General features: G+C 37.6%; 2 protein-coding genes across 2 annotated transcripts; one reads left to right on the top strand and one right to left on the bottom strand.

Annotated features, from left to right (window-relative positions):
* Positions 1-25832: 25832 nt before the first annotated feature.
* SYDE2 (synapse defective Rho GTPase homolog 2) lies at positions 25833-59846 on the top strand. The gene is made up of 7 exons (XM_069478147.1): positions 25833-26683; positions 35270-35965; positions 39452-40554; positions 44882-45008; positions 52359-52540; positions 53944-54175; positions 59255-59846. The coding sequence occupies exons 1-7, from the start codon at positions 25936-25938 to the stop codon at positions 59752-59754; spliced, it is 3588 nt and encodes a 1195-aa protein (XP_069334248.1). The 5' UTR covers positions 25833-25935; the 3' UTR covers positions 59755-59846.
* A 20751-nt stretch (positions 59847-80597) lies between these two features.
* DNAI3 (dynein axonemal intermediate chain 3) lies at positions 80598-142128 on the bottom strand. The gene is made up of 22 exons (XM_069479188.1): positions 142056-142128; positions 141602-141640; positions 137130-137311; positions 136139-136243; positions 134257-134406; positions 132904-133103; positions 129754-129870; positions 126016-126206; positions 124746-124870; positions 122730-122819; positions 121052-121138; positions 119713-119841; positions 116661-116734; positions 108266-108410; positions 106879-106966; positions 98305-98435; positions 94419-94482; positions 88763-88893; positions 86001-86205; positions 84407-84498; positions 83103-83225; positions 80598-80735 (listed from the first exon to the last, which is right to left on the bottom strand). Exons 1-22 carry the CDS (start codon positions 142126-142128, stop codon positions 80598-80600), a joined length of 2679 nt encoding a protein of 892 aa, XP_069335289.1.
* Positions 142129-144179: the final 2051 nt, after the last annotated feature.

Raw genomic sequence — 144179 nt, 5'->3', positions numbered from 1 at the left:
ATGTTAGGTAGACAACGAGGGAGCTATGGCCCCTCCTGGGGACAAAGGCAGGCACTCCAGCAATTGCTACATCTGGGGGAGGAGGGAATGCCCTGCGAATCTGCCAATCAGAACTTAGCCTGCCAACTGCAAAAAAATGCAGAGGATTCTTTAGCCTGAGGGCCAAGCAGCACAGGTACAATGGGGTCTGGAAGGTGACCTAGGACAACCTAAGGGTAATTATCATGTCATTAGCGTAAATCTACACTGCAGTTCACCCCTCCACAATGGGCTTTCAGAGAGGCTCATGGGAGATCCATATGTGCAGTAAGACTCAGGTTATATAACTCCTAACTGTCCATCAAAGTGGTTTGAAGGTGACGTCTGAACCTTGAGGAGGGCCCGATCCAGACACTATAAAACAAGACCCCAGACCACATACCCAAGGCCTTTTTGTTACGACAAGGGGTCCATTCGTCTGAATGTATCTTGCTCTTGCTCTATAATCCTATCTTTCTCTCCTCAATAAACCTCGCTTCGTGCTTACCTTACTTTCTACGTGACTGGTCATTCTTCAGCCAAGAGCATACCAAGAACCAACATTTCAGACTGCTGACCCAACATTTAGATGTAAATACTTTATAATGGTAATATTCATTTTAACAACTTTCTGATTATGAGGATGATACATTCTCACTATAATAGTTCTGGGAAGAAACAAAAAAGAAATTAAAACTAGAAATTATTTGTAAAAAAGACTACTTTTAACACTTTAATATACAGAGAGTGTTTTTCTATGCATATATGTATATATTCTAAATCATATAGTCTATATTTTACTTAACATTTGGCATTATGTGCCATTAAGATTTCCTCAGAAACCTAATTTTGGGCCAGACACAGTGGCTCACTCCTGTAATCCCAGCATTTTGGGAAGCCAAGGTGGGAGGATCACTTGAGGCCCGGAATTTGAGACCAGCATGGACAACATAGTGAGACCCCCCCATCTCTACCAAACAAAACAAAACAAAACAAAAAAACCAACCTAATTATTATGCCTGTTTTACTTTATTGTATCATACTTATTTAATCATCCATTTATCCTTTGGACATTAAAATGATTTCCAAATTTTTCACCACCATAAATTATGCTACGATAATTTGGTGAATATCTTTGTAATTAAGCATGTGGTTGTAGATTATAGAACTACTTTTGTAAGATTTCAAGATGGACTAATAATGTACCCTTAAAGTTCATCTAGTTGGCTTGACTTCCTGCTCCGAACTTCTTGAGACCACATTTGAAACAAGTACTTTCAAAACATTTTAAAATTTAAACATTTGAAGTCCCAAATGTTAAGTCCCTTGCCAGAAGCCAGCTCTTTACAACAGCAATTTGCCATTTCTAATATGTCCTCCTTTTAGCTCCTCTCAAATACTATGTTTCTTTTTAGACTGCTCCAAAAAGCTATTCACCAGTTCCCAAGTTCAGAACTTGGTTATTTTGTCTTCTGCAAAAGCAACGTGTGGCCCCTATGAACTGAAGACAATTTTGGAGTTGAAAAAAGAACTAGGGGGAAAAAAAATAAAGTTAGACTAGGCCTTTTCTCCCCCACTTCTTCATAATTGACAGCATTATTGCAATTAGCAGGGACAAACCTTAGGTGGAGCCAAAGGCTACTGAAGAAATCCCCACAGCCATTGGGCCGGCCGGACCTCTAGGATAGCCCAGAGTAGCTGGTCTGCCTCACCGCAGGAGCCATCCGGAGCTCCAACCATGAAGGGAGAGTGCCGGGGAACACGTGCTCCCCAAAAAAGGAAAGAAAGGAAATGCCTCCTTCTCGTGGCTTGTGGAATTGGGGAAATTATGGGAACTACAGTTCCCAATAAAGCATTACCAGAGACTTAGAAAGCAGACTCCCAAGAGAGGAGCTCCCAGGGAGAAGTAACATTATCCTGACTCTCATCTTGTCACTTAATCACACTCATTGTTCCCTCACTGCTGTGCATATCTTATCTTCCTTACTAGATCAGAGGCTGCTGGGAGAGCCTTACACGCTTGCCCAGCAGGAAGCAATAAAGTTAAAAATTGTTCAATAAATAATAGAAGAAATGAACAAACGGCATCTTAGAGCAAATGAGTTCTTTGTCTTTTCAGTTCTTTTCCTGCCAGCCTGTTTGCCGGGGGAACTGAGCAAACCAGCCGCAGGGGAAAGAGGACTAATGAGGAACGTTTGCCAACGTCCTTTCCCTCCGCTGGCCCTGAGGGAGGCTAACCAGGTCTGGATTCTGACTCCTGTCCCTCAGGTAATCCAACTAATAATAACCTTCAGTTAACTGAGACCCTCCCCCTTTCCTCTGTTATTAGGGGAAAAAAATCACGAGAAAAATCGGGATTTTTATTTTTTAAAAATTAAAACAATTGATTTCTCAGCATTGGTCTTTAACTAGATATAAATCCATCCCACCCTCCTAAGCCTTCCCAACCAGCGTTTCCCCAAGTGTATTCCATAGAAACTACTTGCGGAAGCTCTGAGAAAAGAGGTCCATTAAAATCCATAATTCTCCCTTCCTATGGATTCATACTGGAAATGAAAAGTTTTAAAGGCTTTGAGGGGTCACTAAAGAAGCCTCCTTATCTTCTTAGCACCAGTGTCTCAAACTTGGTGTGAACTAAAACAAAATCTTAAGGCTCATCTCCCCACCGGCTGACTGAATGGACCCCCTCGTGGCCAAAGGAATATCCTAAAACTAAATTGCCTGCCACGAGGAGGGAGGTCAGACATGCCTCATCATGCCCCCCTCCCTTCTTTGGGACATCCTTTGTAACCTATTAACAGGCCTAAGGGTATGCAAGACAAACCTACAGGTCCTCAATTTGCACAACAAATCTATGTCTGGTGGCTTGTCTCTGATAAACAATTCCTTATGTTAAAATATTGCAAGCCTTTAGACAAAGCTTCATTTCTTCAACCAATTACAAGCCAAAGAATCTTTAAACCCACCTATAACCTGTAAGCCGCCCCCTCTCCCTTCGAGATGGCCCACCTTTTTGGGCCAGACCAATGTATGCCTCCCAGTATTGATTTATGACTTTACCTGTAACCCCTGTCTCCCTGAAATGTATAAAACCAAACTGTAACCCAGTCACAGCGAGCCCACTTGCTCGTGGCTCCAGGTCATGGTCCTCAAATTTGGCTCAGAGTAAATCTCTTTAAAATTATTTTACAGAGTTTGGCTTTGTTTTCTGTTGACATTGATAAAATTTGTAAAATGAACTCTGAGACATGCTACTCTTCACCAGTGATGATACTCGCCTGGAGTAACCGTATTCACATATTCACTCAGATTTACACTGGTGGTGTGGGGACGGATCACTGATTACTCAAAGGATTAGTATCCAGTAGTGTCTATTTTCTAAATTATTTTTCACAATGGTTGTCGAATCAAGGTATTTTTAAGAGAAATGCAAATTAAAACTATTTGGAAATAGTATTTCTCACCAACTGCATTAGAAAAATTCCACTTGACAGCACATTCTATTGGTAAGGCCATGGGGACCCAGTAGGCTCTTACAGTGCAGGGAGGAAGGCAAAATGGTCCAACCCCTATGGAGAGCACTATCTACAGAAAATACAAATATATTTACCCTTTGACCCAGCAATGGCACTTCAGGGAATTTATCCTCTAGATATGTCCATCCATGTGCAATATGATATATGTACAAGGTTATTAATTGAAACATTGTTTATAATAGCAAAATATTGGAAGTACTTCAAGTGTCATAGGGCACTGGTTAAACAACTATGGTACATCCACACAAGGGAATATTATGCAGTGGGAAAAAATAAGGAAAATAAAGAAGATATCTATATGGCTATAGAAAGACATATGAACTAGGCCGGGCACAGTGGCTCACGCTTGTAATCCTAGCACTCTGGGAGGCCGAGGCAGGAGGATCGCTCGAGGTCAGGAGTTTGAGACCAGCCTGAGCAAGAGCGAGACCCCGTCTCTACTAAAAATAGAAAGAAATTATTTGGAAAGCTAAAAATATATATTAAAAAAATTAGCCAGGCATGCTGGTCATGCCTGTAGCCCCAGCTACTCCAGAGGCTGAGGCAGGAGGATCGCTTGAGCCCAGGAGTTTGAGGTTGCTGTGAGCTAGGCTGATGCCATGGCACTCTAGCCCAGGTGAGTCATTTAAATACCACAAACAAATCCAACAGATAATTTATAGATTAGGAAAAATATTTCCAGTGCATGTGAAAAATAAAGGGTTAAGAGTTTTACTACACAAAAAGCTAAGAAAAAAGATAACCTAATAGAAAATGGACAAAGGCTATAAATGGGCAATTCATGTAATAGCAAATCCAAGATGGCCACTAAACATAGAAAAAGATGCCAAAATGACTAATCTCATGAGGAATCAGAGGATTGCAAATGAAACTAACAAAGATCTCCCTATGCAGACATCAGATTGGCAAAAATGAAAAGGAGGGATAACAATAGCTATTGCTTTCAGGAATATGTGGAAAAGGCCATTCTCACACATTGCTAGTGGAAATGTGAATTGTTACAGTATTTTGGAAAGCTAAATTAAAATTAAAAATATATATACTCTTCTTAGCAATCCTAGTCATAGGAAGAGTTTTCCCATTTTCATAAAAGCATCAGTATTAAAGGATATACATAGAAAGATGTTTATTGCATCCTTGTTTGCCTTCAGAAAAAACCTTAAAAATTAGGTATTAGGTACAAAAATAATTAAATAAATTATGGTTCATGCATATAATAGAAAAATTATGCAGCCATTAAAAATAATGAGTTAGAACTACCCTGTTTTCTTGGAGGAATTTCCATGACATAGTAACGTAGTTTAGATCATACAGATGAAATGCATGAAAGTGCCTATTATGCACATGCACACATATGCACACAGAGCACGTATGTATCTGATTGCATGAGCATGGGAGAAGAAAAGGACATATTCATACCATATTTTGATATTGATTCACTGGGATGAAGAAAACAACCAATCAAGCAATATCAAAAAATAAGAACTGTCATAATAAAAATAACATATATGTTATCAATTTACATAAATTTGTATATAGAGACATAAGATGCATGAAAGGATGGTCACTAAAATGTTAACAGTGGTTATCACAGGGTGATGGGGTTTCAGGACATTTTTACTTTCTTTCTTACATGTCTATAAATTGGGTTTGAATTTTTTAAAATGTATTACTTAAATATTTGGGAGGCTGAGGTGGGAGGATTGCTTGAGGCCAGGAGTTCAAAACCAGCCTGAGCAACATAGTGAGACCCCCTTTCCACGAAAAACAAAACAAAACACCAATTAGCCAGATGTGCTGGCATGTACCTGTCGTCCCAGCTACTTAGGAGGCTGAGGTGGGAGGATCACTTGAGCCCAGGAGTTTGAGGTTTCAGTGAGCTATGATGATGCCACTATACTCTAGCCAGGGCAACAAAGCAAGACCCAGTCTCCATTTAACAAAAAAAAGTATATTTAAATAATCAGATAAACATAAAGCTATTTTCATTATGAGGGCAATAAGTGAATGAAAATCCCCTATTAACTTCTAGTTAAATTAGATATTAATTTAAGAAGATACTTGAAATGTCATATAAATATTTAGGTAACTGGCTGGATACAGTGGTTCACGTCTATAATCCTAGCACTCTGGGAGGCCAAGGCAGGATTGCTTGAGGTCAGGAGTTCAAGACCAGCCTGAGCAAGATCGAGACCCCATGTCTACTAAAAATAGAAAACAAATTAGCCAGGCGACCAAAAATTAGAAAAAATTTGCTGGGGGTGGTGGCTCAAGGCTGTAGTCCCAGTTACTCGGAAGGCTGAGGCAGAAGGATCATTTGAGCCCAGGAGTTTGAGGTTGCTGTGAGCTAGGCTGTAGCAAACCTCAGTTTATTTGACTAAGTTTCTGTTATTGAGAGAGAAACCTTTCACTGTGATTCAAAAGAACAAAATTTGTTTAAAGATTTATTTTCTTTTTATGCTTTTAATGAAATCCTTTAAGATTCTTTCTTCAATGGCTCACACTCCAATCTTTTGAGAGCTGCTATTTTATGGTTTTCTTCCCCTACTCTGCTTCCTTAACTCTGATTGAACTTTGTGGTTATCAGCTTAGAATAATAAACTTATTATTAGAGCACTTTGTCTCTCTATGGCCTCAACACAGAATTTACAGTGTTTTCAGTTATTTCCTTGTGAGTCCTTTCATGTGTTTATGCAACTCCTTTTAAACAAGTGAAAAGCTGTTCATAAAAGAAAAGCTGAGTCGTAACCCTGAAAGGAACTCTACCCCTTACACTAAAAAGGGGTATTGCGGAGGAAAGGACAGTTAGCAGTGCACGCACTGTCGGAATAAACGGTGAATGATTACACACACAGAGATAGGGCACCATTTCAAACAGCTTAACTGGACACATACACCACATTTTTCTCTTTTCTGACTCCCCTGGGCTTCTACATTCCAGCCCTCAGACCATTGTCTACCCACGCAGTCTTTCTCTTCTTTCTCTGACTGAAACATCTTCATGGTCTTTTTGAGTATTATGTTCCAGTAACCTTTCTTTCCTTTCACAATGACAGGCTTATTGGTATCTAGTTTTAATAAATATACCTCTCTTCACTGACCAGGGTTTTTGAAAAGCAAAAAGTATAGACCCAGCAGAACTTCAGGAACATTCTCTGGTCTCGGAGTGAGATGTGTCAGCATGGAGCTCCGGGTCAGGTCAGCTGTACTGTCCAAGCACTCCAGAGAGCTAGACAGCTCCCGTCCTCCTCGGGCTGGAAGACTTGCTTTGTTATGGGTTGTGGGTAGGACACTCATTTGCCCCCTGACCTCAACCGACCAATTTTGCCTTTCTAGAGGCAATAAAATTCATGTTGATGTCAAAAATGGGATCTGCAATACCTATCCGATAGGGAAATTGTGAAACAGCCATGTTTTTATAGGACTTTCCAACCCCCATTGCTGAAAGAGCTGTGGAAATCCGATGTTAGTCTTGTTTCTATGGCTAGTGTGACTTACTTTGCTTTAATGTTGCAACCCGTAAGCAAACAATGGTTGCTTATGATCAAGATAAGATTCAAGCTTTGCATATGACTTATTTTTAAAGAAGCAAAGAATTGTCATCTATCTTTCCTTAACAAAAGTCTTACTTGTTGGGCTCTCTGTAATGACTGGGTATCAGTGTTTTCAAATCAGAGAATTTGTTTTGATGTTTTGGAAAATTCCATTCACTCTCTGCAGCTTCATTATTGACAAGGGCTATCAGGCTTTCCAAGAGGGTCTTATCTGCAAGCTGCAGCAGTTACTGCTTGAGCTGCCAAACAGGTTCAGTGGGATTACACAGCTGCCTGGGAGCTGGAGGCCAGGCTGGGTGAACTCCCTGCTTTCTCCTTTAAAGGCCTGCAGGCTTTGACCTGTAAAAAGGTGCCTGCACAGAGACTAATCTGTCACACAAATATGCTTTAGCAAAACTGGTAATGTCCCTCATTACCTGGCATCTATTTTGAGAGGTACTTGTATAAATTGCTATACTTGAAGCTATGTCTGGTATTTCTATAAAACCCTTTTAAGAAATGGTATAATGGTTCAAATTTTATTTATAGCTGCCAATGGGAACAAGGCCTAAAATAACAAACCAACGCGTGCACTTCACAATGCCCTTTAAGCTGAGCTCAAGTGTTCTGTTCTTAGGGAATTGTGTTTTACCCATTTGAGATGACTTTTCCCCTCTCAGCCTATCATGATTTATGATCTTAACACTTCCATTAAAAAGCAGATTTCAATTTTTAGTTTTTCTTGATAGTTTAGAGAACTGTTTTCAATTTGTAAAATTTTAAAAACTCACTAAAATTGGAGTGATCTTTGACATTCATGGTTGAAAAGCAAATTTCTAGCCAAGATTAGCTCTGTTCTATTTCTGAAATAGAGATAGATTGGGTAAAAATTTAAAGAGCTATTTAAATGTAAGTTGTTATTATGAAGGCCATTTGGCAGATTGCTTGGGGGAAATAAGTAATTAGAAGAGAGATTAGGACTTCCAATTACCAAATAATGTAAATATTTTTAATATCTTCAGCAGTTAGCAACAAAAGTCCTTATCAGAGTAGCATTCTTCTTTTGAAGTGGGGAAGAGTAACAACTGGTCATTTGGTTCCACAGTAGCAAGTTGGAGCTTATTATCATGAATGATGTAAACTGTTAAAACATTATCTTCCTTAACATGCATTTTATTAATTAATCTATTAATTTTAGTATTCTATAAAGCAAAACAGGAGTTATATATACCAATTATTTAAAACATATTTAGCATTTAATATATATGGCAAGGTACCTTCTTTTTAAGAGAGCTTTAATAGAACTGGCTCTGTTGTGGTAGACAATGATTAAATATCCAATATTAAACAATGATTTATGTACTCCTTTTCTTTAAAGACAGTCTTTTTGAAGATATCATTTAGTAGCATTTATTCAAATTAGAAGAACTTTACAACTTTATTTGCTCTCATCATTAGCTCAGATTAAAAATACTGCTACAATTTTAATAGTAAATGAGCAACTTTGAAGCAATTTATTTTGTAACAACCTGAACAATTGGCACCCTATTTATTTATCCTACAACAAATAACTAGGAGGTTTATAAATGATACTATCTTATTGACACCATGGATTGTATGGAGTATCTCAGTTTCAGAAATACTTTTTTTCTCACAAACTCTGATTTATGTGTCTGTGTTAAGACCACGGCCTTTTGCTTCACTTCTTTTTCATTCATTCATTCATTCTTTCACCAGCTACTGACTATGTACCAGGCCCTGAGATCCCAAAGAACAATATTTGAGCTGACACATGGAGGATAAGTTGGGTTCTGCCTGTACTTGGTCTCTGCCCCCATGGAGCTTACATTCTAATAGGGAAGATAGTAAATAAGTACAATATATCAAAAAAGAAGATAATTACAGTTTGTGATATGAATTATGACCAGAAACTCTTAGCTACAGTGACATGTGAGCTAAGACCTGAAGGACAAACAAGATCCAGCCGTGCATTCTCTGCAAACAGGGATTCCTGTACAAAGTACCTGAGCAGGAAATGTTTTGGCAGGTTTGAGAAAAAGAAAGGTGGTTAGCATGGTTGGAGAGAGAATGACATGGGGCAAATGCTATGGTCTGAATGTTTGTTCCCCCTCTTGCCCCCAATTTATATGTTGAAATCCTAACTTCCACAGTGACAGTATCAGGAGATGGGACTTTTGGATAGGATTAATGCCCTTATAAACAAGGCCCAAGAAAGGTCCCTTGCCCCATGTATGGACATCGTGAGACGGCACCATCTATGAACCAGAAAGCAGGCCCTCACCAGACATCAAATCTGCTGGCACCTTGATCTTGGACTTCCCAGCCTCCAGAACTGTGAGAAATAAATTTGTGTTGTTTATAATCCACCCAGTCTATGGTATTTTTAAATAGCAACCAGGAGAGACTAAGACACTGAAGCTGGAAAGGCAAGCAGAAGCCACATCATGCAGGTCTTTGTGAGATGAGGAAGGGAGATTGGAATGTATTCTACAGGCAGTAAGACCCTGAAGGGCTTAAGCAGGGGAGGGTCAGGTGAACATGAAGGGGAGAGGCATTCAGGATCAAGTGTGTCACATGCAAAGATGTGGAGAGAAAAAGTGTGGTAAAATTGTTAAAATTCAGGAAAGGGCCCCTCATTTAGAATCTTGTGTGGAAGTGGATATGATAACTAACTCAAGCAGCTTTCTGCATGAAAATTCTGTTCCTAGTCAAAAATTAAATGGCAATCCCTTAAGTCCAAAGCTTTGGAATGTTGCACCATGCCAATGAAAGCAAGGCCATATTTTCAAAATGGATTTATCATACTCTGAGGACATACTAAATGAATTAAGTGAGCAACTTTGATCCATTGCTTGTCTTTCAAAGGATACGGTACAGTATCATTCCCTCTTTCCTTTTCTCTGGTCACAAGTAATCAGAAATCACTTGTGATCCTTGTTTTTATTGGTTGAGAAATGACTGCCTCTCTAAAGGGTATAAGGAGATCATTTATGGTGAAAGTGTCCATTTCCATGTGTCAAAATTACACTAACAGGATGGAATTTTATATTTCTAGGATGTTTAAATATTTGGAGAGAAATCCATTATGTGGTTCTAAAACCTTTCATTAAATTATGAGTTCAATTTCAGCCTTGGCACTCGCTGTTAATTGTCTTGCTGACGTTGATGTATAATATAGATGCTCCACATCTTCCCAAAGGGAAATTTTTGGTGGGCTCTTCCGTCATAGCCTTTCCAGTTATAACTCATCTTCTTAATTCCTTTTTGCCTTTCTGTCTTGGCCTGTAATTGACCTCATTCATGCATTTTCTTTAGCATACCAAGCTCTCTGTGTTTCTCCAACAGCAGTTTTGGAATGTTTACACAGAAAATTCGTTTATAGTTTGGCTCATTCTTTTGTTAACATAATGCTATGGAATGAAATCCTTGCTTCCCTTCAGCCTTGACAGGTCTTGGCAGTAACTGCTACTTACTTGGTTGTGGTTTCCATTTGGGGAAAAGGATTCACTCCTCTTTCATATACAACCTCACCTCAGACATTCCCCTCAATGGGATGTTAAGCCTCTTCTCCCTCTTCCTCTTACCCAGGAATTGACCCCAAATTCTTGTTGAAGCAGACCCCTTACTATTCCTGAGCACATCCTGTACTTTCCCACCTCTACACCTCTGTTCTTGCTGTTCCACTAGCATGGATACCTTCTCACTCATCTCTACCCAGCCAACATTTGGGTCCTGCCTCCTTCACCAAGTCTTTCTGGAACCCTTTAATCAGAAGTCTTTGTTTGACTTCTCATTGAGCATTTTTCCTAAGACTATGAAATGACCTATTCAGATTTTCCAAAGACAATAGCCAGAACCCAAGATTCAATAAATAAAAAGTTAGGCCTGTGGCTAGAGTGGGGAGAAAAAGAGCCAAGTATTTGTGGAAGGGGTAGGATATAGAGGGAAAGCTTAAGCTTTGAAATGAAAATTTTTTTATGTGAATTCTAAAAGTCATACCAGTTCGGTGACCCTGGATGAGTTAGTTTTCCTCCCTGAGCCTCAGGTTTCTCATAAGTGAAGTGGGGATAGCAAGTTTTATTTCTCAGAGTTATGAGGATAAATGAGATGATATATGATTTAGTGGTTGGCACAGAGTAGGACCTCCAGAAATGTTAGTCCTCTTCCATTAAATTCCATATGGGAAGTAATCAAGGAGAGAAACCAGCCAGCAGCTGTCCAAGGGAAGGGAATAGTAGATAGTATTGAGAAAAACTAAAATCAGGACAGCGCATAGGAACTAGTTAGAAATTCAAAGCACAGAGGTTAGAAAAGTTGAATATGTGTACCCTTGGCATTGGTCTTGTGGGTTCCTTTAGCAATGGAATGTAAGTAGAAATGACATGCCAGTTCCAAACCTAGCAGAATGAGGCCTGTGTAGATAAGCAGACCTGTAGTCTGATAGCAGAGCTGTCCCAACTGACCTGCAGACCTATGAATGAAAAGTAAATATTCATTGTAACACGCGCCTGAGATTTTGTGCTTATTTGTTACGCAGTTTTATTGCATCAATAGCTGTCTGATACACCTTCCTCCTTATCTATTAGTTTAGTGGCATGAGGAGCCCCAAATTGTCAGGTGGTAGTTTCAAATTACAATTCAATGGAGACATTTTTATGTCCCTTGATGGACACATTCTTTTCATGGGGACTAAGACCTCTAAACCAACAGAGCTCAAACTTTCAAGGACAGGAAGCAAAAATTCTGTGAGAGGGTTGTTAGAACAGTGAGAAGAAATCCTCCTTCCCCAATTCTACCCTTTGATTCTAGGACTCTTATATTCTTGCAATTGTATAAACAATATCCCATATCGGTTGCCGATATAAAGCATATAGTACATCTTGTAAGATGGAACATCATCCTTTCACAGGGTGTTGTCTACCAGTTGACACCATAACTAAGCCTTCAGTGTCCACAATTCTAGCAGGTTTCCTGCTTTTGGGTGATGGGATAAGTGTTAAGACCATGAAATCTGAGCTCATATCCTATGCAATCTATCCTATACAATCTATCCTATACATGTCCTTAACTGTAAAATGAATTCTTTGTACAGAATCAAAGTTAAGACAAAGAATAAGGCATTTTGTAAGTCCATGGATGATGGTACTGGCAGATGTGTTACAGGAAGGAAAGGCAAATTTATATTATTAATATGTTTCTATTCCAAGGAGGGCAAATTCCCTCCATGATGGAAGGCATCCAACACAATCAACCCGCTATCAAGGTACTGGACTATTCTTTTACAGGAGTGTTGCTGTACTGTAGACTCAGTGTTGACTACGTCAGTGGTCCCCAAACTTTTTGGCACCAGGGACTGTTTTCACAGAAGACAATTTTTCCATGGATGGGGTGGGTTGGGGGTGGTTTCAGGATGATTCAAGCACTTTACATTTATTGTGTACTTTATTTCTATTATTATTACATTGTAATATATAATGAAATAATTATACAACTCACCATAAGTTGGGGACCCCTGGACTATGTTGATGGAAGATTAGACTCTTAGTAATTGGTAATCAGATCAGCCTTGTTATGAGGGAAAACATGCATTTCATTCTACCAAATAATTTCACTGAAGGAATGAAGGAGGAGTAACAGAAATGGTAAATATCTAGGTAAATATAATAGACTATTCTTTTCCTTTTAACTTCTTCAAAATATAGTTGAAATAAAAAATTATAACATTGTCTGATGGTGTTTCAGTGTATGTAAATGTAAGATATAAGACAATTATAATATAAAGGGGAGGAAGCTAAGAGGACCTATATGTTGGGAGGTTTATATATTCTACTTGAAGTGGTAAAATACTGATTTTAAGTAGGCTGTGAAAAGTTAAGTGTATATATTATTCCCCTAGACTACCCAATTTTTAAAAACTATACAAAGAGATAGAGTCAAAATCACCATAAATAAATAAAAATGGAACATGAAAAAATGTTCAAAAACCCCAAATAAGAAAGAAAATAGGAAATAGTAACAGAAGGAACACTCAGAAAACAAATAATAAAATGGTAGACCTAAATCCAAACATATTAATAGTTTTCATTAAATTTGAGTAGACTGAACACTCCAGTGAAATTTCTTTCTAGTATCATTTCTCTATTGTTTGAAGAACATTATTTAGCAATTCTTTAGAGTAAGTCTACCAGCAATGAATTATCTTAGTTTTCCTTCAACTGAGAATATTTTTATTTCACCTTATTCCTGAAGAATAGCTATGTGGGTGTATAATTCTGAGTTGACAGCTCTTTTTTTTCAACACTTGAAAAATATTGTGCCACTTCCTTCTGATCCCCATGGCTCTGGTGAGAAATCTGCTGTCATTCAAATCATTGTCCCTCTTATAAGTAATGCATTATTTTTATCTGGCTGCTTTTAAGATTTTTTTCTTTGTCTCTACTTTTCAGTAGGTTGATTATAATTTCTGAGCATAGATTCCTCTGGCTTTATCCTGTTCAGAGTTCACCAAATTTTAAAAATGTCTATGTTTATGTCTTTTGCTAAACTTGGGAAGTTTTCATCATTATGTCTTCAAATATTTTTTCAACACCACACTCTTTTTCCTGCTGGGACTCTAAGGACATAAAAGTTAGACTTTTTGTTATTAACTCATAGGTCTCTGAGGCTCTTTTTTTCTGTTGTTCAGATTGGAAAATTTCTATTGACATATCTTCAAGTTTATTGACTTTTCCCTCTGTAATCTCCATTTTTCTTTTGAGCCTATTAAGTGAAGTTTTTTTTGTCATTGTATTTTTCAATTTTAAAAGTTCCATTTAGTTCTTCATTATATCATCTATTTTTTTTTTGCTGATACTTTTTTAAACTTGTTTTAAGAATGTTCCCAAGTGTTTAGTGAAGCATGTATATAATAGCTGTTTTTAAAGTCTTTTTCAGATAATTCCAACGTCTATGTTATGTTGGCATTAGTGTCTGTTGATTATCATTTCCCATGCAAGTTAAGATTTTCCTGGCTCTTTGTACCCCAAGTAGTTTTGGATTATCTCCTGGACGTATTGAATATTATGTTCTGAAACTCTGGTTCTTATTTAAATCCTATAGAAAATGTTGATTTTTGTTTTGTTTTGTTTTAGCAGACAATTGACCTGGTTAGCTTAAGGCTGTAAGTTTCAACCTACCTTCTGTGGGCTGTGGTTCTAATGTTAGCTCAGCTTTTTAAACCTTTGTTTTGCTATTCAGGTCTGTCCTACAAATGGGTCATCTGGTGGTCAGTCTGGGATCTGGGTAGTGATATATATGTTAGTTTAGTTTTCAAAGTCTTTGGTATGCTGATTAGGATCAGACTCATGTATGCCTAGCTCAGCACTGAGCCCAGGAGTTCATAAACCATCTCCCCATTTTCTACAATCCTTTCCCGTTCCTCGTGCTCCCTGGTCCTCTGTCTACTAAGCTTTGGTTTCCTGGCTCTGCTGCATACATCTATAACTGTGCATGCATCCAGGGCCAAACAGCAGAAGGATGGAGAGAGAGAAAAAGACAATGGCGGTTTGCCTACCATCTTCGGGCCACAGCTCCACCATCCAGAGGGAAAGGTTCCCTTCTCTTAGACTGTTGGCTCCTGTAGGCTTCCATTGTGATCCCTGTCATCACCTCTACAAAAGTATTTGGGAGCTGAAACACAAGAGAACAGAGAAAAGGATAAACCCCAGGAATTTCTGCACTTTCTCTGAGCATTAGAAGTTCCTGTTCAGCTCTGTAAGAGAAAACTAGAGGGCTTCTCCTGGAGCTCTTCCTTGTCGGGCCCCAGTGCTCACTTCCGGGCTTGGGGGTACATTACATTCAGGTCAATGGATACTGGAAGGAAAAAAAAAGGTAAACACATCACCAGTTTGGTGGTCCTTTGAACTCTTGTCTTCCTCAATTCACCTGCTACTGTGCACTTTTCAGAGTCCTCAAATAGGTGCCACATGCATTCTGTCCCTGTTTTACAATTAAGAACCAGAGCACTCCAAACCTGGAATCAGACATCCAAGACCCTAGTTTGCTGTTTTGCTTTGTAGATATTTTATTTTGTATTTGTCATGACTGCATTCTGGGGGAAAGTATTCAGACCTGTAGGTGTATATTCAGTTTTCCTTAATAAATTTTATTTGAGAAATAATTCTCTTGTTTCTCCCTGCCTGTAGTATGTGAACCAAATATAACTGTGATTCATATATTAAATACGCATTTACTTAATTTACTCCTGCGGTAAACAGAGACATAAAACTTCTCATACCTCCAGGCAGTTTTGACTTATGCGTTGAACTTTGTTATGTGCTTTGTTCCCTTTTTATTTGAACAATCTTTGGACATGTAATTATGAGGTTGCCGACTGGCATGCATGGTAAAAAAAAAAAAAAAAGGTTTTCAGATTAGTGGAACCTGTTGTGCATTTAAAGAAAAACATTTTTCCACCAATGTAATTTCACAGAGATCCTGGTAGAAATGACGTTCCTGTTAAGTCATTTGAAATTCTTATTGTAAAATAAGTTTTTAACTTTTTCCTTCCTCAGACATGTTAGATCAAATATACCAGCAAGTACCATGCTGTGTTTACAATAAAACATCACACTCTAAGATAATTGTTCTGCATTACCAGAATATTATTTCAGTATTACTAATGATGTTGAAATATTGAAACACGTGGTTTCCAAGCAGCAACTATGCTTCGTGTGAAGTTGAAAACTGAATTCCACTTTAGTAATTGTGGTTGTAGAGAGAGTTACATGAAATTTTTCTTTTTGTTTTTCTATATTTCTAAGTTATCTATGAGTTTAAAGAAAGCATCATTTTCATCAGATAAAAAAATACTTTAAAAAAAGGATTTGAACTAGAAGCTTGGGAAACTGGGGTTGGGTCCTCCTCAGACCTAAACAGCCATGATTCAATTGCTTTCCCTTCCAGGTCTCAGCTGTCTCATCTGAATGTAGTTATGATTATCTGTGCTCTACTTATTTACTCTCAAAGGTTTTTGGTGAGAATCATACTAGGAGGTAAAGTAGAAACACTTTATAATTCATAAAATTCTGTGCAAACATGAGGCTCAAGCTGATACTGAGATTATAATGATAAAAAAAATAAGGTAAAGAAGTTTAGTCATCATCAGAGACATTAGCCCTTTGGGTTATGAGGCTAATAGTAGATTATTTAAAATTATGGTATTGATAATTTCATTCTTCTGGAAACAACTTTTCTGTATTATTCCCTGAGGATCAGAGATCAAAAACTGGCAAGCAGCACATATATTTTGTTGACCTACCCAGAGTTAGCCTATGTAGAGTTTTTTAAAATATGAAGTTCACTTCCTTAGTCAAGGGTGAAAAAAAGGAACATGAGACAGGGATGAGGGGATAGTTATTTGTACTTCTCCATTTTCTGAGCTGAGAAAGTAGTTATTCCCTTTTACTGAGTCCTCTGTCTGTTATATCTGGACTGGAACACTCATTGTAAGGTCCTGCTGGGCCCAGCAGGCACTGAGTTTGGAGTCCTGTTGTAGATGTGTAAGATCAAGTTGTCTTTGCACAAACTCTACATTAGTTTCTTCCAGAGCAATTTCTGAGTTTTCACAGGGTACTGACCTTCCATTACCCATTATAGTGTTGCTGATGACTCTGTAGGCACCTGTTGTCTCCTAATTAGGAAGACACTTGTATTTATTTGCTGAATATGTAGAATTGAGGGCTCTATTGAAAAACTAGGATATGGTATGTGAGAGATTTCTGACAGCAATTGCCCAATGAAACATAGCTTTCAAGCTGTTCTTACCTGCATCTCCAGGTGCATGTTAGAAAACTGTCATACTGGCTGGGCGCCTGTAATCCTAGCACTCTGGGAGGCCAAGGCGGGAGGATCGCTCGAGGTCAGGAGTTTGAGAACAGCCTGAGCAAGAGCGAGACCCCCGTCTCTACTAAAAATAGAAAGAAATGATCTAGACAGCTAAAAATATATATAGAAAAAAAAATAGCCAGGCATGGTGGCACATGCCTGTAATCCCAGCTACTCAGGAGGCTGCGGCAGAAGGATTGCTTAAGCCCAGGAGTTTGAGGTTGCTGTGAGCTTGATGCCATGGCACTCTAGCCTGGGCAACAGAGCGAGACTCTGTCTCAAAAAAAAAAAAAAAGAAAAAAGAAAACTGTCATACTTCATCTTAAATGGGTCAATGAAGATGCTGATTTCGTTTACTCTGATGACAGAATAGATGGTTCTATTTTTCATCTTGGTTTCACCACTAATATGTGAAACAACTTCATTAACTCTTGGATGTTTAGTAAAATTAGTAAGAAGGTGTATTTTGTGAACAGGGATGTGACTTGAGACTGATGTCCAGACTTCAAGAGATAGGTAGAGATGTGCAATGTTGGGCCCTGTGGATTCAGAGAATAATACATGACCAGCATTCATGGAAAGTATAATAATGCAGGAAAAAAATTCTTTGCTTATTATTGCCTTGTCTTGTGATTTACCAGAAGCAGAACTTTTCAGAGCAAAGACATTGTCCTAACCTCGTGGTGTGATTTATCAGTATTTATTCCAAATACACATAAAGGCTAAATCTTTCATTTCTTCGGTAATCCTTTGAAAACATGTTACTTTAAAAACTCTCCTGTTTTGAAATAATCCACTTGAAATGTGTTTCTTGGGACCTAGCATTTCTACACTGAATGGACATTTCTAGCCTTGTATATACCTTATTCCACTTTTTTGGGTGTGCCATAATTGCATCCATGCTCCACAATTTAAAACAGCAACTGAGATAAAATTGAGATTTTTTTTTATAGTAAAACTATAGAGTTATTAATAGTTATATGTGCTCTAATGAAAATGAGCTTGGGAGCAAAATAACTGATTTTGTATATTAAAAAAGAATCTAGCTTCTTTTTGGACTATCAGCAACAGTTAATAAATAACTACTTACCCACAATCCCTTCTTTACGTCTAATGGAATAGTCAAGAGATTATTTTAATCAAGAAAGAAGTTACTAGGTAGGGTTTTGTTTTGTTTTTTTTTTTTTTTTTGAGACAGGGTCTCACTCTGTCCCCCTGGGTAGAGTGCAGTGGTGTTGTCATTATAGCTCACTGCAGCCTCCAACTCCCATAGTCAAGTAATCCTCCTGCCTCAGCCTCCTGAGTAGCTGAGACTACAGGTGTGCACCACTACACCCAGCTAATTTCTTCTCCCATCCAAGTACCAACCAGACCCTTCCCTGCTTAGCTTCTGGGATCAGACGAGATCGGGCACATTCAGGGTGGTATGGCATAGACTAATTTTTCCTATTTTTAGTAGAGACAGGGGGTCTCACTTTTGCTCAGACTGGTCTCAAACTCCCAAGCCCAGGCAATCCTCCTGCTTCAGCCTACCAGAGTGCTAGGATTACAGATGTGAGCCACCACACTCACCCATCAGGTAGTTTTTGGTTTGTGTTTTTCCCCTTAATTGGTTCTCTGTTATTCTAAAATGTTAGGTAATATGTAGTTCCTTACCCTCTACCTTAGAGAAAATCCTCCAGAAAAAGAATACAAAGGCTAAAGATGTGTTTACTTACTTATCTTTTTCAGTGTAATTATGGTTTTTCTAGGTAGTTTCTGGCTTAAAAGGGTAACGCTCTTTGGTTTTGTTTATATGAAAGAACCACGAGTTACCAGCAAGAAATGAAAGTAGATTGTTATTTCCAAATGCTGAAAAATGCTTTTGTTTTCTTCGTGGGAAGTGAGAGATTGAGGGGTCAGAAAAGTCTTATTTGATTTTGTAAGTCTAGATTTGAATTATTTGGTAGCTGATAGAGAAAAGTGAACTTTAAGAAACCACTTGTATTTATTTGGTTAATATACAGTCAACCCTCCGTATCTGTGGGCTCTACATCCACAATTTCAACCAGCTTTGGATTAAAAATATTCAGAAAAAATTCCGCAAAGTTCCAAAAAGCAAAACTTGAATTTGCCACACATTGAGCCCTATGTTGAATCCATGGGAATGAACGAATGTGTAGGCATTGTATTAGGTATTGTCAGTAATCTAGAGATTATTTAAAGTATACAGGAAGATGTGCATAGGTTATATGCAAATCCTACACCATTTTATATAAGGGATTTGAGCATCTGTGGATTTTGTTGTCCAAGGTGGGGTGGGGAGTGGTAGAACCCATCTCCTGTGCACACCAAGGTTATGACTATATAGAACTGAAGGCCATATTGAAAAACTAGGATTTGGGATGTGAAAACATTTCTGAAAATGACTGTCCAATGAAATACCTTTCAAGCTGTTATTTGCATCTCCAACCCTCTCTTAAGTGTTCCCTAAAACATTTTCTTTTTTGTTAAGATTTTCCATGAGTATTAGTTGGGATTAGAGCTAAAAATAAAAAGGCAAGAAAATAGTCCTCTTTTTAGAAAATGAGATAAAATTTACATACTATAAAATTCACCATTTTAAAGTCTAGTATATTTACAAGGTTGTGCAACCATCACCAAAATCTAATTCCAGAACATTTTCCTCACTCTAGAAAGAAACCCTATGTCCTTTAGAAATTACTCATTTCCTCCTTCCCCCAGCCCCTGGTAACCACTAATCTACTTTCTGTCTCTATGGATTTGCTTATTTGGGCCTCTTTAATTTAGCATAATGTTTTCAAGGTTCATCTAGGTTGACTGTTACCTCTTTTAATCCTCTCAACAACAGACACACTGTGAAACAATGGCAAACCAATTTGGCCACGGAGGAAATGGAAAAATATATTAACTTGCTCTTGGGCACAAAAATCACTCTTTCATTCAACAAATCTGTATGGAGCACCTACACCTGCTGGAACTATTCTACAAGTTGAGGTTATGGCATTTTGGGGGTGGTGATGTCACATAAACAAATGAAGAAACATCTAATATAATATTAAATAGTAATAAGCACAATAAAGAAAAATAAAGCAAAATGAATGGATAGGAAGTGTCAGGGATATTACTTTAGATAGGGTGGTTTGGGCAGGTATTTCTTCCGGGAGGTAACATTTGAGATGAGATCTGAATAGAAGAAGAGAGTAGGTCATGAAGAAATCATTTCAGGCAAGCAAACAGCAAATGCAAAAGCCATGAGGCGGGAGTGTTTGGTGAGGAACAAGGAAAATAGTGTGACTGGATGTCAGTGAGGGGAGAGAGGTAAGGAGAGAGGCGAAGAAGTCAGGGATTTGGCCTCACTTAGGGGTGGGGGACATGGTAGGGTATCAGAGTACAGGTAATGCTGGTTGGTAGATCTGGAGATAGAAGGATAAGGAAGTTCTCTCCTGAGTGCTTTGAGCTTATTTTTAAAAAAATCACACCTAAAATTACAACAATTCTTCAGTATCATCAAATATCTAGTCAGTATTCAAATCTTCCTGATTGGCTCATAATTTTTTTTTTTTTGACAGATGTTTGTTCAGATAAAATCCATTCATTGCAATCGGTTAATATGTTGAAGAAACTGGGTCCTCTATCATGTAGTTTCTCAAAGTCTGGGTTTTGCTGATTGCATCCCCATGGTGTTATTTAACATGCTCCTTTGTTCTCCATAATTCCTGAAAATCGGTAATCAGATTTTGCGGTTGATCAGACATTGGTTTCATTTTTGGCAAGAACATTAAAATTGATAAAAAGCTAGGTGGTGGTGTTGTGTACTTGTGCTAGGTCATAGGTCAGGTTGTCTCTCTCTCTCTGGGAGGTTAATAGCCACTGGTGATTTTTACCTAGATCCATTATTAGAACCATTACTTCATTAGGGTGCAAAATGGTGACATTCTATCAATTCGTCTTCATTTACTAGATTGACAACTTTGAAACAGAGCAACTTCCCTTCATCAGCTGCTTGGTTAGCCTGAGGTCCACATCATTTGGAAAAGGCAGGCTAAAATTTTCCTTCACTTACCACCTATTCAGTTTTGAAAAGGGGCTTATCTGAGAGCTCCTGTGGTTGTTAAGAGGATGCATATATTTTGCCTTTAAAGTATTTAGTTGTAGTGCCTTTAAAGTATTTAGTTGTAGCTTGTCCTATTAAAATCAGACAATGTTTTCGGGATGCAGTTTTGCATTGAGGTTTAATATGAATAGATTTATAGTTAAACAGGAATATAGGATTTAGTTCTAACAGCCTCGAAGGGGACTGCACTGAGCATTCAAATGTTCAACAAGCAGCTTCCCAATGTTCAACTGCATTTCACAAAAGCTCAGAAAATATTAAACTCTTCTCTGAAAGGTGACCAACTAAATAATTTATAAAAATGAAGGTTCAAGTCAGTGCAAGGACTATTATATCAAGTGTCTAGTCTCTTTTTCTAGTCAAGGAAATGCTACAAGTGTGTAGTGCCTTTGGAATTGGACAGGGATTTGAATTCCCCTTCACTTATTATGGTGAGCTTAAGCAAGTTACTCTATACATGCCAAATATATATTAAGAGAATCTGAAATATCAGTGAATATTCTAAGACATTGTACATTTCTAAGACATTAGAAAATACATGTGCTTTTATTTTTAGCAAGTCTTTCTCTTATTACTGTGGTTGGGAGGGGATGAGATAAGGAATGTTGCAAATTGCCCCATGTTGTTAATTACGAAACAGTAAAAAAAATGCTATATTGAGAACATGCCATCTTTGCTTCCTAGGGCAGTGGTAGTGTGGTCAGCTTTAGCCTGAAGTACTTTTTACTCAATACTGATGGAGCTGCATGGCAGACCAGGTCAGTCTCCACCAGAGGATCCCTGTGAGGCAGTTTAGGGAGAGAGAATCGGGCAAATGTCAGAGCTAAATTTGCCTTTGGTTCCACCAGACTATGCATAATGGACAACTGAGCACCAGTGAGACAGAAATGCACTCCAAATTGACTAGAGAATAACCATAACACACCCAAACACTTCCCTTCTGTTACTGTTAAACCTAGCCCTCTGCCTTAAACTGCCTGCTTTTTTCCTCCTCCCAGACTGAGTCAGTACTACCCCAGCCCTGGTTTGGCTCCCTGCCTTACTGGAGCTCTATCATCCCACAGTTGTTATATCTTTTGTGACAGTGCCAACACACAAAGTTGTTAATTCATGGGGCATCAGAATGATTTCCAAGTCACTGAGAAACAAGTACAAACACTGAAAGATGTATTCCCACCCCCTAATTTTCATGGGAATCTGTCAATTAGAAAGATATGGAAATTGAGATAAGTGAAGGAATGCTGTCTAAATTATTTAAAAAGATTTTACAAATTATAGCTTATGTTCATGTCTTGTCATTGTCTTAGTTATATCATGTATAATGTAAGTTCCACGGGCACTGTCTCCTTAGAATTTCAGTACACATCAGTTTTCTTTTTCTTTTTTCTTTTTTTTATTTTTTGTTGAGACAGAGTCTCACTTTGTTGCCCAGGCTAGAGTGAGTGCCGTGGCGTCAGCTTAGCTCACAGCAACCTCAGACTCCTCGGCTCAAGCGATCCTACTGCCTCAGCCTCCCGAGTAGCTGGGACTACAGGCATGCGCCACTATGCCCGGCTAATTTTTTCTATATAGATTTTTAGGTGTCCATATAATGTCTTTCTATTTTTAGTAGAGACGGGGTCTCGCTCTTGCTCAGGCTGGTCTCAAACTCCTGACCTCGAGCGATCCACCTGCCTCGGCCTCCCAGAGTGCTAGGATTACAGGCGTGAGCCACCGCGCCCAGCCCCCAGTTTTCTTGATGTGTACCACACATACGGAGAAGTGGGATTTAGATTTTTAAGGCCTTTAAGTAGTGTCACATGGCCATGACTGCCTTATTAATTTCTGTTGTGACCCAAAACATGTTTAAAATTGTGATAGAACATTCTCAACTTTAGAGTAGCATTAGGTTCAGTTGTGGTGTGCTGCATTAGACTTAGTTCTGAATAATGCCTGGAACAATGCACAGTATTGTATATTGGTCAATGTGTTTTCTAAATCCTGAACAAGTTGACAAGTTGAATTAAAGATGAAATTCAACCTACACCTTCAGGGTCATATTTTTCTATTCACATATAAATGTACATATATATATATATATATACACACACACACAAAACTTATAGTGTTCTTAACAACTATGTTAACTACAAAGAGTAAAATGATTTTGCAAGAGAGTTGGAATGGAAACAATTTCTGAGATAGAGATCAAATTGTGTTTATAGAACCATTATTGGCAGCATTGCTATCAGTCATTTCCTGTGGGAATATTTCACTGGGAATAATTTTATGCTTTGACTATTCATTAAATAGCCTTGGGTTCATGTAATGAAATATTTTAGAACTATAAATATTAATATATGTAAATTAGCATAACATTTCATAGTATTTTCCTAGATAAGAATTAAGATTATTTAACAAACTACGTTTCTTATTCATCACTGAAAGAATTTTAAAACAACACTAACATACTGTGGTCTAGTGGAAAGTTAGATAATAGACTGGAAATTAAAGCCATTTTTTCCTCTAAATTACAATTGATATTAATTCAAAAATATTTATCATGTACAGTATATAAGATGCTATACTTATACTATGTGGAGAATACATAGGTCAATTATATTAATAGACAGTCTCTGCCCTTAGGGAGTTTATGAATTTTCTTCTAAGTGGGATAGGGTGTGTATACAAATTTATTGTATAAAACAACAAATACTCTGTGAGTGGGTAGGAATAAAGTATTTATTTTAAAGAGTTTAAAAGAACTTGAGATCATGTCCATCTGGGAGATCAGAAGTGATTTCATAGAGAAGACAGCTGAGAAGAGTTTTAAAGAACGGGTAAGATTTCTGCAAATACAGGTGCAGGTACAATTATTCCAGGAGAGACTAGGTACTAATAAAAGGCAGTATGAATCAAAGCATATTTAGAGAGTGGAGCCTTTGGCACACACAACAACAACAACAAAACAACTGACACAGGAACATATACCATAGTTGGAAATAAGGGAAGTTAAATTATTTTTTTTTATTCAGTAATGCAAGCACTTATTTATCCAACAAATATTTCCTGAGTACTTGAATACCAACTATATGCAGGTACTTAGCTGTTAGCACATTTATACATAACTCAAAGGCCCTTTCTAATATGTAACCACTAAAATATGTAACTTTGAAATCAGGGATAATGGCAAAACTGATTCTTATCAATCACTGATTGGTCAATTAATTTGTGGCAACAAGAGGTACTTTAGTTTACGCTACCTAGAACACAGGATTAAATGTTTTGGGGAGTTGGTATTTCCAGATTACATTGTTTCTCAGCTTCAATCCAGTTGCTTTTCAACCCACTGCTTAAATTAATATGAAGTTTGTTAACCTTTTTATATTCAAAACCTGCAAGCGTGTATTTTTTTATATGGTAGTCTTGTAAGCCAGATGATGAGGGCACTATGATATTCATGGCTCCATTTTACAAATTTTGATTGATGTAAGAATTAATTTTGTTAATACACATTAATTGAAAAGAAAAAAGAAGGAAAAATAGACTTGAAAGAGAGACACCAGCGTTGATTTTTTGGATAAAAGGATTCTTCCTTATTGAAGAGGAATTGCTGCAAAACTCCTTTACACAGCTAGCTCTCTGTGCAGTTAAAATGATCGAAACATTTCTGTAACACATGCACCGAGATACACCTGTACTAATACTTCGTCCGTCAAAACAATCTTTGTTTTCTCTCAAGCTAGGACTTGCTATATCTAAGACATGCCTCGAGCAGGGGTGGCAACGGGGAGGAGAGTAGTGAAGGTGCTGGGGTGACAGCCTGGAGGGCACTTTCCCTTTCTCTGGCTCCTTAACCAAAATTTCGCAGCCGCTAGCCCAGACTTAACTCTCTCGCTCGTTCTTTTTTCTTCCCCCGCCTCAACTCTCACTGCATCCCTCGCGCTCAGTCCCGCTTTAGTCTGTCCACTTCGGCTAACCTGCTGTCCACCTCCCTCCCCGCGCCCGCGCCTCTACCTGCGCCGCCTGCCCACCTGGGAACGCAGCTCTGCAGGCGGCTGCCCTGGAGCCCAGTCGTGGCGCGGGGCTCCGGGGCATGCGCGCTGCGGCGCCACCGCCCTCCCCCACGCCTTCCCGCGGCAGAGTTATGCCAAGTATGTGAGGAGCCGGCGAGGGCCAGCGCCGGTCATGGGGAGCCGCCGCCGCCGCCGCCGCCTCCGCCTGCGCGGCTTTCTCCGCAACCCGGCTCCGACCTCTCCCCACGGCGGGGGCGAGCCTAGTTGCTGAGGCAGAGGGGATGGCTGACCCTCTGAGGAGGACGCTGTCCAAACTTCGGGGAAGGCGGGGTTCCCGCGGCGCCGGGGGGCTAGCGCTCCGGACGGCCGCTGCAGCTACGGTGGCGACTTCTTCGGTGGCTGAGGGAGACGCCAGGGGTGGTCCGGACTCCCCCCGACGAGAGCACCGCAGGGAAGCCCAGCCGAGCCTAACGCAGCTCCCGCCGTCACCTGAGGTGTGGAGCCCCGAGGCGCGGGTCCCCGGAGGGAGCCCGGGGCAGTCGGGGGCGCTCGGACCTCGGCCGCGCAGCGGGCAGAAGGCCGTCCCCCGGGGCCACGGACTCGTTTGCGCCTCTTTGCACGCCCCGCCGGGCTCCCGGGGCAGCGGAGAAGAGGAGGAGGAGGACGCCGACTACTATGAGAACCTGCCCGGCGGCTCTCCGCCCGCGCCCGAGCCTGAGGGGGCGGAGGCGGAGCGGCGGCCCCCGCCTCTCCCGGCGGCGGGCTCCTCCCCGGGGGCGGAGGGCGGCCGCCTGGAGACAGGCAGGCTGCAGACCCAGTTGCGAGAGGCCTATTATCTGCTGATCCAGGCCATGCACGACCTACCCCCTGACTCTGGCGCGCGGCGGGGTGGCGGGGGCTTGGCGGATCACGGCTGCCCTGCGGGAGCCCGGGCTCCGGGCCAGCCGCCTTCCCCCAGCGGGCCTGAGGACCGACGAGCCTGCCCCCGAGACTGGGAGCGGGGAGGCGGCGACCGCCCTGGACAGCAGGTGTCCCCGCCCCGGTCGCCTCCTAGGGAGTCGGGGGGAGGCCGGCTGCAGGCTCCTCGGATGCGGCTGCCCTGCAGCAGAAGCCTCGAGAGCCTCCGGGTGCATGCCAAGCCGCCTCCCTTCCAGCGGTGGCCGAGCGACAGCTGGATCAGGTGCGGCGCGCGCTGGGACGGGGACGAGCCCCCGCCACGTGGAGGCAGGATGGACGGCTGGCGCGGGGGCAGTGCCCGGACTGTGGCGCCCGCCGGCCGCCTGCCTCTGGGCTCCAAGGACCCCGGCCGCTCCTCGGGAACCCCTTTCAGGGATCCATCAGGGTCTTCTGTGTTACGCAGCGGCAAAGGAGACCGCCAGGAGGGGCCCCCCTTCCTCAAGCCGCCTGCGGTGACAGTCAAGAAGTTGCAGAAGTGGATGTACAAAGGGCGCCTGCTGTCCCTGGGAATGAAGGGTCGCGCCCATGGGACGCCCTCCAAACTCACGGGAACGCAGGCTTCCTCCCCAAATCTGGGTGGTTTGAACGTGCATGAAAACCGAGTCCTCTCAGTGCCTCCAGACCAAAGAATTACGCTCACAGGTATGATACTATGCAATCTAAACGCTAACACCGCGAGCCTTAATGTTTACCAACTGGGTTTCTGACTTAAGAGCCAAGAATAAAAGATATGCTTTTACAGACAGGTACGTTACGTGTGCCAAAGTAAGTGTCATGTAGAGTGGCAGCTTAAAGCGATTTCAAGGTTACTTAGTATAATGCGTTTACTTGTTTTGCCTTTTTTTTTTTTTAAGACAATAGCATGAAGAATTGGGGTTTTTGTGTTTTCTTTTCTAAGAACCAGTATGCCTACTCCTTAAGTACAACAGTGAGCAAAGGTTAAGTTCACCACACATTTTAGAAGGTATAGGGATGCGCGGTGCTGCCTTGATTTTTATCCTCTGTAGCTCTAGGCAAATCCATAGACTTTTGTGGAGTTTGTGAATTTGAATTTGAACCAAGATAGATTTTATAGGCGTCATAAACTGTCATTTTACTTATTACAACTTTTTTCTCTTTCTCTTAGGCGCGCACACACACAGATACACACACAACCAAAAGCCAAAATAGACCAAACCAAAAAACCTACCATAAGTAAAACTTCTTTTTAGTCAGGTATAATTTCACATACTCCTTCTCTCCACCTTCTCCCCCTTCCCCAAGTACTAAGCTTTTTATTGTGGAAAATCAAGAACACTAGTATTTTACTCAAAAGAAAAATGTCCTTCGTGGGCTTTTGAAAAAAAAAGTGCAGACACTCAAAGTCATTTGTAAACTTGAAGAAACTCTATTTATATTAGAAGTAAATTAGTTTTTTAAAAAATATATTCGTCTTTAGTCCTTATAATAGGATTATGCTTCCTTTTTGGTATGTGTATGATTTTTAATTGTCAGGAAGGTTTAGGTTATCAATTCTAGAAATCTCTTAATTATGTTGTAAATATAAAAAATTCTTTTCTGAAAGGAGTATAATACCTTCAAAGTGAGCCAAAACAACATGGCCTTTTGAACTACACTCTTAAATATAAAGACTTTTTAGTGATCATAAAGACTTAAATGTCAGTAATACTTTTAAAAACATAAATGCTGAAATGTAAAAGGTATTTACAGCACTTGGCACTTTCTCTGGTAAGAAGTACAAATCCTGCAGGACTGGGTTTGTACACATTAACTTTGTTTAACCAATAAGCACACAACGTTGGGGAGAAATAAAGTTCACAAAACTTCTAATCAAACAATGAGGACAACTCAAATGATTCATTTAAGTGTGTGTCAACTTGAAAAGTTTTTTTGGATTTATCAATCTCTAATACATACCTGTCAAATTTTATCCTCAAATTTAAATATTCCATTTCACTTGAACTAAAGGATAGAATATAATTTTTTTGTGGAGAGAGATGTACTTTATACTAAATTCATATTAACCATGTGCATTTCCAGGAGTAAAGTATTTGTAATCATTTGTTATATTTAATTGCCACAATATCTTTACCTCCCGTGATTTGGGTTCAGTTAACTACTTGTATAATAGTTGAATTTCAGCCATAACAAAAATCTGTATAATAGTCAAATTTTTTTTACCCTTTTGTTGCAGAAGTAAAACATTTACCAGTTGATGGCTTTTAATGCCCTCAGAAGTAAACAGTCAAGAATTTAAAAAGTGTAGTTCCTCTAAGAATGAATTTATTTTTCCATTAAGAAACTAATTGAATGAAGCTGCTAACTTTAAAAGAAATTAAAATGAAACAGAATTACTAATGTTTTATATATTTTATAAGAAATCTAAACCAATACTACTGTAATCTCTGGTTTAAACAACTTTCTCAGATGTTACTTCCTTTCAAATCACTAATTTGTCTTTTAGGAAAGATGAAAATAATTTGTGCAATATTTACGTATCTGGCATAGATTTGGAGAGTTTTTTTTTTAAACTATTTTTCATGAGTTAGTTTGTCTTATTAAGACCATTCTGGATACTTTATGTGGTTCTCATATAATCTTTATTACCCCACCCCCACACATACACCGCTATTGTGATATGAGAGCTGTCATTTAACAACAACAGAAGAAACAGAGGGATTAAGTAGTTTGCCCAGGGTTACTCAGCTGGTACCTGTATATGGATTCAAACTCAGATCTTCATGATTCCCAAGCCTCTGTTTATATAAGGTAAGAGAGACTCTAAAATTCTTAAGGTTTGATCCAGTTAATTCTATTAGTTGCTTTGACTGAGGAGATGGATGGAATTTCAACAAGGTTTAGAGGGGTAAGTAACTTACTTCTTCTAAATTGCAAAGAAGAGGGGGCAATCTTAGAATAGGTTTTAAGACATTTTTAAGTAATCACTGTATCTATTTTAAATTTTTACCTTTAAGTATTTACTTACTTCGAATTGTTACTTGGCTTCTATTAACACTTTTAAATCATATTTTCTAAAAAGTTATTTGAAGCAGTCTAAATAAAGCAGTACATTCCTGGTTGATAAAGACATTCAATATCCTGAAAGGTTTATATCACATTTTTCTGTACAATATTATTCATGAGGATATTTTCTTTCAAAATAAAATTATATTTAGACCAGCCTGAGCAAGAGCGAGACCCCGTCTCCACTAAAAATAGAAAGAAATTATCTGGACAACTAAAAATATATATAGAAAAAATTAGCCAAGCATGGTGGTGCATGCCTGTAGTCCCAGCTACTTGGGAGGCTGAGGCAGAAGGATTGCTTAAGCCCAGGAGTTTGAGGTTGCTGTGAGCTAGGCTGATGCCATGGCACTCTAGCCAGGGCAACACAGCGAGACTCTGTCTCAAAAAAAAAAAAAAAAAAAATTATATTTAGAATTTATAGTACAGGATAACGATATAATGGAATAGAGATACATAATCTACATAGGTTTTTTGAAAAGTTTTGAGACTATGACAGATAGAAACCAAAATGATTTTCTATTTTGATTTCTGGCTCCTGCTAAGAACTTTTGATGGTATTGTAATGCCAATGATTTGATGCAGTTATAGTATTCACAGATTGGCCAATTTGTTCTTAATTGAGGTGATTATTTAAGAAATTTAAAGTCATTACACATAGTAAATATTGTCAAGTTTCTGCAAGCCTTAAGATTAGGAAGGAATCTTAATCTATTTGCTAACTATACTTCATTATAAGTCTTTAAAAATAAGTTTTAATTAGCATATAATTCTCAGAAATAAATTCAAAAGCATCAGGTTGAGCTATTTCAGCCTTTTATTGTTTTAAAAAATAATTAGCCTACTTTGACTCCACTTTTTCTAATGCATCTCTGAAAGAAAAATTTAGGCTGTATAACTTGTTAATATTTTGTCTAAAAATTTTAGACATTCCTTTTAAGATAGTATTAGCCGATATGATCTTTCACCATCTTAAAGTGAAGTTGACACTGATTATGATTCCCATATACTTTTCTTTTCTCAAGTATTTGTAGCTCTGATTTCTCATCTTTATGAACTATATAATCTTTATGAATTTTCCCAGCAAGTTCTTTCTGCACTGGCCTCTTCAAGATTAGTAACAATAGGTATATAGTTTTTGATAGTCTTCTACCTTTAAATCCTTCTCTGAGAGATTCTGCCATTGTGGCACTAGAAGCAAGTGCAGTTGCTTTTTTATATTTTGGAAGAGTGCCATGGAACATTGGAGTTGCTGGTGGCTGGAAAACTTTGAGAATTACAAATTCAGCAGAAAACAGTGTTGTTGATTTAAAAGTCCTACATTTCTAGATCAATGATTTCCAAAGGATGTCTGGTTTTTATTTTTTGAGAATCATGAAGGCTGTTTTCTAGACCTTTGCCATTCAAAGTGTGGTTCCCTGTTTTGGAGCAGTGCTTTTCAAATGTAATGTGTATATGGATTCCCTGGAAATCATGTTAAAATGTGGATTTAAGAGGTGTGAGGTAGGACCCGAGATTCTGCATTTTAACAACCTCCCAGAGTAGATGCTGCCCTTTGGTGGACCACACTTTTGAGTAGTAAGGTTCTAGAGTTCTCAGGTCCCCAAAGTTTTAAAAAAGCATTTTACCTTGTTCTGATACTTGATACTTAACGCCTATTAGAGCAAAGCACTTGAGCTCTTTTTGCTTCAGTTTTATAAGTATGAATTAATACTCATTGCACATATATGTTGACTTTGAGTAATTCCCTCCACATTGGACTCATTTTGCACCAATAAATATCAGTGAGATTTTGTAATCTGTGAGAGAGGAGGCCATATAATATAATGGTTAACAGAATAGAGATTTTGGGTTTCTGGTCAGATTCCACCACTTACCAGGCTTGTGACCTTGTATAAGTTACTTAACCTTGTGTAGCCTCAGTCCTCAGGTTGCTGTGAGGATGAAAAAAGATAATTCATTTGGTACTGTGCCGGGTGCTTAGTTAGCTGTTATTATTGAGAGGGAGGCAAGCAGGCTTTGTGAGAGTGCTGTTTGCCCCAGATCATTAGGATTCTGGATAGAGAGTGAAAAAGTCAAAGTTGAGGAGTGCTGCCTTGAGGAGCACTGGGAATTGAGCTAGAGTACACCTTTTTAGGGGTACTTATTTATTCTGCTCATTTTTTCTTTTGTGCTTATTTCTCTTGCTCCTCCCCGTTACTTTTGTGGAACTGAAAACAGTCTCAAAGTTTTCTTCTCTACTTTCCTGTCTCAAAAGCTAGGACACAGCTTTCTTTCTTACGGGTTCTTATTATTGCTAGTCACAAGGGAAGAAAAATAAAAGAGAAAGTGATTCTTTCCTTTTCATTCTACCTCTTTCCCCCTTTTAGATTTATCTAGGAAAGATAAAGACGCACACATAAACACACACACACACAGAAATCTAAGGCTTAAGTTTATTCTAGTCATTTTATCTGGGCTGCCAGACTTGACTCTGTAAGCAGGGGATGCTTATATGTATTTAGATGTAATATTTTAATAAATAGTAAAATGTTTAATGCTGTTAAAACATAGATTTAAATATCTAGTACAGTGTTCGTAAGAATTCTTTTATTTAGTATTTTTAAAGAGAGGTAGGAAAAGCAACAGTTTGTTTCTGCAGTAGAATTTTTTTTTTCAACATGAATTTTAGGGGGAAAACTCCAAGAAACAACAAAAAAAGAAATTTTCAAAAGATATATGTTGATACTATACATATTCAATGAGGGTTGAAATACATGCTTTCTTAGAAAATTTACTGATGCTTTTGAAGTGGGGGCGCTAGTTAAATGTTCAGCAGTAGTAAGTCATCTAGATTTATTATGAAATAATAGTTGAGAAAACAAAATTGACTTGAGTAGTTCACCACTGTGTGGAATGTTTTTCTGAGTGAAAAACTTCTAATTACTACTTCTGTATTCTCTTACAAATTTTCAAAGTAAAATGACTTTAATTAGAATCTGAAAATTATACCATACATGTATAGTTGCAAGAGAATAAGGATTTTTTTGTCCTGGAACTTCGGATACTTATTTTCATATTTTTACTTGTACCTTCTTTCAGCATATATCTGAAGCTAAAAGTAACTCTTAAATTTATGCTAATAGAGTTAAACATTAATTTTAGCATAAAATGGGAGGGAAGATTGCAAATAGCTTTCCATTTCTGTAAATTTACATTCATATGCATCCATTTAATTGAGATAAAAATGAAATGTTTTAAATTATTAAATAATTGCTCAAGTAATGTTTATTGCCTTGAATAATGTGTTACTTAATTGAATTTTAATAACTGAATAAATTTGGCCTTTATCAAAAATTATAATCATATAGCATTTATCTATAAATTTAAACTTCAGCATCATGTGTTTTGAAATATTTGGCAATAGCAATCATACTATATAGTCTCAAGCTTTTATAGTTTGTAGTTTCATTGAAAATAGTTGTAGTGTGCCTCACAGTGTAATTATTCCTTTTAGTATTACACTTTCATTAAATGCTTATATCAATGGAAGTATCAATTTGCTTAAATCTGGGATGCTAGCAGCTTTATTTTTCTCATTACTTCCTTGGAATGTAATAGAAGCGTGTTTAAGGAATCATTTACAGTATATGTCAAAAAACTCCAATAGGACTCAATATAATAACTGGGCATGGTGGCTCAATCCTGTAATCCTAACAACTTGGGAGGCTGAGGTGAAAGGACTGCTTGAGGCCAGAAGTTTAAGACGAGCCTAGGCAACATGATAAGACACCCATTTCTAAAAAAACAAAAATTAGCTGAGTGTGGTGGTACATGCCTGTAATCCCAGCTACTCAGGAGGCTGAGGGGGGAGGATCACTTGAGCCCAGGAGTTCAAGGCTGAAGTGGACTGTGATCCCACCACTGTACTCTAGCCTGGACGATAGAGCAAGACCCTGTATCTTAAAAAAAGAAAAAGAAAAAATAAAAAAAGGACTCAAGATAACGTGTCTGGCTGTATAAAATTTTGGATGTTGTAAAAGATGTGTGGCTAATAGCCACCTTGAGTTATATAATTTTATACTTTTTGCTTCAAATTTAAATTATGTCAAACTATATGTAATATCCTGTGAAGGGCTGAAATGCTATTAAATAATATAAGATTTGGATTTAAATATGAAATAGATCTAAATTTCTATGTACCTGGCAAAAGCATGTGATCACCGAAAACCCAAAAGCCCCCAGTGATTCCTCAGTGTGTGTTGATTATCAGTTCTTGATTTTAAGGGTAATGGAGATAGAACCAAAGAAAGACTCCTGAATCTTCAGGTTTTCATTAGTTAAATTAAACTAAATCAATTCAAGCTATATATTGAATGTTTGTTCTATGGTTGCATGTTAAATCCTGGAGGGTGGAGGTAGGTATCCCTTGGTGTCGTAGTAACCTAGGTGACTACTACTGATACAAACTTTGGAGTCAGAATAGTTGGAGTGCTGCCTCGTCTATTTACCAACTAGGTGGTCTTGAGCAAGTTACTTGACTTTTTCAAGTAGTACTTAATAGTTTTCAAAGTATTTTGAACATTATCTCACTTAATCCTTACCAGCAGCCACTTTATAAGATAAACTGGGATGATATTATCTCCATATTCAGAGAGGGTCACCTATTTTTGTTCTGTTTATGGGTAGCATGGTATGGAGAAGGAGGGGTAAGAACATGGGTTTTAGGGTTAGACAAGCTTAAATTTGAATCCCAGGGCTAGCAACTTGACCATTTTTCTCTTATTCTTTGAGGCTCATGATGGTAACAAAAGATTGTTGTAGAGGTTGAATGAGGTAGGGGGGCCTCCTTACTGCTTTATCTCTTGTGCCTGGCACATAATAGTCACTCATTTGTGGAGTAAATAAATGTCTGGCACAGTAGGTCTTCATGGGGGCATCCTTCCCTTCTGATTCCTGGTCTAATTCCTGCATCTGGAATTGAACTTGAACCCTAATTTGTGTTTAAGAAGATTTTTGTTTCTCTTTGGCTGGTTTTTGTTTTGTATTAATCTGCTTGGTTGGGTGCCTGTTTAAGATTTTTTTAAAAAGACAAATTTACATTTTAAAAGGGTATTTTTCAGTAGAAAGGAGATTACTGAAAGCCTTGATTATGTCTGAATCTAATTTTTCTGATTGTTATTAAGCTTTTCATGGCATAGTGTGTTTTATCAGTCTATTATTAGACCACTGTTTTTTACTTGCTGTAACATTAAGATTAATCAATCATAATTCCATAATTTACAAACTTGACACGATCTTAGATTTTTACAAAGGTGGTTTTAATTATCTGTGTGCAGTGAATTATTATGATAGTTATATATTTAGCTTGTTGATTGTCATTGAAGTCTGCTTTATGCACCTTTTTAGAAGCACAAAAAATTTTCTTCTTTAGACCAAATTAATGTTATATATGTATTTTTAGAATCTAATCACATTATATTAAGATATGCATGTATCTAAGTATTTGAGGTCTCCCACTGGACGTCCTTAAGAGAAAGGGCTATTTTGTTCATTCTTATTTCCCTTCTGCTTACGTTTATGGCAATAATAATTACTGTGTTGTACGCTCTGTAAGATAGCATATCTGGTTCTAATCTGAGGCCTTCTTAAGAGATTTTTATTTGTATTTTTGCCCTAGATATTTAGAACTTAAACCCTACTTAAGGTGCTACTATTCTATATGGTTAAGAAACCAATGTTATGTTGAAATTTTAATAATCAGTAAGGCACATTTTTTTTGTTAGGTTATTGAAACAATTTTTGTTTGAAAGGGTAGGAGTATTACTTGTATTTTCTAAAGACTTCTGGTCTTTGTAATAGTTTAAATTTATTCAAATATTAATTAAAGCCATACTATATACAAAAAATTCTATATAAGCTTTTTCTAAAGTATGTTTTACTTAGAATAAGGCTTTGTTAGCAGTATAGTTTTTATAAAGACAGTCTCAGAGGTTTTCTTTTAGAATTCTTGGACACTTATACTATCAATCTGATTTCTAAATCATAGAAACCATATTTAGATAGAAAATTCAAATTTTTTCTAGTTCAATTTTAGTCACTGAATGTAATTAATAATACCTCTCTTCTTTTTCTTCTTTTTAAAGATTTTAATAACTTTAAAGTGATGTGTCTTTCCTGATATGCCAGGCTTTATATTCTACCTTCTGTTCTTCTTTGAAACAGATTTATTTGAAAATGTCTATGGGTCTTCAATGAAGAGAGGAGAACTTGAAGATCTGAAGGATAATATTGAATTCAGAGGTCACAAGTCACTTAACAGCATCACTGTTTCAAAGAAACGCAATTGGCTATATCAGAGTACTCTGAGATCTCTTAATATGGAAGCAGAAAATAAGAAATGCCAAGATAGAAGCCAGTTATCCATCTCACCTGTGTCTCTACCTAAACATCAGCTCTCGCAACCTTTCCTCAAATCGTCTGAAGAATACTGTACATATATGGTGTGTAATGCTACAAACTCTTCATTATCAAGAAATTGTTCTTTAGACTTTAATGAGGAAAATGATGCAGATGATGAAGGAGAAATATGGTACAACCCCATTCCTGAGGATGATGACCTTGGTTTATCAAGTGCCTTGAGTTTTGGTGAGGTAAACTCTGCTGTTCTGAAGCTTCCTGCTGTCAGTTTGAGCATGTTGTCTGGTAGTGACCTGATGAAGGCAGAGCAGCATACTGAAGACTTGCTGTGCTCTTCTGAACACACAAATGATATTCAAGCCATGCCGTCAAGTGTAATGAATCCTATAGATTCCATCCCTTCCACAGAATTTATGCAGCAATACAAGCAAAGGATAGGACACAAGACACAAGAAGCTATAATGGTGGAGGATAGTCCCATGTTAAAATCTCCTTTTGCAGGTAAAAATGATTATATATTTGCCTTTTCTTTCTTATATCATTTTTCAATTCTTTGATAGCTAAAACTATAGAAGTCTGTTATGTTTATGTATGTATGTATGTAAAATGAATGTATTTAATTTCATGAAAATAAAACTCAAAAAGGTTTTTAAACATTTTTATGTACATGCTGGTTTAATTATTCCTATCACAGATTTGATTTTATAATCTGGTATGCTTTAGTATGTTGATCCTTTGAGACAATAATTGCTTTTCTCTTAGCTGAAAGAATGGAATCATGGGGAGTAGAAGAGAAAGATATTGTCTTTATGTAAATCTTATTTTGCTTCGTTCATTCATTCATTCGTTCACAACTGGCCTAGCCTCAGCTGGAAAGTTGTATTTTCAGTGTACCAGTGATCATTAGTTTGTGTTTTTATACCTAAGTTTCCTTATGAGCTAAGGAAAGGGAGAAGAGGAAAAGAAATGAAACATAGAAGTAAAGACTTTGCAGATAGGGCTATTATCGTTATGGAACTGAAAAAAAATAATTGAAGTTGAACTATATGAAATTGCTGATATTCAACAGTTTTTGATCTGCAAAAGAAAGCATTTCATATAGTTAATGGTTTTATTCTTCCTTGATTGCCTTCAATTTTCTGATGTGTTTCTTTTAGTCTCAGATACACTACCAAGGAAATAGAGCGTAGGGCACATTTGATTGCAAATACCAAATTCTGACTTATATCATTTTAATTTATACAAGTTCAAGTGATGCAGAATATTTGAAGATGTGGGTCATAGCAGATGCTGTCAGTACCTTGCCCCATATCCCTTGGGTTTTATTACTTTACTTACTATTTAAATGGGAGAACCCTATTTCCAGTCGCCAGTATCTGCATCTCTGATTGAGGACTCTGAAGTCTTAGGGAATTTCTGTGCAGGGCAGCCTGGGAGTACCTTGCAACCAGTGGCTGATAAGAGCTGGTATTAACCGACTACCTCAGCTCCCTCACTCATTGGGAGGGATAATTCTGAATCCATATTTTACATTGTTTCCCAGAGTTTTCTCATGAGGTTAAGCTCCAGTTGCCCATAATGGTAGCAGGCTTGATAATTCACCTTGAATTTCCCCCTGGATTTTCTCGCTTCCTCACTGGTGTTTCTGTACTTTGCAAATAAACTACTTACATTTGAAACCTATTCTCAGGGACATGAGGAGGTGGAGTAAACGTTATAGTAAGAGAACAAGTTCCAAAACAATGTGTACTATATGATGGCAGTTTAGAAAGAAACACTGAAAGCTATACTGGAACTTTAAGTGTTTTTTTGTTTATATGTTTTTGTTTTTTTCCCCAGGTGTTGGAGTTGAAAATAATTAAAATTTTTTTCTTTGTGCATTTCTAATTGTAGACTAATTCTCCAGAGTGAATGTGTGTTTCTTTTGTAATCTGAATGGAGAGAAAAAGAAACACTATATGAAATAATACTTTGGAATGCAGGTTGTGGTCTGGGTAGAGTGATAGGGAAGGCTGTAGTATCACACAGTGATGGGTATGGAATGGTGCAGAGAAGGCAAGAGGGTATGTAAGGAGAAAAGCAAGGTTACGGTGTCTGTTAAGTGACACATATTTTAAGTTACTGTCCTGAAACTTATTTTTTTATGTTTGTAGCAAATTATAAACTTGGAAAGACAGACATTTAAAAAAATAAAACTTAAAAGTGTGGTATGGATGTCATTTGTGTTTCCTTTCTTACTGTCATTTTTCTCTAAAACATGTAATTAAAATATAATAAGCACAATCCTAAATTTACCAAGGGAAATATTTAGACAGTTTATTTATATGCTATCTTTTTTTGTTTTATATTGATAGAAGGTTTACCTAAAGTGATATGTTTTTCTCGGCAATATTGGCAGAAAGTTGTTGAGAAGTTGGCAAAAAGAACGATAGAATTTCAAAATAATTTTTTGATTAGAGAACCAAAAAACTAATTTATAAGTATTTTGAATATGAACAAAAATTTTAAAAATCATCCTAACACAATTATGCCTTGTGCTTTGCTTATTAACTTCTCAACGTATATGTACCTTTTATCCAGTTGCAGTCATTAGTGGATTTTTTTGCTGTTTTCATTTGGTATCTTCATCTTTCATTGCTACATGTGGATTAACATGATTGTTTTTCAAGCTTTATAGTATAATATTTAATTGGGCTGATGTGCCCTAATCTATTTGACCTGTTTCCCTAATGTTGGGTGTTAATAGATTGTTTCCAGTGCTATTGTAGTGATCTTCATCATGTTATTTTTTTGTTTCATTTTTGTTTCATTATTTTTTGGCTCAATTACTAGTATCATTACTTGGTCTTTATGGCTGGTTACTATTGTTGGGAGTTTGTGTATTGTGGTTCCTAAAAGGTTTACCAATTTACACTTGGTTGGTTGATTAATTCATTTATTTACTAAATATTGAATTCCTGCTATCTGTCAGTTACTGTTCTAGGTGGTGAAGGAGCGTGCCAGTGTCACTTGACTCTAGCCTAGTTCATAAATTGTTATTTAAAGATTTTCATTTTGTGCTTTCTTCTTAAAGCTAGTATATGATTTGATTAGTATAGTTGTAGTTTAATTTTAAGTGATTGTAGAATTTGGTAATATTTCAGCTCTTGGATTTTGTAAAAACAAAGCATTTTTGTTTTAATAAATTCATTCTTGTCTGCAGAAGTTGCTATTATGTACGGTATTTCATTTTAGTAATTAGTTAACGACTTCAGTAGGAATTATTTACTGACAATGTATAAATAGAGTCAGAATGTTAAACTCAATAATTTCATAAAATCTAGAACCATTCAATATATAGGATGGCTTTTCTAGGATAAAGAAAAATAGATTAATGTTTGTAGACTAAACAGTAGCCTGATTACTATACGATGTTTAGTAAGCCAGTAGAATTGTACTGTGATTAGCAATACAAGGGGATGCTTTGTCTATTTTATTAAACACTCTATTTTTTATTAGCTGCTTACAGAAAAGCCCAGTGAGCCTACTTAAAATAGTCCTCTCTCTATAAAGAAACTGCTTCTTTGTCATTAGGACACATCGAGAGGGATGGAGGGAGAATATTAATACTTTAAAGAAAGGTTATTTCATCTATCGATTTTTTAAAATGAATAAATACTTTTTCTCATTTTACTTGTGAAATGCCATGTTACATAGATTAGCTTCTGCTATGATGGTTATTAGGTCTTCCTCTATAAGGAATAGTTAGATGAAGTGTGAAAAATGAATTTAAATTTTACGTAATTGGGATAATATAGTATTCTCCTTGAACGCAGTCATGGAGTTTGACCTGAACATCTAACTAAATCTCCCCATTGAGATGAAACAAGGGAATAATTTCTGTTCATGTGAGAGCTTATTTAGTTGATGGTTTATAAAATAGGAATAAAAGTAGAAATCAAAACATATCACTTTAAAATATCTTTTTTTTTTCCTTGTTTTTTAAAGGTCCTGGGATCCTAGCTGCTACAAGTAGGACTGAATTGGGAGTTATAGAACCATCTTCTCCAAATCCTAGCCCTGTGAAAAAAGGCAGTTCAATTAATTGGTCTTTGCCAGATAAAATAAAATCTCCACGAACTGTGAGGAAACTTTCCATGAAAATGAAAAGATTGCCAGAATTTAGCCGAAAACTGAGTGTTAAGGGAACCCTGAATTACATAAACAGTCCAGATAATACTCCTTCTTTGTCTAAATGTAACTATCAAGAAATTCATCATACTGTTATTCTACCTTCTGGGAACACAACCACAGCTGCTAGGAGGAATGTTATAAGCCGGTACCATCTTGATACCAGTGTATCTTCTCAGCACAGCTACCAGAAGAAAACCTCTGTGAGTTCTAAGTATTCCTGCAAAGGAGGTTACCTCAGTGATGGAGACTCACCCGAACTTGTAACTAAATCTGGCAAACATGGATCTGAAAACAAATTTGGAAAAGGAAAAGAAATAATTTCTAATAGTTGTATCAAGAATGAAATAGATATTGACGCTTTTAGACATTACAGCTTTTCTGATCAACCTAAGTGTTCACAGTATATATCTGGACTCATGAGTGTGCATTTCTATGGTGCTGAGGATTTAAAACCACCCCGCATAGATTCAAAAGATGTCTTTTGTGCAATTCAGGTAGATTCAGTAAACAAAGCAAGAACAGCTTTGCTCACATGTCGGACAACATTTTTAGACATGGATCACACTTTCAACATAGAAATTGAAAATGCACAACATTTGAAACTAGTAGTATTTAGTTGGGAACCCACGCCAAGAAAAAATAGAGTTTGTTGTCATGGAACTGTTGTTCTCCCCACATTATTCAGAGTGACAAAGACACATCAATTGGCTGTCAAACTTGAACCTAGAGGTCTTATTTATGTGAAAGTGACTCTTATGGAACAGTGGGAGAATTCTCTTCATGGGCTAGATATAAATCGAGAACCAGTAATATTTGGAGTTGATATTCGAAGAGTTGTAGAGAAAGAAAATATAGGATTGATGGTGCCACTCCTGATACAGAAATGTATTATGGAAATTGAAAAGAGAGGCTGTCAGGTATTATTATTTCACTATGTTTCTCTACTACCTCCTTTATTCACTGATTAATTGATTGATTGTACGTCTTGGGGGAAGGAATTCAAAGTAAGGTAAAAAAAATCTAATTTGGACATTTTCCCATTCCTATTCTTTATTTTTATTCTATTACTGTTTAGAGTATAATTCATACCTTTGTTGTCAGTTATCGAGAGCATGCTAGATGGTCCCATAATGTAAGTTGTGACAAAGCACTGCATGGGTCTTATAATTAGAGGTCAGGATTGCTTTCTAATTGCACTTCTAGAAAATGCCAGAGCTGATAACATAGGTAAAGGCTAATTTAGTTATGAAATGTTTCTTCATGTTTTGACATTCCTATGAGAGAAAGTTCTAACAATGAATCCTGTGGCCCTGCTTCACTCCCAAAATTAACTCCCTGCCCTTATTCCCTACACTCTCTCAGTCCCACTCTTTAGAAGGCACAAAATTATCTGTCTCTTTACTTTGGGATAGCATGGAGGGTGAGGAGATGTCCTACTAACAGGAACACATCTCATTCTCTTTTTTTTTTTTTGAGACAGAATCTCACTTTGTTGTCTGGGCTAGAGTGCCATGGCATCAGCCTAGCTCACAGCAACCTCAAACTCCTGGGCTCAAGTGATCCTCCTGCCTCAGCCTCCCAAGTAGCTGGGACTACAGGCATGCGCCATCATGCCCGGCTAATTTTTTTTTTTCTATATATATTTTTAGCTGTCCAAGTCATTTCTTTCTATTTTTGTAGAGACGGGGTCTCACTCTTGCTGAGGCTGGTCTTGAACTCCTGACCTTGAATGATCCTCCCGCCTCAGCTTCCCAGAGTGCTAGGATTACAGGCGTGAGCTACTGCGCCTGGCCTCATTCTCTTTTAAATAAGAAGGCAAAAAGGCAATCCAGTAAAACAAACAAAAAATCTGATGTTATTTGTAACAAGATATGTAAATGTTTGTTAATTAATAAACCTTATCTTTCTTTATTTTTGTTATAATAAGAAACAGCATATCACTGAGGATATTATTCTGAGGTATAAGTATTAATAATAGTTTATACTGGTTTTTGTGATACGTGTTAAAACTAAAAGTCATTATGTTCTAAGTTATTTCTGCTTTAGTGTTATCAGAATGTACAACATTGGTTAAAAAGATAAAAGACAATGAGGGTAAATATCACAAAATCTGAAATATGATTTCTTCATTTAATAAACTCACCTTGAACTTAACATGGAAACTATAGAAACAGCACAAGTTAGTGAAGTTTTGCATTAAGATGCAGAAGACCTGGATTCTGGTTTCTCCTCCATTGTTATTCAGCTGTGTGACCTTGGGCAAGTCACTTAATCTCTGTGGGTTTTATTTGCTTGTATCTATAAAAATAGATACAGTAGTTTCCTGAGGCTAAGAGGAAACATCTGAACTTTTGAAACTTCTAACTCAGATACGATTCTATCTCTAGATAGAATCTTTTAAAATCATCTGAACTTTTGAAACTTCTAACTGAGATACATGATTCTATCTCTAGTTTATGTTGGCTATGTGGGGAGTGAGGCCTTTACTTTCCAATCCAACTTTTGGTCACTTACTTTTCTTTCTTAAGGTTCTCTGTTTTTTTCCATCATTTTTTTCTTTTTTCAGGCAGTGTGTAGAGAGTTCAGAGATTAGGTAGACTTTAAAGTTAATTATTTAGCAGAAACTTTTGTAGTTGAATATTAAAATAAGTAACTCAAATGGCACTGTACTTTTACAGTCTATTTTCTGAAATATTTATAAAGAGCAAGTGTATAACGACTGTTAACTCTTATTTTAAGTGCCAAAAGAACATTTTTAGCAATGGTTTTTATTTCTATACTTGAAGTTTAGAAAGATTTATTTTAATAAAGATTTTCTGTGAACTAAAAAGTAAGTTTTACTGTTGTGCATTTGTACTTTTTAAAGCCCTTTTTTGTTTTGTCTCTTTTGCTTCTTCCTTTCCCCACCTACACACACACACATGCACACATACTCACACATAGAAAGAGGCTTATTGTGCCTGCATTTTACAGGCTGGCATACTACTTAAATTTTGAGTACCAGCCAGGCATAGTGGCTCATGCCTGTAATCCTAGCACTCTGGGAGCCTGAGACAGGAGGATTACTTGAGGCCAGGAGTTTGAGACCAGCCTGGGCAACAGAGCAATACTGCATCTCTACAAAAAAATAGAAAAATTAACCAGGCATGGTGGTATGTGTCTGTAGTCCCAGCTACTCTGGAGACTGAGGCAGGAGGATTGCTTGAGCCCAGGAGTTTGAGGTTGCTGTGAGCTATGATTATACCACTGCACTCCAGCCTGTGTGACAGAGTGAGACCCTGTCTTGATTAGAAACAAAAAAAGAAATTTTCAATGTTTTTTTATTCAGTTAATTATTATTTGTTCACCATGTAAATAGGTTTTGATAGTCATACAAAAATAGTTGGTAGCATGGGTCTTTGCATCTTCCAAATGCTTTGAATGCCACTACTACCCATGTCTTGCTTCCTATGGAAAAATTACTATAGTAATCACACTTATGGTCCACTCAGTACAGATTCTGTCTCTGATAGAGGCATCGAGTGTGTACTTCAAGGGTTTGATTCAAGATGTCAGCATCTGAAGTTAGGGATATATCCTTACATATTTTTTCCTTGAAATATCTATGTTAGATCTTCCTTTATTCATCTTTTTAAAAAATTATGTTTGTAGTTTTAGCTTTTTAGGATAAAATGTTCCATTAATTTACTGCCTACTATTTAAGTAGTACTTCCTTTAATTTGTTCTTGGTGCATTTCCTTCTTAAGTTCAAGGGGATACATCCTTATTAGGGGATTTTATGACACTTAAATGTGCCCACACCAAAAGGGCTATAATCAACTTAGTTTCTTTTATTGTGGTAGCATTTCCTTTGATCCCATTTAATATTTTAGTTTCATTCTCTGGGCCATCTACATTTTTACCATGTCTTTCTTGAGATGATAACATACAGTTCTCAATGTGAATGTATCATGAATGTGGGTAAGAGTAGGAAATTTGAATTTTCTTCTTAGTGTAATCCTTGGTTTTCCATATTATGTTGATACTTTTGAATGTAGCAGCATAATATACATTACTGTCTTTTAGAAATAGTTTTAGGTTCTTTACAATTTTTCAATTAATACTTAATCTTATCATCTCAGATATTTTGGATAACATTTCCCTGTGTCCATTATTGACAGTTTCCCATAGGGAGACCTACCTTCTATAGTATATTCTATCAGTTCTTTAATAAATCAGAAGAAATTAGTGTCATAAGTAAATCTGGAAATTTCATGTGTGTTCTCCTTCCTCTAGATCATTTATAACAGTTTACAGTGATTCCTAGTTCAAATCCTTAAGGATTGTTTTTACTTTATTTCTGTCTTGAAATCATGTCTTTTTCCATAAGTTTTCCTTTAATTCAAGATGGTTGAGCTTCCTAAATAGTCTTTGATGTGGAAGTGTATGTGACAACCACTCATTCTTCTTAATTTTTTTTAAAGGTTTATTCTTTCAAAGAACTGTGATAGCTTGATCAGGCATGTTTTCTCTTTACAGAGACCATGTTGATTTCCTCACAGTGAATTTATAGTGAATATCTTGAGACTTGATATTTTAGAATGTATATGGATTAACAGTGTTTTAAAAGCAAATCTTTTCAATGCAGGTTGGTGGGATGGTAGTGTCTGCATCTTATATAAATTTTGAACTGGAGGTTTTATTTTATCTTTAATATATTATTTTAAATTTCCTTCATCCTTTTACAATCAGTTACTTCGAAAAGTTTAAAAAAAAACAACTTAGGTTTACTTTTATTTCTAAGAATCTTTCTTTCTTTCTTTCTTTTTCTTAAAAAGCTTTACACAAGTAGTATACTGGAACCTTATTTCAATCATGTACTAATTTTAAAGATACAGAAACTGAGTGTTAAAGAGATTAAATAACTTGCCCAAATTCACCAAGGAAAGTGTGAAAGAGTGGGGCAAAATCCTTGTTCAGCCTCTGTGCTGTATTACTTCAGTGTCGAACAGAGATGTGAAAGGGCACATTCTTGGAGCATGGAGATATTGGCTGAGCATGTAAAAACTAAAGAGAAGGGATTGTATCTTTGCTTTGTAGTGATAGCCAACACTACAGAAATCACAGTATATTATTTGAATATAAATGAAAGAATAGGATATTTTTATTAAATGAATCATTGCCAAGTTGATGTGATTTTATACTGTACTATTATATTTTCCCTTTATCAAATTTACCATAATATGGCCATAATTTTATTTCTAGGTAGTAGGCCTGTATCGATTATGTGGTTCGGCAGCAGTCAAGAAAGAACTTCGAGAGGCTTTTGAGAGGGATAGCAAAGCTGTTGGTCTGTGTGAAAACCAGTACCCAGATATAAATGTAATAACAGGTAATAAACAGATTTTATTTTATGTATTCATTCTGAAAAGACTACATCTGCAAGAAAGAGAATTGAAATACTGTTTGTAGCCTAAATTTTATTTGGTTTTATTCTGAAGTCTTTTCTTTCATCACAAACGCTACTTACTGTGTTATTTTCTGTGGGGAGATATTAAGCTATTGTCCCTTACCCTCAAACAGTCAACAAGTGGTGGGGGAATTAAGACCTACTTTAAATTAGCTGTAGTAGCTAGCAGGAAGGAGAGGGTATTTTCATAGAGGAATAGATAAAATACCATGGCAGTTCAGTTTGACTGGAGCTTAGGCCATTGACTATCTGGTTAGAGAATTTTGGATTTATTTACTAGCCAGAAGGGATCCATTAAATATTTTTGAATAGGGGAATATAATTATTAGAGATTGTTTTCAGGAATATTAATTTGGCAACTCTGTGATGGATTGATAGAAGAGGCCAGAGGCAAGAAAATCAGTTAGAAAGCCTTGGTAGTAGTCCCAGCAAAGAAGTGATAAGAGCTAAGGGAGGCTTGTAGCAGGAGAAATAGGAAGCAGTAGAATCAAAAGGATATGAAGAAAGAGAGGGCTCAAACAAACATGACTTTGAGACCTAGTTGATTGGGTACCATTAGCAGAAATAAGACTTGAAGGAAAGCTACTGCTCTTGGTGGGGAAATGTTAACAAAGATTATGAATTGGGTTTGAATATATTGAATTTGGAATATCCAAGTTTGAGATCCAAATGGATATATCAAAGTTGAAAGTGTTCATTTGCAGCTAAGGAGAGAATGCAATAAAATTTGAAGGGTCTTTTGTTTGTCCAGGTGGTGATTATAATCCAGTATATAACATTGGAAATATACTTCAAATACCACTGAGAGATGGGGCGGGGGAGTGGGGAATGGCAATTTGAGGGTTCCTGGCATATAGGTGTAATTAGAGCCTTGCGATTGTCCATAAAGTTTGAAAAGACAAAAACTTTGAGAATCTCCAAATTTTGGAGACAGGCAAAGAAAGAAGAAATACCTAAAGAGATTGAGAAGAAAGGAGTCAAGTTTGGAACATAAGAAACAACAGAGTTTAAGGAAAGGTATAATGCAGTGTCATTCTGTGGAGAGATTACATAAAATGAGAATAGAAAAAAGGCCTTTTAATTTGGCCGTTAGGAGATTGTTCATAACCTTATTGATAATCTTCAAGGCTACTGGCTTATAATTCAGTGTTTGCTTTTTGTTGTTATTTTATTTTTTTATTATCAAAGTTTTCAAGCATATGGGAAAGTAGAATAAATGATTAATGCCCATTGTCACCTGGTTTCCATAATATCAACATATAACTAAACTTGCCTTATTCATACCCCTGCCCATCCTCCCCAGCCCTAGATTATTTTTGAAGCAAATCCCAGACATCATATCCTTTATTTTTTTTTTTAATTTATTTCAGGATATTATGAGGGTACAAACGTTTTGGTTACATTTTATGTCTTTGCCTCACCCAAGTGAGGTTTAGAGGCATGCCCTTCCCCTCTACAATGCTCACCGTGTCCATTAGTTGTGAGTTTATCCCCCCAACCCCCTAATCCCTGGAGAATATTATTACCGTGTGAGCACCATAGTGTTGATCAGTTAGTGCCAATTTGACGGCTAGTACATGTGGAGGCTATTCCTCCGATCTTGTGATACCTCACCGTGGATAATGGGCTCAAGCTCAATCCAGGAAAATATAAGAGGTGCAAGATCACTGTCGTTTCTTGTAATTGAGTAATATTCCATTGTATATATATATACCAAATTTTAATAATCCACTCATGAATCAACGGGCACTTGGGTTGTTTCCACATCCTTGCAATAGTGAATTGTGCTGCCATAAACATTTGGGTGCAGATGTCTTTATTATAGAATGTCTTTTGCTCTTTTGGGTAGATGCCTAATAGTGCTATTGCTGGATCGAATGGTATCTCCAAATTCTTTTCCACAGAGGTTGCACCAATTTGCAGTCCCACCAGCAGTGTAAGAGTGTTCCCGTCTCTCCACATCCTCGCCAGCATTTGTTGTTTTGGGACTTTTTGATAGAGGCCAATCTGACTGGGGTTAGGTGATATCTCATTGTGGTTTTGATTTGCATTTCTCTAATGATTAGAGATGTTGAACATTGTTTTATATGTTTGCTGGCTATTATTCTGTCTTCTTTTGAAAAGTTTCTGTTCATTTCCTTTGCCCATTTATTGATGGGGTTGTTTGATTTTTTTCTTGTTGATTTTTTTAAGTTCTAAATAGATTCTTGTTATCAGCCCTTTATCGGATGTGTAGAGAGCAAATATTTTCTCCCATTCTGTAGGCTGTCTGTTCGCTCTAATGATAGTTTCCTTGGCTGTGCAGAAGCTTTTTAATTTGATCATATCCCTTTTGTTTATTTTTGTTGCTACGGTGATTGCCTTGGGGGTCTTCTTCAAAAATTCTTTGCCTAGGCCAATGTCTGAAAGGGTCTTCCCAACATCTTCTTCTAGAATTCTTAAGGTTTCATGTCTTAGGTTTAAGTCTGTTATCCATCTTGAATTGATTTTTGTGAGAGGAGAGAGGTGGGGATCCAGTTTCAATCTTCTGCATGTAGCTATCCAGTTTTCCCGGCACCATTTATTGAAAAGAGATTCTTTTCCCCAGTGTATATTTTTGTCTGCTTTGTCAAGGATTAGATTACCATATGCGAGTGGTTTCATTTCCGGATTCTCAGTGCTGTTCTAAAGGTTTATGTCTCTATTTTTGTGCCAGTACCATGCTGTTTTAGTTACTATAGCCTTGTAGTACAACTTGAAGTCTGGTAGACTGATACCTCCCAGTTTGTTCTTTTTACTTAAGATTGCTTTGGCTATACGAGGTCTTCTCTGGTTCCATACAAAGCATAGAATTATTTTTTCTAGATCTATAAAGAATGATGATGGTACTTTGATAGGGATTGCATTAATTCTGTAGATCACTTTAGGTAGTATGGAATGGACATTTTAACGATATTGATTCTACCAATCCATGAGTAGGGTAGATTTCTCCATCTGTTTACATCTTCTACAATTTCTTTTCTTAGTGTCTTACAGTTCTCCCTATATATGTCTTTCACATCTTTCATTAAATATATTCCTAGATATTTAATTTTCTTTAAGACTATTGTAAAAGGTATTATACTTTTGATTTGAAACTCGGCTTGCCTGTTACTGGCGTATATGAATGCCTCTGATTTGTGTGTATTGATTTTGTATCCTGAGACTTTACTGAATTCATTTATCATTTCTAGGAGTCTCTTGGTTGAGTATTTGGGGTTTTCTAGATATAATATCATATCATCAGCAAAGAACTAGAGGTTGATCTCATCTGCCCCCATTTGGATGCCCTTAATACCCCTCTCTTGTCTAATTGCTCTAGCAAGGACTTCCAGCACTATGTTGAATAGAAGTGGAGATAGTGGGCAACCTTGTCTGGTTCCGGTTCTAAGTGGGAATGCTTTCAATTTTTCCCCATTCAATATGATATTGGCCGTGGGTTCATATCCTTTCATCTATAGATGCTTCAGTATGTATCTCGAGATCTTCTGTGTATTTTGATAGTTCTCTTCTCCCTATTGTCAACTGCTGTTTTTTCTTGCTATAATGGTGTTTATCTCTTCTAATTTGCTTTCTTATTTTACACACAATTAATTGTCTGGATGAGAATTTAAAGGAGGTTCACCTTGCACATGTTAAAGAGATTTTTTTTGGTTGAAATCCTTAAAGCTTACTTTTAGGATTGAGGCTTTCGGGATAGTTGAGATTCTCACTCTGAACGCTGAATGACTGTATTTTCATAGAATATTAAATATATACTGTTGGATAACCAAAGCATTTAATATTAAACACTAAGAGAAAAACAACCAAGGTACTTTTTCTTTCTTATATGTTTTAGCAAATCTGAAATAACAGGTTTTTTTAATAGAAGAAGAGGCTTATTTCTACCAAAATATGGGCTGTCTTAAAAAATAGAATGTTCTTCCCTTGTTAATATGTCATTAAAAAAAATCAGCAAAGGACCTATTTTATGAATTCATGAAAGAGAAATTTTATAAATACCAATTTCCAGAAAAGTACACACTATAATTAAAAGTAGATTATGTCTTAGGAAAGTCTTCTCTTAGAAATAAAAATTATGTTAAACATAATATAGTTTAAAAAGATGAAGAGAGGGTCCTTAGCTTTGGAAATTTGCAGCATATGCAGAACATGAACAATAGGTCAATGAATGTTAGATTTATAGCATTCTTTTCTAAAATTGTGAGTTTCTGTAATTTGTAAATTGAGCATTTCTTGGCTCCATTCTTTGTACTATTCCTTTTCAGTAAAGCTGTTTTTCAGAAGAATTTAGAGCTATTTTCCTTCTTGTTAAAAAGCCAATGAAGTGATTTAAGATTTGTCTGAGAAATATCACTGGAATTGCATGATACAAAATCCTTGTGGCTCAAAATAAAAGATATTGTTGATTTGGGGAATTGGCTGGTAGTGGTGTTGCCCCATGTGTTTGTTCCACACAAACTCACATTTCTCAGCAAACTTTGAAATATAATTAATAGTTCAGTAGGTCTAAATGAAGTGAGTGATAGAGTTTGTTCACAGTTTAATGTGTTTTTGTTAGTTTGGTTTGTCTGGAACACAGAATGAAATACTCCAGACAAACAAGGTTTTTTTCATCAAGTACTAAATTTAAGGTATGAAGCCTACTCATAATTGTTTGTGGGGCTTATTTACCAAAGATAACAGGAGGAGAATTTAGAAAAGTCAAAATACTTATTATTTAGTGATTACTAAAAAAGAACTAAGTCTTCTGAGGAGGAAATTTATTTATTTTTATTTGTTTAATTTAAATTTTTAGTTATTTTTATTCTTCTTTCCTTTTATTTTTTAAATTTATATTTTATCTTTCTTTTTTTTCTGCCAGTGACTGCCGGTGGGATGAGGAGGAAATTCAGTTTAAATGTGTTCACTAAAATAGATTTCTTGTCAGTGCAACACAATTAGTATCTAGATTTAGTACTTAAAAATTCATTTGGCCATGCCTTTTTCTGATTTAATCCTACTTTAATCGTTTTTATCCTATCTGCCTTCAAGAAAAAACATGATCAGAAATAAGCCAGAAATTATCTTTTAAACATTAATATTTTTCTTCCTTTTTACATATTAAATACACATTTCCTATCATACATATATTTTCTCTGAGCTCTGGCATATTAGCTTCCAAATTACTTCTCTTTTCCTTTACCTGGATTGAACATAGACATTGAAACTGTATAAAACACCAAGGAATGTGAAAAGCTAAGGAATGGTCATATATTTAGCAACCCAAATCTACTGAGGTTGTTTATGAGAGCCATTTGGTCTGAGTAACATGTATAGAGTATGACTAAGGTAAATGATAAGGTCAGAAAGAGTAAGTGAGGTAAAGTAGGGTAGGTCAGGTTAATAGAGTGTAAAACTTAATTTGTAGTTTTACAATGATTTAACATTCAAATCTACCTACTATAAATGTATCTTTTTACTGCGTAATATAAGTTTTACCTGCAAAAGAATGATTTTCATGGTTGTGACTGTGCATTTTCAGTGTTCTGGATCCAGTGTGTTAATTTTTTGTCATGCTAGATGCCTGTAGAGGATAAGGGCACTTTCCTAGGAGACAGAGTCTCACTTGAAGAATGAGGTTATTTAACATATTAATCTTCATAGTCCTGCAGTTGCTGGTAGGAAAATGATATCCATCTATCCAGTAAGTATATATTGAGTGTTTACTATATGCTAGGTATTTTGCTAAGGCATTTGGACCACAATGATGCATAAGAGGTCATCTCCACCTTTAAGAGTATTAGTCTCAAGGGAAAGACAGTCAGAAACAGCTAATTATAAAATGTGAGAAGGAGCACTTAACTTATCCTGGGAAAATTAGGGTAAACTTCCTGGAAGAGGTGACTTCTCAGCTAACTTCTGAAGTGTGAGCTGGACTTAGCCAGGCAAAGGTGGAAGGAGGGCAATCTATTGACAAACACTTTGAGATGAGAAACTGCATGAAATAGCACTTGCTAAAAAGTAAAGCACCAGGCAGGTGAGAATGGTGAGCTATAGCTGGAATGCTCTCTCAGGAACCCAGGACTGACAGTGAGGCTCATTTGGAAAAATCAGGGCTAGAATATGGTCATTTTTGTATTTTTCTTTTCTTTTTTCATGAAGTTAATTGGGTAAGTTTCCATGTAGTAGGTGATAGACTAGCACTAGCATTGAGACATACAGGTACCTAGGAGAACTGAAAGAATGATAAGGAGATGGTGATGTGCCTACTCTTTGAGGTGAATGTTTGTAATTCTGTGATTTTTTTTTTTGTATTCCTGTGTATTTAGTTAAAAAAAAACTTTAAAAAATTATCCACTTATGTTGTTGTGCTAAAAAATACTTGTTTTGGTTTTTTTCTCCAAATCAGAACTGGTATTTTTAACCCTAGCACCATATATTCCTGGGGTCCTAGCATGATGGTGGTAGTAGGAATCAGTAAGAATCCCACAGGAAAAGGGGAGTCTGATTATATTTCTAACCCAAGTCCTGCCATAATCCTAGGTGACTTTATCTTACAAATGAGGAGTTCAGAACCCTAGATTATCAGTTTCAGATCAGTTATAAAGCTATCCAGTGACCTTTATGTCAACTCTACTGTAGTGACCGACCTACTCGTAAGATCATAACTCGGTTCTTATCACCTAGAATTGTTTTGGCTCTCAAACTATGAATTCTTTTCATTCTAGAGCTATAGTTTCCTATCTCTCAAGTTTTTTCCTACTCCTGCTTTTCACTTCATTAGTTATCCTTTGATATATTTGTGCTTCCTCAGTTCCCCTCTCATCATTTCCTGCTCTAGTTGTATTAGATTTCATGGTTCTTCATTCCAGCCACTCTCATGCAAATGTCCTCAATTTCCTTGCCCTATTGTCCTTATTTCCCACCTTCCTGGCAAAACGTTTGTAGTTAGGGAACACACTTCATAGGTCTTAAAAGCTTTTGTATTGATTTGGGCTTACTTTAACACCCAGAATATGGTTTTCTTGTGGTAAATGTTCCATCTGAGCTATTGAAAAGGATGTGTATTCTGGTGGCTTTGGATGGACTGTGCTATAACTGTCAATAAAGTCAAGTGGGTTAATAATGTTGTCCCAGTCTTCTATATCTTTCTTTTCTTTCTACTTGCTAATAGGAGTGTTAAAATCTCCAACCATAAGTGTGGTTTTGTCTGGTTCTTTATTTCATTCTGAAGTTCAACCACCAACTGTCTGATTTGTTTGTTTTCTAAAGGTGTTCTTAAGGATTATTTAAGAGAACTTCCTTCTCCTCTAATAACAAAACAGCTTTATGAGGCTGTATTAGATGCAATGGCAAAAAGTCCTTTGAAAATGTCATCAAATGGTTGTGAGAATGACCCAAGTGATTCCCAGTTTGCTGTTGACCTGCTAGATTGTCTGCCAGAGATTGAGAAGGTAAGCATAATCGGTATACATTTTTTCTGAAAGCCAGCTAATGATTTATAAACTTAGCTCCAGAGCTACAAATAATCTTTTAGGTATTTGACATTGTGGCATTTATGGATTTAGGTTCTGCCTTTACTGTTTTTAAACAGTATAAATCTAGACATACTTCTTAAACAGAATAAATCTAGAAAAGTTTCATCTTTTCTGTTTATGATTTTAGCCTAGGCATGAATAAATGCTCCCTATAAGTTTTTAAAGTGTATTGTTATTGTATTATTACAATAATATATGTTCATTATAGAAAAACTGGGACTATATAGAAAAGAAGAATGTAAAATTGCAATTATCAAAATCTAAAGGCAACTATAATTAACATTTTGGTGTGTTTCCTTTTAGTATGTTTTACATGTGTTAACTGTTTTTGTGTACATGGTTTAGCCTGAAGACTTAAGCAATACCATCATTTCTTGTTTTTTTCCTCCTTACCTTCTTCCCATTTGCTCCCTCCCCCAAATCTAAATCTTGGGACCAGCATCCTCAGTTGTTGCTATAGGAGAGAAATAGGAGGGTGGCTGTGTCTGCAGAACCAGTCTTAGCTAACTTTAGCTGTTGTTCCTTAGAACAGAAGGGGAAATAAGAGAAAGACATGGGCTTGTCCAGATGAGGCCAGTTTTGCCTACATTTCTTATCATGTGGGGGCAGAAAGTGCAAGAATGGGTAGAAACTTTAAGCCAAGTAACTTTATTCACTAGTTTACTGTGGTTTACTGAATGTGTCCTAGTTTCTTTAAGGATAAAAAAATAGATATTTTTTCAATAAAATTTTCTTTCATTTGTAACTATATTATTCTTCCCATTGCTAAGGTTTGTCTACTTAAAATATTTATTAGTTAAGAAGCACGTTGGCCTTTCAAAAATATCTTTTATAATCTGGGTCATTATAGAACCTGACCCTGTTCTGAAATGGTTAACTTCCTAAATTTAAGTGTGATAGCCCCCACTTACAAATATAGGACTTATCTGTCCTATATTTGGGACAGATGAACCCTCCTACCCTAATCCCCTTTCCTATCACAGCCTTTGCTGTTGCCATTTTAGAAGAGAGAAGAGAGGAAAGAGTTGATGATGCATTTTAACTCTAGCTGAAATTTGGAACGCATTCATAAGCATTTTATAAAAAGTGTATATTTTAACTATCTAATGGATTAAATTATGTTGTTGGAACATAATTTAGACCCTGTGCAATGTTTCTATAAGAAAATATGTTTCAGGTTCCAAATATCCAACTTATAAGCAAACCTTTGTAAAACCCTTTTAAAAGTGACAGGATACCTATCTATATTTTCTGCTATAAATTGTGTTCTTGAATTTGTCCTTGTATGACCATATTAAGTGAAATTTAATTTAATTTAGGAAACCCTGAAGATGTTGTTGGATCATTTGAAATTGGTGGCTTCTTATCACGAAGTAAATAAGATGACCTGCCAGAATTTGGCTGTGTGCTTTGGACCAGTATTATTAAGTCAGAGGCAAGAGACTTCCACCCATAACAACAGAGTCTTTACTGATTCAGAAGAACTTGCAAGTGCTTTGGATTTTAAAAAACATATAGAAGTTCTTCATTATTTACTCCAACTCTGGCCAGGTAAATGATTCTATCAAAATAGTTTTGTCTTTCAATGATAAGGTGTTTATTTAGCTAATCATTAAATATGTCCATATGTGATTGAATAAAATCTTCTCTAGATTTCACTTTTCCATATAGTTATGAATTAATACCTGCCCTTTAGATTTTTTTCATTTAAATGTTCTGCATTTGCTAATAACATTGTAGACATATAGATCAATGTATACACATTTAGGTTTGGTCAGATCTGGTTTTAAATCGTGGTTGTACCACTTATTAGCGATATGATTTGGACAAGTTCTTTAACGTGTGAGAGCCTCAGTATCATTTTTTGTCATATGGATTTAATAACGTTTATAGACTTTATATGAGGATTAAATAAAAATTATGTATGTAAGGTGCTCAGCACAGCTCTTGACATGTAACAGATACTCAGTAAATACTAATTTCTTTACTCTTCTCATTTTTAGTTCAACAAGTATGAAGCAGAATCCATTTTTCTCCTTGAATCATTTCTTTCTGACACATCTTTACTGTATTCATGGTCAGTTTTTGAATTATCCCAGCTTGAACTGGCAGTTATCCTTGACCTTTCCATCTTTTTTATCTGTTTCTTATTTCAGTCAATAACCTAACTGAATAGTTACTTTCCTAATATATCTCTTACATAGTTTCAGAGCTAAAAGAAATATGTATTTAATTACATGTTCTATAAAGAATCCTGTATTTAAGTTCCAAAATTTTGTTATCCTATAGTAACTCTCACTGCCCTTGCTCCACACTGCATAAGACCAGGTGTGAAAGTACTTTGGTGCTTACTATAGAGCACAGTGGTAAAAGTGCTTGGCCCTGGAGTCGGGCTTGGCTTCACTGGGGCACTTGTCAGTAGGGTGGGCTCAGGCAAAGACTGACTTCTTCAAGCCTCAGTTTGCTTCTCTGTAAATAGTGCCTACCTCAGGGTTGTCGTGAAGATTGAGATGCGTCCAAGGCAGTGAGTGACGTATTTAGCCCAAAGCAAGCCCTCAGTGAACGTTCTCTGTTACTCACTTATTGATACATATGAGAAGGAAAGTCCAAAGTACAAAGAAATGCTTGATTTAGTCTTTTAAAATAAATCTGATTAATTTTAAAAAGTGAATTAAAAAATAAGTTAATAAAGTGTTCAATTTTTAAATTTGGAAAGTTAAAATTTTTACTTTGTTTTAAATGCAGGCTTAAAAATTATTCTAATTTATATTTTAACTGAATTAGAATGTATTTTAATTATTTAAAAATCCAGAATCAAGATTCTCAGGGTAATTGGGATGATTTCAGTAGTTGATGCCTAACATAAGGGATCACTCAGAGTTTTTTTTTTTTTTTTTTGAGACAGAGTCTCACTCTTGCCCAGGCAAGAGTGAGTGCCGTGGCGTCAGCCTAGCTCACAGCAACCTCAAACTCCTGAGCTCAAGGGATCCTCCTGTCTCAGCCTCCCGAGTAGCTGGGACTACAGGCATGCACCACCATGCCTGGCTAATTTTTTCTATATATATTTTTAGCTGTCCATATAATTTCTTTCTATTTTTAGTAGAGATGGGGTCTCGCTCTTGCTCAGGCTGGTCTCGAACTCCTGAGCTCAAACGATCCGCCCATCTCGGCCTCCCAGAGTGCTAGGATTACAGGCGTGAGCCACCGCGCCCAGCCTCTCTCAGAGTTTTAAATGTGTGTTTCCGTTCTCTAGAACAGCTTAATTCTAATAAACATCAGGAATTTGGGAGAAAGCCATCTTATCGTTGTAATCACAAATGAAAAACTTGCTTTCCTGGAGACACCATTAAGTTTACCATCAGTAAACTTAGTTCTTTGTCATTAATTCTGTATCAGAGGTTAATGTCATTTTATCATTTTGTAACAGCTACCTTAGTTTTGGGTTTGGGAGCAGAAACTTAATTTATATCCTGTGTTATAGAAAAAGCAGGTTCAGATTTCATATTCACTATATTTTATTGACAACCTTAAACAACTGTCTCCTAGTGTATAGCACCTTATTCCAAAGGTTTGTGTTGTTGGTCTTAAAAATAACTGCTCCTTTTTCTATAACCTGTTATTTTTGTTTAATTGTAGTACCTTAGACAAAGGACAGACCAGGGCAGAAGGATGAGAGGAAGCACCAGTTAGTTTTGCCCTCTAAATCACCTGCTTTTAGATTCAGGAAAAGGCAGAAATCAAGTTGATGTGTGGCCTGAGAAAATTGATGGTAACATAGAGAATGTGGCAAGGACTGGGCCATAGCATATTAATTCAGTGAATGTCCATCTCCATGCATTCAGTAGAACGTTTTGACTTTCCTTTGCTGTGCATATCTTACTTTTCCATTTGGAAGTTCTTCAACTCTAGAGTTAAAAGGAGTTGCCCCTACTCCCTGCTTCTTTTTTACTTTCTAAATTTTTTGTTTTGTTTTTTAATTTTGGGCAAGAAGATAATTTGCTTTGAGATTTCTATTTGAAAAATCATGTCTTCAGATTAATCAGTTAGAACCCTAACATATCAGCACTAGAAGGTAAAAATTATCCTGCCAATAGTTTTTCAGATTATCTTCTACCAAGCTCTGAGGTTCTTTGGAGGTGGCTTTGGGGCCATGTTGGCAGGTGGGGGAGAATAAAATGGAAACACACTTCAGTTCAGATAAAAAGAAGGCTGTTCTTTTTATCAGTCTTATGTATTAAGTTTTCATAAAAATTTTTCTTTTAAAAATGAGTTTGCTGTTTTAAGATTACTGAAAATTACTTATAGGCCACCCTGTCACTTTACAGATGGGGAAATACATTTAGAAAGAGTATAACTCCTAGCTCTTTGCTATACTGCGTTTTCTATGATGAGTAAATTTGGGGCAAGTTTTTTGGAAATGGTATCAATTTTACTCTAATTCTTTTTATTTCATTTTTCTTACTAAACTGTAAGTTTTGTGAGGTCAGGGATTATATTTTTGTTTAACCTTATATTCCCAGGTCTTAGCAGAGTACTTGGCACGAACTACACATGCAATATATTTCTGTTAAATAAGGTATAATTATACTGTAGATAAAAGGCTAACAAAGTGGCAATTAAAAACAAATCTATTGATAAGATAAGGAAAAATTAAGTTTCTCAGTAGTTATCATTACATTTTGAAATTTTTTTCAGCAACATTATAGACCACATTTTTTTATTTTATTCTGTTGAAGGTGGGTAGTTGACGGTGATGGGAAAACCAGGACTTTTCTTTTGAAGTTAAAATTAGCCGTTTTTTCTGCATATTTAGTGGGAAACCATTCCAGGATCAGTAGTCTTAAAAGCCAGTGATGTTGATTTTTCAAAAATTGAATGGTTAGTCTAAAAGATATAAAATATCAATTTAGTTGTTTTCTTAAATATTTTCTAAGGTAATATGTAAAAATAATATTTAAATAGGGTCTTAGACAACTTTAAGCAACTGGCAACAAAATGAATCTGGATTTTACAGGCAAATGTCACAAAATGCAGACACAATAAGACAAATTTAAGACACAGCATCAAAAGATACAGGGGTTAGATTAGACTAGATGATCTCAGGGTTAGCAGAGTACTGTAATTGGTTGGTGAAAACAACAGGCATGACAGTTAAGCACTACTAGAAGGGTAGGAATAACACAGAGAATGAGAAGAGAAAAGCAAGATGGTGGCAATAAGCAGCTAGAGGAGAAAAAAGAATTAGATAATTAAACAGTGGAATAATTCAGATGTCCATTCTGCAATTATATCAGTTTATGGCATGGAACATTCTGTATCATATATTAACTTACAGTAAAGATCAATTTAAAGTAAATATCTGACTTTTATTTTCTAGGAAATTTTAAATCAAGAACTTTTAGCTATCTACAATGATATATAATAACCATCATAAAAATGTGATGGCAGAAATGTTAAAAACATACCTATATAATAGTTATCAAGTATTCCAGTAAAATCTAAGTGAAAAAATTCATGTGGTCTCTGAAAAATTTTATGAATATCACTGTAAGTCTGAAAAACTAGAACCATATATATGTTTATATAGTTTTTCAGTTGTATTTTGTACAACAGGAAACAAGCATTCATTATATGTTGGAGAGTGTAAAATTGATGTATCATTGATTTATGTTCCCTTTATCTTAGTGAAGGGAAATATAAATGGAAAGACACTTATTAACAGAATAAACAAGCAGAAAGAGAAAGGTATTATGGGTAATCTTTAACAGCTATGTCTCAGCATTTTAAATTTAAGTCCGTTTTATATACAGAAGAGCCTTAGGTAGATATTTTGTCCAATATACACAAAAAGAGTAAGCGGTAAAGCCTTGGTTTGTAATGAAATAATGTGTGTCTCTGTGATAATCTTCTATATGGCAAGCTCTCAGAAGGAATTAATCTTAATATGGGGAATGTTACTTGGGATTGTTAAATACCTAACCAGAATGGGAAAATAAAATATCTGTGCTATTTCCAGGCAATAAATGAAGACTATTAGTAGATAATGCTGTATAATCAAACTCAGGTAACAGTGGCCAAATCTGGTATTCATGCATATTATCAAAGTGAAATTTGGGCTGCTTAGTAAAGTAAATTATGACACTGCTGCTAATAGAATTGCAAAAAACCCCACAAAGGTCAGAACTTTTAGAGTGATCACTTTAAATGCCTTTGCCTCATTTAGATGTTTGCAGACGAAGAAATTTTTTATGTTTTGTTTGTACACCAACATGCCTTGCCTGCTTTTTGCTGTAGCTTTTAATTTAGGAGAAGCTTCCAGCTTAGCTACTGTTTGAATTGTAGCTGGATAATAATTAACTTGCACAGAACATTGGAAATTTGATTTGTTTTGGGATGTTATGATATAGCATGAATTAGCACCACTGAACATTCTACTAGCTTTTCTATCCCTAATCTTGAGTATGTCTGGTGATAGAAAAAATAATTATGGAATGCTTTCTTATGATAGTATGCATGTTTTTATTTTAATGCATGTTTGTAGTTGATTATTAAATGGCTTATCTTTAGCTCTGTTTTTTTTAAGGTCAGTTGGCTTACTATCACTAAAACAAAGTTATTGTTCATTTTTAGTGCATCGTTTAACTGTCAAAGAATCAACAGACAATTTGTTCACAGAGCAGAAGTCTTCGCTGAATTGTTTGAGGCGGAAGAAAGAACGACCTTACATGTTAGATTTGAGTGGTATTGATTCATCAGGAGTGCTTAGGCCAAGACAAACCAGATTAGACAGTCCACTTAGCAATCGTTATGCAGGAGACTGGAGCAGCTGTGGAGAAAACTACTTTTTAAATACAAAAGAAAATTTAAATGATGTGGATTATGATGATGTCCCTTCAGAAGATAGAGAAAATGGAGAAAATTACAGCAAAACGGATGGACCAGAAATAATGATTGAACAGCCAATTCCCATATCCAAAGAGTGCACATTTCAGACATATTTGACAATGCAGACAATTGAATCTACAGTGGATAGAAAAGTCAATCTCAAAGATCTACAAGAAAGCATTGATACTTTGATTGGAAATCTGGAACGTGAGCTCAACAAAAATAAGCTTAATATGAGTATTTGAGATTGAGGGTTTTTGTTTGGTTTTTCATAATGCCTTAAAGTTTCAAATCTGTCTTTCTCACTTTCTTTTCTTACTTTATACCTCCCACAGTGATGTTTTTATTTTTTCACTCTTGAAATTTTCAGTTAATTTCTAATAAGTTTGTGATTCAATTAAAAACACTATTCACTAATGTAATTTTTACTTATTAGAAAACTTGTCTGGGGATAAAGATAACTTGGACTTGTTGGAATATTTTAAAAAATCTTGCCAACTTTATGGAAATAACTTTCACATGCATTTAGAAGGTTCAGATAAGTTATTAGCCCCTCAAGATTTTGGTACTTCATAGGAACTGCTTTTCTGTAGCTGAGACAGATGTTTCTTTAGAGGAACGTCACCGCTTCTCAGTCTGATTTGCAGTATGAGTCCTGGTACACTGCAACGTTATTTGGTCACATTTCATTTGTAATATAAATGCTGCTATAAGAAAACCATTTTATAAATAAAAGTAAAATTATATAAGTATTAATGTATTCTGTATTAACATTCAGTAATTATTTAAGCTTAAAGAAATTAAATATTTTTATAATCCTGAAATTGTGTATATATTTATAAATGCATATATATGTAAGTATTAGAATGGAGGGAGGGGTTGCCTGTAGAATCACATGTATTTTTAAAGCATATATGTCATGAGGCCAAAATTATTAGCTTACAAATGTCTTTTTCAGGGAAAGGACATGTAAGTTAAAAGAGTTACACAAAAACACTTGAACAAAAACACTCTAGAAGCATCTGAATAGAAATAATTGACTTTCTTTTTTGATTCACAGAAAGTCACAATATCCCCTGTGAAAAGTCATCTTTGAAATCCTCTAACTCTTTGAGTGATTAAGTGCCCAGATTTCTGCATTGGTGACTTAGATTAAAAAAATCTTTACCTATTTTATGAATTTTTGTATTCTGCTTTAAGTATTTATTTGTAGCAGTACATTTATAACACTGACTTTATAATTACCCCCATTTGTTTCTAAAGAAATCAGCTTGCCAGCATACATAACATGTTATTTTTAAAAATTAACTTATTTTAGCTAAGTATATCTAAAAGGTAGTCATTATAGCAATCACAGCAGTGTTTGAAAATGTAAATTGAGAAGCTTTTTTATTAAATCAAGATGTATTTTTTAAACTTTTATACCTAAAGAATGTGTAATTTTAAAATTATAAATAAAATTTAAATTACCAACTTTTAAGATATAGCAGCCATTAAAAAACCAAATTCCTGATGTTTTCCTAAATATTATTTAACTATTTCTATGCAATATACATTGGTAAACAGAATACCTTTGTTATTCAATTTGAAAATCCATTGTTAAAAAAATAGATAACTATTTTTATATGAAACTTTCTTTTTTGAAAGCTTTGTGTAACAATTCAGAAGAATACCAAAAGAACATATGTATTGAGTAAACAGCCAAAAGAAAGTACTTTTAAATGTTTTGTAGGAAGACTGCCGTAATTTTCTTCCTTTTGTTTGCTATTTATGTATATTGTATGAATTGAATAAGTTGTTCCAGAAATGTAAAAATTTTATTAAAATACTATAACCGTGGTGTCATGCTATTAATTATTATGATGATTTTAGGGATCACTTATTTTAATATTCTTTTTAAACAAAGGTGTTAAAGTATTGGACCGTCATGTATTATCCATAAATATATGTAATAACATTTATTTGTCTAAAATTTAATTTTCCAGGGTCTGAAATACTTAAGGGCCATGCTTATATTACTTTATTATTATATTATTTTGGATGGGAATAGTTTTAAAGTTAGTATCTGTCATCTTACATAGAGAATTCTAAACATTTTTTTTCTAATCCTTGAGTCATAACTATAAACCTCTCTTATTGACTGTTGTACTAGAAGTATTGAATAAGTTTAAATGCCTTTATTTTAAATGGCCTTTTATTTCAAATATTTTTTGAGTTTTTATACCTGCTTTTTATAATTTCCTGGGATCTTTCTACACTGTCAGCTGTCATTCCTTTATGAGCCTGCCAGCTTTCATGTCTTTTAGAATTAAAAACAATTTTAATTTTCTAGCATGTACCTGAATAAAAATTTTATTTAAACAATTCATACTGATAGAATATAAAAAGTATTTCTCCCTGCCATCCACACCAGTTTCACTTGTCAGAGATAACAGCATGTTTATTGCTGCTGTTTCTTAATTTATCATTTAAGAAGAATCTGTTGATTGTCTGTTATAAATGATAAGCAATTTATCTCACTCCATTCCTTCTTACCATTTTTGTTATATTTTTAGTTCTTCATTTGTTTTCCTTCATAACTTAATTAATACTCTTTATTTTTCTGATCCATTGATTTTTAAATAGTTTCCCTTGAGGAAACGACCAACCCTGTACTTCTCCTCCAACTCATTATTGCCCTTACCTCCTAACTTCTGTAAGTTATACCACTAGTTTACATAATCAATGTTCATAGATGTATATTACTTTGGGGAACTATATTTATGTTTTTCTTTTATATAGTATTTTGATTCCAAAATTACAAATCAATAACTAGCTGTCACACTAGATTATACGAAAGTATTCCCAGATAAACCAGGTGATTTATTTCTTTCTACATATCTAATCTTATATCCTTAAACCTGTGCTAATTTAAGTAGACTGTTCCAAGCAGAAGTCAAATGGATTCTTTTTTTCTCATAGCCATCAACTTCTCCAAATCATATCATGTGTCATTTGCTTCATAATTGGGTTATGGCTTTAGCAGATTATTATTTTTCCCGGAGTATGTAATTGCTTTTTTTTTTCTTGACAGAAGAAAAATGATTCCTTTACTGTAACGCTTCCTTTAATCATACTGTTGAATTGCCAAATTGTTCAGAGTGCTTTTAGCCCTCATCCTGGGATTCCTGAAGTATATTCTTGTTTTTATTTATTTTTCTTCTTATATCTTCTTCACTATAACCCTGAGATCATTTTATGCTTCCTAATCAACTTTATCAAATTTGGACAATGTGATTTTTAGCTATCATCCTGAGATGTACTTTCTTTGTACTCTTATGCTAGTTCTTTTTCTGGATCCCACTCTTTCTTGAATTTGTTTGTTCTGTTTGTCTGCTGAAGTGTATAAATAAAGTGCCTTTTTATCCCCAGGAATGGTACCTGGGAGATAAACTCTAAGTCCTTGAATATATTTGACAAGGACTTTATTTTTTCCTCACACTTTATTTTTATTGGCTCTGCATTTTGATGTTTAAATCCATTTTCCTTTAGAACTTTGAAGGCATTTCACTATTATTTTCAAGCATCCAGTTTTGCAGTAATCTAGGCTAGAAAAAGGGTCATTCAGATGAGGATAGAAAAAATAGAGATGGTGAGAAATGGGTGGATTCTGGATGTACTTTGAAGTAGGAGCTAAAACAATCTGCCAGTGGACTGGGAAAAGAGTAGGGCCTGAGCAGCTAGCTGAAGGAGGGAGTTGCCATCAAGTGAGACTGAAATGATTCCATATTTTAAATGAGTTCCTTGTATTGGATGTGGGTGGTATTAATATAGTAGTTATTAAAATACCTTATAACATCCTGTTAACTATTAGTGTTAATGCTTCTGTACCTGGTGCTGATGCTCATAGAGTCACTGCTAGAATAAGAAAACAAGAAGAATTCATATATATCTAAGAAAAATCCCACATAATAGCTGTCTTTGGAAAATTTCAGGTTGTGTAGCTTTATATCTCAGGGACCCTAAAGAAAAAGGGTTGGATACTGGTATGGTTCCTGAAAGGAATTTAGTTTCTAGACCACAGATTGATTTTGACAGTTAGGATTTTATAAATTAAAAACCAATTTTTAGGTACCAGTTATGATAAAGTTATATTATGTTTAATAATAACAAGTCCTAATTCGAGTCTTACTGACCTGAGGACTTTGGTACAAAGAGAAATGCTCGGCAGCAAAAAAAAAAAAAAAAAAAAAAAAAAAGAGAAATGCTCTTTTCCTTGACCAGTTTTCATTTCGAATTCATAAGGCTCATATTTGATAAACATTGAAGTTCCACAGGTCAGAGTTTTTGGTTGTGTTCTGCCGCAGCCAAAAACTAGCTAACCCCAGCAGATGTTGAATTTATTGAAAAAATAAATTGTATCAGAGGGAAGGCTGTTTTTGGGTGCTGAAAATCTTATGCTTTGATCTAAGTGGTGGTTCACAGGTATTTACATACCAAGTTTCATACTTAAGATTTGTGCTCTTTATATAAATCATGCCTAAATTTTTTTTTTTTTTTTTTTTTTTTTTTTTTTTTTTTTGAGACAGAGTCTCACTCTGTTGCCCAGGCTAGAGTGAGTGCCGTGGCATCAGCCTAGTTCACAGCAACCTCAGACTCCTGAGCTCAAGCGATCCTCCTATCTCAGCCTCCCAAGTAGCTGGGACTACAGACATGCGCCACCATGCCCGGCTAATTTTTTCTATATAGATTTTTAGTTGTCCATATAATGTCTTTCTATTTTTAGTAGAGACGGGGGTCTCACTCTTGCTCAGGCTGGTCTCGAACTCCTGACCTCGAGCGATCCACCGGCCTCGGCCTCCCAGAGTGCTAGGATTACAGGCGTGAGCCACCGCGCCCGGCCCATGCCTAAATTTTTTAAAGTAAATTTTTTTCCTTAAACGGGTAACCTGGAGAAATAGACTTGGAAAATTAGCAGAAACTAAGAGAGGCTGGGTTGTCAGAATGACAGCAGTCAAGGCCATGCCTGGCTATGGTGCTGCTGTTGCTGCCCCCGCCACTAGACAGCCCGTGTGCACCACTGGAATTAGTTATAAGACATCCCTCGTCTCTGCATCATTGCTGACTCACACAGTTCCTGACAGAAGCATCAGATTGTACCATAGCTTCCAGGAGTTAGAGAGAAATTGGCTTTCATCCTTTCCCCAAAACTTATACATTCTTTGACTACAAGGAAGGGAATTTGGAAGCTAAGCAGGCCAAACAGGGACAAATGTACAAATACCTAATCTTCATCAGAACCCTGTTGCCCCCAAATTGGAGTCTTTCTTACCCTCCCCAACACGTCCTAGCCATCAGCAGGTCTGAGTGCTATATTTCCTGAAACTGATAAACTTAAGTTTATCACTGCCGACACCCTAGTCCAAGCCACCATCATCCCTTAATCTCTTCCTATTTCACCTCTGCTATCACTCTTTCTCTCCACACCCACAATCCAGTCTATTCACAGAAGCTAGTCATAAAAATATAAACCACATCATTTCCTAGGCCTTCTCCCTTGTTCCTTGTGCTCTTGCAACTGGGACCTCATTCCCGTCTGAGGATCTTTGCACTTGCCATTCTCTCTGTCTGGAAAGCTCTTTACCCAAGATCTTACTTAGGTAGTTCCTTTTTGTCTTTCATTTCTCTTCAAATGTCACTTCAAAGAGGCTGCCTCTAGAAAGCCTGCTTCAAGAATTGGGGGAATATAGAGATGGAGATTTCTGTTTCCTGTAACAAATATTAAATAGTTATGGTACTATGTGATTAAACTGTAGACGTTTATAACCTTGGTAAATGTTTACATTTAAACCAAATTTAAGAAGAAAAACTTAAAAATCTATATCCACACTATCACTGTCATATCACCCTGGCTTATTTTCATCAGGCATTAATCACTATCTGAAATTATTTATTTGCTTATTTATTTGTTTATTATCTGTGTCCACCTCTCTAGAACGTAATGTCTATGGCAGTAGGGACCTTGTATATCTAGTTCATTGCCATGTGCCTAGGGACTATAACATAGAAGATGTTCAGTTAATTGTTGATAAATTAATGACTTTAAAGGGATACTTGGAAAATGGTTGTCTTTTTGTCAGATAAAGATTAAGGACTATAAAATGCATTGTCTATGTAATTTTAAAAGTGTATACTCCTGAGCAATAAATTATTACTGGTTAAGAAAGTAATGTTATCTTTTTTAAAAAAAATTATCTGTCTTTCTTTTGGAATTAGAGTGGTCTTGGGAAAGGAAGTGACTACAAGTTACTGGGTTGGTAAATTTAGGGTAATTTTTTGTAGTAATTTTTTGCTACAGAGTACAGTATAAATGTTATTTAAATAACGTGTGTATAAAAAGGTGCATCTCACCTTAAGAAAGGAAGGTTAAAAGAATTTGTTAAAATCTTACTTCTTGGCCAGGCGTGATGGCTCACACCTGTAATCCTAGCACTCTGGGAGGCTGAGGCGGGAGGATCGTTTGAGCTCAGGAGTTTGAAAGAGACCAGCCTAAGCAAGAGCGAGACCCCGTCTCTACTAAAAAATAGAAAGAAATGATTTGGACAGCTAAAAATATATATAGAAAAAAAAAATTAGCAGGGCATGGTGGCACATGCCTGTAGTCCTAGCTACTCGGAAGGCTGAGGCAGGAGAATTGCTTGCGCCCAGGAGTTTGAGGTTGCTGTGAGCTAGGCTGATGCCACGGCACTCTAGCCTGGGCAACAGAGTGAGACTCTGTCTCAAAAAAAAAAAAAAAAAAATCTTTACAGAAATTATAAGCAAAATATGTCCTCTTAATTTTGGCTTGATTCATTTTAGTATGTACTTTTTCTAGAACTGGAGAAACCTATTTTTCATTTAATTAGAATATTTTAATAAACTTGAATGAAACCTATACATATAATTCTTCTTTATTAGAAAGAATAGCAGAGAAACCACTTTGGGGGACAGACACTACATTTGGTGTTTTTATTTTTCTCAATGTCAAGCATTTATTTTAAGCAAATGAGAAAAATGGCTAACTATTGCCCTTGGGTTGGGTTAACTTCATCCTTATTTGTTTGATAAGGCCACTTGACATGTTTTTAAGTCATTTGGGTTAATCTTGCTTTTTTGCTTAATGGAGGTATAGATGTGGTGAAAACGTGTTGCCCTGTATATTCCATATGCTGCTTTGACTGGAAATTCTACTCTTCAAAATACTCTTACAAGGAGAGTTTAAAATTCCGACTTTGGAAAAGTGTAATGGATATTAAATCAAGAAAAGGGAAAGCCCCTGGCATTCAAGACGCTTCTTGTGAAAGTGATGCGACAGCCTGCCTGGAGCTCACATTTTTTTTTTTTTTCACAGCTGCAGATATTGAACAGTGACCCCTTGTTCTTGACCTTTGTTTGAGAAATGAAATGCAGGTCGCCGGCATGTTTGCGCCTGTTCTTGCCTAACGTTGTTCCCCCTGTAGCCATTGTAAAACCCACTCTTTAACCTAAGAGCAAGTTTGATTCATTACGTAAGTGAAAACTGCTTGTCTAAACTGGTAGATAAGAAATGTCAAAGCAGTGCCATCATCTAAGGTTATGAATCTGGGTTTGATCTGTACTGTACATCAAAACTCACCTGTAAAGCCAAGCAAATATACATGAAAGAAGCCACATTTAGTGTCTTTTCCCACAGCATTTTTAAATAAATGCTTTCAAATATAAAGTTTAAAATTGTAAAGTGAACACCTGTAGAACTATCACCTAGATTCTATAATTGTAAGCTTTTTGTTATATTTGCTTGATCACATATCTATTCCATTATCTATCTTAATTTCCTGGTGCATTTCAAAGTAAGTTGCAGGCATCAGTACACTTCTCACAGTAAGTGTCATTTTGAAAGCTAAAAAAATAGACTTGGGGATGAACTTTGTGTGATTATAATTAACCTCTAAAAGATTTGTGGTATTAATTCCCCACAAATCTTAGGATTCATCACTGTTAGAAAGATCCAACATTCCTATTAATATCCTCTATAAAATAATGAGTATTTTGAGTATCTTCTGATCAAAGGAATTACTTTTAGCTATCCTCGTCTTCTATCATTCACAGACAACCCTCACAATTTCTACCATACTCAAGTACCACATATAATATTTTTTTCTCTAAAACATCTTGTCAATTAAATATGGGTAAAACCTCATATTGGTGCCATAAATGGAAAACCAGTATCATTTGTCATAAACAAATTAAGAGTAGTTGTTTTTCTATAGACTAAATGAATTCATAGCTATTAAGATAATCAAGATGTGTGTTCTACATACAGTTAGGCATACCACACATTGGAAAATACTGAGTTATAGTCTCTGCTATGGTTTGAATATGGTTTGTTTCTCCCCACCATATCTCATGTGAAATTAAATCCCCACTGTGGCAGTGTTGTGAGGTGGGGCCTAGTGGGAGATATTAGGGTCATGGGGGCAGATCCCTCATGAATAGATTAATCATCTCCCTGCTGGGAAGTGGGGTAAGTTCTCACTCTATTAGTTCTGGTAGATCTGGTTGTTAAAATGAGCCTGGCACCTCCCACTTCTTGCTTCCTCTCTTGCCATGTGATCTCTGCACAAACCGGCTTCCCTTCGCCTCCTGCCATGAGTGGAGGCAGTCTGCGGCCCTCACCATATGCCCAATCTTGAACTTTCCAGCTGTCAGAGTTGTGAGCCAAATAAAGCTTTTTTTCTTTATAAATTACTCAGCATCAGGTATTCCTTTAAAGCAACACAAAATGGATTAAGACAGTCTCCATCCCTCCCATCACAAATATTGGGGCATAAGAAAAGTCAAAGCTGCATTGAAAGTTGGACACATAGATAACACCAGGCTGTTTGTTATCTTTTTAAGGGACAAAAGCATCTTGTCCAGGTAGAACACTTGGCTAAGTCCCCTCTGGAGCTGACAATGGAGAGGGGTGAAGGGTTTCCTACAGCAAGGTTAGGGAGGGTCTGTCTGCAGCCTGTCTGGGGTCATGTTCCAAGAGGGACCCATTCTTCACAAGCCCTGGAGGCCTCACACGGCAGGGACAGAGCTGAGGCTCATCCTTGCAGCCTAAATTTCTGCCTTGGGGACTTCTCAGTGCTATTGCCCTGACCACATTTTTTTTTCCATTTTGTTTCCTTTCACATCTTTAAACCTCTCTCAGCAGCATATTTTCCCTGGACTCCATCCCCTATGTTAATGCAGGGGTGGTAGGAGACCAACAATTATCTCCTCCTCCTAGGATTGGAGCCAGAACATAGGAGCCAGACATATGGAGATCAAAGTACCAAATTTACTACAATAAAGGTAATATGGAGAATAGGGCTTGGGTCTATGGCCAAGTATGCTTCTTCATACACCTCCTGTGATCTGATCATTCCCACCCAGTCACTGGCAGAGTCAGAGAAAACAGGCCTTTCTGGGGCAGTGCCCATCAGCACTATAAAAACATATTACCCACAGGCTAGTGTGTGGTGAGAGAACGCAGAAGGCACCCAGCCAAGCATGCTCAAGTCTTTTTCAATTCACCGCTCACATGAGTCATTCCTTGTGATGTGGGGAACAGTAAATGAGGGGCAGAGAGAAGCTGGAAATGATCCTCCCATACTCTTCCCTCTTGAGAAGTGGAGAAGAAATTCCCTCCCTTTTATGGAAACAGAAGTACAGGATGTTATGCCCTAACAATTACCTCCTATTGTTTCCTCCTATAGTTATCAAATGTCACAATATGAACTTTGGGACCCTTCTACAAATGGAGCAGGAAATAGAAATGCTACACTGCATATTGGCAGCCAAAACCAACATAGAAAGATTTTCCAGTTAATCGCTAGGCAAATTGCTGCCATGGGGGACCCCAGTTAATTTGCAAAGTGGCCAAAACGGCATATTCTCACCTCTCTCAATAAACCTTTCACCCTAAGGCCCCGTGGCCATGTGCCCACTATGGCTGCCCTGAGCCTTAGAAGTCCCAGTCAGTCTTGCCTTTCCTTTCTGTGCCCAACAGAACCTGCCTCCTCCTTCTCCACCTCCAGGGAAAACTTGCCTTCCCTTTGGTTCTACAGTCTTACCTAGAAGAATACGGTCTCATCACCTGATTAAAATACTAGAGTATGAATGATGGATAGGGTTTATTTGCATTTTATTTTAAAATGGGAGCTTATTGAATCTCCTTTAAAGACTATTCCTAAGAAAGTATCAGAGGAACTCCTTAGTGTCTCTTGATTCTTTCTGTTAACTGTGGGATCCCTCCATGCTGCTGCTGCAGTTCCTTGTTGTGTTCACTTCTGAAGGAATATTGGCTTTTGTATTAGCCATCTGAACTTCCCACATTCACTTACATCCTCAGCCATCAAGGAACAGTGCTTAAGCCATTATCTTCTATATCCTTAATGTATTTACACAGGGCCCAGGTCACAAAGGAGTTTTTGGGCTTCTAACAAATCACCTAGTGGAAATTTTATGAAAGTCAGAATTGCACATGTAAATTAAAATAAATATACATATGAAGTACTAACCAAAACAACTTTGAAAAAGAACAAAATTAGAGGACCAACACTATCTGATTTTAAGATGATTTATAAAGTGACAGTAATCAAGACAATATGGTATTGGCATCAAGATGATAGAGAAATAAATCAATAGAACAAAATAGTTCAGAAATAGACTCATGTATGTGGACAATTTTTGACAAAGGCAATTCAGTGGAGAAAGAATAGTCTTTTCAACAAACGGTGCTTCAATAACTGGATATTCATATGCAAAAAACCCTTTGATCCATATCTCATATGATATGTAAAAATTAGCTCCAAATGGATCATAGACCTAAATGTAAAGCCTAAAAATATAAAACTTCTAGGAGAAAACCTTGGATTATGCAAAGATTTCTCAGATAGGTCACCAAAAACATGATTCATTAAAAAATTGATAAACTAAACTTTATCAAAATTAAAAACTCTGCCCTTTGGAAAACACTGTTAAGAGAATGAGAATATAAACCACAGATTGGGAGTAAATGTTTGCATATATCTGATAAGAACTTGTATCCAGGATATATAAAGAATTCTCAAATCTCTATAACAAAAAACAACCCCCCAAAATGAGCAAAATATGTGAACAAACACTTCATGAAAGAGGATATATAAATGGCAAATAAACACATGAAAATAAACTCAACATCATTAGCCATTAGGAAAAAAGCAAATTAAAACCACAAAGAGATACCACCACCCATCAATTAGAATGGCTAAATTTTAAAAGACCAATAACGTTAACACTGGCAGGAATGTGGAGGCACTGGAACTCTCATGCACTGCAGGTGGGAATTTAAAATGGCACAATCACTTGGGAGAACATTTGGCAATATCTTTATTTTTTTATTTTTATTTTTATTTTTTTTTGAGACAGAGTCTCACTCTGTTGCCCAGGCTAGAGTGAGTGCCGTGGCGTCAGCCTAGCTCACAGCAAACTCAGACTCCTGGGCTCAAGCGATCTTTCTGCCTCAGCCTCCCGAGTAGCTGGGACTATAGGCATGCGCCACCATGCCCAGCTAATTTTTTCTACATATTTTTAGTTGTCCAGCTAACTTCTTTGTATTTTTAGTAGAGACGGGGATCTTGCTCTTGCTCAGGCTGGTCTCGAACTCCTGAGCTCAAACGATCTGCCTGCCTCGGCCTCCCAGAGTGCTAGGATTATAGGCGTGAGCCACTGCGCCCAGCCGTAGCAGACTAATTTGTAATAGCACCAAATTGGAAACAACTCAAATGTTCATCAAACAAATTGTGATATATCCATGCAATAGCATACAACTCAGCAATAAATAGTAATGAACTGTATTGATAAACACAACAACATGGATGGACCTCAAAATTAAAAGAAGATAGACAAAAACGAGTACATACCATATGATACCACTTATGTAAAATTCTACACAATGCAAGCTTCCTGACAGGACGGAAAGCAGATCAGTGATTGCCTGGGAATTGGGGCCGGTGGGGGTCGGGGGAGGGAAGCACAGGAGGGACCTAGGAAAAGGGGGCATGAGGAAACTTCTAGGGGTGATGGATATGTTTATGTCCTGGTTTTGGTGATACCTTCATGTTTGTATACATATGTCAAACTTACCCAGTTGTATACTTTAAATATATAGTGTATTTTGCATAAATCACACTTCAGTAACACTATTAAAAGTGTGTGTGTGTGTACTATACATATGAAATTTACGTAGGAGCATAACATTGTGGGTGAGAACATGGACACTGAGGCCAGACGGCCTTGGTTTGTGCCCTGCTGTGTCACTTAATGGCATTATAATCTTGAGCAAGTAACTTAATTTTTTATGCCTCAGTTTTCTTACCTGAAAATGAGGATAACCATAGTACCCACTACCTGATAGAACTGTTGAGGAAATTAAATGAGTTAACATATTTAAAGCATTTTAAATAGTGCCTGACAGTGTAGTAAGGGCTCATGAAATGTCAGCTCTTGCTATCAGTAGTGTGGCGTCTGTTAACAGTTTTCAGCAGTAAACACGAACACTGTCGAGTCATAAAGGTCTATTATAAAAATATTTGAGTAATACAGAGCTACTAAAAGTATTGCCTTTGCTTCAAAATAACCTGGAGTGAGGGGTATAGATTACAGATGAGCCACGTACCAACCTCCTCCCCCCATTCCAGCCCTCCGAAGTAAACATAATTAACATTTTGATGGCTACACTTCTAGACTTTTCTACAAATATACAGAGAAATATGAATATCTGCATATTGGTACAAATACACATACACATTTTGTATAATTGGGGTCATATTATACATATTATTGTACAACTTGATTTTTCTCTTGATAATTTGTGGACTTTCTTGTTGAAATGAACAAATGTGTATTGTTCCTCATCACAGCTGAAGAATAGTATTTTTTCTGATGAACATACTGTACTTTGCCATTTCCTGTTGGTGGGCATTTAGATTTCTTCCACACATCACAATTTTGTTCTGGCTAATGTTTTCTCTTTTTAGTACCAGAAGTCAATACTTTGTCAATTTCTCCATTAGCACTCCCCAATCACTGCTTCCTTGAATGCTCTAAAAACTTTATTCTACAAGCCTGACCTTTACAAGCCAAAAAAAAAAAAAAAGGAAAAGGAAAAAAAGAGAGAGAAATAACAATAAAAGTGAATTTCTGCTAGTGTTATGTTTAAATCACCTGAGAAAGCATGTCTAAGGGACACCTTTTCAAGTTTGTTCTTTAATCCACAAACTCAAATATTTTTTTCCTTTCTTTTTTCTAAGTCAGACTTTTTATTATTTCTTGGGAGGCTGACCTTTTTTGTGTCCGTTTATTATGTTTTATCCTTTGTTTCACATACAGAAAATAGTAAACTAATAGGTAAAGTCTTTGCTGGACTTACCCTCCAGTTTTGGAATCTTTTTGTGAATTTGTGGTAGGCTGAATAATGGCCCCACAGATACCCAGGCCCTAATCCCTGGAGCTTATGAATGTTACCCCATGTGGCAAAAAGGATTTGATAGATATAATTACGGATTTTGAGATGGAGAGGTTTTCCTGGACTATCCAGATGGGTCCTAAACGTACTCACAGGTGTTCTTATGAAAGGGAGACAAAGGGAGATTTGACTATCGCAGAGGAAAAGGGGGTTTGCAAGTGGCAGCAGAGGCGAGAGTGACGCAGCTAGAGGCCAAGGAGTACCAGCGCCCCGGAAGCGGAAGTGGGAGGAGGCAAGGAACCGCTTCTCCAGTGGAGCCTCCAGAGGAATCAGCCCTGCCGGTTTGGGACTTCTGCCCTCTAGAACTGTAAGTGAACAAATTTCCATTGTTTTAGGCTACTGAGTTCATCGCAATTTGTTAGGAAACTAATACAGAGCTCTACTCACAATGCTCTGTAATTAATTTTGCTATTTTTTCAACTTGTTACTTATAATTGTTCTTGTTAATTGCTTTTCTTTCAACGAGTGCTTTGCAGACATTGGAACAAAATTATATATTTTGAACCGGTGATAAAAAATGAGTTTATAATGGCCTTTCATGATATAAGCAGGGGCTTGTTAACCCCCTAATCTCACTTGTTTCTTGCTTTCCCCACCCCCACTCTAGCGGCACCAAACTACCAGGGCCTTGCTTTGATATGGTCCTATGTCTTTGCATTCCCACTCACCAGAGGTTTCCACTATTTATAGTCTAATATTTACCTTTATCAGTTTTTAAGACATGTAGTACTTTTTTCACTTTGTTTTCTGTTATACTTATTTGACTATGTGGCTTATTGTCTCTACTTGATTATATATATTAAAGGCAGGGATTTGCTATACACTATACTCCTTTATAATCCTTCCTGGAACAAAACAGAGATAGAAATAAGTAAACATACTATTTGGGGCTAATTTCCACAGTTATTGACATATTCTAGGTAACTAACATTTATTAAGGATTACTATCTTTCAGACACTCTACTAGGAATTTTATATATTCTACCTCATTTAATCCTCTCAGGAGTCATATGAGGTGGTTTTTCCAGCTATCTATTGCTACATAACAAACCACCCCAAAACTTAATGGTTTAAAATAATGACAGCATTTACTTTTCCAACAAATCTGAGTTTAGGCAGGTCTAGGCAGGGCTAGCTCATCTCTGCTCCACTCAACATCAGCTGGGGTAGCTGAAAGGCTCAGGTCTGGCATCATCTGAAGGCTCATTGACTCAGATGTCTGGTAGTTGACACTAGCTCTTGGCTGAAACCTTAGCTGGAGCTGTTGACCAGCACACCTACGTGTGCCCTCTCCATGGGCTGCCACATCATAGTGGCTGGGTTCGCAGGGCAAGTGCCCAGTGGGGGAAAGCCAGGCGGAAGCTGTGTGGTCCTGCACGACCTGGCCTCAGAAGCAATTCAGTGTCATTTCCACTGCATTCTATTCGTTGAGGCAACCACAGAGCCCTTCCCAATTTCCAGGGAAGGGGAAATAGAGTCTGTCTCTTGATGGGGGTGTGTCATGAGTATGTGGGGCAGGGAATATTGCTGTGGCCTTTTTTTTTTTTTTTCCTGTGACCTTCGTAGAGAAGTAATGCTCTGGCCAGTTTTGAGAAATCCTCCTGCCACAGCAGAAGCTCGTCATGGTTAAATTATTAAAGCTGGTAAGTAAGTGGCTGAGTGTTCAGGATTCTGACTCCAAAGCTCTATGATCCAGATATTTTCTTAGTTTGTGACTTTTAAAGTGATTAATATCATATTATTGATTCCTTTTATAATCTCTAAACAAATTCTTATGAGCACTGTTCATTCTCCATAGGAAGACTATATATAAATTATTTTTCAAATGTATAAAGATACTATTGTGCTGCATAAGATACTAATTCGTTTTGTAGCATATTTTAATTCTTGGTAGCTTTTTATCCATGGAAAGGGAATAGCATTTTCAAGGAAGTAGAGAAGAGAGAGAGTACAGCATGTGTAGAGAATAGCGTGGAATGAAACAGCTGGAGAAAGCAGAGCAAAACCGTAAGAGATGAGAACACAAAGCAAGCAGGGCCAGACACAAGCAAAGAGCTTAGACCCAAAGGCCAGGAGGAGCCATTGAAACATGTAAGCAGGGAAATGATGGAGTTCAGATCTGATCTTTAAACAACCACTTTGCCTTTAGAGTTAAGTATTCAAGAGCATGGGATTTGGAGTGGTGCCTAAATCCCAATTCACCCACTTACTGCATGATTTAGAATTTTCTTAGAATATTATATACTCTTTTAACCCGTAGACCCAGGTAATCTTCAATTTGGGGAAGCTTTTTTTCCCTTTTGATATCTTGGTCTTGGTTTTTTTTTTGTTTGTTTGTTTTTTGTTGTTGTTTTTTTTTTTTTCTCGGTCTCTTATTAACTGTGTATAGACTGAAGTCCAATTCCTGGGTTCCAACTGATAGTTGTGCACATCTGTTCTAAAGAGACAGAGTAATTCTCTAATCTACTTGAATTCATCAGGATGGGCTTGGCTATGATTTAACAAATAAACCCTGAAGTCTCAGTGGTTTAATATGATAAAGGGTTATTTCCTTCTTGTGAAAAGTCTGATACAGGTAGAGAAACTTTTCTCTATTTTATAAATTATGGCCTGTGAAATACGTAGCAGGGGAAGATAAAGTTGGAGGATTTCGTGAGATGGGTAGATCAGGCCGGGAGTGGTTTCCGTCACTTCCACCCACATCCTATTGGCTGGAATTCAGTCGCAAAGCCCCGATCTCACCGCTGAGGAGACGGCAAATGTAGAGGTGCACGTGGATATTGGACAGGCACGAATGGTTTCTGCCACCTCCCTCCCCACTCAGATTTTCTGGCATTCTCAATCAATTAAAATTAAGATTCTCATAATGAACAGATGCAGAGTCCTTTTGTTTCAAACTGTCAGTAGTGTGTCATTGCTGAGGACCAGTCCCTTCCCCAGTACTCCCTCTGCAGAGCCTAGGTGTTTTCTCCATGGTCTGCCCTCTCCTAATGCTGCACTGAGATGGAGAAATGCAAAGAAATGCAAAGAAAATTCTGATAGTCTCAAAAAATAAAACACATACAACTGAGTGACGTCTACGTGGTTTCCTGGTTGACATGGATGGGGTTGAGAGGGACATCCAAAAGGCTATCCTACCTTTTAAACAGGTGGCTCTCTCTCATAAGATAATGTCTGATTTTTCCCCTTTTTCTAAGTTCCAAACTTTAAGATGTATATGATTGTTAAGCCTAACTAACTGGCTGCTAATATATGTATATTGTTTATTTATCCAGTGCGGTGAGAGAATGGAACATCTTGGTTAGCAGAATGTTAATTAAATGCTATTAGGAAGTACAATGTAATAAAAATGTACTACAATAAACTTCCTTTGATGATTCAAAAGTCACCTCAGAATCCCAAAGTAGTTCAGCACTTTGGAAAAAAATATTATTCCATATTTTTTTATAGCACTCGGACTTTACAAAGTACTTGCATATATTTTTTATCTTACTTAATTTTCATAATTCTGGCCAGTGGGAATTATTAGCCCCATTTGCTGGATGAAGAAATGAAGGCTCAGAGAGCTTATTTGCCCCACATTACAAGGACTGAGAGTGAACTCTACTTGGCTGTCTCTGTACTGATGATAATCAGTAATTATTGTCCAGTCCTGCAGACATGACTATCTGCTTTTCATGTTTTAGATTTGACTTAGTGTTATTTTCTATTTTAGAGTTTTTTTTTCCCCAAAGAGAAACTATTCCTAAAAATGAGATTCTTAAAAAGGCTGGAAAATGTATCTCTAATTGACAGGGAAGAATGTAAAATCTTCTATTTTACATCATCCTTCCTTCTCCTCTTTAAGAAGAATAAAAGTATCCCAGAATATCACACACACAGGTGAGTTCGAGAAACTTTATTTTCTGTCCTTTTAAGTTTGGGGCGTTGGCACTGCTGCAGGGAAACAGCCTATGTTATTTGCCACATTGTGTATATTTTCTATATCATATTCGTTAACGAGAAAGCATTTGAAAACAATTACATAATTTAAATAAAGTCATCGTTTCTGATGAACTTCCAAGGTTGGTTTTGTTGGTGTGTGGGATTCTACTCTGACGGGGTAGCAGTTGTTTCACATAAGCCTGTGTGACTCCCACACAGCTCGTCACCATGGAAGGAGTGAATTCGTCACGCAGGGTTTCATCTGCCCTATTTATTTAATTTCCGTTGTGAGGACCTTGCTCAGTTACAGGAGATCTGCTCTGGCAATGGCAACCTAGCAACGGGGTGGAATGCCACCCACCCTGGGCAGCGCTCCCCTCCGCTCCCGGGCAGAAGGGCACAGGGAGATGTTAATTATTTACAGTGGTGGATTAGTGAGACTACAAAGAGCACCTGGGCCACTGTCCACTGGAGCTAATTGCCTTTTTGTCTGAAGTGCACACAGACAATGCGTCTATCTGAGGACCCCAAAATATGCTGGTTTAATTACATATTTCTTGGAGGGTAAAAACAATTTGTAAAGCTGAATGATAATTAAATTTAATCTAAATATATATTATTAGAATGATTAATTTTCTGAGTGGCATTTTAAGTTTTGCAAAAAAGGAAACTTCATATATTATGTCCACCATTTGTGGTCTCATATTAAAATGATCAAAGGCCAATGTTAAACCAGGCATGGTTAGTCCCTGCTTAAGTCACATTTGAGTCTGGGAGATGATCCTGTTATCAGTAGTACCAGAAATATTAAAATCAGAGATTATTACATAGAACAAAGAGGAAGCTACGGCTTCTCTGGTGTGCGTGCGCCTGCACCCGAGACAAGCAAGGAAAGGAAACAACATTCATGAAGCACCAACTATGTGCCAGGTACTTTATATACACTGTCTCTGTATGAGGCAGGGTAGGTATAATCATTATCCCCATTTTACAGATGAGGTAACTGAGACTAAAATGGGGATGGAAATTACACCTACCCTACCTGGGGCAAGTGCAGGCGAGGAAGTGTTGGAGCTTTGGGGATTGGAAGGGGGCGCCAGTCAGCCCATGTCCACTCAGGCCCGGCGTCCCTGCACCTCCAGCTGTGGGTGGCGAGCGCCCCAGCTTGAGCTTCAGGTGCGTTCTTTATTCAGCATGTGTGGCCTCCTCCGCCTAATGGAGGGTCTGAGCCAGACCAGAGGGGCTGGAGGGCTTCAGAGAGAACTCGCCCCTGGGAAGGAGGCGGCGGCACCGTGGGTCTGCCCGAGTTTCTGGGTGAGGGTGACCTAGGGAAGTATAACATATAGCTCAGCCATGCTGCGTGGCCTGAGCCTCCTCCCACCCATCTTCAGTCCTTTCCTCTTTCCTTCCACGGGCCCCAGACCTGCGTGGAGGGCTGAAGGCTCTCCGGACTCCTCCTGCTCTCGCCCCAGTAAATCTCTCGCTCATCCACTCCTGCCTCGGTGTTTGCTTCTTGCTGGGTTTGACCTGCCACAGAAGCACTGTCCCAGCACCTTCTCCATGGTACAGGCCACCAGGCAGCTCTGGCATTCTGAGAGAAGGGAGCCTTGAGTGCCTGGTGGGTGTGGGCTTGTTTGCGAACACATGTGACTCACCTTCGTCCCAGGGGCTACGTGACGCACCCGGAGGCACTTGGCAGAAGGCTGGGACACCCGATCGGCAAGCGGCGTGAGAGCCCACCGAACTTGGGCTACGGCTGCTTCTCTGAGCCCTCGGTGGTCGTGGGGCTGGTGAAGGTGACGAGACCTGGGAAAGCTCAGCTTATAAACACACAATGAAAATATCATCCTGAACTGGTAATAACTGCTCGCATAAGCAGGAGGAGCCGCATGTTTAGTTTCTACAGCAAGAATGTTACAATCATTTTGTGTTTGTAAATTAGGCAAGATAATAGCAAAATGTATTTACTGCTTGCTATTATCTACTAGCCACTGTACAAAGCTCTTTATTTGATAACCTTAAGGCAGACACTTATTCAATATCCCTTACTCTGGTCTCCTACCCTATCCAAGCCCTGCTTTTGCTTAAGACAGCAATGTGCCCACCCCAGGTAATGGCTTACGTCACACAGTCATGACACCCCTGTTCTCTGCAGTCCCAGCTTCTTTTGCACCGAGGGTGGGGGACTGGGTCACGGAGCACACTTCTCCTAGAAAACTGCAGTGGGAAATCCCTCTCACTTCAGGTCTTTGCTCTAATTTTGCTTCCCTGACAACCCTGTCTAAAATGGTAGAGCCTGGCACATAGTAGGCACTCAGCACATTTTTTTAAGTGAACTCATGAAAATAAAATTAGATCTCTGGAGAAGGTGCAGAACAGCAAGCACCCAAGGGGTGGGAAGACGCTGGGCATGTTTGGTGAACAGACCAGTGTGACTGGGAGGGAGTGAGGCAGGGGAGAGGAGTGAGGGACATGACAGGAGACAGCACACAGCCTGCCTGCACCGGGGCTTGCAGGGCACAGGAAAGCCTTTCGTTTCTATTTCCACATTATGCTTTAGTATAGGGCATCCTAATCCTTTACCTTGAACTACTGCCTCCTAATAAGATTTCCTGCCGTGAGACTCTCTGCACTCTAATCCATTCCTTATCTTCCTCAAAATAAAGCTGATCATGTCACCTTCCTGCTTAGCCTTTCTATTAATTCTCTCCACAAATTATGATCCGGCTTCCTGAACTTAGTTTATGGGAGCCTTCACAATGTGACTCCAAGATCTGCCACTCAGATAGTTTCACATGCTGTTGTTGCCTTTTTGCGCCTACACTGGTTAAGCCCCCTATGTTGACTAGAAGACTGATGGTGAGGCCTGTGTCTTATTCTATGTCTGGGAAGAAAGCTTTCAACTTTTCACAATTAAGTATGATGTGTGGTGTAGGATTGTTTCACATGCCCTTCATCAGATTAAGGGAATTCTCTTCTTTCTGTAGTTGCTAAGAATTTTTTATTGTTATCATGAATGGATGTCAAATTTTATCAAATGTTTTTCTGCAACTATGTGGTATCATAGTTTCTCTCCTTTAATCAATCACTGATTTATTTTCTATGATTACATTAACTATATATTCTCTGGATAAATCTAACTTGAGTTTCATGTGTTATCCTTTAAATATATATATATATATATTTTTTTTTTTTTTTCTGGATTCACTTTGCTAACATTTTGTTTAGCACATGGCCCTTCAATTTGTGCAGTGGCCCAGGGGAAGCACTTTTTGGAGAGGTGATGAAAAGCAAGCTGAGAGGTAAAAGAGCAAAGTTTGATTTCCCCTTCTGCCTGGGAATAGGGCCTCTGTGTGGACAGCAAGGACTGGGTGTGGGAATGTCCGAAGCTCTCTATTACTATAGAAAAATACAAATTTTGTTATTGAAAATGTTCATATTCAGTACAAAAATGGAAACAAATCTTATTGTTACAATTCCAAAGTTTTAATAGCAGTGAAATAAAAGTCTATATTTATAAATAAGCCTATATATGTTCAGTTTGCTAGTTCATCTTATGTAAAAAATAATGAATAAAAGAAGGAGGGGTCCCACAAAGTCCCTCAAACACATCTTCAGAAAGCTTTTCTATGTCTATTCTATGAATGACATCTTCTCTATGACTTTGTCTAGGCCAAGATTCATGAGGACGGTCTTTTCCAACTCCAAATAACTGTCGTAGTCAATTTTCATCTCAACCTCCATTTGTTCTTTTGACTTCTGATATGTTTTCTACCGGGAGAAAAACAAGACATCCCTATAAGATGCTGTTAGTTAAAAATAGCAAAGGATGAGAAGGAGCTGTCTGTGAGCAGTTGACCTGGAAGGGGTTTGCAGGAGGGTGGGAGGGTGGGAGGCGTCTGAAGTGCTGGGGAAATGGGGAGTGGGGAACACACGGCCCTCCAACCCCTCTCTCCAAAAAAAAAAAAATCCCCTCTTCCAGTCTTCTTCCCCATGACTCTTGCCTCCTGGTGTAGCCTGGAGGGTGAGTAATTGCCTAGAGCTTGCAGAATTCTTTTGAAGTCCCTCCTCTCCTAAATCCCATATAGATGGCATAGCTGTGGCTCACGTGGCAACTACTACTTTTCCCAGCTTTGGGTCTACAGCTGAAATTCCAGTTTGGAAAATTCCCTTTAAGGAGTGAGCTGTATCCAGACTTGATGTCTGCAAATAGAAGGGCATATGGCTTTCCTGGAATCTGCAGGTGAAGCGCACAGCCTCATCCTGGCGCCTGGTGGGTGTTCACAAAGACCAGCCTTGCTGGACCATGTGTGATTGTTCCCTGCCCTCTGTAATGATATTAATAGTGAACACCTACTAGTACTTTGTGTGTTACTGGCTAAGTGCTGTACATATTGAAACTCATCTGATGCCCAGTGCTGTTCTCTGAGGTTGTTGCAGTTACTGTTCTCATTTCCCCTTCATCAGCAGGTGCTTATGAGGAGACATTTCTGACCAACAGTAGTTGTTTTTCCTTAGAGACCTTTTTCATGTTCTAAATGTAATAGAGGAACCCTTTTAAATTAATTCACTTATCTACCACCTAGTTCCAGGAAAATTTGAGAAGTGGTAGCTCTACTTAAAAGAGGTATTGCATCAAATGAAATGAAGATACAAGGAGTTTGAAAAATTTTGGAAACTAAAAAGCGCAGTAAAATTTTAAGATACAATTATTATAATATTCAGGTGTTTTAAAAGTATTTCACATGCAAATTATTTTTTTATTATCCACAATTCTACTTGTTCCAGTTGATGCAGATAATGAGGAGCTGTCGCTACGGTATTTAAACACTCATGATAATTGTGGATAATTGCTGGGGTAGGAGCAGATTATCTCCCACAACAGAATTTCAACCAGTGTCTGTTAAGTGCACAAAGAACAAAACCAAGGCCAATTTGTTTGTATTAATAGCAGTGGAACACAATGAAAAGTTAATTAACTGGTATTCTTTTATACTTTGTTACCACTAAACAATGTTTTTGAAACGAGACCCTCTGCTTTTATTACCCTAATTAGTATCTATCAATAAGTGATAATGTTAACCTAGTTCCTAATACGGTACATTAAAATATTTCCACACACTGGTGCTTTTTATTAAGACTGAGGGTCTCACATGAATAATTCTGTTGGAGAAGGCTATGTATTTGGCTATAAACTACAGGTGTGATCAATGATGAAATTGCTGGTGACACAAGGGAGGAAATGAGAAAGAAGTAGAAATATAGACTGAGATGACCTCAGGTGAGAAAGAGAGAAAAGATGACATCATAGAAATTTAAAAGCCCCAAATTCCAGTGGACAAGGGAAGAGCAAGAGTCACAGAATTCATATCAAACAGGGAGGAGCTGAGAAAGAGGAGAGTGGGGGGCTTTTGAGCTTAGCTTCCTTTCTGATAGAGTTTAAGATTGATTGTGTCCCACACCAAATTTTCTTCTATTTCAAGTTTGACAGCTCCAGTATATTATATATAGTAAGATTGATCTCTCTCTCTTGCTATGTATCTATCTACCTGTGTATCTATGTATCTATCGTGTACCTATCTATTGTTATTGTTATAATAGCTCTCATTTACTGAAAGTCTAAAATTTTTCCAGTTATTTACTGAAAGCCTTACGGTAATCCTGAAAGGTAATTATCAGTATTCCCATTTTCCAGACGGGAGAGCTGAAGCTCAGCAAAGATGGGAACCTTGCTCCAGTCTCATAGCTAGTAAGTGGCAGAGTTGGGATTGAGCCCAAATGTCTTGATTCCATATTCAACTCTTTTCCCACTGCCTGTTTTAATGCATTATTGACCAGATATTAAAATTCTATATAATGAAAGCATTCAGATTTTGAATAAATGTATTTATACCAAAGGACTTTGAAATATAGAAAATTTCAGAAACTTAAGTTAGACAGAATCTCACTGGGTGTCCAACTGGCAGTTCTCACTCACAGTGAGCTAAGAAATCAAAGCAATTCCCTCTTGACTCTAAAGAGAACAAGAGAAGAATGTGAAAAGGTATAACTTTCCTCTGGAAACTGTGGAATAAGCTAAACCAACATTTTTCCCTGGTGTTAGAGGAAAGCCAGTTTCACTTCTGAAGTTTAACTTACAACTTTTTTCTTCTCCTTTTCCAGCTCCATTTCTTTCTTTTCTTGCTCACGAATACTTTTGCGCTGCTCTACGTATTCCAGATGCTTGACTTCTCTTTCAAAGTAGTGATTAACACTTGATATCTGTAGGAAACAAAGGCCCATGAGAAGGTAACCCACAGGAAGTCCCATGTCCTTCCTTAGGTTCTGTTAGAATTCCTGCTGCTCCTAATTAGGTAGGTTACCTACCCAATCCACCTCCCTAATCTACTTGATCTTTACCTAATGACCACCTATCTAATCATTATGTAGACTATCTACTTTGGGAATACTTCAAATCTTTCAGGTGAATGTAATTTGGAAACTGTGCCTACAGGCCTACTACTGGAGAAGCTAGCTCAATTTGGGGTCTACTGTGATAAGATAAGTCCCTGTGACTCGGAGGTTTCCAGAGCAGGGCTGGAAGGAGAGAACTTCAAAAAACAGCAATATCAGGGATTGATTTTTCCCCTTTTCTCCCTTCTTACTTCTAAGACTGAGTGAAATTTCATATCACCAACCAAACTTGGAAAACTCAGATGAGGATATCAACGTAGAACCTTAAAGGGAATGAAAGCAAAGCCAAGTTCCTGGTCCCCCGAGAGCTTAGCATGTAGGCATAAAAATAGAAGCAGAGAAGTCAGCAGAGACCTTGGGGAAGGCAATCAGGGAGAGAAAGCTTTCACCTGCCAGTAACTAGGCCGATGTTGTTGGGACCTGCAGTGGATTGCAATGTATATATTTAATGTCAGCTGTATATATATTTATGTATTTCTATTTGTTGATCTTTTTAAAACCTCATGATTAACACTGTTTGAAGTACTTGGGTGGTGGGTACAGGGCAGGGGGTTGCAGAATATTGCCAGTTCAGATGTGCTACCTGCAATACACCAAGTTGAGGGAGGAGGAGATGGGGGTGGGTGAGGGAGAGAAGCATAAAAAATGTCAACTGGGCCCTCAGGGAAGGGCATTGCTGAAATAAGCATCCCGCTCCTCAGTTACAACTGGAAAATAACATTCTATGATTATGATCCCCAAATCAATTATTCTCTCAGAGTCTGGACTTCATTAGCTTCTTTCCCATCTCATGTCTGGGTTTTATTGGTTTTTGTTGTTGTTTTTAATCTTCAAACTATTTAACTCATACAACAGAAATACACCCTCTTATTTTTGCATGAATCTTTTGTTCCCTTATAGAGCAAAAATGCTGTCATTTCTAACACGCTTTTAAGACATGCCTCAGCAATATCTGGTCACAAAAATCCTCAAAGCCAAAAGTTACAAACCTCATTGGTGGAAGGGTGACTTAATGTCCAAGGAATTTCTAATATATGCAGGGTTCCGTAATAATCAGCAATGGCTATAAATTGCTGCTTAGCTGAAAAATTTAAAAAATGGGAAGAAAAAGTCAGCAAACAGAAAGCCATCTTAAGAGGTTAAATATGAAGTGTATTTTTGTTTTGTGGTCTCCCAAAGGACCTGCTGTGGACACAATGATCTTGACATCTTCATAAGATGTTCATGACTGGACCATATACATATGTAAAAGTCATTTTTTCCAGTTGACGAATTGAAAGCTAAGACCCTGAGATTGTCAGACACCCTGTCACCTCAAATCTTGTTTTCCTGCTGTCTATATAAGTGTGGCTCCCAGCTGAGGTTGACGCTGTTTGTGGTTGGGCCCGCTGGGCGGACTTGAGAAGAAAGCTGGGGAACACATAGAGAGATTTTCAAAGAAAATCATAACGTACATTTTCACCAAACACAGAAGGGCTAAAGGATACCATCATCCTTTAATGGATTTCAAAGACACAGCCAGAACCACAGTTTTCTTATTATAAAAACAAATTGCTTCCTTTGAGCATTTAAAATGGGTGTAATACACAAGGTGTTCAAGAATTGTAATTTTCTATCTCATCATGTATGGGCTTTCTTTCTTCTTTTCATTTCCAGAAGAAATGGTTCAAATTGCTAAATCCTGGACTCATAATTCCTGTAGGTACACAAAAGTCATGTTTTTGTATCAAAAATGGGAAAACACACTTTGGTGACACATATGGCTAAGCACTGGTCAGACTGTGACCCTCTAGAGATTCTGAAGACTGAGTTTCCAAATCTAAGGTTTCTGAGAGAGAAATGGATAGAAAGATAATTTTATACCTGCACACCTTTGGAAACAAAAGGAAACTTCTTTTAAAAGGGGCAAATATAATGAATTTACATGGAAAGTACTATTTGGGCAAAACCGAAAAATTGGGACAAAGGAAATAAATTACGTCTCCATAGACACATCCCTGAATTTATGCTTCCTTTGTTAGACATTTATTTTTCCTCATAAGTGATTCAGAGGTCCCAGAGAGTCATTATATCTAATGAAGAGAAATACTTGATGTTGTCCAGGGGAGAACCATAAGTGACATAATATGGAAACGTGGCATAAGGAAATGTTAAAGGAAGAAAACTTATTCTATTTGGAAAAGAAGCAGCCAGAAGTAGCAAAGATTTAGGGATCACCCTGTCTGACTGGAGGAGATGAGAAGGATGTTTTCCATCCTGTGGTTCAAAACCGGCTCTGCTGAGGCGTATGAAACGTGGCTCAGAAACCAGTGAAAATGAGACAAAACAGTGAGAAAAGCTCGTGTTGTAAGCCAAGATTTGAGAACAAGAGAGAAAGGAAAGGAAAGGGAGGGATGAGAAGGAAAGGGAGGATAAGAGAAGAGAAGGAAGGGAGAGGAAGGGAAGAGAGGGAAGGAAGGAGAAGGGGTGGGTGGGAAGAAAAACAAAAACCTGAGAAAAAACACGGGAGGCTTTCCAGAAAAATATCAAAATGTTCCCGAGTTACCCAAAATGACTTAGCTCATTTGATTAGAATTAACATACATGAAAAGGTCCAGGGTTTGATGTAGGTGATCACAGTGATGCAAATATTTTGGGACAGCGCTGGTTCATGAGTTTTCTCCAGAAGGTCCCAGATATCAACGAATCCATCTTCTCGGCCAATATAGAAAACTCCAGGCCTTGTCAGGGACCAGTGCCCTGAGGTGTACCTTTTTGGTGCACAGCATGACTGAAGGAGGGGCCCAATCTTTAAGCGAATTTTTAAAAAGACAAATGAAAAGATTTTGTCATTATCAGAGGGAAATTCACAATGATTTTCTTTAAGTACAATCTAGCTGGCTATGATCACATAACAGTAAAATTATGTGCACCAGGAAGTCTTGCTGCTTTTTCTTGTAGGATTTTTATATAACACCAGCTCCTTTCTTTCCTGTATGTTTTTCTTTTCTTTTTCTTTCTTTCTTCTTTTTTTTAAACAGAGTCTCACTCTGTTTACTAGGTTAGAGTGCAGTGGTGTGATCATAGCTCTCTGTAGCCTCAAACCCCTAAGCTTAAGTGTTCCTCCTACCTCAGCCTCCCAAGTAACTGGGACTATAGGCACACACCATGCCTAGTTAATTTTTTTATTTTTATTTTTTGCAGAGGCCAGGTCTCGTCATGTTGCCCAGGCTGGTCTCAAACTCCTGGCCTCAAGTGATCCTCCCGCCTCGGCCTCCCAAAGTGCTGGGATTACAGGCATGAGCCACTGTCCCCAGCCTCTTTCCCCTCTTTCCTGCTTGTTTTCATAAACCATTGAAAAAAAAATTATCATTGCTTTTTAGAAAAGATCAAACCTTCCAATTGAACTGTTGATGGTTCTAATAATCCAGCTACTTCTAAATCCATTACTCTTTCTACAGAGATTGGTGGACATTAGATACGTAAAGATTATAAGGACACTTTGCTTATACCTTTACTTTGCTAGCAGATATCTGCTTCCCATGGAAACAGCTCTGGTAGTTAGTAAAAGGAAATGAAGAATCTGTCAATTCCAGCTGTGAGATGCATGTTGAAAATCAACAGCAAATTGAAAAATTCTCATTAAGTAACTTCAAGTGGAAGCATCTGACAGCTGATAAAGATATTTGGAAGAGGTTTTAGGCCACCAAAGCATCATGAAATCAACTTTTCTTTTCTCTACCATGGGGTAATTTCATTCTTTGGGAAGTTTTTACAGAAAAAGATCAGGCTTTCAACCCACTGTCAAGCTCCATCTAGCAACCAGGTATCCTCATTTGTCTACTCACATCTGCAGGGACTAAACTAAACCATGGATGGCCGGGCGCGGTGGCTCACGCCTGTAATCCTAGCACTTTGGGAGGCCGAGGCGGGTGGATCGCTCAAGGTCAGGAGTTCGAGACCAGCCTGAGCAAGAGCGAGACCCCGTCTCTACTAAAAATAGAAAGAAATTATATGGACAACTAAATATATATATATAGAAAAATTAGCCGGGCATAGTGGCGCATGCCTGTAGTCCCAGCTACTCGGGAGGCTGAGGCAGGAGGATCGCTTGAGCTCAGGAGTTTGAGGTTGCTGTGAGCCAGGCTGACGCCACGGCACTCACTCTAGCCTGGGCAACAAAGTGAGACTCTGTCTCAAAAAAAAAATAAAATAAAAAATAAAATAAAAATAAACTAAACCATGGAGCTATCTCCCACCCTCCAATACATATATGAGAAACTTTCCTGTGGGGAAAGAGAATGTCATACATTCATAAACTCCTTAGAGGTGACACTTCAAACCTGTTCTCCTTGTCCACTTCTCCCAGTGACTTCACTTTCTATGGATAACCAGGTTTCCGGCCCCTGCATAGTCTTTGCACCATCTTGCCTGAATTTTTTTTCCTTTTACTACAAAACTTGCTCATTGTAAAAATACCCTCAAACATGCAGAAGTACATTGGTATAACATAGAAGTCCTTTTGTTGATGGACACTGAAGTAGTTTCTAATTGTTTTCAATGATAGATTTGTACATATATTCACATACATATTTTGAGTATTTGTGTAACTTACGAGTTCCACAAATAGAACTGTTAGGTCAAAGAATATATACATTCCAACTCTGAAATAGATATGTACATATTTCATCTTTTGATAATCTTCTCAAATTGCTCACCAAAAGGAAATATTAATCTACACTTCCATCGAAAGTACTGATTTCCCAACACCCTAGCTTCACTGGATTTTATCAGTCTTTCTGGTTTTGGGCAGCTCAGCTCGTACCCGCCTGGATCCAGCCCCTTTCCTAATCCTGACCAGACTCTGGCTCCTGCCTCACTTTGGCCCATGTGTGTCTCGGGACAGGCTGTGATCTGCCTGGTGTCGGACCCCTCAGCTTACTCACTCCCACTTTCTGAACCTGCCAGTCAACACATTCCTAGTGCAGAAGCAAAGATGACAGACCCCATGTTGCTCCTTGGACTTCATACAGAACTCAGCGTCCCATCTTGTATTTTAAAGGGCGGACAAAATACAAGCCAAATCAACTGCTCACAGCAGATATTTCAAAGAAAAGACTGTGAGGTTTCAGACATCAAGGGACTCATAAATGTTGTTTCCTTCCCTCAGGAAAGAAAAGCAAATGGATGTGTTTTCAAAAGGCTCACAGTGGTTCTGCTGACAAGCTGGAGCCCTGACCATCTGTTCTAATTTCTCTAAAAAATATCCCAAAGGCACTGTTATGTTAGAACAGGGTGTTCTTTCTATTGTCTTTCTCAATAACAAAGGACCACACACCCACTCCTCCCTTTTGCAGGCAACTTACCGTCACATTTTCTTTCCAGATGGCCACGTTCCACCCACCAACGGTGAGAATAATGTCGTTGTAAAAAGGTGATCTCTGAACAGTGTGGACAGCTCCATCATGGACAGTGTAGAGGCTCACTGGCTTCTTTGCTGTTGGAGTGGAAAGGCCATATCATCTTTAATAACATTGCTTACATTCCCCCAATGAAGAATGGACAGACAGGTCCCAATTAATGAGGTCCAAGAGTGAAGAACCAGAGGTTAGGGTGAATAAATCTGTCAAGGGATGGCTCCTTCTCTTTTTACGGAAAATCCTGGGAACTTCCCATCAGGGCCACTTCTCAGGCTCAGAGGAATACTTCATGTTCTTATTAATTTACTCATTCATCAATTCATTCAGTTATTCAATAAATATTTGTGGATTGCCAATATGTACCAAGTACTGTAGGTGGCTGGGTAAACAGTGGTTAGCAAACAAACGTGATCCTGTCTTCATGGAGCTTACAGTCCAGTAGGAAAGACAGATACTCAATGAACAAATCCCAAAGTATATAACTTAAAAATTGTCAAAAGGATTATGAAGGCAAATATATTATAAGAAAGAATAGCAAGGGGAATTTGTAATTTGGACTTCAGAAAAGGCTCTGTGAAGGTGATCCCAGCATGGGATACGTGAAATGAACGGGACCAGGAGAGTGCAGACCATGCAGGGCCTTGCAGAAAGGAGTTTAGATTATATCCTAAGTATACTGTGTTTTGATGAGTCCTTTAGGCCTAGAAGTGAGAAAATCTGGCTGACATTTCCAAAAGATTCTCTGGCTGCTGTTGGGAGAATGGGTTAGAAGAGGGAATATCAGAGGAGGCTATCATGGTAGTTCTGATGAGAGAGAATGGTGGCTTGGATTAAGGTGCAATGGAGAAGTATGAATAATCAAGAAATGTTTGTGAGTTAGAATTGATAGGACTTGGAGACGGCTTGAATAGGAAGGATGAGAAAAGAAATGCTGAGGATGACAGCCAGGTTTCTGACAAGAGCCATGGAGTTTCCACGGTTGAAGCTGGGAATACTAAGGGAGGAAGTCTGGATGTTGAGATCAGGGCTCCCTTTTGTCTCTGCCCCAGCCCTGGAGGTCTTCCTGCTTCTCAGGTCTCTTTACCCAGAGAACAGGAGGATTCTCATTGGATTTCCTCTCCCCCTGGGCTGGCTGCAGAGCCAAAAGCTGCTCATTCCTTGTTGCCCACACTCACAAGCCCCAGGGATGGCCATAAAAATATATGCCTGTTTAGGCCAGACCACAGTGTCTGGCTGCTTTATACTATAACCACAGAATTATTCTGAATCTTATCATTTTAATAGCTATGTGAGGGATAGGTTTTCCCCCCAGAACACGGATGAGACATTAAGCAGAAAAAGATTTAATAAATCTTGCATGACGCTCATAAAGCAGGGTTTCAAGGAGCTATTTGTCCACCCATGTTCATAGCAACGGTTATGCACAATAGCCAAATGGTGGAAGCACTCGAGTGTCCACTGTTAGGCGAATGGATGAACAAAATGTGGTATATACATACAATGGAATATAATTCAGCCTTAAAAAGGAAGGCAATTCTGGTATACACTACAACATGGGTGAACCTTGAGGACATCATGCTAAATGAAATAAGCTAGTCACAACAAGACAAATACTCTGATTCCGCTATATGAGGTACCTAGGGTAGGCAAATTCACAGAAGCAGAGAGTAGGATTGTGGTTGCCAGGGGCTGGGGGAAGGGGGATAAGAGGAGTTGGTGTTTAATGGGTGTGGAGTTTCAGTTTTGCAAGAAGAAAAGAATTCTGGAGATTGGGTGCACAATAACGTGAATGTACCTTAACACCTCTGAACTATACACTTAAAAATGGTTAAGTTTTATGTTTATGTGTGTCTTACCATAAGTTTAAAAACTATTTTTTAAAAAAGCTTAAAAAGTTTAAAAATAAATAAATCAAAATTTAAATGTAGCTCTTTTGGATTAAAAAACAAAAGGCCCATTTTCCTCCAACCGAAACCCCATCTTAAAGAGAGCACAGAAGACATACTTCTAAGGCCACCTTGAAGTGATCTAGAAGATCACTTTCCAGGGCGCAAGAGCCCTGGAAACCAGCACCTTTTTTCTTGCTGTTGCTGAGTTTCTCAGAGCCCAGTTTTGCCTTCAGGGTTAGCAAGACTTCCCCGGACTCCACTTCACCGTGGTGAGCAAGGCCATCTAGAAGTCTGGAAGCCTCTGAGAACTGTAATGATCACCAGTGATAACAATATCGACAGTAGCAAGGTTTATACTTTAAAACATTAGATGTTCTCAGCCCATAATAACTTTTTTCTTTTTTGTCCTTTGAAAGACCTTCGTCCATTTAGCAATGAACGGAGCTGTCCTTAAATTATTAAGTGGACTGTCAGAGCCTCCAGGGCAGGTTTTTATAAGAAAATTACCATAAACAAAAAAGCAGTTTTTCAGCGTCATTGTCTAATGCTGGATGCAGTATAGTAATTTGGTTAAGAGCACAGACTCTAGTGGCAGACTGTCTGGGTTCAAATTCTGGCAATGCCACCTACGGTAGCCACCGCACAGGGCTGCTGTGACGATTAATGAGTTATCCACAGAAAGTGTCTGGAACAGTGCCTGGCACATGCCATGTGCCAATTTGTGAGTAGAGTACGTGAAATGATTGTGTCCACTGCCAACATTCAGCCTGCATTTCTTGGCTTGTCACTTAGATCACCTGGAAATTTTGTTAGATTTGGCTTCTTTATCACACACAACTCAGTGAGGGTAATCTGTCTTTTAGCAGTTTCTTCTTGGAAGAGGCAAGTCTCCTTCCTGCCTGGTTGTAGATTTGAGATAAGAATATGGGGTTCCAAGCAGACTAAGAGGGGTCAGGTCCCAGTGGTTGTCTCATCTTTACTCAAGAAACCTCCATGGTGTTCACAAGAGACACTAGACTGGTAGGTCCTAAGGAAAACATTGCCAGTTCCCAGAATGTGAACAGGGCACACAGGTCGCAGTTCAGAGCATCTACACACTGACTTTCCCTATACTTCAACCACTACTCAGTAGGAATACAGTGTTGTTGGCTTTCCATGTTACAAAATACTGGACTGATGATTTCAGATATTAACATAATCTTTTAGAGTTCGTGGTTAAAGCTATTTTGATTTTTTTTTTTTTTTGAATGAACTAAATGCCAAAAAATGAAAAGCAGCTCCCCCTTTTCCCAGCTACCCATATCCTGTTGGCCCTGGAGCCCTGGCATGCAGACCCCTCAGCTCCTCCCCGCCATTCCCTGCTCCCTATCCCTGTCCTCATCCCCAGGCCTGCACCTCAGCCTCACTGCCTCTCTGCTGGGGCATTGCAGCTGGCCTTCCTGAGTCCATTGTGAGTTCTCCTAGTGAATTAACCTAGCCCTTGCTCTCCCGCTAGAGTGATTTTCTGATTCTATGGGTGGCTCTAGGATAAAGTCCAAAGTTCTTAGTAGGGCACTCAAGACTCTTTGCCATCTGGACCCAAATGTCTTTTCTGTCACCTCTCCTGCTGCTGTTGTCCTCCATTGCTGTGCTTTGGCCAGGAGATCTCCCTGGTTCCCAACTGTCCCCTGCTCTTTTGGGCTTCCATATTTTTGCACTCATTATTCTTTCTCCCTGAAATGCCTTTCCCCATTTTATCCATCTGGAAAATTCCAATCAAGACCCAGATCAACTGTGTCTTCAGTGGGATCTTTTCTTAACAGCTCAAGAGAGTTCCTCCCTGGGCTCCCACATCATTTTGTGTTTGCTTACAGTCATAGCAGTAATGACACTGTAATGTCATCATTTGTTTATTTGTTAGACCTTTCCAGTAGATCCTAGAACTCCTTTGGGAAGGATAGTATCCTGATCATCTTTATATCTCCAGTGCCTGGCACATAGTAGGTCTCAATAATGATTTGATGAATGAATGTAAGTTAGGAAAGAAAGAACAAACATCAATGAGGTTCAAACATAAAGCTCTTGGGTTTTAAATTTGTTGTTATTGGTTCTTTTATAAATGGAATAAAATCCATTTAAAACAAACAACTAAACCTGTTTGTCATGGGTCCCCTAAAAGCAGTTTGGCTCCAGGAGGCTGGCTATAGGAGGAAGTTGAGCCCAAGAAATCTCTGAGACTAGGAGGAATCTGTGTCCACCTGTGCACAGCCTAGTCATGGCATCTGGTCTTCAGCTTGTGTCTCAGGGGTGTGGTGAAGACCGCTGCTGTGTTATATAGTGCCTGACTTGAAATACATGCACAATTACTAACATTCATGAATTATTAAGTAAATAGATACATGAATAAGCATAAAGGAACTTGAATATAATTTATTATATCTAATATCTAATTTTGAGTTCAACTTTAAATCATGGAATTGGGAGAGAATGGAAAGTGGAAAATCAGTCCCAATTCTGAGTGCACTTGACCCTACCGTGGGTCACAGCTAATCCTCTCTCAATGCCCCACTGTTATCAATAACACACACTTGGGTTTCTGGTCAAGAGTGCTTTTGCTTCAAGATTAAATGGCTGCACTGAAGGCAGGGTTGGTTGACAAAGCAAGCCTTCCCAGGTCTAAGGCAGACTTTGGTCTCTGGAACCAGACTCAGCAGGAGTGAAGGGAGTAAAGTTACAGGCGAAGACCCGTGCTCCAACAGCTGTCCCCTGCAGGCTGTGGCTCTGATCTCTGACCCTTGACCCCTGTCAGTCACTCACATCTCTACTTGCCCAACCACTCACAGGGTTGACCAGATCTCCTCCTCTTCTGAGCCCAGCTGCCCGCCACATGTTCCCACGTGGAGTTCTGAAGCCTTCTTACCAGCCTTTGTCTGCCGAGCTGTCCCAGGAGCTACCTCTACCTTTGCTTATGGTTATCTCAAACTTTGAAATGCAGCTAGAATAGAATATACTTTAATACCATGATAAAATTCAAAGCTTTAAAGGAGTAGTTGTCATTTAAGTGAACCCCAGAGCTCTGAGCCTGTTAAAGACAGGGAGCTTTGCTTATTGGGGTGCCTGTGCTCCTGACCCTGATTCCTGATCACATCTCGGGTGACCTGCATACCTCTTCTCAGCTGCCCAGGGTTTGGGTCCTGGGACAGGACAGAAGACACAAGGAAAACATCTGTCTTAGCCCCAAAGGAGGGTCCTGAAGTTGCTTCTCCTATAGTGTTCCGGGGTCTTCAAGATCATTAAAAATTTTGCTTATAATCTCACATCCATTCATTTTCCACATAGATGAACTATCAGGTTGTTGAATTATTGAAACCAGGTGTTATTTTTTAATTAAACTGTTCAAGTGACTCTGTCATTTAAGCATCATACAGGTCAGCGCTTTTCAAATTTTGGTGTGAAAACAAATTTCCTAGCAAACTTTTTAAAATCCAGATTTAGCTACAGTAGGCCTAGGGCAGGATGGAAGGTTTTTAAGTGTATTTCTAGCAGTCCCCCAAGTGACACTATACTGCTTTTTCAAGGCCCTCACTTTGAGTAACAAGCGTGTTAGTCACAACCGTAGTGCCCTCCCTCCCATTAGCAAGACCAGGGTTACTTAGGACTTCACAAGATTCCTTTTGGGTAGTTTAAATTAAAAAGGACATCTTATCCATAACAAAGCAATCCACAAAACTTACTCATCAATCGGCCCGTTTCAGGGTCTCTTTCCATTTTCCAATCTGTGTATATCAATTCACCTTCCTAAAAATATTACAGGTTCCTGATGAGTATCATGACAAGAGACAAAGAACATCACATTCATGTGCTAAGACTGATTGTAACAAAAACAAATACAAAGTAACAGGTCAATTTAATCAATTTAATCAAATAATAATATGATACAGTCGGGGAGGGGGAGGCTCAAAATGATTACTGAATTTTTTTTTTGAGACAGAGTGTCACTCTGTTGCCCAAGCTAGAGTGCCGTGGCGTCAGCCTAGCTCACAGCAACCTCAAACTCCTGAGCCCAAGCAATCCTTCTGCCTCAGCCTCCCGAGTAGCTGGGACTACAGGCATGTGCCACCGTGCCCGGCTAATTTTTTCTATATATATTTTTTTAGTTGTCCAGCTAATTTCTTACTATTTTTTTTAGTAGAGATGGGGTCTCGCACTTGCTCAGGTTGGTCTCGAACTCCTGAGCTCAAATGATCCGCCCGCCTCAGCCTCCCAGAGTGCTAGGATTACAGGCGTGAGCCACCACGCCTGGCCCATTACTGAATTTTATATTGAATAAAAAATGAGTTTTTATCTACACATAGTGACATGAAGAACACAGGAAGTTATGCAGATAATTTACGTATGAGAGTCTCAATCACTGGGTTTCCAAAGTTTTTGTTATTAATCCATGAAGGGAGGGATCTGGTCCATGTTATTGAGCGATTTCTTCTTGGCATATTATAAAGCCAATACTTAATAAATATGTGTGGAATAAGAAAGAGAGAGGGAATAGGAATGCATAATATGGTAGTAACTACTACTTTTAAAGTTGAGAACAGGAAACAAAGTTTAATCCAAATAAAATAACAACTAATACACATTCTAGTTCTGCCTCATGGTCATTTTAAGAAGAGCAGAAGGCAGAGGGACCTGCCACACAAAAGGGAAAGACAGACAGAGCCTGTGAATTCCAGAGCTGGGGAGGTTAGTCCCACTCTGCCATCTCATAGACAGAAAGCTGAGGCTCAGACAGGTTCAATGGCTTACTCAGGGTCACCCAGTGCAGTCTCCTAATTCTAATGTTTCTTCGCTGAGTGATAAGAGGAAAACACAGAGAGAAGCTTGTATAAAAAGAGGAGTTAAGAGGACTCAGAGGAGGGGATGGATTGGGATGTGAAGGCATGAGAGAGGGGCAGAAAAACATTTGGTTTATGCACAGGGAAGGATAAGCTCATTGGTGACAGGGCCCATTCATTCCCCCATCTGTGCTTTTATTCAACTGCGTTAATTCACATAACAAACAAAGATTGTATTTGGTGTTGGAAATTCCGAGTCTGAGGACAGCCCTCCTTCCACTCACAGTACTCACAGCCTAAGGGAACAGACAGACGGGTACATGTTTTGCTAGCCTGTTGCTGTGTGACATGTCACCCTCAGAGCCACCATTTACTGAGCACTCAGTGCTTGCCAGAGTTGTTAGGAGCTTTATGTATGCTTAGTGAGCATACATAAAGCTCCTCAATCCTCACCAAGGTCCTGCAAGAGTGATTAATATCTCCTGAGTCTCATACCTGGTACATGGAACACTGAAGTCAAACTAAGTCAAAGAAGAGTTGCTTGAACCAATTTAATAAATATGTGTTCAGTGCCCATTATATTATATCATCTGCCAGGTACCTAATTCCATTTCCTGCACCTCTGTGTTGACATGCCTGGCCCCAGTACTCAGGCGCTCTTCATTTCTGGGCTGGCCTGGCCCCTCTGCCCCGCAAGGCTCTACTCCCTCCCCTTGGCCCACCCAGCCAATCAGACCCCGAGAGGCCTCCCATAAGCTCTCCCCAAAGTGGATGGATAGGCTGTGTCAGAAGTCGCTAGGAGAGCCTTCCACCAGAATATCAGCCCCACGAGGGCAGGGAATTTTGTCTGCTTTGTTCAATGCTATTTCCCCAGGGCTAAGAGCAGTGCCTGGCACACATGAAATGCTCAGTAAGTATCTTTTGAATGATGAGTGAAGGAATTCCAAGCAGGGCAGGGGCTTCAGAGGCAGGAAAGTTTGTATCAAAGAAACATGAGAAAATGCAGAGCAGCCCGACTGAGTGAGAAGGAGGTTGGTGCAGATAGGGATGGTGAGATAGGCAGGGGCCAAATGATGCAGAATCTTCTAGGTCATGGTGTGAGGAGTTTGGATTTTATTTTATGTTGCACTGAGTTGCCACGGAAAAGTTTAAGCAGGGGGTGTCATGCTTTAATTTCTGTTTTAAGATCTTGCAGTCATTTATCTTTCTAAAGCTGATCTGATAGTGTCATCCCTCTGCTTTAAAAACTTTGGTGCACAAAAAGACAAATATTGCATGATTCCACTTCCACCAGGCACTCAGAATAGTCAAATTCATGGAGACAGAAAGTAGAAGGGTGGCTGCCAGGGGCTGGAGGAAGAAGGGAATTGGGAGTTATGGTTTGGTGGGTACAGAGTTCCAGTTTGGGATGATGACAAGCTCTGGAGATGGATGGTGGTGGTGGCTGTACATCAATGTGACTGTATTTAATACTATCTAATTATATACTTAAATGGCTCAGGTGATAAACTTTATGTTATGTGTATTTTACCACAATTTTCACAATATTTTAGAAAACTTTGCTGTGAAACTCAAGTTATAAAACATGTATTCAGTAGTGTCCCATTGCTTGTCGAATGCAATTCAAATGAGCTAATACAGCAGAAAAGACCCTTCTGTACTGGATCCCAACTAGCATTCTAAGCAGAGATTTCTCTCTTGCACCAAACTACTTCACTGCCTCCAAGCAAATCCTGGACTTCCATAACTCCAAAATATTGTTCAGGCTGTTATTTCTGTTGGAATTGTACTCTCACCATGTTCTTTCAGGTTCCTTCTCAACCTCCAACATCCAGCCAGCTCATGGGTCACCTTCCTCAACTTCCCCTTCCTCATAGAAGTGGCCTCTGGATGGTGTTGGCATTTTTACGTATTGCTGTCAATGTGTCTGCTCCTTGGCTAGGCAGTGAGTGGCTCGAGGACAGAGGGATGGTGCTGCTCACCTCTGATCCCAGCACTCTGCCTGGCAGGAGCTCTCCAGAGTTTGTGCAACTGATTAATATCCTCTTAATACCAAAGTGTGAATGCAAATTGCATTCTGGTGCAACTGAGCCAAGGTATCTCCCCATGGTGGCTTGGCCTGGGAGAAATGGCCTTTATTTCAGGGAAAGAAAGACATGAATGAAAAGAGCATCTCTGCTCTGTATGACTAGATAAAGTTCTGAACCTCATTTCTTTATTTGTAAAATGAGAATAATGATATCAACCTTACAGGATTATTGGGATTAAATGGGATACAATTTGGAAAATAACCAGGCCCAGACCCTGATACGTAGAAAATGTCCAATAAATGTGAATTTGCTTTGGTTATTACTATAGTAAGTGCTGAAAAATGGCAGCCATTATCATTGCTATCCCAGTGTTATTTATCTTTTGAATTGAATGAGTTTTCCTCTCTTTCCTACTAGATTGTGCTAGCTTAACAAAAGAATACATTTCCTTAGTAAATCTCTGCTACTTAGCATGATTTCTTCCATATGGTGAAGGTATTTGATGAATATTTATAGACTGATCAATAAACTACTAGTAAAAAAGGTACTGAATTTTATAGATACTTTCCACATTTGTTCAGAAACATATTAACTGTGAATCTATGAGGTACCAGGGTTAAAAATTTTAAATGCAAATAATCATATTAAAATTAAAAATGATATGAATATTGTAAGCCTTCATACACCAAACATGTACAATACAATAGATGTTAATATATTTGCATAATTAAAAATTTTAAAAGCAGATGATTCCAATTTACCTCTGTTCCCACAAAGAACTTTGTGCAGAAGTCATCTATTGGCTTCAGATGATCGCCTATCCCACCTTCCAGATTTTGGTACGGGTTCATTTCTCCTGCCTTCGCTGCTTTGCTCTGTGCTAACGCTTTGTCTTTCAGAGGAATATAGATAAACAAGCAATATTTATAGGGAAAGATTTTTAAAAATATAAGCAGTTTATATTTTCTGTCCCTTGCCACATGCATCGGTGTCATTCCCTTCCCAATGTGGTGGGCATAAGCATTTTTAAACTTCTAACTTAGCAATAGGAACTTTCTCAAACCAAAACATCGGTGACTGTACTACTATGTGATAGCTTTAGTTATATGTGCAATGTGAGGGGATAGCAATCCTAAGGCTGAAATGCAAACATCATGGGGAACCTGTTTCTTTTTAAAAGTATTTGTTTTTACCTTGTTTTAAAGCAAAAGTCTTTATATGATCTAAAATTAATGTTATTTATTGAAGCTTTGGAAAATAGAGAAAAGCATGAGTAAAAGAATAAAAGTCATCTATTATGTCTCCCAGAGACAACCATAACTAAAATATTGATATATTTCCCCTCTAGTGACTTTTCTGTGAATATATATAAATAGATTTTTAAAAAATATTGTATCATATTATAATTTAGCTTTGTATTCTGATTTTCTGTTCTGTTAAAGATATGTCTTGAGGATTTTCCCAGGTCACTTATTAGTTTTTCAAATATGTGATATTAAATTCTGGGAAAGATGACAGGAGAAATATATGTTCATAAAAACCTCCTCTCATCACACCTTCTCAGTATGTCGTTGGGGTTATATTACCCACAAGAAAACAAACAAATATAAAAACCAACCAACAAATAGATAAACAAAAACTAAAACAGGAGAAGAAAACTTCAGCTATACTAAAAACATATTTGCATTTCAAAAAAATTTTAGTATAATTCTGGACAAAAGTAAAAAACGATCATCACGATTTAGTTGGTACAGTCAACCAACACTTTCTTTGTGATCTACATTTTTTAAGAAGCCTCTTCTCCCACTAAGTAAAACATTAAGAACAAGTATCAAAATAAGCCTAATATGGAACCAGACTTTTAAATAGCTGTATTATAAAATGTAAATCAACATTCCAAAAAAAAAAAAAACTAGATACATTCAATCACATTGTTCTTGTTAAAAGATATTATTTAAAAATACATTTAGGAAGAGCAAAAAGGCATTTTGTATCCATTTAATAAATAAAATTAAAATCATTAAAATATTTCTAATTCTTCACTCATTTCAATGTCTGTTTTTCTCTTTTTAAATAATGTACACAAATATATTAGTAGAGTAGAACATGTATATAATTTATAAATAAATACATATACATTGTGAATTTGTACTAAAAAATGTCTACTAAAGGGGTGCAAGATCAAAAGGTACAGAGTTCTCTGGTCCAACAAGGGGAGATAAAACCCTGATTTACATGGTCACAACTGGTAATGAAAAAGAAAGGGCAAAGGCGAGAGAGACTGTGAAGGAAAACGTAATGATCCTGAGCGAGAGGGTGGAAGTAGGGGCCTGAGGAGAGAGCCCAGGATGGATAACTCAAATTATCAGTTCTATTCTGGACACATTGACTTTGAGGGGGTGGACTGGGTTCAAACCCAGGGGACAGCGAGAGTGTCAGGGGAGAATTCTCAGCAGAGATAGAAGTTGGAGCCATACAGGTGGACTGTGTTACCAAAGAGAAAGTATGTCACCAGTGAGGAAAGCATACAGCCAAAGTTCAAGTTTGAGTTATGTTCATGACTAGAGGGTAGCACAGTGAAAAGGAGTCAGGAAAGGAGACACAGGAGGAGAAACTGAGGAAGTAGCAGGACAGGAAAATCACAAATGCTAAGAAAGGTGTGAACTCCAAGAAAAAGGGTTGAGTTGATAGTGTTTAATGTGGTAGAGTCAAAAAGGATGAGGCCAGAGAAAAATGTCATCAATTAATATTTACTTGGACTTGACAGGAATAACTTTGGATATTTAGTAAATTCAAAGTCATCCTCATTGATCATGTATTTTCCATCACTGGAGATAGTGATAATAGCAACTAACCTGTATTGGGTGTTTACCACATGCCAGGCACTACACTGTGTGCTTGATATGAACTGTTTCACTCCATCCACACAGTAACTTCCAAGGCAGTTATGCATTAATCCCCCTTTGAGAATGATTAAATTGAGGCTCAGAGAGACTAAGTAATTTGCCCAAGGTCTCACACCTGGTAGTTAACATTTATTGTGAGTTGACTATCTGCTATTCTGATACCTTCACGTATATTAACTGATTATTAACTCACTTTGTCTTTGCAAAACCCTATGAGGTAGTTACCTTTATTATTTAGTCCCCTTATTTTCCTCACTCTATTTTCACACGGGTAAAAAAAAAAAAAAGTAAGTCATAGAGAGGTAAAGTAATTTGGTCTGGTCAAATGACTATAGTAATATTAGACAAAGTAGATTTCAAATAAAGGGTATTACCAATTCATCAAGAGCACACAACAATCTTAGAATTTATGTACCTAATAATAGAGCTTCAAAATACATAAGACAAAAACTGATAGAACTGTAAGGAGAAATAGACAAATCCACATTTATAATCAAAGAATTCAAGGCTGCTCCCTCAACAACTGATAGTACAAGGAGACTGAAAATCAGGGAGTACACAGAAGATTTAAATAATACTATCAGCCAGCTTGACCTAATAGACATTTATGGAACATTTCCATCCAGCCACATGAGATACACATCGTTTTAAAGTAAACATGGCCCAGGCATGGTGGCTCACACCTATAATGCCAGCGCTGTGGGAGGCTGAGCCAGGAGGATGGTGGGCCAGGAGTTCAAGATCAGCCTGGGCAACATAAAGAGACCTCGTCTCTACAAAAAATAAAAAAATTAGTGGGGCATGGTGGCATATACCTGTACTCCTAACTACTCAGAAGGCTGAGGCCAGAGGATCACTTGAGATGGGGAGAAGTTTGAGGTTACAGTGGGCTATGATTATACCACTGCACTCCAGGCTGGGCAACAACAGAGCAAGGCTCTGTCTCTAAAAAATAAATGAATTAATTAAAAAAATGAAGTAAAGAACATTTCCAATGATAGACCAAGTATGGTTATATAAGTCATATATGTCATCTGAAGTATGTTCCCTCATTACAATGGAATTAAAATAGATATCAATAATAAAGAGATCTTTGAAAAATCTCTAAAAATTTAGAAACTAAACAACACACGTCTGAATAACCCATGGGCCAAAGAAGATATCACAAGGGAATATAGAAAGTATTTTGAACTGATTGAAAATGAAAATACAACATATCAATAATGAGGGATGCCTGAGCAGTAGTTAGGGAGTAATATTACATAGCACCAAACACCTACATTTGAAAAGAAGGAAGGCTTCAACTCAATGACTTCATCTTTCATCTTATGAAACTAAAAAAAGAAAAGCAAATTAAACCCAAAATAAATAGAAGACAGAAAATAATAAAGATAAGAGCGAAATCAGTAAAATAGAAAACAGAAAAATAAGAGAAAGAGAGAGAGAGGGATGGAGGGAGGGAGGGAGAGAGAGACTTATTGACTCTAGGCTCAGGTAGCTTAACTGGTAAATTCTACCAAACATTTAATGAAGAAATAATTCCAATTCCAGATAAACTCTTCCAGAAAATGGGGGTGGGGTGGGATAAGGAAATACTTCTCAATTCATTCTATGAGGCCAGAATTACCAAAACCAGATAAAGACATCGTAAGAAAGAAAAACTATAGACCAATATTCCTCAAAAATTCTTAAGAAAATTTTAGCCCATTGACTCCAACAATATAGGAAAAGGAAACTACATCATGACCAAGTGAAGCTTATCTCAGGAATGCAGGGCTAGTTTAACATTCAAAAATTATCAATGTAATTCATCATATTAATAAGCTTAACAAGGAAAAACACATATGATCATTTCAGAAGATGCAGAAAAAGCTTTTGACAAAATCTAACACTGATTGTTGAATAGAAGGAAACTTCTTCAACCTGATAAAGGGTTCTACAAAAAACTTACAACTAATACCATATTTAATGGTGAAAGACTAAATGCTTTCTCTCTCAGATCAGGAACAAAACAGGGATGTCCATTCTCAGTGACATTTGTAGTTTTCTACAAAACTACAAATAGAACTAATATCTAAAATATATTAAGAACTTTCAAAACTCAATAACAAGAAAACAAACACCACTTTCTTTGACATTCTGGAGGTTCTAAGCAGTATAATCAAGTAAAAAAAAAATAGTAATCCAGATTGGAAAAGAAGTAAAACTCTCTTTGTTTGCAGATGACATTATAATATATATAGAAAAACCTAATAAATCTACAAATAAGCTACTATAACTAATAAGTGATTTAGCAAGATTGTAGGATACAAAATCAATGTTCAAAAATCAATTGTATTTTTATACATAAGCAATGACCATTCAGAATTAAAAATTTTAAAGTACCATTTACAAGAACATCAAAAATATGAAGTACTTGGAGATAAATCTGTCAAAAGAGGTGAAAGACCTATACACTGAAAACTAAAAACATCACTGAGAAATTAATGACCTAAATAAATAGAGAGATATACTTTGTTTATGGGTTGAAAGACTTGATTTTGTTTTTTTTTTTCTTTTGAGACAGAGTCTCACTCTGTTGTCCAGGCTAGAGTGCCGTGGCATCAGCCTAGCTCACAGCAACCTCAAACTCCTGGGCTCAAGCAATCCTCCTGCCTCAGCCTCCCAAGTAGCTGGGACTACAGGCATGTGCCACCATGCTGGCTAATTTTTTATAGATATATTTTTAGTTGTCCAGCTAATTTCTTTCTATTTTTCTTAGTAGAGATGGGGGGGGGGGTCTCACTCTTGCTCAGGCTGGTCTCGAACTCCTGAGCTCAAATGATTCACCCACCTTGGCCTCCCAGAGAGCTAGGATTACAGGCGTGAGCCACCATGCCAAGCCTTGTTTATTTTTTGCTTTTTTGAAGACAGTGCCTCAGTCTGTCACCCAGGCTGGAGTGCAGTGGCATTATCATAGCTCACTGCAACCTCAAACTCCTAGGTTCAAGTGATCCTCCTGCCTCAGCCTCCCGAGGAGCTGGGACTACAGGTGTGCACCACCATACCTGGCTAATTTTTCTATTTTTTGTAGAGACAGGGTCTCACTATGTTGCCCAGGCTGGTCTTGAACTCCTGGCCTCAAGCAATCCTCCCCACCTCAGCCTCCCAAAGTGTTGGGATTATAGGCATGATCCATTGCACCTGGCCTTGAAAGACTCAATCTTGTTAGATGCCAGTTTTCACAATATTGATCTACAGAGTCAATACAATTCCAATCAAAATCACAACTAGCTTCTGTGCAAGACAAACTCTTCCTAATATTCACACAGAAAAGCATAAAACCTACAACAGCCAAAAACTTTAAAAAAGAAAAAAAGGTTAGAGGACTAACACTCATTCAAGACTGATTATAAAGCTACAGGAATAAAGACAGTATTGCTGTAAAGACAGACACATAGAGCAGTGAAATAGAATAGGGAATTCAGAAATAGACACACATGTGGACAAGTGATTTTTGACAAAATGAACTTTGATCCATAACTTGTGCCATATACAGAAATTAACTCAAAAGGGATCATAGACTTAAATATAAAATGATAAAACTCCTAGAAAAATCAAGAAAAATGTTTGCAACCTTGAGTTAAGCAAAGATTTCTTAAATTCAACACCAAAATCATGATCCATAAAAAAACAAACTGATAAATTAGACTTCCTCAAAATTAAAAACTTCTGATTTTTAAGAGACTGTTAAGAGAATGAGACAACAAATTACAGACTGAGAGGGAATATTTGCAAGTCACATATCTGATAAAGGACTAGTATCTAAAATATTAAGAACTTTCTTTAATAACTTTTTTTTTTTTTTTGAGATAGAGTCTCACTCTGTTGCCCAGGCTAGAGTTCTGTGGCATCAGCCTTGCTCACAGCAACCTCAAACTCCTGAGTTCAAGCAATCCTTCTGCCTCAGCCTCCTGAGTGGCTGAGACTACAGGCATGCGCCACCATACCCGGCTAATTTTTTATATATATATTTTTAGTTGTCCAGATAATTTATTTCTATTTTTTTAGTAGAGACGGGGTGGGGGGGTCCTCACTCTTGCTCAGGCTGGTCTCTTGAACTCCTGAACCCAAACGATCCGCCTGCCTCGGCCTCCCAGAGGATTAGAGGCGTGAGCCACCATGCTTGACCAGAACTTTCAAAATTCAATAATAAGAAAACAAACAGTCCAATTAAAAAGTGGGAAAAAGGTTTGAACAATTCACCAAGAAAGATATACCATACCAAGGTGGCAAATACACATGAAAATATATACTCAACATCTTTAGTCATTAGGTAAATGTAAATGAGGTATCACTATATATATTTTAGAATGGTTAAATTTAAAAGTCTAACCATACCAATTGTTGGCAAGGATATGGAGAAAATGGAACTCTCATGCATTGCTACTGGGAATGTAATATGATAAGATTCCACTGGCAAGCACGTTGGCAATTTCTCAAAAAGCTACACACACACCAACCATATGATCCAACCATTCCATTCCTAGGGATTTACCCAAGACAAATGAAAGCATATGTCCATACAAAGACTTGTACATGAATGTTCATAGAAGCTTTATTTGTAATAGCCCGAAGCTGAAAACAATTTAAACGTTCATCAACGGGCAAATGGATAAACAACTGTGGTATAGCCATACAATGAAATACTATTCGGTGATAAAAAGGAATGAACTATTGATACAGACAACAAATGAATTCCAAAATAATTACACTGATTAAAAGAAGCCAGACACCCCCCAAAAAGAGTATATACTATGTGATGTACCTAAGATTCTAGAAAATATAAACTAACGTATAGTGACAGAAAGTAGATCAGTGGTGGCCTGGGAATTAGGGAAGTGCAGGAAGGAGGGAACACAAAAGGAATCCCTCTATGAGTAAATTTCTGGGAGTGATGAATATGTTCATTATCTCGATTATAGTGATGGTTTCATGGCGGTTTGTATTGACATGAGTGTACACATGTCAAAACATATCAAATTGAACACTTTAACAATGGGAAGTTTATGGTATGTCAATCATACCTCAGTATAGTTGTTCAAAACAAAAACCCCTCACACTTTAGAAGTGGTAATGATATCCTTACTATAAGCTAGGTACATGTAGTCCCATTCTCCTGGCCACTTGTTTTCATTAGGCCAAAAAATAATACCAGAACATTTAATATTAATATAAGTTACCTTTTTACAAGTTACATTAATCCCTCTCACCCTTGGTTTCCTTAATGACAAAATGGTAGTGAGAATCCCCAGCCCACAGATTGTTGCGATCCTTACCATCTGTTTTCACTCATCCTTGTAGCCCCAGGGCCTAGCACACAATAAGCACTTCACAAATGTGTTAAGTGAATGAAAACATGTACAAATTAGCACAGCACCTGACCCTTAGCTGGAATTCAATACATTATTATATATATTATATAATAAACAAATACAAAAGAGGAGGGAAAGAAGGGAGGGGAGGAGGAGGAGAGGAGGAGGAGGAGGAGAAAACTCACCTTAGATTCCCTCTAGAATGAAGCAGGCCCCAATAAATAAAAAACATGCAGTGTTTTAATGATGCTTTGAAAATGTACATAAAAATTAAATGATTCCATTTTTTTATCATGAGATTTTGAGTTGTATCAATAGAACACATGGCTCCAAAGTGAAATTTTGCTCAAACTGGGTATTGAGTATATAAAATATGTTTTTCTTAGATATCCTAGATGTAACTGAACATTAAAAAATTTATAAATGGAAATCCTTTTGATAAGGCAAATGTTTAAAAAATACTTCATTGTTAGTTATTCTAGCACATGTTCATTATGCATTGCTCTCCAGGTCAGATATTCATGCATACCTTTATCTTAATAGTTTTGACAGCTTATATGTGCACCTTGAATTACTTCAACAAAGATGTGTGGGTTGAGTGCAGATAGATCGAAAGTCAATGTGCTTTCTTCACTCAGTTTTATCATAGTGCTGTATAAATATTAATTTTTAAAATTATATTCTTATTGAGAATAAGGTAATTTGTTTCTTGGTACTCTATAACTTAATTTTGCTAGACTTTAGATATGTTCCATTTTATGGGATGATTCTTCGAGCACAAACATATTCATTAAGTGGGCTTCATTCATTTTTTTAATGTAATGAGTTTTTAAAAACACGTAAGTATGCTCAGTAAATGTTTGTGAAACTGAATCTTTTTGTGTGCATTGGCAGTTTTAATGTGTTAACTATAGCTATTATAGCCATTATAAAGTTCCATATTGGAGGGTTTGATTTTCTGCATTCTTTTTTACAAATTAGACCATCCTAGAAAATAACTCACCTTCACCTTAGACATAACCAGTCACTAACACCCAAACTATTAAACACCTTTTTAATAAGCAGATGCAATTACCTTGTGTTTTATAAAGAAGATGTTCTTCATTCAGGCTTACTTTGGTTGGGCAGTGATCTAAACTTGTTTCCCCCTTAGACAGCCTTACCTTTTGGGAGAACATATAATAAAGATTATTTCCATATATTTCTCAAGGTGTCCTTGGGTAATTTATTCCTGCCTTTCCCTATGGCTCCCAGATTGAAGGAAACTCACCTCCCTCTTCTTCCCTTTTCCCTTCTCTCCTTCAAATTTCTAATTGCTTTTCCACAAAGAAAGCACCTAAACCACATTTCTAAAACCTTGCCACAGAAGGGAGCTTGGCTAGGGGCACATTTCCAAATCCCAAATTCTCATATGTCATTTCTTTCCTGAAAATGTCTTGTATTCTATTCCATAATATATCCTTGTTAGTTTTAATATAAAATAAGGACTCATTCCCCTGCTCCCTAAATCTCTTAGTTAAATGAAACTCCAGAAGTGGCCCTGGGCCTGCACCACACCCTGGTGGCTGGAATGAGAAACTGTCACACTTTACATTTTTCCCTCATAGCTTCTGTTGCCCCTTTCTCCCTTAGGATGTTTGTCCACATGCTATGCAATTATTCTTAGGTGAGCTTTTGTTGATTTGTTTGAACTACTCACAGCTCAGTAAATCCTACCCCGGAATATTTCTAATCCTCTCCTTCCAATTCTTTCCCAGTTACTTTGGGAATATTCTCATCCCTTCATGTTGTCTCTTCCACTGGGAGCAAATACTTAATAATGTAATTGTTGTGATACTTATAAATTAAAAGAAAAGTATTAAGTTTGGATTAAAATTAGACATTCTAAAGAAAGAGAGCCATCAACGTCAGAAGTCCACTCATACTTTCCACACATATCTCCATCCATAGCCATATTTTTCCCAAATTATAATTGCTTTTCTTCAAGTTCTATCATTCAAGATAAATACAAATAAATTCTCATTCAATTACTTTTCAGTTCTCTTTGGTCATATGTTTTACAGCAACCCTGGATCCTACGAGTAATATGCAAAATATGTAAAAGTTTAGCTACAATAGGAGGGGAAATTAGCTTTTCTTTGCGAATCCTAGCTCTGAACAATTTTCAAGCAACTGATATGCAATTGAATACTTATTACACAAACCATTTGTAAGTCATGGCATGCTTATACATGAATATCAATCTTGAGTTCACAATGATTTTGATTTCTGGCTTGATCTAGGCAGGCATCAAAATAACTCTCAATCAAGAAATTTATTGGTTGAATGAATACATAAATTGTAAAATCTTGTGTTAATTTGAGCTGCTTTACTTTTAGAGTGTGTGTATATGTATGTCTATGAATGGAAATTATAATGTGTATATATGCAAGTAGGATGGATTAAAACTCCATGTTACTTACCTTAGAGAGAGGTTTCCAGGAAAGATCTAGATGCAAAAAAGTAGATGGTACATCAAAAGGAATTTCAATACTTTCCTCTTTCTTTTTCTCTGTTGGTTGGGGGGTTGAAATTTTCTGTGGTCTAATATCCCAGAAACATATTGTGCTAAAAAAAAGTTTGTATCTTTTTTATTAAATATAAATCAGGGGTGCAACCTCAGTACTACCATTAATGCTGCTACACATTAGCAATGAGACCATGGCGATATTTTAATGTCTCTGATCCTAAGATTTTTGTGAAATGGTACACTTTTGCATTTTATATTTTTGAGAATGATACTGTTTATGAGGTTATTTAATAACCTCCCTCATCTTGGGACTAATCACATATGAGAGCTGAGTTTGGAAACTGATGTAATCTTTTTTTTCATATAACAGTTTTGAGATACAGCTCTTATACTACAAAATTCACTCAGTTAAAGAGTATAGTTCAATGGCATTAAATATATCCACAGAGCTGTGTGGCCATCACAACAATCAATTTTAGAAGATTTTCATCACCTCCCCAAAACACCCCATATATATTAGCAGTTACTTCCCAAGAGCAGTTTCCCTCAAGCCCTCCCACCAGCCCTAGGCAACCATTAATATACGTCTTCTCTCTACAGATTTTCCCATGCTGGACATTTCATAAATGGAATCATATAATATGTGGTCTTTTGTGACTGCCTTTTTTCAGTTAGTGTAATGTTTTCAAGTTTCATTCATGTTGTAGCATGTAGCCGGACTTCACTCCTCTTTATTGCTGAATATTCCATTGAATGGCCATACCACATTTTATTTATCCATTCATCAGTCCATCAACTGTATAAGTTTTGTGTAGAGTATGTTTTCATTTCTATTGGGCATATCTAGGAGTGGAATTTCTGGGTTATATGGTAACTCTGTGTTTAATCTTTTGAGGAACTGTCAGACTGTTTTCCAAAGCAACTGTACCATTTTTACATCCCACTAGCAATGCATGAGGATTCCAATTTATCAACATTTCCACAAGTTTGCTAATACTTGTTATTTTTTCTCTTTTTGATTATAGCCATCCTAGCAGGTATGAAGTTGTATCTCATCAAAAGTGGTTTTGGTAGGCATTTGTGTTTTTGGTGTAATAACTAAGAAGTCACTCCCCAATCCAAGGTCATGAAGATATATGCCTATGTTTTCTTCTAAGAGTTTTCTAATGTTTGCTCTTACATTTATGTCTTTATTCCATTTTAAGACAATTTTTATATATGGTGTGAGGTAGGAGTCCAACTTTATCTTTTGCACATAGATATCCAGTTGTCACAGCAGCACTTGTTGAAAATACTATTCTTTCTTCACTAAATTGTTTAGCATCTTTGTTGAAAATCAGTTGACCAAAGACGTATGGGTTTATTTCTGGACTCTACAGTTTATTCCATTGATCTATGTGTCTATCCTCATGTTCTAGTATATCTGTCTCTATTACTGTAGCTTTGTAAAAAGTTTAGAAATTTGGAAGTATGAGTCCTCCAACTTTGTTCTTCTTTGACAAGATTGTTTTGGCTATTCTAGTTATCATTGCTGTTTTGATTTACATTTCCCTGATAGCTAATGATATTGAGCATCTTTTTATGTGCTTATTGGCCATTTGTATATCTTCTTTGGGTAAAAAATCTATTGAGAATCTTTATTCACTTTTTAATTGGGTTGTCTTTTTATCGTTGAGTTGTAAGAGTTCCTTTATATATTCTGGATACATGTATTTTATTAGAAATATGATTTGTAAACATTTTTTCCCATCCTGTGGGTTGTCTTTTCCAATTTCCTGATAGTGTCTTTTGAAGCACTAAAGGTTTTAATTTTGATGAAGTCCAATTTATCTATTTTTTTCTTTTGTTACTTGTGTTTTGGTGTTTTATCAAAGTGACATAATCTTAACAATGGTATAGTAAAAATAACATACACAGATGGAGTTGGTTATGATGTACTTTGCACATAGTAGACATCCAGCCAATGTTATTTCTCCTGTTATTATTCCTCTTTCCTCACAGGTTAATTATAAAAATCAAATGAGATAACATATGTGAAAATTTTTTATAAAAGTTCCAAACATATATAGGGTGCACTAAAAATAACACTCTGTGTATTTGTGAAACTTTATAAAGAATTTTCACATACATTATCTCATTTGATTTTCATAATCAACCTATGATGACTATTTTCTGATAATGAAAGTTGTAACACATGATAATGATATTTGTATTAATTATATGTATTTTTATTAATTATTTGTATTAATTTTGTGAAATTAATTGTATTAATATTATTTGTATTTATGATATAAAAAGATATAATGAAAATGGCAAAGAATATGCCATATTCTTAGCTCCATATTTTCTATAACTGAGGTTATATATAATCTCATTAATGAATATAAGGTCTATTAAAGAATTTAGACGTGTAAGTTAAAGTATTTAGATAAGCTGGAGGTAGGATCAGGGTGGCTAAGTAGACACAGGTAATATGTGCTTTCTCCATGGAGAGGAACCAGTATAGTAAGCAGATTCTCACATTTTGAATAGATCATCTAGGAGAGAATGCTAGGATTCACTAGGGAAGCAACAGGAACCACCCAAAGTAGAGAGGTACGGAGAGGGTTCAGGGCAACTTGCCTAGCCAAGACTGGCCAAGAGCTGGGGGAAGCTGCTGGATGTGGGGAAACAGTAAGAGAGAGAAGCTCCCAGGGCTCTGCTCTCTGAGACAAGATTTTATATTCTTGCCTACAAGAGAACCTCCTGATCCTTACAGGTCTTGGGCCCAACATAGGGTGCTGCCTGTAGATTGCACAGAAACATATCTCCAGAAAGGGAAACCCAAGTCAAATCCCACAGGTATCTGAGCCTAGAGCAGCTTGAGCTGGGCACCATTCTGAGAGCTTAGATACTGGGGAACCATGGGCATACCTGCAGCCACTGTGCAGCTCCAAGGAGAGATACAGGAGCACAGACATGCCCATGTACCTCTGGGAAAGTCCCTGCTACCCTCCTGTGGGCTGCTATTGAGACTGAGCTGTGAGAAGACAGCATTTTCCACAGTTTCTTGCCCACCCTGCTTGCCAGGGTGGGGCTCCAGCCTCTCTGGTCCCAGACCCACAAGAGCCATTTTGAGAATTTAACATTAGGCTGTACCCTGCGCTCTAGCCAAGTTCGGGCTGACATGGCTGCAGACGGGAGGGACAGGGAAATCAGGCTTTCTGACATATATTGAGGACAATACCACAATACCACAATGAGGAAACAAAAGGTCAATATTCAACATCATGAAAATACACAAAAATGTAAAACTCAAAGGTCTAATAAAACAATCACACAAAAGAGGAAGAGAAAGGAATTAAATGGCAATATGAGAGAAGTTTAGCAAACCACAAAGAGAGAAAGAAGGAGACAAAGAATTTATTAAAAACTAGAAAATAAGAAAACAATTAACAATATGAGAAAAATAAAACCTCACATCTCAATATTAACCTTGAATGTAAATGGATTAAACACTCCACTTAAAAGACATAGATTGGCAGAATGAATAAAAAACATGATCCAATTATATGCCACTACAAAAAACTCATCCTATCCATAAAGACACATACATACTGAAAGTAAAGGGGTGGAATAACATATTCCATGCAAGCAGAAACCAAAAGCAAGCAGGAATAGCTATACTTATATCAGATAAAATAGACTTTAAATGAAAAACAGTAAAAAAAGACAAAGATCATTATATAATGATAAAGAGATCAATTCAGCAAGAGGATATAACAATCCTAAATATATATGCACCCAACATCAGAACACCCAGATTCACAAAACAAATATTACTAGACCTGAAGAAAGACATAGACAGCAACATAATAAAACTGGGAGATCTCAAAACCCAACTCACAGTACTAGACAGATCATCAAGACAGAAAATCAACAAAGAAACATTGGGCTTAGATTGGACCTTAGGCCAAACAAACATTTAGAGAACATCCCACCCAACAACTATAGAATATACATTCTTTTCATCAGCACATGGAACATTCTCTAAGATAGACCACATGTTAGGCCACAAAACAAGTTTTAACAAATTTTAAAAATCAAAATCACGTCAAGTATCTTCTCACACAACAGTGGCATAAAGCTAGAAATCAATACAAAGAGGAATTTCAGAAACTATACAAATACATGGAAATTAAACAACATGCTCCTGAATGATCACTGGGTCAATGAAGAAATAAAGACAGAAGTTTTAAAATTTTTCAAAATGAATGAAGATGAAAACATAACATACCAAAACCTGTGGGATACAATAAAAGCAATGCTAAGAGGGGAGTTTATAGCATTAAATGCTGATATCAAAATAAGCAGAAATTAACAACCTAACATCTCACACCTCAAGGAACTGGAAAACCAAGAACAAACCAAACCTAAAGTTAGCAGAAGAAAAGAAATAAAGCTCGAAACAGAACTAAAGAGATAGAGACCCCCTAAAAAATTACAAAGAATTGACAAAATGAAAAGTTGATTCTTTGAAAAGATAAACAAAATTAATAAACTACTAGCTAGACTAACCAAGAAGAGAGAGGATTCAAATAAACACAATCAGAAATGAAAAAGAAGACATTACAACTAATACCACAGAAATAACAAAAGATCATCAGAGACTACTAAGAACAGCTATATGCTCACAACCTAGAAAACCTAGAGGAAATGGATAAATTCCTGAAAACATACAACTTCCCAAGATTGAATCAGGAAGAAACAGAACTCCTGAATGGATCAATAATGAGTTGTGAGATTGAATCAGTAATAAAATATTCCCTCCTCCCCCCAAAAAGCCCATGACCAGATGGATTCACAGCCAAATTCTATCAGATGTACAAAGAAGAACTAGTGCCAATCCTACTGAAACTGTTCCAAAAGATTGAGAAGGAGGGAATCCTCCCTAACTCATTCTATGAAACCAGCATCACCCTGATACCAACACCAGGAAAGAATGCAACAAAAAAAGGAAAATACAGACCAATATCTCTGATGAACATAGATGCAAAAATCTTCAAGAAAATGCTAGCAAATTGAGTCCAACAGCACATCAAAAGGATAATTCATCATGATTAAGTGGTTTCATCCCAGGAATGCGAGAATGGTTCAACATATCCAAGTCAATAAATGTGATTCACCACATAAACAGAAGCAAAAACAAAAACCATATAATCATCTCAATAAATATAGAAGAAACATTTGATAAAATTCAGCATCCCTTCATGATAAAAACCCTCAAAAAACCTAGCATAGAAGGAAAAACCTCGAAATAATAAAAGCCATATATGACAACCCCACAGCCAACATCACACCAAATGGGAAAATATTGAAAGCATTTCCCCTAAAAACTGGAATAAGATAAGGATGCCCACCTTCACCACTTATATTCAACGTAGTACTGGGAGTCCTAGCCAGAACAATCAGGCAAGAGAAAGAAATGGCATCCAAACTGGAAAAGAGGAAGTCAAATTATCTCTGTCTGCTGATGATATCATCTTATACATAGAAAACCGTAAGGACTCCTCCAAAAGATTCTTAGATTTGATAAATTCAGCAAAGTCTCTCAGCTTATAAAATCAACAGCATTTCTGTACACCAATAATGACCAGGCTGAGGATCAAATCAAGAATTCAGTCCCCTTAATAGCTATGAAAAAAAATCCCATACCTAGGAATATATTTAACCAAGGAGGTTAAAGATCTCTACCGTTTGATCCAGCAATCCCACTACTGTGTATCTACCAAAAGGAAAAGTCATTATAACAAAAAGGATACTTGCACTTACACGTTTATCACAGCGCAATTCACAATCGCAGAGATATGGAATCAACCTAAGTACCCATCAACTGATAAGTGGATAAAAAAGAAAATGTGGTGTATATATACACACTATGGAATACTACTCAGTCATAAGAAAGAATGAAATATCTTTTACAGCAACTTGGATGGAACTGGTAGGCCAATAGCCTAACTAAAATAACTCAGGAACAGAAAAATGAATGCCACATGGGAACTAAACTACAGCTATGCAAGGACACAGAGAATGGAATAAGGGACGTTGGAGACTCAAAAGAGGGGAGGGTTTTTACTTATGGGGTATAATGTACACTAATCAGGTGATGGGTACAAAAGCCTAGACTTCACCACTACACAACATACACATGTACCAGGATTCCTCTTGTACCCCCTAGTTGTATTTAAATTTTTAAAAAGATTAAAAAAGTATCTAGATAAACAAATAGCAACTCAACTAAGACTAACAAAACTTTTATTCATTTATATAGTTTAATCAATATTAATCATTTGCTCATCTTACTAATGAATAAATAGTTAAAATTAATAAAAATATTAATCATTTTTATGTTGTCAAAACATAAATCCTTGAGAGAACACCACAAGTGACACATGACATACTAAGATCTGTTTTTAAACACATCTATAGTTGGTTTAAAATTGTTTTCCAAAATTATATAGTTCTTCTTGGATCTTATTCATAGCATTAATTTGTATTATCCATGAAATGGCTTTGCTAAATATAGATGTCGTCAGTTGAGCTTTCTGCATAAATCAGTTACACATTCTTAATTAATGAAAATTTATTTTGTTATATTTTATATTATAAGACCCTTAGCATTGCTGAAGTATAAAGGTTAGGACTGATGGAGTTATCCAGACTAAAAATTAGCTTTTCTAGATGCATAAACTTTATTTTTTATTTTAACAACTTTTGAAGGAAATATTTTCAGAATATTTCCATGTTCATATAAATAATCATATATAAAATAATAATTTAACCAATCAGCCTCCTTCCTTCCAAACTCAAAGCCCATCATTATAAACCACCAACTAAGGACCTGTGTCAATATGCTTTTAAATGTTCTCCAAGGCTACTGAAGAACAATATAGCTTTATATTCTGTTTATAATTAACATTACAGCATAAGCATTTCCCCATGAAATCATAGTACAATTTTATGAAATCATAATACAATTTTAATTGTTGCATAAAATTCCATATGACCCTACAGGTGCTAGGTATAGATGTGTTGTGTTGTTTTTGCCTGGGTGAGAACATCTCGTTTTCTTTGGCTACAGTATTCTAGTTGTTCTTTGGGGAACTGCCCCTTTCCCATTATATGCAGTCAGGTCGGATGTCACTCAAGGCATTCTGCCGTTTCTTCCCTGTTCAAAGGGGTGGGTTCATAATGCAACAGAGGCCTAGCAGACCCTTTCTAGTTACTCTGAGTCTTAAACAGAGTGATACAATGATTGGAGCTGATTCATTCAGAGGGAAGTGGCTGGCCATTCATTCCTGCTACCCTGGGGCTCTTTCCAAGGCCTGAATCAGCACTTCCTTTGATTCAGCAACAACATTACTTACAAGTTGTCTATGTAACTCATTGTATATTTAGTGAGCTATAGGTGGAATATATATTTGCCTTCAGAGCCTCATTTCCTCTATCTATATGTATATTTTAGGGTTATTGTGAATATAAAAATAGTTAACCTATTAAAGCACCCAGTAGAAAACTGGCATAAATATCCGTATTTCTTCACCTGAAGCTAGCCACAGTCAATATCTGTTGCTTGTAGTCAATGGTCTTCCCCAATACATGCCCACAGGATCAATCACATCTCTCCACCCCTTGCCTTGGCTGCTACTGATGTCACTTATGCCTTCTCCTGTCACTCTACAGCTGCTTCTGTGGCCTAAGATGTCATCATTTTTACGGGGGTCAAAGTTGTTTGTAATGGTAAAGTTTTTCCAGTACTTGGATGGTAGATAAATAATACTACTCTCTTCATGGTTCCTATTTCATTGTGAATTCTTAGTTCTATAAATTGGGGGTATAATTTTATTTAAATGAATATTCTTCAACATAGCCACCAAGTTTTTTTCAAAAACACTTTTCTAAATACACAATACAAATGTAAAAACTCTTCTACTGTTTTTAAAAAAGATTTCTCAATGAAATGTTATAATCTTCATAATTGATAGATAAAATTGAATATAAATAACATATATTGCAAATTTACAAATATGAGAATGTGAAGAGGCAGAATAACTATGGATAGTGCTATACAACGTTATCGATCATGACGCCCAGTTAATTCTTCTTTTGATAACATAGTTATCTCTATAAAATGATATTTTTAAACTAGCAACAATCCATAACATTCTGTCCTTTATTTATATTAGATTTAACTGCTACAATACAGATTACTTAAGGAGCAGAAAAAGACACTAAAAATTTCAGGAGCATCTAAGGAAAAAGAACATATTGTATGAAAACACATCAGAAACACTGGAAATAAGACATACCAGTCTGCTGAACATGTGATAAGTTGGCAGCATATTCCATTTCGATTCTCAAAGACAGAGCCCAATCTGTTAACCTATTTTTTGAAAAAATGCAAGAAAAGTAAATTCCATGTAGCTAGAAGAGTAATGATTTTTTTCTCATAGCTATTTACCTTTTAAATTCTTTTCTTCTTTGTTTTAAATTTTAATAAAAGAGCATACCACTAGCACAGAAGTTTCATAAACAGAAGCTTTTAAAATCAAATGCAATTCTGCCATATATTCTTGTTCATTCTTTTGTCCTGGAAACATTTTTACATAGCTTTAATTAGAAGGCATATATATTTTTATCCTGAGATTTTTTTTCACTCCACATGATTTGAACATTCACCTATGCATTCATAAATTATTTTAATAGTTTTATGCCATATAGATGATGTACCATAATTTCATTATCCATTATGATTAGAGGTTCTTTCAGTTTTTCAATGAATTGTGGAGCCAAACAGGAGCTTTTATGAGGTTGTTAAGCAGGTAAGATCTTTTTTCCTTCCTTCCTTTCTTCCTCCCTCCCTTCCTTTTCAAAGCCTGATCTGTTCTAAGGTAGCATCAGTAGAAAAGAGGTTAAGTGTTAAATGAGACATCACATAAAGGTGTGCCTTGCAGTGCTGTAAGGCGTGATTCTTTCCCTAATTGTGGGTATGACTCTGCAAACACACAGATGATCCGCAGGAGGGTTTATGGCTCCTAGAAGTTCCAAAATTCCAACCAACCAGCTCTCAAAGAAGTCAATAGGCTTTGAGGCCACCTGTGAAGGTACCACTCTTAAATCAATAGGGAATCACTGATTCTCCAATTCCCTATCCTACTGATACTTGACTGGTGAGCAAAATAGTAAACAAAGGCAGGGCTTCCAGCAACAAATAAACGGTGAAAGTAGGAATGGCGGATGGGTACAGGTGGGGCCCCGGTCAGGCCTGCAAGGCATCCCAGGAGCTAAACAACCACAAACCCGGCTCACAGTGCTGCCACCTGAACCAGTTCAGGTTCCATAGCAGCTGCCAACTCCTCTCTGATCTGATAAACAGCCCCCAAATCGCGTTGTTACCCACCCCCCCCATGAGGTTTTCCTGCTGTATGAAGCCAGAGACCCGAGAGATGTGCATGCTCCAGGGTTTTATGTTTTAATGATTCAAAAAAAACCCCAAACATAGTAATATTACAGAAGTTTGGAAAATAGAAGTTTTAAAATCAAATACAATTCTACTTTATATCCTTTTCCGATCTTCTTTCATGGATGCACTTTGGTGTGTTTTTTTAAAAAGGTGTACATGTAATCTTGAGGCACAAATTGGGTCATTTCTTAATATGAACTCTCCAAATTGTATTGATAATTACTGGTCAGAAAGTTTGAAAATTTGGATGATTTAAGAGTAAGAACCACATTGACTAATTGCATTCCAAAAGTTTTATGTTGCAGTCTGCAATGTTAATGTTTACTGGTTTCATTCACTGCCTCATCCATTATAACACAGAATGTTACTTGAAATTTTCATTTAAAATTAAATAAATCCAAAATAGTACATTTTTTTGCTTTATTATTCATGTCTTTGATATGAGAAAGGCTGAATAATTTTCATGTTGATTTGCTAATTTTTCTGTTGTATATGTATTTTGCTTATTTATTGGAAATTTTTATATTTACATATTTAGTACAAATCTTTTCCTCCATTTTGTTATTTGCTCTTTATTTTTTATTGATACATAGTAGATGTACATATTTTGGGGTTATATGTGGTATTGTGATACATTCATATAATGTATAAAGATTAAATCAGGGTAATTGGGATATCTATTACCTTAAACATTTATCTTTTCTTTATGCTAGGAGCATTTGAATTATTCTCTTTTAGCTACTTTGTAACGTACAATAGATTTTGTTAACGATACTTACTTAACTGACCTACTGAACGCTGGGTTTTATTTCTTCTAACTGTATATTTGTACCGATTCATTAACCTCTCGTCATCCCTCACTTATTTCTTAATTTAGAAATTGATATGTGTATATTTTGAATCTGTCAATCTCTCCTTTTTGATTTCTTTCAACATTAATAGTCTTAGTAAATTTTCCTCATTCCAGAAATCTGATATTCTATTCTGATATGTTATATTTTTCTGTGATTTGTTATTTTCATTTAAATTTGAAGTCATCTGAAGTAATTTGTGTGTATGGTGTGAGTAGAAATGGAGTTCCTTTTCTTGTATTGTAACTTCCATTATCATATGTTATATTTTTACATATAATAGAAACTATATCTGGGCTATTTATTTTAGTCCATTATGACTTTTAAAGGTATTGTTGCTTCACATAATCCATTTCAATACCTGATAGGGATAATCACCTCTTACAACTCTAATTTCTCATAATATTCTCTGATATTCTCAGCTGTTCATTCTTCAAAGGACGTAGTAGATCTTTAGTGTCCTTGAAGGAAACATTTGAGAAGCTTGCCAGTTTCCAAATTCATGAATATCACACTTTGCAAGGTTATACAGTCAAGTATTCAACCACAAAGACAAACTGCAGTGCAGATGCTGGGCGGCCAACGGGGCTCACTTACTGCATGACTGGTTTGCACCTACTGGCCTCTCAGTACACTCAATTCAAGACTATGCCTCAGCAAAATTACACATTACAATATGTCACAGATCTTTAGGGTTGCCTGACCCTAAATAGCTGAGAAAATATTTTTAATTCCATAGATGCTAAGGGTATAAAATATCTGTGCTTCATTTTTACATGTCAAATCCTCATCTTCTCCACTATTGTATCAGTGTTCACACCAATCACATTTTTTAGTTATAAAATAACCAAGTTCAAAGATTGGCTTTATTTTCATCCCCAAGTCAGATATTGGTCTGGTAACAGTGATCCTAATGTTTTGATGCTTAGTTCCTGGTTACTTCACAATATAAGTGTAAATGAATTGCTGACTTGAAACACCTTCGTTGGATAAAATCTAAAAATTTATAATCCAGCAGGAGAAAAGCAAAAAGCCATCAAGACTCACCTCGAATGTGTCAGACAGCCAGTGAATATCTGTAATTACTTTCTTATGTCCATTTTCTATTGAAGAGACTGCACAGTGTCTGATATACATTGCTTCTTTATTACTCTCTGGTTCAAGGATAAACATAGGCTGAAAATTTTTTAAAAGAAAGTTACATGCTAATTTCAGAGAGCTGATGAATCAACTCATACTTTACTCATCATTCCAATTAAAATTAATAATTTGGAGATTTACCAGTTCAAGAAAAAACATAAATTAGTGTTTCTATATAACATATATTTAAGTAATAGGATTACTTACTCCCCCCTTACTTAACAAGTATTATTGACCTACTCCCTAAATAATCAATGAGAAATCCTATTCTTGAAGGAGTATTTCTCTGTGTACAGAGAAGGCCACATCCCACCTTTCCTTGGTAAGAGACCTGTTGATACTAAAGCTAAAGACCTGGGCTGCGGTGGGAGGTGTGCAACTTGGTGGGCAAATGCTGAGGTGGGAGCTGAACAATTTTTTCCCAACTCTCTTTTTTTTTTTCTTTTTGAGACAGACTGTCACTCTGTTGCCTGGGCTAGAGTGAGTGCCGTGGCATCAGCTTAGCTCACAGCAACCTCAAACTCCTGGGCTCAAGCGATCCTACTGCCTCAGCCTCTCGAGTAGCTGGGACTACAGGCATGTGCCACCATGCCTGGCTAATTTTTTTCTATATATATTTTTAGCTGTCCGGATCATTTCTTTCTATTTTTAGTAGAGATGGGGTCTCGCTCTTGCTCAGGCTGGTCTCGAACTCCTGACCTTCAGCAATCCACCCGCCTCGGCCGCCCAGAGTGCTAGGATTACAGGTGTGAGCCACCGCATCCAGCCTCCCAACTCTCTTAGCAGTCAGTCTATAGCCTTAAAAAATCGTTGTAGTATATTATCATCAGAAAGGATTGTAATCCCTTCATTTTATACATGAGAAAACCTATTCTTGCCAAGGGAAGGTGGCACGTCCCAACTCAGGACCAGGATGCAGAGCCTTGATACCCGGCCCTTCTGTCCAGTCCTGGTTCGGTTACATCACTGTAGCCAAGCCACTTGGTCCCTTCATTTTATTTAACAACAACAACAACAACAATCTATCCTGGGATAGATGATGCAATTTGTTGTGTCGTGTTTTGTCATTTTCATGTGGGCCCATATCAAAGTGATTCAGAACATGTTCACAAGCAGATAATGAAGGCTTGGAAATACCATTCTTTTTTCTATTGAGTTCTTGTTAACCTTGGCAACTCTGTTATATACTTTCCCATAAACTCTTGAATGGAAAAAACTTGCAAGTGAAAAGTTGTAGAAAGCTAACCTTGAGTGTGGCTTTTTTACTTCTACTACCACCCGACTTAATGTTCTCTATGCGATCTGCATGCGCCGTGATATCCCACAAGATAACCTAAAACAGAAATAAATGTTGTCATAACAGGAGATAGCTAATTGAGTCTTAAAGATTTTTTTTAAAAAAAATTATTGGTATGCAGCCTGATAAGTCAATTACCTTAAAGGGTAATAAAATTAAGCGTATATCTTAAGTCAGTAACTTTTAAAGCTGATGTTAAAAAGAATGTTTTCCCTATAAAAGTATCTTCAGCACTTTGATTTTTGTGCCTGTGTTAATAAATGCTAATATTTCTAAAAATCCAAGATAAATGTCATGTAATTCCCGTTGCTTTGGGAAGAATTTTCCCTCTGGTTTGGGGAATGTGCTATGATTGACAACTGTCTAAAGCCCATTCTCCAGAATTAGGTACAAACATTCAATTGTCTAAAACAGGCAGGGAAGTGATGATTTCTATTTAATTGAATATTATGACCAACTCTGAATTTGTCTATATCTAGATGGTCAGTTTTTGAAAAATCAGAATAAAGTAGAATATGTAATACTAAATTGGATTAATTTCTAATGACTAAAAGGTAATTTAGTACACTAAAGTGTTAATAAAATGTCCAGGTCATAGAATTGTGAATGATTGTATTTTCATCATGTGCTTTTCTAAAATACTCTAAAACAGCCAAGTGTAGTGGGACATGCCTGTAGTCCCAGCTATTTGGAAGGCTCAGGTGGGAGGATCACTTGAACCCTGGAGTCTGAGGCTGCAGTGAGCTATGATCACCCCAGTGCACTCCAGTCTGGGGGACTGTGTGAGACCTCATCTCTAAAAATAAAATATTCTAAAACAAAGTCATATTACCTTTGCAATGAGGAAAAACAGACACTTCAGATTTTCAGGGCTTGGAGAATGGGCTCTGAGTCATCATTATGACCTTCAGTTATTGTTGAACAAAATTGAGGGAGAGAAATTTGTTTCCCTGGTTATTTTGGTTCTGGATCAATGGACATGGAAGCTGTAGACATTTAAATTTCAACCACAAAGAAGTTGTTCTAACCAAAAAAGATCATATACACTTTTAATGGTCAAACCCACTCCATCACAATGAATTTAAACTTTGATCATAAAACAGCTTTAAGAGTTTTGTTTGCTTTACTAGAGAAACAAGATATTGGAGGATAGGATCTAATTTTTTTTATAAATTAGAGAACTTGGAAAGAAGAAAAAAGCAAACATGATGTCAAATTTTATATACATAAATTCAATGGTATATGTATGCATTCCAGTGAATTTCTACTTCTGGATCATCCCCTAATTCCTACCCCCAGGGAAATTTCAGAAGAGGCCTTTTTACCAACAGGTAGTAATGCTTGTAGCTTTGTTCTTCCATGGAGTCTTATACAATATTGTATCAGCAACACAGATGTGACCCACTTTTGTTTCAGTTATGTATCTGGGTTATGCATCTGTAACACTTCAAGTGTGGATACTATGTCTAATACACCTTTATAGCCTAGTTCCTGGCATGGTGACTGGTACACAACTGGTATGCCTTCCTTCTGCTGAATTGAATCCTTAAGTTCAAAAACTACTAAATCGAAACTTATTACAGAATGTTGTCTACGTTTATACATACTGAAAAAATTCCATAAGTACCTGTCCATTTATACAGCCTCCAGCAATAATATTAGGGTCACTTGGACAGAACTGGAAGCAGAAGATGTCATCCGGGCTCTCCAGCATTAACTAAAATAAACCCCACAAATTCAAGAAAGAGTGAGCAAAACCTATTAAGATCACGGCTACAAAGTAATATTAAGATAGTTTAACTTTATATCTATTTATAAGCAATGTGCATGTAGAGCCTATTCCCAGAGTTCTACCTCTGGGTGAGAAGCTGCTTTTGTTGAATTTTATTGTGGATGTTGGTCATACATAGGAGAGTATATTCTCAAGGGCACCCAGGTCTCTCCCCTCACTCATCCTCCATGGCAGAAAAAGTATAGGCAATTTGGGGGGCATGTTATAATTTTTATAAACAAAAAGACTATGAAATTAGTGTTTCTGAAAGATGTGGACAATAAGTTCTGTGAGGACAGGATATTTGCCTGTGTTGTTCCCTACTGTAATACCTACACTGGCACATAGTGGGCACTCAAAAACAAAACCTACCGAATAAGAGAACATGGACTTATTGCTGGTAATAATGCCTCAAATTTTAAAATAACACAGAACCCAGAAGATGAACAAGGCCTGCAAGGAATACACAAATGCGAGCCAATCATTATATTTACAATAGCTAGCACCAAGCAAAATGCTGGCATGTTTACCATTCTTCTGTTACCAGAACAATAGGCCCCAGTAGGCCATTGTTTTGCCACCACAGGGCTAAACATTTCAAACTGGAATTGGGATAAATTGTCTTGGTTTATTTGGTACTTTGTGGATTCTAGAGAAACTTCTACTTTTGAAAATAGAATCTTTTTAATACTTTCCCATAGTTTTAATTAGAACAAAGACAAAATAAATCATTTACATTATTTCTTTAAAAAATTATCCGCTTGTCTTTTTAAGCTATTCTTCAAAATAGAGGAAAGGAAGGTCTATCTTTCTTCCTCCCGATTGACTGGAAGTTCAGCCATGCTTCCATGGCATGGAGTGGAGAGTAGTCCTACAGGGTAAAAATGTTAGAAAACATTCTAGAGAATGGTAATATTTTTGTGGTAAGTAGGTTAAAAAGGAAGAGCTAGAGGTCTGTCATTTTGATCTCTGGGTCTCTAACAAAGTATCTAGAATCTGTTACATTAAAACTGCCTTCATTCAGATGAATTGGGAAAGAAGGAAGAAGGCAGGCTAGAGTTTATTAGGGAAACCCTTAATTTTGCAATACTTTATAGAAACAAAATATGATTATATGTAAGTACATTGAAATAATCTAACAATCTATAGCACCCTACCACTAAGCAGAACTCTTATTGTGCAGATAAGGGAAATGAGACCCTGTGGAACAGACACAGCCTTTAGCCTTGTTTTATTGGGATTGCTGTGTGGGGGGGTTTGGTTTCAATGGGTTTTTTGTGTGTTTTGCTTTGATTTTAGTTGTGCTATTTAAAATTGGGAGATTTCACACAAAATTCCAAATTTCTGGATTCTCTTGACAATGGAGCCACCTGGGAACAGGGGCACCAAAGAGCAGCTGGCCTAGAGGTGACAGCACAGTCTCTAGGGCTGCAGTCCTCAGCACTCCCCACTGTCTCCCACACAGTCACTTTCATTTATTATGTCACCTACTAGGGATCCTTGGAATTGAGGAAATTCATATGAAACTAAAATCTATTTGCATTTGACCCAGTCGTATTTTATTAAGCCCATAAAGGAGTCTGCTTTTTAAAACAGGTGAAACGTTCCTCTTACAATCTTTGAGAAAAAATGACTTATTGATTTGTTCAATAAACGAAGTGTAAACTTTAGTTTTGCTAAAATTGAATGATGACAAGTTCTTTTTTTTTTTTTTTTTTTAATGATGACAAGTTCTGCATTAAAGAAAGCCTAACTTCATACGGGTTTGCAACATTAATTGATTATGAAGTACTTTGCAATAAAAACTGCTAAAGATATACCTGAAAGTAGTATTTGAACATTTAGGCTGTGTGGGCAACTGTCCTTGATTACCTGAGGATGTATAGGGTCGGAGAAACTCCAGAAAAGAATCAGTGATGGCTGCAGCAATAATTTACCAGAAAACTGGACTCTCTCTTCAAAGGAGAGTCGCTCGGCCACTGAAACGGCTATCAGTCCTGATTAAAACACAAGCAGAAAGTAAAGTCAGCCCAACGGTACGCGGAGAAATGTTTCTAGCTTTTGCTTTTCTACATAGTCACTAATCATTTCCATTTTGATGAAATTTGAGTAAAAATATTCCACAGGAGACCAAGGATTTTCTTAGAGCTTTGCTATTTAATATGGTAGCCACTAGCCACAAGTCACTTATTTAGTAATTGAAATCTGGCTGGTTCAAACTGAGGTGTGCTGTTAGTATATAACATACAGCGGGCTTAGAAGAGTTAGTGAGCAAAGAAAAGTTTGTTTTGCTTTTTTTTTTTTGTGAGAAAAGGGCCAGTGGAGAGTGAGAGGAGGAAGAAAGAGGACAAAGACCTCTCTCTTTCCATGGTTCCACCTTCACACATTTCTACCTCCCTTGGCAGCCGACTCTTTTTTTTTTTTTTTTTTTTTTTTTGACAGAGTCTCACTCTGTTGCCTGGGCTAGAGTGCCCTGGGGTCAGCCTAGCTCACAGCAACCTCAAACTCCTGGGCTCAAGCAACCCTTCTGCCTCAGCCTCCCAAGTAGCTGGGACTACAGGCATGCACCACCATGCCCGGCTAATTTTTTCTATATATTTTTAGTTGGCCAGATAATTTCTTCCTATTTTTAGTAGAGACAGGGTCTCGCTCTTGCTCAGCCTGGTCTTGAACTCCCGACCTTGAGCGATCCTCCCGCCTTGGTCTTCCAGGGTGTTAGGATTACAGGCGTGAGCCCCTGCGTCCGGCCAGCAGCCGACCCTTTAAAGGAAGTGTGTTTCCTATCTTGTCCAGTAATCAGAAGGAGTGTTAGGAGGAATGAATTTAGCCTTGGGAGTGCAGCAGGCCATAGTCAAACCCAGACTCTGCATTGTGCCAGCTGGGTGACCTGAGCAAGTCACCTCCCTGAGTTGAGCTTTGGTCTCGCTGTGAAATAGAGAGGACATTCCTGTGGTATGTGTCCTACATAATTGCTGGGAGGACACTTGGCAGGGAAGATGTGAAAAGTGCTTGGCAGATGCCTGGCACTCAGGAAATGGAAGTTGTTTGATTGAAAATTGAGCTAGTTTGCAATTTTACATATAAATGCGACGGACAATTTCAATGTTATCACAAAAGGGGATCCCTGTCATTGTCACCTCACCGAAGATAGTTGGATGCCACGACACGCAGGTAATCATCTTCTCCGTCGGGCTGTGGAGGTCGGTAAAGGACTGGTACTCTTTCAGGTAGGTATCGGTCTTGTCCCCAAAGGTGCCTTCTTCTTCTGCGAGGCATTTCCAGTCATCAATAAATGTGTTTGTAATTTCATTTTGCTGCAGGGCTATTTCGACACTATTTTGTATTTAAAAAAATCAGTTAAGATGTTGGATTTTGGTAGTCAACGATATGACTATTTTAGTAGCTCCTCCTACCTCATTGATAATAATGCTCAATTATATTTGTTAATCATGGTTAACCTCATGTGAAATAAATGACTTAAGAGGAAAAAACTTCCTGGCAGGGTGCTACTCAGAACTTCTTTCAAGAACCTGCTGTTCAGCTGTTAGGAATGCCCTGAGCCAACAGCCTCTAGCAACTTCCTGATCTGCCCCAGTTTCCAAGCCAGGGCTGTGAGCTCTCCAGGCCAGTGACCGAGCATGGCGGCTGCAGGGATGCCAGAGCCTGGCCAGTTCTGCCTCGGCCCCGGCCTCCTTCAGCAGGCCGTGTTTGCCCTGGAGCTCCTGTGGGGTCAGACGAGAATCTGTCTGAAGCTCTACAGCCCCATCCTGCTTCCTCCTCCTTTACTTTTAACAGTGTAACCCTTGGCGAACCTCTACTTCTAATGTGTCTTGTTCACTTTCTGGAAAGCCATACTGACATAAAAGGCAGTTTTCTTAGACATATTCAGTATTAACTGACCACTTATACCAAACAAGGGTAGCCGAAATACGTATACAATTCAAAACAACAAATAAGAGATTTTCTGCAAGGGGAGATTTGGAGTTTAGAAGTGTGTGCGCGCGCCGCGAGTGTGTGTGTGTGTGTGTGTGTGTGTGTGTTTGGTGGTTTTAGTTGTCACAATGCCTGGAGGGTGCTATAGTGTTTGATTCCATTACTAAACCTTGTGCAATGCATGAAAATGTCCCTAAAATGAAGAATTATTTTGCTAAAAAGACAAATATCGCTCATTTACGAAATGATCTGAGCACTAGGGTATTCTCTTAATAGTCCAGGGATCCTTATTTAACAGGCTCCTGTCTTAAAACAGTTACTATGATGTTTATTGTCCCCTTATATGTTTGGGTTTGAAAGCTCTGCTTACTCTTACTCTGAGAGTCCCTTAGAGCTCTCCCACAATTAGAATGTCACCCAGTGTTTTACTGTAATGTTCAGAAGTCCAACGGTCTTGGGTTTTTTTAGTAAATGTGGTAAGTTGAAAAAGCAGTTCTCAGTCATTAATTTCTTAAAATAAGAAAAAAAATTTATTTAGAAAATTAAATGTAAACACTAAATATCATAATAGATACACCTTAAATGCAGGTATTTTAGGAATTTGATACCTCATTAATCATTAATACTACCAGTCACTGCGTCATTGAGTACTGTCTTGGTTAAATTCTTCTTGTACTTCATCTTTCAAAATATGGATAGAAGCATTTCCTGGGACCTTGCTCTGAAACTGTGGTTTATAGACCAGCAGCAGCAGCGTGACCTGGAGCTGGTCAGAAATGCAGAGTCACAGGCTCCACTCCAGACCCACTGAGTCAGAACCTGCATTTTAACAAAATCCCCAGGTGGTTCATAAGCACCTGAAACTTCGAATAACTCTGTGTAGGGTATGTTTGCACCGTGGCCCCAAAGGTTTAAATTCAGTTTCAAGCAGAAGCATAAGTTAGCATTTTCAAAATCTTCTATCTTTCTGTTTCAGCCTGATTGAGAAAGGAATTCTCAAGAGAGAAGTTAAATACATGAGCTTTGCTCTGGTTTCTTGATTTTTCCCTCTCAGCCAGAATGGGCAAGTAATTCACAAAGAAAAAATGAAGACAGCACCTTTCCTCTGGTTTCCGGTTTCTTGATTTCCAGGAACCATATGGCTCCTCAGAGTCAAGAGAGAAGATAAAGCCTGTTGTCTGAGGTAAAGCCTATATGAATATCATTGTCTTCTTAACCCCAAAATAAAAGTTCCTTAGTTGCTTTGTGAATCCCCTTGAAATCTCCCTCTCCTCTCTCACATCATTGCCTTCTTTCACAAATAGTGCTTCCCTGAGGCTTGTTTTAGATAACATTCTATGAGAAAGAAATAACTCATTTCTGAAAGGGCTTTCTCTAGAACAAAATCAAACTTATATTAATTTGAAAATATTAAACCTTAAACAGTTTTAAAGTTGGAAGTATGGTAGCAAACAAGGGTTTCTTGTTTATTCCTGGCCAAGGCTATTATAATTATGGTGCCAAGTTTCCTTTTTCTTCTTCTTCTTTTTTTGAGACAGGGCCTCACTCTCTTGCCCAGGCTAGAGTGCAGTAGCTCACAGAAACCTCAAACCCCTGGTCTCAAGTGATCCTCTTGCCTCAGCCTCCGAGTAGCTGGGACTATAGGTGCGTGCCACCACACCTGGCTAATTTTTCTATCTTTTCTTCTTACAGATCTGGCTTTTCCTTCCCACATCTCAGGGAAGGAATTATAAAGCTGTACACTATTCCTTTCCATATAAACATGGCAATTGAAAGAAAAGAATAAAAGCCCAGATCTAAAGGTAATATACAATGTAGACAATTGAGAATTGACTATAGCCAGAACATTTTTAATTTTTTTATTTTCTCAAGGTCTAGTTTTCCCTAGACATTAATCATATGAAAACAGACTTCTCATTTTTAATGTTCTTCCAGGAAAAATTTTAATGACTACTTAATTTTGATATGAAGGAAAAGAAACCTTAAGTTTTCTTATTTCTTTCTCACTGGCCATATAAGAAAAATTATAGCATGCTTCCTGTGAGTGTGTGGCAAATAGTTAATGTACTCTATGAACTATTAAACCAGACTCTCCCTAGGTATAGGTAACAACTTTTGAGAGCCGTTGGAATTTTTAGAACATTTAATCCTGTCTTAAAGAACTAATTGATGTTTTCTTAAAAATAAAAATAAAAGAGCTTAACTTGGGCTATATACCAACTTGACCACCAAATTTTTAATTTTGGAAAGAAATGGAAACCAATGGATTGAGTACAACTGGCAGACTTGTCTACCATTGGTTACACTTCTCTGAACTCTGATACCAGCTTGATGAGACCTTGTCAAGCTCTTTCTCTGGTTTAGAAGCTCCAAGGCTCTGCTCAGGGTCCTAGAACCAGTGTAGGGAGAGTTTTGAAGACATCTTTCTTTCAGAGACAGTAAGAGTGGCAGTAACGCAGGAATTAATGATAAGGGTGAAATATCCAAAAAGTACATCTGAATTGAATTCGAGTTCTCATTTACAAAGATATTTTTACAAATACCTATCATCATAATGACCATCCTTAAGATCCACAGTATCCTCATCCTCATTATCCTATAAAAGTCAATGAAGATAAGAGAGGGAATGAGGAATGGAGAAAAAAACTTCCAGAAAAGTAACCATGGTAAATATAAACAATTGTTAATTTGCAAGTAGAAAAACATTCTTATACACTTAACTGTTCACACTGTGTTTGGCCCTACCTTGGGAAGTCTAACATGATGCTTGGCAACAGAAAGGAAAGAAATACTGAGAATCTTACAATGTGTCATATGTTCAGGTAGATCTGATAACTGCACACTTTCCACCTAGACATCATATCATATATGGATTTATTAAGACCTATTATAAGTAAATATACACATTTTATGTTTTACTTTAAAATTTAATAGACAATTTTTTTACCTTACAGACACATTGTCAAGAAAATCAGCCAAAGGCTTTGATTGTTTGAATGCCTCTTTTTCCTCTTCTGAGAATTCTCTTGGATAATATTGTGTAGTAGCATTTTTGGGATATGTCCTAATATATTAAAGGAAAATTAAATACCCAAAATTAGGTCAAAGAAAAGCAAATACAGGTCATGACAGGTCAAACGTTTGTCTCTGTAATGATGATATTAGAATATTATTTTATAGCTACATTCTCTATGTTGAATTTTTTCTTTATTTTAGACAATTGATATTGACCACCAAAGTTTACATGTATTTCCTTCCAGTACAATCAAAAAGCTCTTGTTTTGTAAAAGTTTTGTTTAGAAATCACTTCAAACTTATAGAAAAGTTTTAAGAAGGGTACAAGGAACGCTTCACCCAGATTCATCATTAATAAATAAAACACACAAACTTCCTGTCTCATGGAGCTTAAATTCTAAAGGCAGGGGGCAGAAGAGAGACAATGAAAAATACATGTCAAGTGATGATAGCACCCTGAAGAAAAATAGAGTAAGGAAATGCATAGTAATAGGAGTTGCTGTTTTTATTAGGAGTGTTAGAGAATGCCTCACTTGAGCAGAGATCTGAATAAAGGAGGGAATGAGCCATAAAAGATACCTGAGGAAGAGCATTCTATGTAAAGGAACTGTAAGCATGAACACATCAGGTGTGAGTATGCTTGGTGAATTCAAGGAACAAGGAAACCAGTGTGTCTGGAATAGATGAGCCAGGGGAACTGTGGGAAATGAGGGGAGAGGGGCAAAGGGATCCAGATCATATGAAGCCTTGTAGGTTCTTTTGGGATGGGAGGACACTGGAGGGTTTTGATCAGTGACATGATCTGAAACACTTCTGGCTCTTCTATGTAGAACAGAATGTAGGAGAGGAAAGATGGATAAAGGAAGCCCAGCTGGAAGGAATTACAAGAATCCAAGCAAGAGGTGATGATGGCTTAATCCAAGGAGAACGCAGTAGATATATTTTGAAGATAGACTCAACAAAATCCAAGGTCTTTGGTCTGAGTAATTAGAAGAATATCATTACCATTTACTGAGATAAGGAAGATTTAGGAAGTTGCAGGTCTGAAGATGGGAGATCAAAAGTTTGTTGTTAGGCATGTTAAATTTGAGACACCTGTTAGACATTCAAGTAAGCAGATGAATACATGAATGTGGAGTTCAGGGGAGAGACTGAGGTTGAATGCAGGTTTGGAATTCATTAGCAAACAGTTGCTAGGTAACACCACAGGACTGGATAAATTCACCCAGGGATTAGTACAGTTAGAGAAAAGATCAAAAGGAACTAGGTTTGGGGTCCTCTAATGTTCAGAAATCAGGAAGTGGAGGATCCAGTAAAAGAAAGTGAGAAGGAGCTGCCAATGAGTTAGGAGAGGAACATAAGTGGAAATAATGTTTCAAGGAGAAATAGTCAACCATGTTGAGTTCTGCTGAGAAGGTCTGAAAATTTACCACTGGATTGGGCACTCAGACTACTGGGTATCTTTAGTGAGCTTGTTAGGACTGTCTGGAGTGGCTCAAGACAGAGTGGAGAAGAGAATGTGGAACTAGAGAGTGTGGACAGCTGCTGTGAGGAATTTGTTGTAAGAAAAGGAGAAATATTAGTAAACAGCTGGAGGGCTGAAGAAAGTTGGTTTTTGTTTGTTTTAATGATAGGATTCATAACACTTTTTGTATTTGCACATGTCTCCTTTCTACCTTTTGTCTCTTTTTAAAGCCACCACCTTACTTTAGACATTGGTCACATTTTAGCTGGTTTCATTACAACAGGCTCCTACTTGGCCAGTCTCTTCAACTCCAGGCTTTTCCTTCCCTGCCCTCCAATCCATACTGCCTGGCTCATCTTTATTTTAATAGCCCTATCATCCTGGCTCTTCCTTGTTTCAGAACTTGCCAAAGTTCCCTACTGTCTGCCACAGAGGACCCAGCTCTATGTCTATCTCTGCTACTCCCTCCCTCCTGCCCAGGCTGGTCTCCTTGTGCTCCCACACAAACACTGTTCTTCCCACCCCCTTGCACTGTTCCGGTCATTTCAAAAACAGGGCTTTTTTCCTATTTTACATGTCTCCAAATCATATTCCAAATCCATGGTTTTTCTTGTATAAATCTAAAGTTATTTCAAAATAAAAAGTTTAAAAAAAATTTTTTTAAATGCAAAGATTAGCCAAATATGTCTTCAAATTTATACAACGAACAAAGCCTAGCTAGCTTGAGTCCACAAAGCATTCCCTTAGCAATCCACTTCACATCAGTTCATTCATCCACTGGCTACCTTTTAGTTAAGAGTTTGCCATGTGAAATTGATATGGTTTGTACCCTCAAAGTGCTCCAGATCGAAGGCAGACAGACAAGTAAACAAATGAGTACAACATGGGACATCAGTCTGACCACAAAGGTACCTCTAAGCTCTAGTGGGGACCCAGAGGAGAAAGTGGTCAACTCTACCTGGTATTTCCAGATCACAGAGGAAGGGGCGCTGAACTGGGTGTTAGTGAGTAAAGAGGGCCTCCCCGGGTGGACGAGGGTGTGGGGCATACTATGCAGAGGAACAGCAGGTATTCTGGGAGCTGGAAGCAGCTCACAGCGCTGGAGCACAGAGGGCTTATTTAGGAACAGGGGTGACAAGGCTGGAGGGGCAGGGCCTGTCGTGGAGGAAGGAGCTTATATGCCATCCTAAAGGCTGGGGATGGATGTACTTCTGTAAGTGATGGAAGCCAAAGAAGAAACCTAGGCAATGAAGTGCGACGATCTGATTTGAGGTGTAAGAATGATGACTTAGGTGGTAGAATAGAGCAGTTAGGAGGTAATGGTAACATTCCAGGTGAGAGATGCCCAGCACTGTAATTATTAACAGCATCACTCATTTTTCCACTTCCTAGTCTTTACAGTCCTATATACTTATGTCTCATTTTCCTGTTATGATCTTTAAAGGTATTGTTGAATATAATTAGATCTTCCTGAATTGAATTACTCTGTGGAGATCTATGTGTCATCATTGTTAATCCATTGCTATTTATAATAAAGATCTCTCAAAATAATCATGGAAGTTGCTAGATTTTACTGTAATTGGCTATAAAAACACACAGACGCTATCACACACTTACCATTTTGTCTGAGTACTCATGTCCTTGATTTGGGGGACAACTTGCATGCCAATGTCTTTCTCCAGTTGTTTAAGGGTAAAATTTTTATCTGGGTAGGCTGTACATTCAATATAGGCATCCTTTACATTGGACACATTCTGGTCACTGAACTTAATTGGTGCACCAAATTTACTTCGTTTTCGAGAAATCATATATTTAATCTGCAACACATGTAAACAGTAAAGGTAACATAATGAAGTACCTGGAGAAGAATAGACGTGTGGTGGACAACCCTGGTGCTGTGCCCAGACCCTCCCAGATCCTTCCAGAGGCTTTCTGTGTGTCCCTCCTACTCCTTGTGTTTTCCATGCCCATGAGTTGCACCTGGTGTGCCTGTTTGCAGGACTGCTCTAAGGCTACAGGGACCACTTTGCTCACAGGTACAAAGAACAGGAAGTGACTGGAAGGTTACATCTTGACCAATGGTGGACTGACTGGTAAGAGGCATATCTAAACCCATTTCCTTGGCTTCCGTTTGGGACAACTCTGAGGTGCAATTTACACTCCAGAGTTGCTCTACACGTTCAGGCTGAAGACTTCCCTCTGCCAGACTTTTACCAGAGGTTGCACTCTTGCAGGGCTTCCTCCATGTCCCTGTCCTGCTGCTTTTCATCTCTTATGGGGCACTTTCATAATAAATCTCTCATACACAAATCCTCCGCACAGGAGTTGCTCTGGGAGGGAAGGCCACTGTATTATTTATAGTTTCCTAGGGCTGCCGTGTAACCAAGTACCACCAGCTGGGTGGCTTAAAACAATAGGAATTTATTCTCTTACAGTTGTGGGGGCTAGAAGTTTGAAATCAAGGTATTGGCAGGTTGGTTCCTTCTGAGGGCTCTGAGGGAGAATCTGTTCCTTGTTTCTCTCCTTGCTTTTGGTGATGGTGTTTCTCTCCTTGGTGTTCTTTGGCTTATAGATATATTCCTCCAATCTCTGCCTCCTTCTTCACATGGTATTCTCCCTGTGTCTCTGTGTCATCACATGGCTATCTTCTTACAAGGACACCAGTCATATCGGATAAGGGGCCCACCTTACTCCAGTATGACCTCATCTTAACTAATTACGTCTGTAATGATCCTATTTCCAAATAGGATCACATTCTGAGTTACTAGAAATTAGGACTTCAAGATATCTTATTTTGGGGACACAATTCAACCCATAACATCCCCATAAGACAATGACCATTCTTCTGTCAAAACAAAACAAAAAACCATGTGCCCATAGCAAATATAGCAAATGTTATGAATCCGTCAGGAATAAATGTTCAGCTACAGAGAGGTAATAATGACTGGAGATCATATTTAAACCTCTGACCTGCTTTGTAGATTCCTTAACTGATTCTTCCTCAATTTCTTTTTCACTTCCCAAAGAAACCCATGGTTTAGAGACAGGTGGTTTATAAATATACACTTCTTCAGAAATATGTTCTTTATGTTCTTCTTGCTCTTCTGGTACTTCTGGAGGCTAAAGTGAAATAAATAGTATTCTAAAATATATGGCCGAATTTAGGTTATAGCTACATGTATATATTTTATAATAAACTTTACTTTTATAAAAATTAAGTACTTTCTTACTATTTATCTTTGTTGCTTTATGCTTTTGAATTATGAGCAGGAAACAAAGCAAAAAAAACACAAATAAGAGAAAATGAGAAAGAAAGAGATATCGAGGATATAGAAAGAAGATGAAAAGAGAAAAAGATGGGAGCCAAGAAAAAATATATGTATATTCACTGCTACTTTATTTATAATAGTGAAAAAGTAAACAAATGAGTCTCAGCAGGGGAATGGGTTGATGACAGTGTGGTACAATCATAAAATAAAATCCCATGGAGCACTTATAATGAACAAACCTGATCTACATATATATAGTATCTAAATGTACCAATATTTATAGATCTTAATATTTTATAATTCAGAGAAAAAAGTTGCAGAATGATTTGTACAACATGATATAATTTCTATTTGAATTTTAAATTAATAAACACTAAAGTACATTATTTGTGGATATATATGCTATATATTTAGCATATATGCTAAAAGTATAAAATCACAGGCAAGAAAGGTATATAATAACTTTAGAATAATTGTTCCTTATAGGAAAGAGTGAAGAAAATGGAATTAGGGAGGATACAAGAAGGAGTGAAACATTTTATGTAATATTTCCTTTTTTTAAAAAGTTTTGAAGTAAATATTCAAAATATTTGTTGATTCTGGGTGGTGATTGTGTGGATATTTGTTATGCTACTCTCTGTATTTTTTTATACATTTAAAATATTTCACTGTAATAAAAAACCTAAAAACCGAAAAGCAGCCATAAAAATAAAATTGAAAATGTTAAAGCTAAGTAAAGGATTTTTTTTTCAGCTCATTATGGGGGTACAAAAGTTCAGGTTATATATATATTGCCCATGCCCCCCATCCCCCCGAGTCTGAGCTTCAAGTGTCCATTCCCTAGACAGTGCACATCATACTCATCATGTAGGTATGCACCCATCCCCTCCCCCCCATCCCCCCCAGTCAGAACTTCAAGCATGTCCATTCCCCAGGCAGTGCGCATCGCACTCATCAAGTAGGTATACACCCATTCCTTCCCCCCAGCCCCCATTTTAATTACAATTGTCAAATATTTTTTAATTCTATGGCTTTCCTTTATCCTCCTTGCTTATTGGACAACCATACAAATCCCTGTGTCACCCTCAAACAATTTAATCAAACCTCCCAAAGCAAGATGGGAAAGTGAGTCTCATACATCTGTCACTTTTCTTGCTCACCTTGAACAAAGGGCTTTGCCTGTGTGAGCCCATTTAATCCTCATGTGTGAGCCCTGGAAATTGGCATTATTGATGCCACCATTTTACAGACGAGAAGCTCTGTAACTTACCCAAAGTCATGGAGATGGCAAGGAGAGCATCAGGAAAGCGGGCCAGGGAGTGGCTGAGAGCAGTAGTACTCCAAGGTTGCTGTTTCCTTTCTCGTTGGGTCAAGGATGGAAGGGCAAATGAGCAGAGCATCTGCTACCCTGAGATGGTTGAGTTAGTTCTTCCCCCACTTACTGGTCACCTATTCTAGGTGCCAGAACCTGATCTGGGTCCCAGGGAAACAGAGCTAAATAATAATAATCATCGTTACATGTAGGGAGGGATCCCCAGAGATACTGCTTCCTCTCTAATAATAAACAAATAGCAAAGGCTTACATTTAAATAGTTTTCCTTGCCCTCTTCAGTTCCAATAAGATAAAAGTTCAGTCCATATTTGAAGTCTTTGTCATAAACAAGCAGGAGCTCATCTCCAGGATATTCCTACACGAATATAATCAAAAGAGATGGTTAATGTTCACTGGTCATTCGGTTTATTCAGATGCCGACACAAACTTGATATTTCTCTAAACAACCAATCATAAAAGATAACCATTGTGCTAATTGGCTGATAACGCAAATTGCAAAATTATTTTATTAACCTAAAAAAGCTCTTGAAAACACAATGAGTTCAAGGAAATGTACCATGCAATATTATTTCTAATGGAAAAGAGAAGCTTTTTTTTGTCTTTTTGAGACAGAGTCTCATTCTGTCACCTGGGCTAGAGTGCCGTGACATCAGCCTGGCTCACAGCAACCTGAAACTCCTGGGCTCAAGCGATCCTCCTGCCTCAGCCTCCTGAGTAGCTGGGACTACAGGCATGTACCACCACACCCAGCTAGTATTTTCTGTTTTTAGTAGAGACGGTGTCTCACTATTGCTCAGGCTGGTCTTCCGACCTAAAGGGATCCTCCTGCCTCGGCCTCTCAGAGTGCTAGGATTAAAGGCATGAGCCACCACACCAGCTAGAAGAATTATTTTTATTTGGTGTTGTGCTCTGTAGCATGCTTAGAGATTAACTGGAACCAAAATTATGAATTAAACAATTAACGCAATATGAGAAAATAAGGGTAGATTCCTATTCTAGTTAAAACTGGACAAGGATGAGCTTTTCTGGGTGTGGGATGAAATAACCCATCACTGACAGAACTTGCCTTTTCACAGAGGATCATCAAACAGAATTCCCAAGGAGGCGTGGGCCAGTGAGCATTTGCCCAAAGTAATGGGGAATGCCAGATTTGAATTCAAGAATCTTTTCAACTTGTGTTATTCTGTACCAGGAACTTCTTGAGGTAGTACTGAAAAAAAAAAGAGGGATATTGTACGTACCTGGATAATTTTTTTGACTGGATAAAAATCAGATATTGGGCCTCTGTTCCTAAAGTCCTCAAAAAAAGTGTCTTTACTGATAAGCTTGTAAGGTTGTTCATCTGTGACATCTTCCTCTGGTCGGCAGTGAAATATTTCCTGGGTCTTAACAGTTAATACTAAAGGATAAATTTCTGGATGACCTAGGAAAGACAAAGTAGAATTTGGACATTAAATATAACTACTTGCAAATTAGCAATAGGAAATATGCAATTGCTTATTTTTAGTAATACTCTTGGTTCAAATTTTGAGACTTTAAAATTATTGTTCTTATATTTAAAGTAAATATATCCATTATAAAAACGTCAAAAAAAGATAAAAATAGAAGAAAACTATGGCCCATAATACTAACCCTCAAGAAAAAAAAAGAATATTAATATTTTGCTCTATTTTCTTCTAGTCACTCCCTATATACCTTATATGAAATCCTAAATCCTACTTTTAATATCTACTGTTATGTCACAAGTATTTTACCATGACATTATATAATATTTCTGAAATATCATTTTAAATTAATTTAAATCTGTAGCATAATTTTAAACCATTCTCTTATTGATATGTATTCTGATTTTCTTCTCATTTGTTTCTAATTATTGTAAACAATTCTACAAACAAATATCTAGTTTATAAACTTTTATCACATTTCAAATGATTTTCTTGGGATAGATTTTAAAATTTTAAAATTATTGGTCTGAAGGTATGATCCACTTTTTAGGCTCTTTTCAGCTCGTGTTGCTTTCCTAAAACATCTCCAGCCTCACCCTCTCACCTGCTGTTCTCTCTCACCAGGTAACTGGCTTCCTGCTTCACAGAGAAAACAGGGTCTGAATAGCACAGAATGGCCCAGGTCCTGCAGCCTCTGCCCACCCTGCTCAACACTGGCACCACCTTTCTCCCTTCTCCAAGCTCAGAGGACCTGCTTGGCCCCTCTCTGCCCTCCTCCTTGGCTCCATCAGCTATTCCTCTCCCTTCAAGTTTTCCTACTTTTATGCAGCTTTTCCTACATGGAGGTAGGAAAGAGAGACACTGATTTGCTCAATAGTCTCCCACTTTGAAGAAACCTTCCCTTGACCCCTTTACAGGGACTTCTGCTCTTTAGGGCTCCCGCTTTATACAGTCAAACTTATTGCTACTCAATTCTTCACATTTTTCAATTACTGACTTCTCAATTAGGTTGCATTAATAAACCCTTGGACTTGTATTAATGTACGCTTGGAGGTAGGAAGGAAGGTGGGTGGGGAATCCCTTTTTTCGCCTCTGGCTTTACCAGTCCCAGTATTACCCTCAGAAATGGAGGGAGGAGAGGTTCAAGAGGCTTCCATCCCTGGTCTTCCAGTCCCCTCCCCCACCCCCAGGCCAGTCCTCCGCAGCACCATGCCCTGGGATAGTGGATGCAAGAGGGCAAGGGAGCATTTTGCCTGCTACCAACTCCTCTCTTGTCTTCTTCCCATTTTCTTATCCTTACCATCATCACTTTCAGCCACACCAGTCTTAGCTTTGCGTCTGCCCCAGAACTCTTTCCCCAACTCAGCACTCCCAGGGTCCCAGGGCCTACTCCCATCTTTTCCAGCTCCCACACACCTGGGCATCCCACCATCCTCCCTGCAACTGCTCAACCAATGCACCAGGCAAGGGGAGAAGTACAGTGGCCTCCCCATGGAAATATTTCTCCCCACTCCAGTGGCTTTCTGGTATTCAGGTAATTTGGGGGATTTTAATGACTGTGTGCATAACACTGATTATATGCAGAAATATTAATATACTGCAAATTGCAGTTTGTGTAACATTTGGAATTCAAGTTGTTCATGAATTAGGGACAAGCTACCCATTTTTATCTCCCTCACAATATTAACCATAACTCCTGGCACATATGGGATGCTCAGTAAGTGACTGTTGACTTGATTCAATACTAGTAATCCTTGGAAAACATACTGTCATTTTGTATAGTGTCGAGTGCATAATCAAAGTTCTGTAGTTTTGCCTTAGAAAACCACTAGGTGGAACTGTGAGACTCACACTGCACTAGTACCAAAAAGGAGGCGGCCATCTTTTATAAACAGGCATTTAGAAAGACCAGAAGGCTTTCTGCCAACCAAGAAACTGGAAAGACACAGACAAACATTGTGTCCTGTCTGTGGTGCCCAACCCCACTGCCCCAAGTCCGTGGCCTGTTAGAACCGGGCCGCACAGCAGGAGGTGAGCAGCAGACAAGTGAGCAAAGCTTCATCAAGCTTCATCTGTATTTACAGCTGCTCCCCATCCCTGGCATCACCCCCTGAGCTCCGCCTCCTGTCAGATCAGCAGCTGCATTAGATTCTCAAAGGAGCACGAACCCTTCTGTAAACTGTACATGTGAGGGATCTAGGTTGCCGGCTCCTCATGAGAATCTAATGCCTGGTGATCTGAGGTGGAGCTGAGGCGGTGATGCTAGCACTGGGGAGCAGCTGCAAATACAGATTGTCATTAGCAGAGAGGTTTGCCTGCACAATAAATGTAATGTGCTTGAATCATCCTGAAATCATTCCCTCCACCCTCACCCGAACCCTGTGTGTGGAAAAATTGTCTTCCGTGAAACTGGTCCCCAATGCCAAATAGGTTGGGGACCACTGTGGACTTATGTTACCTGGCTCCACTGAACATACACTTCAAATTCTACTGGCCTGATATCTTCCACAAGAAATGATCTTTTCACATTAATTGGTTTTCAAGGCAACGTTAATATAGGATCTAACATTCCTTTATCTAGAAGTCAATAAAACTAGAACTGTTTCTAGTTGGGGTTGTCAATAAGTAATAATTGCCAAAAACTGGCAGCCAACAGACCACCCAAAACTTGCACAGTCAGTATTCAAAGGGACTTTTAGAACTTCCACGAGTAACAAGTATTGACTGTACTTTAACTTCAGAATTTTTAGTGCTATGAAAGCAATTAAACAGGGTAATAGGTGACAGAGCAGTCAAGGAAGGCCTCCTGAGGAGGTGAGATTGGAACCTAGATCTCAGTCATGAGAAGGAGATCCTAGGGAAGATCTATTCAGATATCAGAAGCAGCAAAAGCAAAGGCCCTGAGGCAGGAATAAACTCGGAAAGTTCTGCGCTAAGCAAGGCTGGTAGACTGTAGGTGGGGGGAGAGGAGGAGGAGACAAAGCTAGAGAGGAAGGCAGAGCCAGGACCATTGTAAGAAGTCTCCACTGGCAAAGAAAAGCCATGGGGGAGTTTAAGCAGGAAAGGGACATAGTCAGGCCACTGTGTGCCAAACGGATTGAAGGAGCCTGAGTGCAAGCAGTTCTGTCAGTTAGGAGCCCTAGGAACTAATCTACGTGAGGGATGCAGAGGTTTGGACTGGAGTTGCAGGTTTGCCGGTGGAGAGATAACGCCAAGCAGATGGGTTTGAGATATATATTAGAGATGAAATTGACAGAAGTTGGGATGGTTTAGATGGGGGTGGGGATGTGTTGAGGGAGAGAAAGGAACCTAGGATGACTCCTAAGTTTCTGAGTGTTGCATTAATTCAATAACTATTTATTGGGCAGCATGCCCTGCTCTAGGCACTGTGCTTGGGTGCTAATGAAAGGACCACTTACCTGTAGCTGACATCCTCTTGCCCTCTTCATGCCTCTGCCCCCTGTAGTAGCCTGGCCCATGCCACCACCCTTTTTTCCCCTGTATTGCCACCCCAGCCTACTGACGAGTCTCCCTGCCTCTGTTCTTGCTCCTGCGGTTCCTGTAGCCTGAGTGACCGTTTTAAAACAGAAGTCAGATCACTTCACTCTCTGCTTAAATACCACCAAATACTTCTTCATGCTATAAGATTAAAAGCTGAAATCTTTACAGTGGCCTACAAGGCGTTTTCCTCCTCTTCCCCCTCACTGTTTCTTTTCTGTTTCTGAAAGTGAAGTGGGTCCTCTAAGTGAACTCTAAGGGAAAGGTTCCTCCTTCACCCCCCCAAAAACAGTCCTGCTGGAATAAGATGATATAGCCTTTAGAAGTAGGAACAACATTAGTTTAGTTGTCTAAGTTCTAGTTTATTTGCTTAAAAGTCAATCTCTTTCCTTGAATTAGTGGAATTTTATCATGAAGTACAGATTAATATTACCTAAGGGCCAGAGTTTAAAAAATACTATTCTGATAAAAGTAACAACTTTCAGGCTTACAATACTTTATAGTTACAAAAGGTCTGTCAATAATCACATAATGGATTTTTAAGGGAGTGCTTAGTTCAGGTCTCTTTCTCAGTTTGAAATTCTCTTTTCTGCTCTTATTTTTTATTCTTTCTTTAAAATTTTTCATTTTATATTCTAAATCACATGGTGTAATTTTATCCCAAGTACCTTTTGATTGATCCCTTCAATCTGTAGTATTCTTGTTTGCTTATTACAAATTAAAATGTTATAAAACTGAGGACATAAATTCTAAATTGTATTTCCACTTACCCATGCTTTCCATATTTACTGGTTCCACTTCTTCACTAACTAGAATATAATAAAATGATGTCAAATTTACATTTTTGAATCAAATATATATTTGATTATAGTTTTTTACAATTATAATTTTTACTAAACCTCAAAACATAAAACATATATACAACGAAAACTTAAACTAACTTGTGAATAATTAGAGAAAATCTGAATAATTGTCTTTCACACAGAGTTTTCTCTTAGTGATATATTTACTGTGGCATTCATTATATAGCATTTAATTGATATTGCAATGAAATGAATCAAAAGAGTTAATCTCCATATATTTAATTCTGCATGCATTTGACTTTATGACAGCAAAAATATTTCACTTTATTTGCTACATAAAGCCACAATCATTTTGGCTGCTAATATACGTGTAAATACTAAATCCACAAAAAAAATCCCATTAAATGAAAAAGAATCCTACCAGGTAATGTCAAGTTTGGGGGTTTTTTGCCACGTGTTGCCTTTTTGCCTTGTTTTGCAGTTTTTGTCGCCATGGTTCTGACTTAGGCTGCATAAAGAGATGATATTAGTAAATTCTGGTTTACGATTTCAAACATTATGCAGTATCATGCAGTAAATAAGAATGTTTTCTAAGTTTTTCCCTGGGCTAAATCAACATGTATCTTTATAGAATGGGTGTTCTGTGACCAAAGGTTTATTGCAACAACAATCTTGCTGATAAAATCTTGCTGTTCCAGTGGAGCCATTCAGCTGAAGCACACTGCAGTGACCTGCCAAAATGTCAAGGTTTCGGCCACAGGCCCTGCCATGGGAGCACTACAGAGGACACTTGTTCACTTGCCTCCCACTAAAGTTCCCATCCCAAGTAGATGCTCTGTGCTACCTTGTCTGACAGGCATCCCAGATACAAAGATGAGCTTAAAGTCCACTGGGAGAGACAGGCCCACAACATGTATGTATGATAATAATTTTAAAATTAACATACTTTAAATTGTACCTTTTTCTTGGTGAACCCATAACCACTAAGGATTATTTGCACTGTCAGAGAATGTCTCCAAAAGTTTTCTGTGGAATTTCTCATCAATTTTGACAGTATATAACACTAGCCAAAATCATCACCAATCAAATCCTTCTTATCTTCTCAATGCTCACCTTTGCCCCATTTTGTTAAATGGTTTGGAGTGTGATTTCAGGAGTCTAACCAGCAGGATTTAAAAACAAGTTCTACCTACTAAGTGACTTTGGGCAAATTACTTACCTTCTCTAAGTCTCAGTTTATTCCTCTATTTAATGGGGATAATAATAAAATCTACCTCTTGAGGTGATTGTGAAGACTTAAGAAAATAAAATTTCATCATCATCAACTTAGTCATCTCAGACTGGTTTGCTTCATTTTAATAAATCAACACAGATTGAATATTTTTTCATGGCCCATAGTCAAAATATCATGAGTTTTATTTTATACCTAGTTCTTTGATTATAAAATCTTGACCAAAGTGTGGGTGTGGGTATCTGTGTTTGTGCATAAATATTTCCCTTCTGATTTTTTCACATGTATTTTTTTCAAATACATGTCAGGTACAGTTCTGAGTACCTGACATGTATTTTTAATTTAATCTTAACCACATAAAAATTTTTTTATTAATATATAATTGTACATATTTTGAGGATACATGTAATATTTTTATACATGTATACAATGTATAATGATCAAATCAGGGTAATTGGGATAGCCACCACCTCAAAAATTTATCTTTTCTTCTCCATTTTGACATATACAATACATTATTATTATTATTATTATTATTTTGAAACAGAGTCTCACTATTGCTGAGGCTAGAGTGCCATGGTGTCAGCCTAGCTCACAGCAACCTCAAACTCCTGGGCTCAAGCGATCCTCCTGCCTCAGCCTCCGAAGTAGCTGGGACTACAGGCATGCGCCACCATGCCTGGCTAATTTTTTCTGTATATATTTTTAGCTGTCCATATAATTTCTTTCTATTTTTTATAGAGATGGGGTCTCGCTCTTGCTCAGGCTGGTCTTGAACTCCTGAGCTCAACCAATCTTCCTGCTTCGGCCTCCCAGAGTGCTAGGATTACAGGCGTGAGCCACTGCACCCAGCCTACAATACATTATTGTTAACTATAATTTCCCTCCTGTACTACTGAATACTGATTAACCACATTTTATTATTTCTGTTATTTTCATCCCAATTTTATGATGATAAAATAGAGGCCCTAGGAGGATCGCTTGAGCCAAGGAGTTTGAGGTTGCTGTGAGCTAGGCTGATGCCAGGGTACTCTATCCTGGACAACAGAGTGAGACTCTGTCTCAAAAAAAAAAAAGAAAAAAAATAGAGGCCCTGAGAGGTCAGGTGACTTTCTGGAAGGGACACAGAGAACAGCAGGCAGTGGGGCCAGGCTGTGAGCCCAAACAGTCCAGCTCAATGGTCACACTCTCAACTTCTATACTAGATTATCCCCCAGATTTCAATGATAACTGTTTGCTGTGTTTCATTACAAATGAAACTATTTAAACAATATATTTACCTAGAAAAGCATGATTTTATTATCTAATCAACAC

This window comes from Eulemur rufifrons, chromosome 8 (genome assembly GCF_041146395.1).
Source record: "Eulemur rufifrons isolate Redbay chromosome 8, OSU_ERuf_1, whole genome shotgun sequence".
NCBI lineage: Eukaryota > Metazoa > Chordata > Mammalia > Primates > Lemuridae > Eulemur > Eulemur rufifrons.
The sequence above is the reverse complement of the archived record's forward strand: the minus strand, read 5'-3'. Positions and strand labels throughout refer to the sequence as shown.

Bases quoted from the DNA above. Each gene is read 5' to 3' on its own strand.
- SYDE2 (XM_069478147.1), top strand. From the start codon at position 25,936: ATGCACGACCTACCCCCTGACTCTGGCGCGCGGCGGGGTGGCGGGGGC. The intron at 26,684-35,269 runs GTATGATACTAT...TCTTTGAAACAG, and splicing joins CCAAAGAATTACGCTCACAG to ATTTATTTGAAAATGTCTAT. The intron at 54,176-59,254 runs GTAAATGATTCT...GTTCATTTTTAG, and splicing joins TTTACTCCAACTCTGGCCAG to TGCATCGTTTAACTGTCAAA.
- DNAI3 (XM_069479188.1), bottom strand. From the start codon at position 142,128: ATGGCGACAAAAACTGCAAAACAAGGCAAAAAGGCAACACGTGGCAAA. The intron at 141,641-142,055 runs GTAGGATTCTTT...ATTATATTCTAG, and splicing joins CCCAAACTTGACATTACCTG to TTAGTGAAGAAGTGGAACCA. The intron at 122,820-124,745 runs GTAATCAAGGAC...GGTTTATTTTAG, and splicing joins CCGACCCTATACATCCTCAG to TTAATGCTGGAGAGCCCGGA.